This window comes from Buteo buteo, unplaced genomic scaffold (genome assembly GCF_964188355.1).
Source record: "Buteo buteo unplaced genomic scaffold, bButBut1.hap1.1 HAP1_SCAFFOLD_56, whole genome shotgun sequence".
Lineage (NCBI taxonomy): Eukaryota > Metazoa > Chordata > Aves > Accipitriformes > Accipitridae > Buteo > Buteo buteo.
Window position 1 is genome coordinate 82,204 of NW_027439222.1, and position 139,257 is coordinate 221,460.

Genomic DNA, 139,257 nt, shown 5'->3' on the forward strand with positions numbered 1-139,257 from the left:
AATTACAGAAATGAAGGATCTCACCCAACTGGCTTACCAGTGGTGGAGATGTAAGGATAAAAATGAAACAAATTGCAAGTTAACCTCTTAACACTTTGTTATACGTGTGACAGACAAATCACTGATCTACCTGTGCTGATTCCCATTTCTCTATGATTCATGTGCAAAACCTCCCACTCTGCAGAGTGCGTGAAAGATGGTCAGCCTTTCAAGCCATATCACTGTGTAATCTTTGTATTAATCACAGAACAATAACTTGAAATAACATTCAGGGTAGGTGAAAACAGCATTGGAGTCTAGCCTTTCTGTTGTCATCTTCACCTCTGGAAAGAAACTAAAAGTCTAAGGTGTGTTGCAGTGAAGCTTACAACTTGCAGTTGAGTGAGTAGGTGTATACTTGTTTTCTCACGTTGAGGTATGTTTCTTCAGCTATGACGTAAATAACTGATCATTTGAAATGAACACGTGCATATGTATTTTATAATCTGAGGTGTGTAGTTACAGGACAGTAAGTTCCATGCTGGTGGATAGCAGTATAAAGATAATATACAGCAGGTTTTTCCAATAGCTCACCTAAGTTTATGACTAGAAAACTGGCTTCCAACAATTACAAACTGAGATTCAGAAGAAAAGAAGCCATCACTACAGTGTGAAGTATTTTCAATGCTAAACTGTGTGCCTGTGTTTTTCCTTTGGAGGCAGGGCTACAAACCATGCAGAAACACACAAGCATACTTGAAGAGCTGCTGACATTTACTACTTCCTAGTAATTTCTTCTGGAGAAACAAACAAAACCCCCATCAAGCCAAAACACACCCTAAGGGGCAATACACTTGTATTTGTCAAGTATGTACAAGTGGAGAAGGACTGTTAAGTACTCAGCTCAAAGGAGTCCTCTTAGCTGCAGATTTTTGAAAACAGTTAATAAAAGCGGCAGCTCTTGCTCTTGAGAAGAGTACTGTCCAGTTTCAGAAGGCAAATCCTCTTCCGCTTTCTCCCTTCTCACCCAGTAAATTCACTGTATCGCGTGCATCTTAGTCCTGTGTTTGTCCACGCTGTGGACAGAGGATGCAGCACCCATCCTGGATGCACCAAATGAGACTGTTTTACCCACCTCGTTAGCCTTTGCACAGGCCTTGTCTCACAAGTGCCAGATTCTGTATGTGTGGGTACCTGTGGGAATCCGATGTATACCTAAGGATTGACCAGTTGATGTTGCCAAAATGAGACAGTATTCAAAGCGAGCTGTGATGAAAATAGCCCTACTAAGATAAGTTGCTTTAAATGACTATGCCTATATGAATGAGTGAGTATTGATAAGCAATGCAGGTAATTAAGAAAGTGTATAAGAAAGGTCTCTGTGCCTACAGAGTGTCTGGCACAGGATGCACGTTAGGCACCTATCCATCAGGTAATTTTAGCAGAGCTTGAACTAAAGCAGACTCTTTTTATTTTCTTTAAAACACTGAGCTTTATTTTTGTTAATACATCTGCCAAGGTTTTGATTAATTTTAGAAGTTCTGATCTCTAATTTGCCTAGTTCTTCAAGCTAAAGAGAACAAGCTTAATCTATGAATATTTACCTTCTGCAACGTGGTAATGCTTTCTACGTCAGCTTTTATGGTATGCAATTTAATTATGGAACAGCTGCATAACAGCTTGACTTAAGATCAGTTTTACAGAAACAGGACAACTTTAGGAATACAGATACGTAGAGCGTATCAATGATGGTTTACTAACTGAAGGGGACATGCAAGAGCATGCTGTGAAATATCATTCACAAAGATATTTCTAAGTGTACTAAGGTGAAATCGTACTGTACTCGGTGAGCAACCTCAAGTAGGATCCATGGTTGTAGTGCGAGGCAGAGGGGCATATGTGTAAAAGCGATGAAATCATACCCCAAGAAGTTATAAATAATAGGGAAGTTTGGTTAATGGGTGTAAACGGTGAATATTGGCAAACATAACTGCAATACTCTTTCTTGGGAAACGGAGAATGAAAGTAGCTCTGCTGCTATTTCGTTGCGAGTTTCTTTGACCTGTGAATCAGCCTGTTGAGCCACAAGACAGCTCTGGAGTAAATTATTGGAATTAATTTTTTTCAGTTTTTCCCTGGTGCTGTTCAGAGCAGAAGGGATGAGATATATACATAGGTATGTATGTTCCAGTTTTGATAAAATGCATTTAAATCTTGAGTGTGTTAAAACTTTGGTCTCGTGGGGAGCAAAGCTTGGGTCAGTTAATGGGTTCTTGGGTTAGATGATGTCTGTCTGGCATTTGATAGCATTACTTGAAAACCAAATGCATGATTTATTTATCCGCTTTAGAGAAGCAGACCTATAGGAACATAGGAAGGCCGAGAATTACATGGACTGCGAAGTATTTTATTTGGGCTTTTGTCCAAAAAACCCCTGCCTTTTCAGTAAACTGGTAAGATGTAAGGGCTCAAAAAATCATCGAGAGAGTGAGTCACCCAGACGGAGTGGAATTCTACCAACGATGCGTTCTGTGGTAACTCTAGTAATATGAGAGGTAGTTGTACCCATTTAGCAGTGCTATTTTTATTTCTTTAAAAAGATGCTGTTGCCTCGTACTGGGAGGAATCCAAGTCCCATAATGGCCCAACATTCCGAAAGTCGACGTGGGGAAGATCAGCTAGTGCAAGTAATTAATCAACAGGCAATACCTGGTGAGGGTGTGTTGGTACGGCTGGTGGAAAGCGCTCTCTCTGTGTGCAGTGGACAGTCTCAGCAGTACCCCGCTTCTTTGGAGGCAGAGAATGACACTGTCGCTCTTGGCATCTGTTTTGTCTGGGATGTTTTTAGAGGAAACGCGTTTGAAAGTGTACTGGCCTGCTTGCACGTGCTGGAGAGGTAGCTTATGGCTGTTGCTTCCTTGGTCAGGAGAAGGAGGCAGCAGTGCTGTGCGTGGGGTAGGTGTGTAAGCAGGGGGTGAGCTGGCAGCAGGGCTCCTGCCTGCGTACTCCAGCCCCAAGTGTAGCCCTGGCCACAGGTGTCCAGATGTAAGTGTGGGGGCACAGCACGGAGGGAAAGGCCTTGCCCCTGTTGCCCCGAGCTCCTGATGCACCACTGCCTCGGCAGCCTCTGCTGCTCGCTCAGAGCCCTTCCGCAAACCCCACGTGTCCCCCACGTCCTGTCCCAGACTGCTTCCCACAGGGAGAATCTTCCCGCCCCGCTCCTTCCAGAAGGTGGAAGGGGAGTGATTTCGGAGACTATAGTCGCTAATACAGACTTGCCCAGCGAGTCGTCATCGCAGGCGTCTTTGCGCCTCGCCCTGTTTGGCAGCCCCTCACTGCAGAGCCCCTCGCTCTGCTGCAGAGCCCCTCTTCTGCCCCCTCCCAGGCTCCCGCGCCTTCCAGCTCAAAAATCCTGTCTTCTCTTCCAGCCTCAGCTCCTGGCACCGATTTCCAACACTCATCTACCAGCTGTACTTAGAAAAATGTCATTCAGACAAGAGCCCCGCAGCTTAAAAAAAGAGGACAAGGCTGAGAAAGATGGACCCCTTGTAGACTTTGTCAGGCCCTTTATTCATCCTGTGATTAAGGTTGGGGTGACAGAGGTGTCGAACTCTGCAGAAGAACATTGCTGCTGTGGCAGAAGGTGCTTCCGAGGTAGGAGACATCTGGAGCCCGCACGAGCGCTGTTTGGAGGGGGGGCCAAGGGAAAAGGTGTTGGAGAAAGAAGGATGTGTTTCTGCATCTGGTGACCTCTGTGGGATTGTGCTTGTTGTCACAGGGTCATTTACTGTGTTGTTTCAAGGATGAGGTCTTCGTGCTTTTAGTCGGTTAGGAAAGCAGCGGTACTTTGGCTTACACTTCACCTCTTGTTTTTTCTTTCATACTATCTGCACAGAGAAGGCACAGGCTGGATTTAAACTGGGGCTGCTGTTTTCTCCTGGAGATTGGTGAAACTTTCCTTGAACAGAAAGCAAAAGGAATTTGTTGGAGCTTTTGCAATAGCAGTGATGTGTCAAGGTTAGAAAAAGTCTAACTGCGAGCGGCAGAGGAATGCACTGAAGACGACTCAATATGAGTGATAGAAGTGATTCACTTTATTTGCACAGATAGGTCATATTTATACAGCTTACGATAATTATGCCTACTAGTCCTAATATGATTGGTACATTGCTAATGTTTATTCGTTACTAAAACACACCTACTTGTGGTTTGCAGCTATGTAGGTTCCGCAATTTTCTCATGGGAACTTTCTCAAAGTTGTCTATGAAACCTTGCCAAGGTCACAGTGGATGCAGTTACTTATCTCATTCTTCAGCATCCAGGTGTTGCTTGTCAGGACAGGCTCTTCTTATCTTCTTTTTTCCCAGCGCACAAGGACACAGTATTTTGTAAACTTATGCTTCGTTCCCACATAGCGGCTGGATTGCTCACATGCCTTTGCCCAGCCAAGAAATCCTCAACATCTAACTATGCATCAGGCTCCAGGGTCTGGTGGTACAGGAGAAAAAAGTTTGCCTGAAAATCAAAAATGTTGTCTCTAGAGTGCAGGAATGCGTTTTCCTTTTGACTGTCATGGGAAATGCAAAGCCAGGAACTGGCCCAGCAGTTAACTGATTTGGGGCTTGATTCTTCACCCTTATGCTGAGCACCTTATTTCAGAGGGCCTATTCGTGAAAGCAGCAGTAGTGCTCACAGAGGAGGATGCTGTTCTGTTCAGTAGAGTGGGCAGAACCATCCCTTCTGAGGCTGCCTGAGCTACTGCTTGCTTTGGAAAGCAGCACAGCAACCTTCCTTCCCCTCTGCTATTTTCTTTGTGGGATTTATTTATTAAAAGTGAACCGAAGGATGTGCTGTGAACAGCAGATTAACATGGCTATGCAAATGAAGGCCTCTGGTGTTTGATAACTTACTGAGTGAGTGTGATTGCCTGGTCACCAGCTGTTAGAGTGAATCCTGGCTGAGAACAGGCAAAGGGGAAAGTCATCACTAGATTAAATAAGAAAAAAGCAAATAAACCCATCGATAACTCGCCAACAAAATACTTACCTCCCTGTCATCCTCAGGAATCCATTTCTTGTAGTTCTGCAATTCACTGTTTTCTCTAGCTGAAGAAATGGTGTCATTATATTGAAAAAAAAAATGCTGAAAGGATATATCCATTAAATAAAATTTACATAGAATGTCTTTGTATATAATGTTTTTTTTACCCAGGAATATGAAAGGTACCTTCTTCTAAAACAGCATGGTTGTAGATTAGTTCATGTATTCCTAAATACAGCTAAGTAAGCTGTCAACTTAAAGATTTGTCTAAGTTAGTAGCATTTCTCTTAAATACAGCCTGTTAATGTTAGCATAAATGAACGGAAGGAAGGAGATAAAGAACGCTGTGCGCAACTGTGACACAAGCTATGTTCAAGTGAGACTACTAAAAGAATTAGTAGCCTCAAACAGAAAGGGGGGAACTGATAGCATATTTCCATACATTCTGTATGGTATGTCTAAATATTTTGATGGTTTGAATATTTTGTACCAGCCGTGGAAACTGGTTTGCTGCTAGGTGACTGTAAAAGTGAGATTTGGTAAATAATTGAAGTTTGATTTCACCGGAGCTCTGATTGTTAAAGTCGCTTTCCTTCGCCGTTTTTTTAAATGATGGCTGCATCAGCCGGACGGATGGCACTGTCGAGGGGCTGCAGCTGAGCACCCCTGGTGCTGCTCCAAGCCTGGATGTCTCACCTCTCCAAGGAAGCTGCACCCAGGAGCACTCTGCCACCTGCTCTTCCAGACCCGGTGTTTCTCATTCAAACTGAGATGACCCGTCGCGTTGAGCCGCGTGCAAGTAATTTCTATAGGATTGGCTTAACATGCAGTAGTGCTGTCTGCCTGCGCACGGTTGTCTTCCACCGCTGGTCAATGGGAGTCTCTGCTGACAACTAAAAATGGAATTGAATGGAAGGGAATTGCAAGTCAAAAGGGCCCTGTAATAATTTTAGAGTGCCTGAGGCACCATGCTGAAGCCCTGGCATTATAAATAAGGGTAATGTACTAGAGACTGAATTGCAATCAAAGCAGCTGTAAGAACGTGGAGTGTGCGCTGAGCTTCTTTAAGGTGTGTGGAGTTAGATTATGATCTGTAGGCAGTGCAGGCAAATCCATATTTGCTCACGGACGTATGTAGGGACCCTAAAGCCTGTGATTAGAAAGGCCGAAGGGATGTGGGGAATGTGAGAAGAAGGCTCCAGAGCCAGGAGTGAGAGAGCTGTATTGGAGCAGCCCGACCCTCTGGTTGTCTCAAAGTGTTTCCAGGGGCTGAACGGTGGAAGGGGCTGACTCTGTCCTCCCGGCTCACCGCGTCTCATCTCCTGGACCGTCTGTGTGATGATGCAGTCTGCTGACCTCTTGCTGCATTTCACGGTAATTACATCTACCTAAAATACTCTGTTTAAAAAAAACCAAACCAACCGCTGTTTATGAATAAGGTTGGTGGGAGGATGGGAAGAATCCGAATGTCCTGGGTGAGCTCACTGTTCCTGACATAAACTGGAGTAAATCCAGTACTGTCAGTGGGCCCGTGAGTGTTAACAGCAGCTCATGGCAAATTGCACGGGCTGCCCCAGAAGGGCTGGAGCTGAGTCGGAGGGTCAGGCAGGGGAAGCGTAAGGGTTGGCCTTGGTGCCTGCTGAAGCTGGGCAGATGCTGTGGGCCACCCTTGGGACAGCTGGTACAATGGCACGGCTTGAATAGCTCGATGGTGAGGCGTGATGGCAGGGAGGAGAGCGAGCGCTTCTTGAGTTGGGACTCACTGTCTGATTTCAAGTGCTGGTGGCTGAATTTACCAGCTCAGTGCCTTTATTCCCTTATAACCCTCTCAGCCACCATGGGCTGTGTGTGTCCTGCTTTGTGCCATGTGCAGGATGACAATCCCTTTTTCTGCAAAGGTGAATGGGCTTGGGAAGAACACCAGTTAAAGGGTGCCACGTACTGCTGCGTTTTGGGTGCAGACATACCCACAAATCTTGCTCCCACCAAATTGCATCCTGCAGGGAGAGTTTTGCTGGTAAATGGGTGTAAATGGGTGCAGGCAGACAAGGGGAGGAGGGTCCCTGCCTGGCCCGCAGCTCCCTCCCTCGCCATTCTTGGGGTGATTTGGGGTTATTTTGCTGTGTCAGTGAGGCAAAGCTGGGCTCTCTGGGGCTGAGGTCAGTGGGACCTGAGGAAGGCTGTGATGGTCTTGAGGCTTTGAAGGGCTCTGCAGCGAGCCCCGTCCCCACTGGAGGGGACGCTGGTGGGGTTCAAGATGAAGGCGTTGGAGCCCTTGCTGTCGTGTGTGCCTGTGTCCCCCCCGGCCCCCAAGGTCTGTCGTTGTCGCAGGGGCTGCGTGCTGCTTTCTGTGTGGGGCCGTGCCCGTGAGTCCTGCAGGGACCTGTCTGTCCTGGCTTCCCCACCAAAGGGCTGCTCCCCCTGGGGAAGGGGAGAGGGGAGTCGTCCGTGTGCCGCCCCACCGTTGCCTGCCCCGCTGGTGGTGACTCGGCCCTGGGGGTGGCTCGGTTCCCCTCGGGGCTTTCCCCGGCTCGGATCTGGGGCTCAGCAGGGCTTTTGCACCTCTCGGGTGCTGTTTTTTGGTGCCCCCTGCTCTCCCTCCCCCTCCCACACAGGCAGGGAGCGGTTCTGGAGAATGAGCTTTTAGTTGAAAAGACAAGAGAAAAGGTCCCATCCAAGCTGGTCTAACCCCTCCCTACCCCCCTCCCCGACCTCCCCTTCAACAAATACCCACGCCTCCTCTCCCACCCCCCACTCCCCCCATCTCCATCCCTCTCACCCCTGTCTAATCCCCACCCCCCACACACACCCCCACGTTGGCTGCAAGAGCCCTGCGCTTGCTGGGTGGCGTTGGCAAGGAGCTCTGCGCCTGCCTCTTCCTCCGCTTGCCTGCCGTGGCAGGTGGGGATGGTGGCAGGTCCATCCCGGCATCCTCTCACAGCTCCTGGGGCTCCATCCTGATGATGTTGAATATTTCTAGGCTCAGCATGATGTTGCTGAGCTCGGGGATGCAGTAGTCAGGGGTGAGCAGCTCCTCAGGCAGCGAGAGCGAGCTGAAGTCGCGGTTGGGGGTGGCTGCTCCGGTGCCACCAGTGTCCCCGGGCATAGAGCTCCTGCTGGGAGCATCCTGGTTGACCCCCACTCCATCCGGGGAGCAACCAAAGAGCACTAGGGCCTCTTGGAGAGGCACTTTCTCAGACGCTGCAAGTTCACCTACAGGCTCCCCAAGGGCTTGATTGTGGGGGTCAGCGCAGGGGCTGGGGGGGACGTCACTGCCTGGGGGTGCCCCCACATGGGTGGCCATGCCACAGGTGTTGATCTTGGCCAACGGCCCCTCGATGTCCTTGTGGCCGGGGATGGGTGTTGGCATCGCTGGGGGGGCTGGGGCCATCCCTCTCCCCTCTCCGCTGGTGCCAGCAGGGTCCCCAGGCATGGGGCCGCTGCTGGGACCATCCTGGCTGACCCCCACTCCATCCAGGGAGCAATCGAAGAGCCTTAGGGCCTCTTCCAGGAGCATCTCCTCGGACACTGCAAGGTCGCCTGCGGTGTCCCCAGTGGCTTGATTGTGGGTGGCAGCGCAGGGGCTGGGGGAGACATCGCTGCCCAGGGGTGCCCCCACAGGGGTGGCCGTGCTGGGGATGTTGATCTGTGCCAACTGCCCCTCGATGTGCTGGTAGCCGGGGATGGACACTGGCAGCTCCAGAGGGGCTGGGGCCACCCCACTCCTCTGATTTTTGTAGGGTGCGAGGTATTGTGGTTGGCCCTGGGGGGTCCCTGGGGCTGTCCAGGCCAGGGGGGCCCCGCAGCCCCCGGGACCCCACAGGGCAGCACCCAGCAGAGAAGCGGCGCCTTGGCCGAGCGTGGCGGTGGCCGGTGGAGGCAGGTGGGTGGTTGTCCACTGGATGCCAAAGACCCGGGGATCGAAGAGGCAGCCACATGGAGCCCTCTGCAGACCTGTGTGGGTGAGGGGGAGCCGTGCTGGGCCGGGGGGACTCTCCAGGGGCACCCGCCGAGCCGGCCCCCGATGGCCGACATCCCCCAGCTCTGGGCCAGGGGCGTGGGGAGCTTGTGGCTGGGGCGATCCCCATGGGGTGAGCTGCTGTGCCGGTGGGACGGGGTTGCAAATCAGGGAGGAGGCTCGCGTCTAGGAGGTGAAATGGGAGAGGTGGCCCCAAATATTTGGGGAATTCTCTGCAGATGAGCTTTCCTGGGCACGCACCGCCCAGGCGAGGGCAAGGATGCTCACCGGGGCTTGCTGAACCCCCATGCGAAAAGTGCCGGGGGAACGGGTGTGATGGGGATGGCGAAGGTGCCAGAACAGACTGGGGTGCCATACCTGCTGGTGGTGCCTGGGGGGCCTGGGGTGCCTGGGCTGCAGGGAAGGGCTGCTCCCACGCGGGCAGGCGGCACAGGTTGGCTGAGCCTAAAAGAGAGAGACAGGAGCGATGGCCGGCGGTCACCTCCGCTCTTGGTCCCCAAAAGCATCCCTGGCCTGCAGGGGTTGTGGTCGGTCCCTACCTTGAGGGTAGAAGGTTTTGGGGAGCACGAAGGGCTGGAAAAGCTGGGGCGCCGGGGGGCCCCAGGGCCCACGCGGTGGGAGCTGCACTGGTGGCCGCGCCATGGTCCCTTCTGGCCGTTGGCTGCCAAGGACTCTTTGGCGTCTCCCCGGAAGGAATGCGGGGGCTCCCTGTGTTCCGCCCCACCCCCAAGAGCCTCCCCAGCTCGTCCTGGGGAGGGAAAGGGTTAAGGGAGGCTGGGGTGCCCCTGGGGCCTACAGGCGGCTCCCGGGGTCTGCGGGTGCAAATCCTCTTTGCTTTCAACAGTATTTTTCCGGTGGGGGAAGAAGAGCAAGTTGATGCAGCCGAGCCGAGCGGGGACCAAGCTGCAGCCGCAGCCTCCTTGCGCCAGATGGCAAATGCATTTGTGACTGTTGCCCGTGCTTCTGTTCGCTGCGTTGACCGGAGCGAGGCAGAAATAGGAAAAAGGACCTCGAGGGCGCAAAGGAAGGTCACGCGGTGTCGCTCGGTGGCACGCTTTCCCCCAGCCCTTGCTCCAGTAGTGCTGTCAGGTCTTTTAGTCTCCTGATGGGAAAAGCAGCAGCTCTGGATCCCCCTCGGAGGGGGCGGCGCTTTCCCTGGGTGCGTGACACCCAGGAGGAGACGGTACCCACCGCCGCGTGCTCCCAGAAAAGCACTGGATTCTGCCCAACGTCCGGTGTCGGGGTGCTGGGGCTGTTTGCGCTCTACGGGACCCCAGGGATGGGGCTAGTACATCCCCTCCTCGTGCTTGGAGGATTCGGCACTAGCAAGGACACCCTGGTACCAAGGACACAGGCCTCTCGCTCCCGCTGTGCGAACAGTGTGTGGCCTGGGGAGTCGGGACAACTGCCGTGAACCGGAGGCCAAAGATCTCTCCTGGCCTGTATCCTGTTAATCAAAGAGATTGCACTCTGTTTGTGAGGCACCTCTGGCTGCAAGATTGTGCAAGGCCATCTGCTGCGTAACTTGTGGCAGGGACCGATGCTGGGGGTGTGAAGGCAAGCGCGCTTCTAAAACCATAAAACTCCGTTTCATTTCAGAGCGCAGCTGAGCCGCCCCGCTCCTCAACACTCTGCCATCTGCACCGCTGTGGCTGGGACCGGGCGGTGCTGCACATCCCAAAGGCCACCAAGTCACACCCGCGTCCCTGCTGCTTTGCCGGGAGCTTCTGCGATGCGAGCGATGTTCTGGGGGCTGATCTCTTGGACTGCAGCTACGCCATCCCTGACGGGCAGCTGGTCAGGAGGGTTGTGTCCCAGGTGGAATTCCAGCTCTCTGACGAGAACCTGGCCAAGGATGCTTTCCTCCTGAAACATGTCCAGAAGAACAAGATGGGCTTCGTCAGCATCAAACTGCTGACGTCCTTGAAGAAGGTAGGCAGCCCGTCGCGTTGGCCAGCCGGGGTGGGAAGTGGCCTCCACGTGGAGGATGCCTGGGTGTCTGGGTGTGCTCTGGCTGTCTGCGGTGAGGTGGACGGGGAGGTCCAGGCTCTGCTCAGGCTGCCTGTGTCCCGGCAAAGCGCTGGTGGTGCAGAGCTGGGCCCTGCTCTCTGCCTTCAACGTGCTGCAGCAGTTTGCCACCCAGGGAGGGTGGCTGGGGAAGCGGTGAGCAGTCCTCAAACCCCAAGCCCAGGGCTGGCTTCACCTCTTCTGCCCGTGGTTCCCCCAGGCTGCTGTGAGAGAGGAGAGCTCGTCCTCCGGCGGTGAGGCTCCTTTACGTTTGGGTTTGGGGCTTTCTCTTTTCTTTTGTTTTTCATCACGACTAGATGAATGAGCAGCGCAGTTTATTAAAGCAACGGTACAGGTGCTTTTGGATTGCCCGTGATAAATAGACTGTCTGCAAAGCACGTGCAGGTGGCAATACAGTTGCCTACAAGCGCATGAAATGATGAAAGAAAAGAGCTCTAAAGAATTCTAAGTTTCCCGGGGAAGCACTCGGTACAGCCGAGTGTTTGAATCTCATGCAATAGGCATCCGTGTGGCGGGGGGGGAGAGAGGCTCAGCTCATCGACTGATCCCAGAAGTCAGCGATGTCCTCCCGACTTGTCTGTGATGGTGTCTTCCCTGACATTTCTCCTCTCTTAAGCCCTTTTATGTTTTCTGAGTTTTTCGGTGGAGCTTGAGTGACTCTAGTCATACATACCTTTCCTTTGATTGGTATAAAGTTCTCTCGGTTTGCTTTTAAAGGTATACGCTGGAGAAAATTCAGAGCATGTGCTCAGTGGGGGGGTGGTCGCACCTTGGAGGTGGGTACCTTTGGGGGTGGAGGTGTGTTTTGGTATTATAATGAGCAGAGTTCACCCAAAAGACCTGCTGTTGTGTGTGAGTACCCCAGAAGTGGGCACGTGTGATAGAAACCAGAAGTGTAGGGCGTTAGCTCGACAGAACCGCCGTTATTTTACCTCCTTGCTTCAGTGGATTCAATGCAGGGACCAAGCGCTCTCATTCCGATCGTTCCGGTTGCCTACCCCTGCGATCACAGAGCCTGGCCGCGGGGTCTCGGCTCCGCTCCACCCTCCGTGTTACTTTTCAGAGTCAGCGTACCAAGCTTCCCCGGTGTTGCTGACGTCCAAAGTTGCAGGTCACGTTGCTTAGGGAGCCACCATGGAACCGATCCTTTACGTGTGCACTGCGTTCCTCCCCGGAGGTTCACCTTCCCTTGAGGGGCGGCGGGGGGCGTGCGTCGTACCGACAAGTCACCTCCAGCAATCATTGCACGGGCTGTCGCTGTGCCCAGGAGGCCCGGGGGTCTCTCCCTGCCCTTGGCGGCCATGCCCTGGGCCCAGCTGCTGGGTGTCCCTGGCGCCTCCTCTGCCACTCGGCTCGCAAGGAGACGCCTGGTGCTGTTCCTCTTCTGTCGGGTCATGGCAGGAACCAAGCGTGCAGCGCAGAGACCGCCCTTATTCGCTGTCCCCTCTCTGCGCCAGAGCTACAGCCTATGTGGCCCCGCAGCCAGGAGGAGCAGGGACTTGATGTGGCTGGACACAACCCCTTTTCGTGGGGCGTAAGGGGGGTGATTTCGGCAGCCGCAGCCTGGTGGCAAGCCAAAGCGTAACCAGAGCCATAGGTTGGGATGGTGGGTGCCAACAGCCCGCCACGGAAGTAAGTCAGGCTTTGAGAAACAAGTGCGCGGAGGTGACCCCGGTGTGGTGGAAGGAAAGGTTGGTGGTATTCAGACGTGGACCATTTGGATCCGTGACCAAAGGCCAGCCAGGCAAAGGACAGACAGCTCTTCCAAACTGTCAAAATAGCCCATTGCTGCTATTGCCATCACAACCCCTTGTCCCACTGAAACCCAGCTGTGCAGCCTTTCTATTAAACACACCCGTTGGCCGTGTTTATAGGGGATACCAAAGGCGCTTCAGCCATGGGTGAAACTTCCACAGCTCACCTGTGACTTGAACCTTTCCGAGAGTTCTTTGCCTACCTCGGTTTGTGGGAAGATGTTCAGATCTTATCTGAAACCCTGGCAAGTCTCCTTTTCCTTTAGGATTTAGTATTTTGAGTACTGAGAGATTAAGAGAGGTACTCTCCTTGCCATTTTGTGCGTTGGTGCCAAAATGGATCTGTACCTTCAGACTCTGTAAATGAGGGCATCTAGGCCACAGACGTTCCTTTGGTTGTGGTGCTGCCAGAGGTGAAAGACAGGGGTTTGGTTCCCTCTGCAGGAACTCTGCAGAGATGTAGAGAGCATGCACGGTTTCCTCACCGTTCCTTACCAAGGCACCAAGGGACATTTGCTACCACACTGTCAGGGGAGGTTTGGACTTGACGTGAGGAGACATTTCTTTCCCAAGAGGGTGGTCACACCCTGAAACAGGCTTCCTGGAGAGGTGGTGGGTGCCCCATGCCTGTCAGTGTTGAAGAGGCTTTTGGACAATGCCCTTAATACCATGCTTGAACTTTTGGTCAGCCATGAAGCGGTCAGGCAGGAGGACTAGTAGGGACTTGTAGGTCCCTTCCAGCTGAACTATGTTACTCTCATTCAGAACGTGAAAAGAGAAAAAGAAACAGGTTTTTCCCACTTTGTTGGAATTTGACAGAAAGTAAATTAAAGATGCCTTGTCCAAAGTTGCACAGCAGTTTAGCAATTGCATTTCAAACCCGTGTTTTGGTAGTTGAAGAAATTACACTGCCAATAGAGCTGTTTAGGAAGAAAAAGGAGTAGTTTTGCGGAGGATGTGTGAAGGGCTCTAGAAAAATATCTTTAAAGAGTCTGTGGGTGTTTCCCATGGAAAGCACTGATTTTGTTTGAAAGCTAAGGCTCTTTCAGCTTGGGCATCTTTTAGTTTTAGAGCAAAACCTTAGTATTTCTCAGAGGAAACAGGAACTTGTACAAATTGAGTCGAATCCTCAGCTTCCTATTTAAAAATGTCTTTAAGGGAAATGTACTATCAGGCCACAACTGTGCAATGGCATTAGTCCCTAAATTAATCCCAGATGCATACCAGTTCACAAGGAAGCCATCTACTTGGTTGTCTGATTTATGAAATCTCCCCTGGCCTGTAAGGCTCACATTGAATCCCATCCTACCATCACCTTTAACACACTTGTTTTACCCATGATTTATGCTTCATAAAATGACCTTCCATAAGTGTTAGCAACTCCAAGTCAGCACCAATTCTTTTGATAAAAATAACCTGCTACGATTGTCTGAGCAATCATAGTTAAATTATACCACCACTTCCATACAGTTCTGTAACAATATTCCTCTAGTGGTTCTGATACAACAGAGCTTCTTTATCTAAACAGTTAATGGCAACACCCATCGATAAGTAAGGAACACATAGATCAATATACTTTTCCAGGGGAAAATATTTTAAAGACTGTCCATTAGTAGAAATCAAAAGGCAAAACCCCTCAAAGTCTGGAGGAAGATGCAAAAGTGCTTCTTTGCAAGAGGGTTTTCGTCCACTCTTACTGAAGTCAACTGAAGGGAAGATCTGAATAAAGCCACGGTGCCTTCTCCCACCCGACTCTGACCATTCACCGAGATCCAGTGCTTAGCGCTGTTCCCAAACAGTTTCCACTGAGACTGGATGAACTGTCAGATGCTACCAAGATTTATAAGCTTAAGCTCCCAGTCTCTCCTGCCCTTTCCACATCCACTTCTTCCCTTTCTGATAAGGCATGAATCATCATCAGAAATCACTCTCCAGCCCATTAACAAACTAAACATTGCACAGGCTCGTAGAAGTACACGGGTGACTATTGTTACATCTGCCTCCATATTAGAGGGATCAGCACTGTAAAAATACCTGCAGTCAGCAAATATTCACGTTGCATTTATGAGCATCTTCATTCCAGTACACCCATTATGAAACAATATTATCGTGGTAGGAAGGCTAGGTAGGTATTCCAGCAAGGAAGACTGCTTTGCTGCTATATTAATACCTTATATTATAGTGCAATAATCCTGTGCTCTACAGAGTCTCAGACTGGTTCATTGGAGCGGGGCGGGGGGGAAGTGTATGGCTTTAAACAGCTTGCAGTATTGGGTCAAAAAAGGCACAGATGTTGCAGCAAATCCTTGAAACAACATAAACTCACTGTGCTCATCTGAGCCTATCCAAAAAAGTATTCACCGTGGCCAGACCAAGGGTTCTGTGCTGTGCCTGGCTAATTCAACAGCAGGGCACCCTGTTTGGGAGAACCACTAATCCTCAAACGTAGCATTAAAGAAGATGAGACCAAGGCTACAGAGACTTTTGTGAAACTGAGCATAAGAAAAGAATCATACCTTCCTGAGCCTCAAAAGAATTTCTGCGAAATCTTAGATATTTCTGCGATGACTTCAGGAGATAATCTTACAGCAAGTGACTCCTAACAGAGTTTTCAGATGCCTTTAGGAATAAGGAAGGACTTTAGTAATCTCTCACCCTCATATGCAGTCTCGAGAAAGCATATGCCTGAGAAACAGAGGAAAACCAGAGTGAGGAGATGGGGAAGTCGAGAACGTTATTCGCAGTAGCTGCTCTCATTTGACCGGATCAAGACTGGCAGAGTGTTAGCAGAGGTATGGAACAGATGTGAAAGCCTCAGACGTTTCTGCCCAGCGGGTAACACTGTGGGATGTAAACGGTAAGGCTGCGTGCATTTTTTTCGCAACACAGTAAAAAGTGAAGTTAAAAATACCAAATCCACCAGACCGAAAAGATTTCCATCCTACTCAGGTGATGAGAGGAAAAAATCCTCTCAGGAGATTGAAAGAGAGGTACTCCATAAACACGCGCATCTGTGGTTCCCAAGCCCATCGTTCAAAACTTCTGTCATCAGTTTATTTTCTCCCATGGGTCTTCTCCAATTCAGTAGCTGTCACTCCAGTGAAAACCGCAACGCAAAGCTGACATTTATTGAAGGTGGGCAGGGCCCTGTGAAGTCTACTGTGGCACTGCAGACAAATCTAAACATCATCTTTACTCACAAATTTCCATTCAGATCAGTGAAAGCAGAATTGCCTCTGAGGTGTGGGAATAATAAAGAGAAAATTCTCCTTTCGGTTGCACTTAAGAACAGGCTTGCAGAGGCACTGGTGGGAAGCCTGCTGGAAACCGAGGGGCCATGTGGAAGTCAAGGAAAGCAGAATATGCTTTCCACCACCTAGAGAAGGAGCATCTGGATGGGGGAGGAGGAGCAAGCAAGAGAGGAGGAGCTGAGACTTTGCCAGAAGAAATAGGAGGCCCCTGTGGTGCTGACCGCCCAGGAGTGCTCCGGGATGTCACGGGGAGGCTGGCACGCTGGTTCGAAGCACAGACCGCTTTCCCCTGCTCCTTTTCCACGCGGGCACCAGGACACGGTAAAGCAAAACCCGGGCAAGGTCAAGCAGGACTCGAGTGGCACGAGTGAAAGGGACAGGTGCCCGAGTGATCTTCTCTTCTGTCCTGCCAGTCAGAGGTAGGGGTGTGTAACCGAAAAAGCCAGTCGAAGAAACTCTCTGAGGCTCAATTTTGGAGTTTTAGAAAGCAGGCATTCTTTATTGCAGCGCTGGATGCATGGGAGATCGTTCTGCCTATCGTGCATATCGTTACCTACAGCAAGGCAAGCTTATATTGTTCTAATCGTATACTTATTTATGTTATCCTTGACATAGTGTCCGCCCTTTGGGCATGCGCAGTGTGGCTCATCTCTTTTTCCTAGTTAGCTGACCTCGGCAGGTTTTAATGGCTGGATGCACCAATGTCTGTCCCAACGGCAGGTGGGGGACAGGGCTCTGCCCTTCGTGAGACCCCCAGCCCCTGGAGTGGTGGCTGGAAGATGGGTAGGTCAAAGGACCCTGATGGGAGCCCTGCAGGGCCTCATCCATTGGACCGACGGGCACCTTCCCTTGTCACACAGAGCATCTCATGGGCTGGAAAAGGGATGCTCTGGAGAGTTTCTGGCAAATCTCTGGAGAAAAGCTTCTTCCCGCCCCTCTCCCAGGGGCTTTCTTGGTTCTGGTGCCCTTCCCAAGGACAGCCCCACAGGTGGGTGCAGCCAGCATGGCAGGAAAGAACAGGCAGCAGCCACAGCGGTCAGCACGGCGGGAAAGCCAAGGATAAAGCCTTATCACCCAAGTGTGATAAAGCCTTAATAACCAAGCGTGCTGCTCCTCGGACAGGAGTATTCCTGCCTAAGCTCACCACACATTGCATTTCCCTGTGGCTTTCGGCAGGATATGAATGGCTCTTCAGTGCCGGTGGTCGCTCCCCTCTTTCAGTGAAAATTGCAGATTTTCTTCCTGTTGGACCCGCCTCAGTTCCAGTCTCTTGGGGGTTGAAAGCTGGCACAGCATGGGTGCCAGAGACGTTCCCACAGCTTGGCTGGCGTCCACAAGGAGGAGTCTGTCTTTAGCCACGATGGTCATTTCCAGGGAAAACAGCTTGTGGTATTGACCAGGACCCTACGCGGACAACAGAAGAGCAAGGATGCGGCCGTTTGCCACAAGTCCAGTGGAGCAGGCTGCTCAAACACAGCCCACGGTGACTTTCTGTGCCGCTGGGCCTGTGGGGACAAAGGATTAAGCCTGAATTACCTGCATGAAATAGAGCTATCGCTAGCCTCGTGCAACGGCACCCAGGAGCTGGTCCTGAAAACCACCAATCCAGGACACGGAAAGCTTTTAACCGCTGTGGCTATTCTGGAATAGACTGTGCCGTGTGCATCCATTTCTATTAACAACCCTTCTCCTGCAGCCGCAAAGGAGTTTGAGAGCTTGCTTATGGCTAAAGGGGGTTGGTGACCTGGGACGGTGGCTGAGGCTTGGGGCTTGCATTGCCTGTGACCAGCTATGAGCACAGAGTGACAGAGGAAAGACTTTCCCTGGGGAAGAGGCACCAGGGAGTGGCTGAGGTGGAGGAAAGCTTCGCCCCGGTTTTGGCTGTAGGTGGAAAGCTCTGGATCAGCACGAAATTCTACGTCTCCTGTAGCATGGCACAGGTACCGAGTCTTCTGTTGGTACCAAGTAGAGGCAGAATGTAAGGCAAAGTGGCTCATCGAATGGGAATGATCTAGGGAAATTTACTTGGCTATTAAAAGCCCCATTGCTCCAGAAGTTGAATCTTTTTTCTCTAGTCCTTTTTTTTTTTGGAAGGGGGTGGCGGGAGGGGCATGGATAATTTATCTTCATACCTACAAAACCACGCATTGTAGCAGTCAAGATGGAATACGCCTTTCTCACGTACCTTTTCTTTTTTGAACACGGTGAGTTCAATCTGCTGATCAATAGCCCACTGCGTTCAATAGACGCCTTGGATTTCTATCCTTCGGCTCAAGAGCTAGACACAACCTTCTGTCGTTGGTGTTAGCACAATTAATGCAGATAATCTGCTATCTTCTCCCTAATAATCTAGGCTACATACTACCTAACAATCTATGCGAGAGTACAACCTGATCCAGTGTTACACGCAACATCAGCACTGTGAAGAGCTGTGACATTCAAATGAAAAAGGAGACATTTTGAACACCTTGTAATAGCTTGCAGGAATACAAAGGGGAAGCACTGTGTAAATAATACCCAAACCAATATGGATTTTTCCCCTAAATTTCTGAACCTCCTGTGACAAGTGATGGCCTATCAAAGTGCATGTCTGCCCCCCCCTGCGCTGCACCACGTGGGATCTGTTCACATTCCCTGGTCTGGGAGATGGGGCAGAGCGGACCCTCCGGCAGCTTGCAGCTTGTGGCACAGAAGCGGGAGGAGAGGCTCATGCGCCGGAGGGTCCTGCTGTCAACCTGGAGGATCTTGACAGGCTGGAGAAAGGGGCTGACAGGAACCTCCTGTAGTTCCCCAAGGGGAAGAGCAAAGTCCTGGAGACCTGGGGACGAAGAAGCCCTTGCGCCAGTAAATGCTGGGGGACACCCAGCTGGAAAGCAGCTGTGCAGACACCTGGGGTGATGGTGGACGCCAAGTGGAGCGATTTCGAGCCAGAAAAGTGCCCCTGGGGCAAAGGCGGCTCCCTGCCTCCTGGGCTGCAGGAGGCAAAGCGTTGGCAAGAGGTGGAGGGAGACGGTCCTTCCCCTCTGCTGGGTCCGTCCAGCCCGCCCGGGGCTCCCCAGTGCCAGGCAGAGACGGCCATACTGGAGAGAACTCTCACCCACTGGGTGGGTGCCCCTCCCACTTTCCGTTGGGCTCAGAATGTTGGTCGTTGGGCTTAGAATGTTGGTCGTTGGGCTCAGAATGTTGGTCAGTTGGAGCCCACAGCCACCAGAGACAGCAGCACGGAGCTGTGCTGGCACACAGGAGCGCTGGGAGGAGGCAGGATCCGGCCGAGCAGCACCTCGCCGGCACCGGCACCTCGCCTCCCATCCCCGCTGTCGCCGAGTGGCCCGCGTCCTTGGTCCACGGCGAGGGTCCTCCTCTCCCGGGCAGGATGGGCCAGGCCAACTGCTGCTGCGGCTCCAGGTGGGCTCTCCCTGTGCCTCGGGGGCACGGCCGGGACCCGCGGTGGCAGCGGCCTTTCTCATGCCCGCCGCTCTCTGCTCTGCAGGGAGGCTCTCGCCGACGCCGAGCTGGTGCTGAGCGCGGACGTGCGGCTGACCCGGGGCCGCAAGAGGAGCGAGAGACGCCTTCTCCTCCTCCAGGAGGAACTGGTGATCGCCAAGTTGCAGTAAGACCCTCAGAGCCCAGCTGCCTTTCCCCCAGCCGCCTTTCCCCCAGCCCTGGCCCTGGCCCCGGGGCAGGGACACCCCGGCACCAGCCCCAGGCCCCGGCACCTTGGTGGGTGCTGGAGGCGCCCATCGCTGTCCGTCCGTCTGTCCCAAGGGCAAGTGGGGGACGGGGCTCTGCCCGGGGGGATCCCCAGGAGGTCACCTCCAGCTCACCGCCTGCCTCTCCTGTCTGCTCTCTGCAGACGCGGCACCAGCGTGCGCCCACAGCTCCGCCTGGCCCTGGACCAGCTGTGGGTGCTGAGCGGCGGAAAGGAGGCAGCGGGGGACGAGGAAGAGGAGGAAGGCGGCGATGAGGACAGGACCTCCGTCATCCTCGTCTGGTCCACCGGCTCCTGTGTTGCCGCTTTTGGGTGAGTCGTGGTGCCACGTCCCATGGTCGGGCAGGAGAGGTTCACAACCGTGCCCACGCCATCCTGTGAATGGCCTCTGCCCTGCGTGCAGAGCCTGGGCAGGGAGCGGGAAGCACGCTGGCAGGGAGGGATGGGGGCATTGCCAGGTCCTGCATCCCTTGGTGCCCTTTGGGTCCCCAGAAGAGAAGGGCAAAAGCAGCTGCTCTGGCAGGACACGGGGAGCCAGGGCTTGGGCAGCGTCTCTGTCCTGCCCCACGGGGCTTTGTCCCACTCCGGCGTCCTTCCCCACGGGGCAGGGCTGCACAGGCGCCCGCCTCTGCCCACGGGCTGGGGGGCAGCGGGTCCTGACGCTGGTTCTCCTCTCTTTCTGCAGCTCCTGGGCGCTGAAGGAGCTGTGGGTGGGCACGCTGCTGGGGTAAGCCGCGGGGATGCTGCAGGCACAGCCGGACGGGGGAACACAGCTCCCCAGCTGGGGAGAGGTGCCCTCGCGGCTGCGGGCAGCTCTCGGGCAGAGCTGCCTCACAGGAGAGAAGGGGCAGCTTGGGGCTCAGCCTGCTCTCTCCCTGTCCCTTGCCGGTGCACAGGACACCAGGAGGAGCCAAGAGAGCCCGCGTGACCCGTCTCCCCTCCCTCAGACCCCTGGAGAAGGAGCTGAGCTGCCGCCACACCGTGAGTGTCTCCCCGGTCTGGGCTCTGTCCCCGAGCCCTGGTCCTGAGGCATTGCTGCTCACCTTCCTCCGCTCCTTCTCTCTTGCCCAGTGGAGGACATTCAGCACCAGGAGCCTGGAGAGGCTGATGGAGGGCCAGGCAGAGGTGAGAATGGCTGCCTTTCACCCGTCTCTGGCTGTGCCGGCGTCTGCGGCCAGCGGGGTGAGCTTGTAAGGCAGAGATGGAGGGAGGGAGCGTCCCACGGTGCCACTCGGGGAGCGTAGAGGGTTGGGGAGCCACCAGGCATGCCAGCACATCCTCGCTGGCGGCGCTGGGGGGAAGCCTGCCGTGTGGGGCAGAGAGCCCAGGAGGGCAGAGGGTCCCAGCTCTGCCGCGCTCAGGCTGCTGGTGCCGGGTGGCAGCTCGCCGGTGGCCCTTTCTGCTGCGGGGCTGCTCTCTAAGCGCAGCCTGCTTCTTGCAGGATCGTCCCAAGCAAGGGCAAAGGCCACCGACAGCCCCATCTATCAAAGCTGGGGGACTTTGCGGCTCACCAGGTGAGTTCTGGAAAGAAGCACATTGTCCTGCAAATGGTTGAGCTGTGCTCACTTGTCCTTTGAGTGTCTCCATGCAGGTGCGGCACCCCAAGGGAGGACGTCACCTGGACGAGCAAGGACACCTGCTGGGCAGCAGCCGCTGGATGTGGTTCTGCGGGGACCCAGAGCCTCTCCTGCTGCCCACAGTTTGGAGGAGGGCAGGGCGAGGGCTGGGACAGGTTGTCCCGGTGGCATGCCGGCTCTCAAGAGCTTCCGAGCTGGAGCCGCTGAGCTGGAGCTGTGGTTCCAGCTGCTGGCTCCCTGCCCATCCTGCCTCAGCCCTCAGCACCGTGCTGCAGGCAGGGCAGGCTCCGGGAGTGCTGGCCCAGCTGTCTCCATTGACACGCTCTTGCTCCATTTTCCTTTTCGGAAGGAGGGAACACCATCAGGAGGAGGAAGAGGATGGGGCTGCCCTGGCCCTTTGCTCATCGGAGGACCCTGGCCGCTGCCCAGGCGCCAGGGCAGGTGGGCTCCGGCTGCAGCAGGGCGCTCTTTGGCCAGCCCCTGGCAGCCCTCTGCGGGGAGGACGGCTCCCTGCCCCGGCCCATCCAGGTAAGCCAGCCTGGGCAGGGGGTCCCCAGCCCTCCCTCCCGCTGCTCCAGAGGGGAGGTGGGTGTCCCCAGGAGCTCCGGGGATGGGGGATTGGGCCCTTCACCCCCAGAAGACGCTTCTGGTGCCAGCCCCCTTTGCGGGGGGCAAGGAGCAGGATCTGGGGCAGTGCTTTGGTCACTGCTGTTGGAAGGCAGCTTCTCAGCCAAGCAACTGTCCTCCTGCCCCTCCTGCAGGAGATGCTGGCTGTCCTGCACAAGGAAGGACCGTCGACAGAAGGGATATTCCGAAGAGCTGCCGGCAGGACAGAGTTTCGTGAGCTGCGGGAGGCCCTGGACCACGGTGCGGATGTCGACCTGGGCAGCCAGCCTGCGCTGCTGCTGGCCGTCATCTTGAAGGTGAGCGCTTCTGACCTGCAGCTGGAAGAGCTCCTGGCTGGCCTGGAGTGTTTAGAGGCTCACCTGGAGCCCCTGGCATTGCAGGACTTCCTCCGAAGCATCCCCGCCAAGCTCCTCGTGACAGACCTCTACGAGGACTGGATGGCAGCGATGCAGAAGAGCGGCAAGGAGGAGAAGGTTGAAGAGCTGAAAGCGTAAGTGTGGGCAGCAGCCTGCCTGTTGAGGAGGGACTGGTAGAGGCCTGGGACTTGCCTGAAAAGGGACGGTCTCCTTAAAAAGCTGTGTCTTCTGACAGCTTGCTTTTGCTGCGGTGGGCTTAGATTTCGGGGGAAAGGGCACGGAGAGGGAGCCTTCCCTTGCCTGGGCTTGGGTGAAATGAGGAGCTGGGAAGCAACGCCGTGCTTCCTTCCTGAAGCGCAGGAGCACTGGCCGCTGGCTGAGAGCACCCGGAAAGCTGCGCAACCCACCTGTGTTGGGCAAGCTTTGGGGACAGCTGTGGGCAACATCTGCTCTATTAACGTTGAGTTCCTGTTCCCTCAGGGTGGCCAAGAAGTTGCCTGGAGCCAATCTCGTCCTCCTCAAGCGGCTGCTGGCCCTCCTCCAGCACATCGGCCACAACGCCTCCAGCAGCAGAATGACCGCCAGCAACCTGGCCATCTGCCTTGGGCCAAATCTGCTGAGCCCACCTAACGAGGACGTGCTCCCCCTTGAGGCCATGCTGGCGGTGACTGAGAAGGTGCGCTGTACTGAGCAGCCGGCTGCAGCCTTGCCGGCCCATCCGAGCTTGGCTGCTCAGAGGTCCCTGGCTGCCTCTTCTCTTGAGCGAATGCTGGTGGGGTGGCTGCCTGCAAGAGCAGCCCCACAACCACAGCCTCCTGCGCAGAGGCAAGGGTCGGGAGTGGGAAAGGCTGTGTGATACATTTTCAGGCACCTGGGTTGAGACTGAGGGTTTGATGTGTGCAGGTGAACGTGCTGGTGGCGTTTCTCATTGAAAACTGCGGTGACATCTTTGTGGAGGAGATGGCTGGCCGCTCCTGTCCATCAGCCGGGGAGTCGGCAGCCCCCATGGACAGAGCCACAGGTATGAGGAGGAACTGAGGGCTGTCCCAGGCTGGGGCTTGGGCTACCAGAAACCTCAATGTCGAGAAGACAGCTGGTGTAGGGCTTTGGGTGGGTTTTGCTTTAGGTGTGCTTTACTTCCAAGGAGTCACTTTGCTGCACGTGCTTTTCCTTTCTAGACCTGCATTTGGAAGAGCAAAGTGGCCCTGCAGGCAGAGCAGACAAGGACCACCAGGCAGAAGCCTTGCTGCACACACCACCCGCTTCTCTGCTGGATGTCCTCAAAGAAGCTGGGGGAGACGCGGTGGTGGAGTCCGAAATGTCAGAGGTATGGCAGCTCCATCAGGGGCTACCCTCCTACCCGAGACACGGTATCCCCGTGTTTGCTGAGCTGCCAGAAACGAACTGAGTGTCACACACCCGTGTGAACCCTGTGTTCCAAAGTGAGGCCCTTGGAAGAACGGGCTAATGCAAACCAGCCAGAGGGATCTTCTCTGTAGGGCTAAGGCAGCATTTTGCCAAACAGTCGCCTGCTACTCCAGGGTGTCCCTTGCCACCTGCTGACTCTGACATTTCTGTTGTAGGCACCCGTTGCTTTGGCTCCAGCCACCCCAGGGAGCACAGTAGACTCCCTGGGATGCACAGAAGGACTAAAGAGCGTTTCAGAGGAAAGAAGGTGAAATGAGTCAGCTTTGGGTAAATCAAGAACTGATTCTAGTTGATCCTGGCTTTACCTACCTAATCATACTGTGGGATGGAAAGGTTTGCAGGCTCCCCCCAGGAGAAGGAAAACGGAAAGAAAAGAAAGAGAAAACAGGCCTGGGCAGAGGAGAAGGAATGCCAACGAGAAAAGAAAAGAAGGAAGAGAGAAGGAGATGGGGACTTAAAAGAAGCAGGAAGGTCCAGCAGGTCAGGAAGCCCAGGTGTGTACCAGGCTCTGCTGCCCATCTTTCCCAACTCTCAGCGCTGCTCCAAGTCAGTCCGACCCGCTGGCAAGGGACGGTGCTGCGCGGGGCTTGGAAATAACTCCATGGCCACTCCCCAGGGGCTCCCCATCGAGCCCTGCTGCGTGGCACAGGGGCCCTGTGCATCTGTGCACGCATGCAGGTCTCCAAGTGCATTACCCGTGGGGATAAGGTGCCAGAGCCATCCCCTGGTTGATGCCAGCCATAGCTCTCTCTTCTGGGCTATGAACAATTCCTCGTCAACGGTGTTCCCCAAAGAAAGGGGAACCAAGTCATGCCTATTCCTGCCTTCATGGGTTTATCAGTGCTCTCTGACTCTGTCGTTGTAGGTGCCGTTTCCCTGTTACGGGCTGAAGCCCTGTGACTCCCGGGCCCGCCCCCCGCCGCAGTTGATGTTTGCAATAAAAGGATCTTTTCTCTCTTCTGAGTGTGTCTGCCATACGATATTCTGGACTAGGTAGATGGGGTTTTGTGGTGAGTCCTCGGGGAGGAGTCTGGGATCTTGCCTTGTCCCAGCATCCTTTCCCGCAGGCATCAGGGTTGAGTTCAGGTGCTTTAGGAGTGAAACCAAAGCACAGACTCACACAGGAGGGTGGAGGTTGGAAGGGACCTGTAGAGTTCCTCTGGTCCAACCCGCCTGCTCAAGCAGGCTCACCTAGAGCAGCTTGCCCTGGACAACGTGCCCTTGGGTTTTGAACATCGCCAAGGACGGAGACTCCGCAAACTCCCTGGGCAACCTGTGCCAGTGTTTGACCACCCAGACAGGAAAAAGTTGTTTTCTCATGTGCAGCTGGAGCATATCATGTGTTTTCATTTGTGCCTGTTGCCTCTGGTGCTCTCAGTGGGCACTCTTGAGAAGAGCCTGGCTCCCTCGTCTTCATTCCCTCCCAGCAGATTTAGAGAGATAGATAGATAGCTAAGACACCCCCCCACACACCCCCAGGCTTTCTCTTCTCCCCACGGAAGTGTGCCAGCTTAAAAGCAGCAGGGAAAAGTCGGCTTCCTTGAGGCTCCTTGTTTTGCAGGTGACCTGGAGACGTGAGGTTCCCCTGCCAAGCTGGCCCAGGGAAGAGAGGCGGAGGGCTGGAGGGCACAGCTGGACTCCTGCTCCTGCAACAGCAGGGACTCGCTGGCCAGAAATGGCCCCGAGGACCCCGGCAAGGGGCTGTGCTCAGTGCTGCAGAGGAAGGCGAACCCCCCCGGGACCTGTGCCAATCTGCCCGGGGGAAAAACTCCTTCCTGAGCCCAGCCCTGGTGCCCCGAGCAGGGTCCGGGGAGCTCCTGCGGGGGAGCGCGTTTGGGGTCGGCAGCCAGGGACCTAGAGAGTGGTTTTATGAGTGTGAGTGAATTTGCTTTTGCAATGAGATGTGTACAGGCATTGCCAGGGCCTGGCTTTACTCTGGAAGTGACTGTTGTTAGCTGCTGCAGAATTGAAGAGACTGTGCTATGAACACCACGCCAATTAGGCTGTCTCCAGACCTGAAGCTGCATTAAATCTCGTGCCACACTAGTCTCCTTTTTCCTTTGGAGAAGTAGGCCGAGTCTTTGAAATTCTGCCACATGACTTTATTTTGGGATGAATTGAAATGCAGTTGTTTCTTTAGCTTTGCTTATTAGCATTCTGCTGGAATAGTGTCAGATCCAGGAGGATTAACCTTCCTCCTTGTTTTGTTCTCTGAGTTGATTTTGGAGAGGAAGGCGTGTTGTCTGTCTTGTGGTGTCGTGTGGTGTTCAGAAGATGCTTGAAACGTTGCTCTTGTCTGTGACCGAGCTCTTTCCCTCAGCGTAATCCCTTTGGACAGCACTGCCAGTAGTGTGCGTACGTTTCTGAGCAGCCTGCAGGTGTTTGATCTCCCGATGGTAGAGAGAGCACTGCATTTGTTTGAGTTTGGCAGCCTGTCATCGCGCCTTGCTTTCTTCCATTCTTTCCACCCTCTTCCCCTCATCGCCGCTTCAGCGTCCCTTCCTGAATCGTACTTTTGTGTCCCTGCTGATTCCTGAAGACTTCATGACCACAGCGTAAGTCTTGGGTGGGTGATATCTGTCCTTCTGCTGTGGCGCGCTGTGTAACTCCTTTCATTAACTTCTTCCATATTAAGCAAGGAGAGGGCCTTTCTGAAGAGGAAGGAAAGTTCTCATCTCTGACCGAGTTCTGGCTGGGGCCCCTGAATGTGGAGGATATGAGAGTGGCTGCCTGCCAGACCATATACCAGCGAATACTTGCATGCCGTAATTCCTTACACTCCACCCTATTTCCTTATTTCCAAGTGACACTTGTGCGACATTTGTTTACTTCTTAATGGGTTCAGCTTTTCTTTGAGACCTTCTCTCTCCCTGTGCATTGTATTGTGGGCCGATACCTGGCAATGAACAACTTTTGAGAAGCTGGCTTACAAAAGATGTCGTTAATAGGTGCGAACACAGTTTGATGCAGGCAGTACCCAACTCCCAGCATCACAGGGCCTAGCTCCAATGCTGTGAAGGCCCGTTCCTCTGCAGGTTTGCACTGTGGAGGGGATTGAGAGACACGTCCTGCCGGTTCCTTCTTTTAGTCCCTTGAGCAGAATGGCATTGCGATAGGCTGGAAGAGAGAGGTGCTGGTTTGAGGGCACCTTGTCAAAAACCCCAGTCCTAAAGGTTAGTGAGGACTGACTGAAAAGATCTGATCTCTCATCCTTTGTATCCTCAGATGCACAAAATACAAATGGGCAGAAAATTGAAAAGGAACAGTCCTTGTGGAAGACTGGATGTTTTTTAAGAACAATAAACTGGGAATTCATCTGCCTGCTAAGTATTTTCTCTGTGCAATGGGAATGATGTTTTGTTGTTGTTTAAACTCTTACAAGGAACGTAGCTCTGTTGCTTTTTGGCTGGGGTGGGACTAACTCTCTGTTTGTTTCACAGCGGTCTGGATCTCGACACCACTGAAAGTGCTGTCAAGGAGTTAGAGGTAGGAGATGAAGCAGGTCCACGGGAGCTTAGCTGAATGTTAGGCTGAGCAAATCTTTTGTTTGTTATGGGACGGAGGACGTTTTGTCAAATGCAGCATTTCAAGTGCGAGTAATGGGGAACTTCTCTAGAGAGTACGAGGGTGAAAAAAATGACGTAAATGAAAAGTGTCATCAACAGGCAGCATTAGCGCGAGTAATGCTTTTATCAGAAATACTTCAAAGAAGCTACTGCCTGTTGAAATTGGACAAATGAAAACTCCTATTTGTGGAGCTCGTTGCACTCCGTGCCTTGCTGGTTCCTGTTCAGATTCGTTCTGCAGTAGCACTTTCCCGTGGTTTCGCTCTCAGCCCCAGACCTGACCACTGCTTTGAACTTCTCAGGCTTGACTAGCTGTCAGACCCTCCTAGTTTTTCAGGAGCTGTGGCAGTACTGGTGAGCTAGCTTGATAGCAGCTAATCTAATGCTCAATTGCATGTGCTTTCCTCATAGCTGTGGGAGCCAGGGGACGTTCTTTTAATGACGCCATTACTTTGTGGCCAAGCTCGGTGACAGCTGATGAGTTCTGTTGTTGTCATCTTCTTCCTGAGACAGAAGAAAGCCCCTGCCATTCCCGAGGAAATGAGACCAATATACTGCCTGCTTAAAAATGCTCCTGTTAGTTAAGTTTAAACAAATCTTCAGAGTACAGTAGTAGCATTGTAAATAGTATTGAAGAAAGTGTGCTGATCTTAACTGATACAGAAAATTATTGGTTCTTTTTTTTTTTTCTTTTTCACTTTTGAAAATACTGAAAGGTATTCCTAGAAAAAGTTTCCCCTTTATAAAGCAGGAGTTTGTTGGAGCTGAATTACAGTTCCTTTGTAACTGAATTGGGTCAATATTCTGAAAAAGGGGAATATGTTTATTTTTGAAACAGGTCAATAGTGCATGTGTTGTGCTGGCAAGGAGGAGGCTTCTTAAATGTAGAACTTCTTAAATTTAAAAGCACACCTCCACTCTCCATAGTAATGCTTCCATGTTAATTCAGGGTTAAGATATTCATTCACTTCAGTTTCTGTGAATCTGTTAGGGCAGCATGCTCTGAGGTGATGGGAGGGAGCAGGGGGAAGAAGGGGAAGAGGAAAAGCAAAATATCTGGAACCTGCTCTTCCATGACTCCTGCAAACTGCAATGTTATTTTTTTCCCAAGCCTGAAAACTGTACTTGACAGTGGAATTGTGGCTATCTTGTTAATATTCTTCCTTCCTTTCTTATTTTGGCCTCTCCAGGAAGCAATTCGAGTAATCCTCGGAAATCTTGATGATTTACATCCATTTTCTACAGACCACTTCACTATCTTTCTGTGTACCCTTTCTTTCCTACTTGTAAAAGAAAAGATCCAATGACTTGTATCTGTTGGGCATTGCTTAATTTGACATTCCTGCCTAGTAGTGCGCAGATCTTTAGCTGGAGTACGAGTCCTTTGAGCTTTGCAGTTTTACACTAGCTGAAGATCCTCCTCAGTTGTTGCCTTCACCAGAGAACTGATGTACGTAAAAAGAATGTTTTGCAGTGTTTTCAGATGGCCACCCCTGCGTTCCAAATCTGATTTAGCCAGAGAAAACAAACGTGTATATGTAAAGTCCCAGGAAGCCCACGTAATGCGATTGCAAGGAAAGCTAGTGCGTTGTTTCAAAAGGTTAATAAAACGTAAAGCGCTCCTTACAGGCGCAGCAGTGTTGGCCCACTAGTAGAGAAGACCGCAGTAGTTTTCTTGTAAGGTACATTAGGATTAAACATTGTAGTTGCTGTAGTGTAAAGGGTTAAGAAGAAGTTACTCTCCTGAGGCTGTTGTTGCAGAGAAAAGTAAGTTAGTTGAAGGAGAAGCCTTTTCAGTCCTAAGGTGTGTCAGTTTGTGAATCGGATCAGGCCCTTTGGCATCATCACCTCCCGTGATTCCGAGTGCCCAGGAGTAATGAACACCCACGTGTTTCCGCCTCCAAGGCATTCCCTTCCAGTCTCGGCAGACTGCGTTATTGCCACCCCTGGTCCTAGCAGGCAAGAACGAGATCATCCTCTTTCCCTGTCAGAAGCTGGTATGTATGAGAGCAACTTATTCCTCTTACTGCCAGGAAGAGAAAGTAGCCCAGAGCATTGTCAGAGAGGAGGCACCCAAACAAACGAAGCCTCGTTGTTGGTTTGCTTCGCTAAAGCGCAGCCAGTTTTGCCTGCGTGCTTGAGGAGGGTTTGATTCCCGAGCTTGTATTTCTAGAACTGGGAAGTCCATCCACCTGCTCAGCCAGCACCGGGCCCTGCGGAGAACTGCAAGCTCAGAGGCCTGACGTGATGAGTTGTCCTGCAATCTGTGTGTCGGGCTCCTCGCTGTAGCATACCTCTTAGTTAATCACCAGCTGTGGGAGTCCTTGAAGCCAAACTCAAACGAACAATTTCATCCCTTAAAGGAACTGATTGCGTCAGCGTTTCATCTAGGCAAATCTTGGGCTCCATCTCTGGTCCTCAGGATGTTAGTTTCTGCTAGCAAATGGAGTAAAAGTATTCATGTTACCTGTTTCTTCCTGAGATCAGAGGCACGTAAGGAGACTGCTGCCTGGCGTCACCCATTCTTGCACGCATGAGCTCCTAGGTGTGCGAACTGCACCCCCAGGAAGGAACGTCTGTAACTGTGGCGTTTGTCATGTCAATTATCTTTTGTCCTCCCATTTTGAACTGTGAAGTGAATGTAATGACGCTACTCCTGTGAATCCTAGTCCTTTTCAGTTTTTAAAAAAATTACTTTTTAGTTAGGAAAGCTGATGAGGTTTTATTCACAGGGTTGGGAGCGCCTGGCATGTTGTTTCTTGCGGGAAGATGTCAGGACTGAAGCCAGATACAGTTAAGGAAAGACAATGCTATTAATGCAAGCAACTGATGGGAGAGTGTCACCTGGGTGTGTTTCTTGTAATGTGTTACTAGCGCTTTTTCACCAAGTTCATACGGACAGATTGTAGGTGCTCCCTTCTGCATATACGTTCAGTGTGGTATGACTTTTGAAGCTTTACAAGAGGACTCCTGCTCCTTTGAAATGTTAGTGCTATGTTCTTAAGTCTTATTGTTGTTCTCAGATGTCAGTAAATGGGAGAGAGTATCGAAGATGAGATTCAAACATGAGAATGTCCACCTCGTGCCTTATCCCTACATTTGCACGATGTATCTAGAACTCGGCTCTATTTCAGCACGGCGTATCTTGTGGTAATTCACTATGGTTATGTTTGGATAATGTCTGGAAACATCTATGATCTATGTCTTGCTTTTCCCTTTCCCTTCCTCCACTGTGTCTTTGAATGAGAGGGAGCAAAACTGCGTGCGGTATGGCTGTACCATGGATTTGAAATAGAGCATAGCAATGTGTTCTCTTTTGTCCTGTATTGCTTTTTTTGAAAATGTCTGGAATTTCTCTTTGCCTTTTCACCCACTGCTGACTCTTCAGCTAGTATTTTTATGAAGCAATGCCCAGTGGCTCCCAGCCTTCATTCTTGAATGTCGGTAACTAGGCTGGAGCCAGCACATATATATATGGAACATGTGTTTTTCTTCCTTATGCTTGACTACATTTGTTGACGTTGAATTTCACGCTCTTTGTTTCTGTTTTCCTAAAGAAAGAATGCATTTGTTTTTCTAAATAATGATAGTAATAATGGTAATAATGTCTTTTGTATAATTAGCAAATGTTGTCACCTCCCTAGTGTCTCATTTTCCAGGTTTTCTATGAATTCCCTGAAGAGCCTCAGGCCCCAGCTGAGACCTCTGTGGGACTCTGCATTGAACCTCCTCTGTTGTGAAAACTGAGGTTTTTTTCTTACTGTTTCCTGTTCTGATGATTGGTCCCTGGGAAAGGCTGCTGCTGGTCTGTCTTGTGAGCACTTAGTAGATATTCTGGTCTCCCTTATCAAATGGACAAGTAGTCCAAAGCAATTGTCCCCATCCCACTGGCTTGTGTTATTCACAGCCAGGAATTCTGAAAGAGCTGTATTTGCAGTTCTTCGGTTTCAAGATATCATATGCAAGTCCAGCATTGTTTCTAAGTCATTTATCTTGTTCTCAGGACGTGTGGTGCAATGCAAAAATGTACTATAAAGTTGGTTAAAGAAAGTCCAGTCACCAAATATTCACCAGATTTTACAATACCTCTGTTACAGGTAAAGAAGTAAACAAGGGCAGTGATGAGCTTTTAAGTTGCGTGTGTGGTTCTCTTTTGTGTGTTGTTTTTTTTTTTTAAAAAAAGTGATATTCCAAGTAGTCTGGAGAAGCAGAAGATATATCTAGGCAATGCTGTAGTTGTCCTGTTTCTGGGTGTCAGTCAGGCAGTGTAAGGTGGGAGTGAATTCTCACCTAGAACCATCCAAGTTGAGGGAAACCTTCCTGTCAATTCCAGCGGACTTTGAATGAAGTCCTGCCTGAGGACGTGAGAGCCGTGCTGGCTTCAGTTAAATGTGTTTTCGCCAAGTCTGAGCTGAGCTGTCAAATGGTTTCTTCGCTGTGAGAGTCTGTATGAGGTCAATAGTGCTGAATAATGAAGTAGTTTCCTAAGTGCTGCATGTGTCGAAAACAACCAAGTTAAGCTTCTTTGGAAAGTAATTGTTTAGTGAGATCTCAGGGTGGGTTTGTTTTCAATACAGGTAAGTGTCTGAAGATGGAGTGAATTAGTGAAGGTGTCCTGTCCAAATTCCCCCCGAGGAAATCCCGCTCTCTCTGCTAGCATTACGTTCCTGCTAATGATGTTCCTAGGCCCTCCTCTAAAAATGGAGCCAATAGGATGTCCTGGGAAGCAGTAGTTCTTCTTTAAAACTGTTGAGCATAATTCTCTGGATGGCCTCTCAGTGCTTACCTTCTGTTTGAATAAGGCAGCTAATCTTTTATTCCTGAGTCATTTTTTGGTTTTGGTTGTATAAGCCTGGACAATGTTGCGAAACACAGATGTATATTAAGTCTGACTTTTGTTCTAAAATAGAAAAGTCAAAATCAAATTTTATCAATACCAAGTTTGCAATGTTTTGAAGGTCAAGAGAAGAAAAGAAGTGTCAGATAGTGCTGCAGTGGAAGAAATGGTGAAGAGGAGAAGAGTGGAAGTCGGAGCGGAGGCCTCATGCCCACAGTCGGGTGTGGGCAGGTCAGTTGACTACAAAATAGTCTTCTGGGGCACATATCGATGTTTTTGATGTCTCTTGCACCTTCCTTGTATTTCATTCCTGTGTAACCCTTTGGCCCATTTGTCGTCTTCCTTCTCTTCCCTAGGTGACAGAATCTAAGCAGCATTGCCCACGTTTGGGGAAAAGTTGTCCTGTGCTTTCAGGTTCCCATGCCGTTAACTAAAGCTCTTCCCCTCTCACTCCTTTGTGTTAACGTTACCTGCAGAATCACAGCGGGATGAGAACTGGGCGGCTCAACAAAGCGGTGCACTGGCTTGCACACCTGAGGCAGGGATGACAAGGGAGGAACTGGGAAGAGTTTCCTAGCTGCCTCCCAGCCTGCTCCTCTGAGTCGGCTGATGACTGCTGCCTCTCGGCTTGAGGCAGAGATCTCTGTCTGTGGCTTTCACAGAACCGTTGAGGTTTTCGGGACCTTTGATATCATTGAGTCCAAGCCCTCCTGCTCAAGCAGGGTCACCCAGAGCAGGTTGCCCAGGACGTGTCCCCTCAGGTTTTGAGTGGACTCCAAGGGTGGAGACACCACAACTTCTGTGGGCAACCGGTTGCAGTGCTCGACCACAGTTGCAGTCAGAAAGTTTTTCTTGTGTTCAGCTTTAATTTCATGTTTTGCAGTTTGTGCCCTTTGCCTCTTGTCCTGCCAGAAGGCGCTGCTGAGAAGAGCCCGGTTCCCTCTTCTTCATTCCCTCCCATCAGATGTACATGGATAAGAGCTCCCTGAGCCTTCTCCAGGCTGAAGGGTCCCAGCTCTCCCAGCCTCTCCGCATATGAAAAGTGCTCCAGTCCCTTCGTCACCTTTGTGGCCCTTTGCTGGGCTCGCCCCAGTGAGTCCCAGTCTTGTCCTGGGGAGCCCAGTCTGGACAGAGCACACAGACTGGCCCCAGCAGCCCTGAGCAGAGGGGAAATGATCCCCCCAGGCCTTGCTTTCTCATTCAGTGCTGTCTGTAGGTACATGCATAAATTTGCATGTCTGAGCAGCCTCTCAGGCTGTTGTTGCTGGAAGGGTCTTTCATTCCGTCTAGCTGGCGCTCTAGGCTTTCACCTGTCTCCTGCCTTGCTGCTCTTTCTTCTTGAGCTCTTGGGGTATTTCTCACGGAATGTTAAGTGGTTAAAACGTAACACAAGACATGGTTATTCAAATGCATTTGTCTCTTGTTTCTCTGTGCAGCCTGATGAATATCATGGCACTAAATGACTCATTGTTATTCCTTGTATTGCAGATAACTAATTCTTGTTCCTCAGATGCAGCTGTCCTAGGCGGGTAGTATGTTTCACCGGAACTGTTGACCCAGGTGGAAAAAACAGTCTTCTCGGTTCTAGCTAGCAGCCAGGATAAACTACTGTGTAGCAGGGTTTTTTTCTGAATCTACCCATTGATCCAATAAGATATTCTTTTTCCCTACCGTATTTGTGCCTCCTGTTATCCTCAGGATGCTAGAGCTTCAGCTCTACTGTTAGAAAGAAAAAGAGAGAAAACATGATGCTGCTAGTGGGCTTTGCTTCTCAGGAGGGTGAACGAGCCTGTGAAGGGTTTTCCTTCTGCACACTTTTGAGCCTGACACCTCTCATGCAGGAAGTTTCTCTGTTCTGGAGAGTTTTTGCTCCAAGCAGAGCTGGCTTCTCCCCAGGCACTAAGTTTTCCAAGCGGGAAGGCTCTAGGGGTGCATGGCTTTAAGTAGCTGCCTGGATCCGCATCATAGCTTGTGATTTCACAATGGTCCCTATTGTGTCTCTGGAGTTGGTGCACACTGGGTGCCACTTAGCTCCTCCCGTGAGGGCTACTCCATCAGTCCCTGGGGAATCGGGCCCCCTGACTGACCTGGAGGTTCAGTTGTCCCCGAAACCCAGTGACTGACGTGAGGATGAACCCAAACGGGGGTTACAAAATGACACTTCTGGAAGAGTTACAGGTAGCACGGCCGGGGCTCAAAAGTGCAGTTTTGTGGGTTGGGGTTGTTTTTTTTCCAGTTTGGAAATCACTTTTTTAGACAGGAACCTCAAGAACAAAGCAGGAGGTGGGTTTTTTTGGTCTGAAACACTCATCCCTCTCCTGCTGTATTAAAGACGTCCAGACTCTCGTGGTATACAGTAGAGGTGATGTTATGGGCTGTTTTATTTGCGTATGGGAAGGAAAACCTCCTACAAGTCCGTGGTTTTAGGGCTGTGCCTGAAGGAGGAGGAGGCGGCACGTAGAGGCGTGATGGCTCGTGGACTCGCGTGGACGCAGGGGTGGGTGATGGCTGGGAGGACGTAAGGGAGCTCTCCACCCCCAGCCCCAACTTTTCCCTTCTTGTCGTTGCTAAACAGAGACATGACGAGGAGGCAGTGATTGACCGGGGAAGAAGGAGCAACACTGTCAGTGTTCGCTATGAGGAGGAGGAGTTGGAAGGTGAGTCTCTGCTGAGATCCTGGTAGAGGAGCCACCAGCCCAGCGCGTTTTCCCATTGCACAAAGTCTCTCCTGTGTGCCTTGTCGGGTGTCACATCATGTGCAGCAAAACGTGCCGCGCTTCTCAATGAAGCAGCACAGTTATTGTCACGTTTTTTACTATTACGGCTTTTTAAACGGAGGGAAAAAGCCCCCCGGGAGGCCACGGTGTGAGTTGTAGCCACAGGGCTCGATAATTCACGGCTTTTTTTCTCGCAGAGGCTGCTCCTGGCTTGGAGAGGTCAGGAGAATCATTTCAGGGCTGCAGACGCGGGGCTGTGATTTTCTTTTTTTGTTCTGGAGTTCATTACGATGGGACTGATTTGATCGTCTCTTGTCGCCTCGTGCCATACAGAGATTTTGAAAATAATTAGCTTGTGTTGCTGCTTAATGAGCAAGTCTGAGTGTTGTCCAGCCGAAGCTGGAATTTGAGAAGAGGTCCAATACTTTGGGGGCACTTTTAGATGACCCAGAGCCAACACTTGTTGTTGCTGTGTTGTTGCAAAGCTCGAGTAAAATAGGCTTGGAAAAAAGGAGGTCCAGTGAAAATAACATTCAGGGAAGCTGGCGTTGCTCCTGGGATATATAACCGTGGCTTAGCAAGGCACCGGCCACCTCAACCATTGCCGCAATGCCGAGAGTGCTGCAAAAACCGCTGCTTTTTCGCAGGCCACCGGACCCTGTACGTGGGCGCGCGGATGCCACTGGTTAGGCAGAGCCACCGGCATCACCGACGCCACAGCCAGAAGCATCGGGAAGGGGAACGGGAGAAGGACTCTGCCCCGATGGAGCAGGGCTACCACTGTAAGTCCCACCGCGGCATTTGCTAAACTCCTGGGGGCAACGTGGGCGCTGGGGCCTTCTGCAAGCAGGTCCCCGTGGCTAGTTTGAGTGAGTTGCTGTTCTTCCGAGGGAAAGTGGCCGTATTGAGCAACACCCTCTTTTTCCCAAGTTTTCTTTTTTTTTGTTGTTTTTTTTTGTTTGTGTTTTTTTTAATGCAGTTAAATGCATAATGGGTTTAGGCTCGTCTTCCTTAGAGGGATCCTGGCTTTAAAAATGGCAATGTGGGGAAGGAAAGCAGCCCATCCTCATGCAGAGGTGGACTAGATGCTTCTCCTTCTCCACGGCTCTGTGCAAGCCCAGACAGATGCAGAGGAGAGGGGCCAGCCCAGTGTTTATGGCTGCACTGGTGCTGATGGCCACTTTGCACGTGAGCGTGACGAGCTGTGTTCAGGCGCAGTAACGGGATGGGTCTTTGCCTTCTGCCCCCAGGCTCCCCGTCCCAGCGGGTGCAGTTCATTCTCAGGAGCAAGGAGGACGAGCAGCACCTCTCTCACCACTTGTTCTCCGAGCTGGATGAGATCTGTGTAAAAGAGGGCCGAGATGGCGAGTGGAAGGAAACGGCAAGGTAAATCCCTGCTGCTTGGCTGCGGTGGGAGAGGAGTCCCTGCACCGGCAGCGCCCGTGGGCTCTGCTTTCTCCTCTCCAGGATGCGAAGCTTTTGCAGCTGCAGGTGGCGGCACGAGGAGCCTTCTCCTCTTGCCACCCCGTGGCTCTGTCAAAGGGGTTGCAGAGCTGGGGCTGTTTTCTTGCAATGGGGCTGATCGCACCCGATGTCCGCAGGTGGCTGAAGTTTGAGGAGGACGTGGAAGATGGCGGCGAGCGCTGGAGCAAGCCCTACGTTGGCACGCTGTCCTTGCACAGCCTCTCCGAGCTGAGGAGCTGCATCAGCAACGGGTCGGTGCTGCTGGACATTTGTGCCAACAGCATCGAAGAGATTGCAGGTACCATGGGCGCTGCATCCCTCCGGGAACGGCCGAGCTCAGCTCGCCACGGTGCTCTTCACTCCCAAATCAAACCCTGCCCCAATGGCACGTCCTTTTCCAGAAGTGCCACTGTGTTTTTCTCATGAGCTGTTTTTGGATGTAGACTGGGCATGCAACAGTCGCACCGTTTTTTTATTCCAATGCGGGGTCCTTTTGAAAGCAGTTTGTGGGGTTGGAGAAGCCACTAGAGAATATTCTGCAGCCAAAAAGGAGCGTGTGTCAGGGCTTAGCAGGCTGCTCTTAGAAATACAGAGTCTGCGTAAGAGCTGAACCTCCTTAAAGGAACTATTTCTTACAAGCTGTTTCCTCGCATTCTTTTTTTTGCTTTTGCCTTAAGATCCAGCATGTAAGAGTTTTAAGGCAGAGTTTATCTGGCGATGACCAAGCAGTGTATTTCTGTGGGGAAGATACTTGAAGTTAATTGCAAAAGCCGCTTTGGAGAAGTTATCTTTGACTGGCGGCAGGTCTCCATTCAGCCCTTTCAAGGGCTGGAGAAGTCGGAGCCGTTCTTAGCACGTTTCTCCCTGGGCTCGGCAAATTGCACTCGATCAGCACGGGAAGCTCTGGGAACGTCTGTGCTATAGATCGCTTATAATTTGGGTGAACGTGTAGAGTCAGAAAGGCCAGGTCGGGCAAGAAAATTGTGTCATTTAGAATGGGAAATATTTATCTTAGCGGAATGATGAATAAGCACTTGGATGCCATGTTTCTTAGCAGAAGAAAATTCTCGTTTTGGCTGCAAAGGCTGAACATTATTAAAAGGCCTTGCTATGCAAGGCTGAGCCGGCATTAGGGTGCAGCCTGTGTGGCACAGCCTTCCCTGGGGGCTTTGGGGGTCGGGACTTGTTGGGGTTTCTGCTCTGATGGCTTTGTTTCCCTTTGCCATCCTCAGATACGATCCTGGCCCAGCAAGAACAGTCCACGGAGTTTGACGAGCACGTGCGGGCGCAAGTTCGAGAAGTCCTTTTGAGGAAGCACCACCATCAGAACGAGAAGACAACCAACCTTCTGCCCGCTGTCTGCTCGTTTGCTGATGTGAGCAAGAGGCAGTCAGACCTGCACCTCCTCTACAAGCCAGGTGAGGCTTTCTGCAGGGCTGTGGCCCCATTAGACTTGTCCGGGCAAAGGAGAAGCGTCCCAGTTGCTCCTCGTCCATCTTTCTGAGTGTCTTTCTTTTTCCTACCAGCCCAAACAATCACCTCTTGTCCTTCTCCCACCGCTGCAGAAGCTAAAGATGGGGTGAACCCTGAGAGCAGAGCAACGGATTTAAGCAAGGTGAGACACTCGTAGCTTTCTCACGCCTTTAGGGCCAGATTTGCTCTTGCAAACTTGGCTGGAGAGTGTGCTGCAGAGCGCTGTGGGCTTTGCTTTTGGGGTAATTGCCTGAAAATCGCTTGTCGTGCCCAGGCGGAGCTGCACTTCATGAAGAAAATTCCCACCGGGGCTGAAGCATCCAACGTGCTCGTAGGAGAGCTGGATTTCCTTCACCAGCCCATCGTGGCATTTGTCCGCCTGAGCCCGGCTGTCCGCCTCTCGGGCATGACGGAAGTTCCCATCCCAACAAGGTGCGAATGAGAAGCGCAAATTTTTTCCGTAAAAAAGACACCCAACCAAAGATCGAGTTGCAGGCATCAGTTTGGTGTCCCAAGGGAACAAGGCGAGTGGGAGGGGGAGCAAGCACGTTTCCCCCACCCACATCTCCTCGCCTTCGTTTCTCCATTCCCTGCTGTAGCTTTTAAACCCATCGGCCAATTGTAATGAAAGTTGGCCCCCAAATGAAATTTGCCGTCGGTTTTGAAGAATTTCAAATTCATCGTGGCGTCGCTGAGCCTACGTGTCCCGTCTTGAGCCACGCTCCGGGCTGGGAGCTGCCAGGGCTTTCCTTGGGTGCTCTTGGAGCAAGGACACCTTCTTCTCTCTCTCATTTTGTTTTTCTTGCCCAGGTTCCTGTTTGTTTTGCTTGGACCAGAAGGAAAAGCCCATCAGTACCATGAGATCGGCAGGTCCATGGCCACTATCATGACAGATGAGGTGCGACAAGATGAGATAGCTCCGGGTCATTTTTGCCTTTCTTCAGCTCTCCCTGTCTCTGAAGTAGTGAGGAAGAGGATTTGCTGTCCCAGCTGCCCGCAGCTCTCCAAATAGCCCAGCCCTCTTTCTCACCCCGAAGCGAACACGCAGATTTGCATCACCCCACATCCTGGAGGCTGAAATCCCACCCGGGGTGCATCCTGCATCTCATCCTTCTTGCCGGGGTCCCCAGCACGCTGTCCCCAGTGGTGGCATTGCCAGGGCCAGTCAAACTTCTCTTGCTCTTTAAGCAGAAGGGTATGGTGTGCCATGGGGGACGGGGGCCTCGTGGGGGAGATGATTACAAATGCCCTGACGCACAGATTTTTCCTTTTGGGGGAGTATTTCCTGCCCTTTCCAGCAGGAAATTTTGGGGAAAAAGCCTTGCGTTTAGCCAAGAGCTTATTGCACTGGTTAGGACCTCCGAGCTGGGTTGTCCTCTCACCAGGTTGTCTTCTCTTGGCAGGTTTTCCGTGACGTTGCCTATAAAGCCAAGAACGGGGCTGACCTCGTGGCTGGCATCGACGAGTTTCTGGATCAGGTCACGGTCTTGCCGCCAGGAGAGTGGGATCCATCGATCCGAATCGAGCCCCCGAAAAACGTCCCTTCGCAGGTGGGAGGCGCGAGGGGGATGGGCAGGACGGCTGGGGATGCTGTTCAGGGGCCCAAATTCACAAGGTCCCACTCTGACACAGTCACAGAGCCAGACCAGAAGCAAAACAAGCCAGCGGTTACAAGTCCATAGCTTTATCTTACTTCCATTTTAACAGGAAAAAAGGAAGATGCCAGGAGCTCTTGACGACAGTGCTTCTCACAGCACGCTGGAGAAACACAGTGGCCCTGAACTGCAGCGGACGGGAAGGTGGGAGCTTTAATAGTTTGGGTTTTTTTTCTGTTTGCTTCTCAAATCTGAGCATGCACCCTCCCTTCTAGCAGGTCTTTGGGGTTAGCTGGTTCAACGAAGGGGCTCCGCATTGCCAGCTTGGTCCCCTGGGCTGGGCAGGGGGGAGATCTGGGCAGCTGGGCTCAGCCCCAGCCATCACCATTGCACGCAGGTTTCCTTGATTTGGGAGGAAGGAGAGTGCTTCTTTTTAGCCACGAAAGTGACTCCGTGCTTCTGATTGCCCTTCTGCAGCAAAGCAAAGTCACCGTGTTCCTCCAAGAGAACAGACTCTCTTCTTTTTCCTTCCTGCAGGCTCTTTGGAGGTTTGACCCTGGACGTGAAGCGGAAAGCCCCGTGGTTCTGGAGCGACTTCCGGGATGGTCTGAGCCTGCAGTGCCTGGCGTCCTTCCTCTTCCTCTACTGTGCCTGCATGTCCCCTGTCATCACCTTTGGGGGACTGCTGGGGGAGGCGACCAATGGCCAGATAGTGAGCACGTCTCTCTGTTGGGGAGCATGGGGGAGGATAAAAGTCAGGCCAAAGTCCTCGCTGCAGTGAATCGGCTTTGGTTTTTGTTTCTCCCTAACGATTTATTTACTCACGGCTGCCTCTCTTCCCCGGACAGAGTGCCATGGAGTCGCTGCTGGGCGCGTCCATGGCCGGCGTGGTGTATTGCCTCTTTGCCGGCCAACCTCTCACCATCCTCGGCAGCACCGGACCCGTCCTCGTGTTTGAGAAGATCCTCTACAAATTCTGCAAGTAAGGCTGGCTGCCGCAGCTGGGTGCTGCGAGAGCCTTCAAAAGGGGGCAGTGATGGAGAAAAGATGCTTTGCTTTGCTTTTCTGTTTCTTAGGGGTAGTTGCTAGATTTTAGTGACAGTCCTTTTGTTGCTATGGCTTTGATGGGAGATAAACCACCCTTATTGCCATAAGGTTTATCATTAAGCCCCAGCTTGCTGGCAGCAGGTGACTGGGTGCAAACCCAGCTGGTTTCAGTGTCAGGGCATCAGGGTGATGTGGGAGAACACCACCTGGCCCAAGAGGGACCTGACCTCAAGCAGCCTCCAAGGTGTTAACACAAGATCCTTGTTCAACAGTGGTAACTAAATAATTGGCCTCTCCTCCTGTGGGTCTACACCCTGCACCACAGCCCCGAGGCTCTCTGTAGTAGTACATGGAAACTGCATTTCCCATCCGCAGCCTTGACACGCTCCAGAATTGCTCCCTGTTTTCCCCGAAGGCAGGCATGTCTCAGGGCCTCTTGCTGGCCTTTGCAGCCTTTGTTTCATTTTGCTTTCCCAGGGAGTACACGCTCTCCTATCTGTCTCTGCGGGCGTGCATTGGGCTGTGGACCGCCTTCTTGTGCATAGTGCTGGTGGCCACCGATGCCAGCTGTTTGGTGTGCTACGTCACCCGCTTCACGGAAGAAGCCTTTGCCTCCCTCATCTGCATCATCTTCATCTACGAGGCTCTGGAGAAGCTGAGTCACCTGCGAGACACCTACCCTGTGCACATGCACAGCAAGCTGGACTTCCTCACCAGCTACTAGTGGGTTTTTTTCCCCCTGAGAAAGCTGCTGCCCCTTGGCAGGAGCTGCGGGCTGCACCTCCATCGCCTTTCCCTTACCCCTGTCTTGGCTTCTCTCCTCCCAGCTGTAAGTGTGAGGCACCGACCCATCCCAGCAACGAAACGCTGCGTTTCTGGGCGAGCAACGGGATCAACGTGTCTGGCATCGCCTGGGAAAACCTCACGGTGACCGTAAGTGCCCCGAGCCACTGCTTCCTCGCGCCGCGGCCACGGGGTCCAGGGGCATTTGCATGGTGCAAAAGTCAGAGCCCTTCAGGGAATGATGGGCTTCAAACTGTGCTAGTGCTGCTCGGAAAAGTCCTTGCTTAAATCTAGCGTGTGGTTTGTTAAAACCGCTTGGTCCTCGGGAGGAGAGTCCACCTTGTCCCAGTCTACCTGGTCCCCAACGTTGTGGGTAGGTAGCAAGTGTCCCCCTCAAGCCTGTTGCCGGACAGTATTTCTGACTGGGAGGAAGGTTAAGTAGTGGGTGGTTTGATTATTGTAGAAGTTGTAGGTAGGACTTAAGTTCATGCTTGAAAGGTAGTAATTGGCCTCCTTAATGGGTTCCTAGTAACTCTGGGCCTTGCTTTCTCGTTCAGTGCTGTCTGTAGGTACATGCATAAATTTGCATGTCTGAGCAGCCTCTCAGGCTGTTGTTGCTGGAAGCAGAGCCCGGGCCTAGGGCGGCAGGCTCTTATGGTGGCCTTCATCCCCTCTTGGCCAGGTTCTGCGAGCCCTCCCCTGGGAAGGGACGATTTGTCTCTTCTCCTCCTTTCCTACCATGGTTGTCTTTAGCCCTCCTTCCCTCTTCCCTCTCTCTCTCTCCCCAAGAGTTTCCAGTGTTTCCTTCCCCTCTGGTGTCTTCTTTAGCCACGATTGCTCGAATGGCAGGCAGAGGATGTGCCGAGGGTGCGTGGTATGGTGTCCCCTCACATCTCGTTTCTCCGCTCTATAGTTCGATGTGTCACTTGTTCAGCTGCTGCTGCTCATTACATATAAATCTCCATTGGCAGGAGCAGTTAGAGGGTCGTGGATCTTGGACCAAGATCCTCAAAACCCCCTAGCTACGCGAGGTTTCCCTGCCGCACGTGCACTGCCTTTGTGTCCTGACGCTCTGTTTCTCCAGGAATGTCGGCATTTGCGTGGGGAGTTTCAAGGACCTGCCTGTGGACGCGACGGCCCCTACACGCCTGATGTGTTCCTCTGGTGCTGCATCCTCTTCTTCGCCACCTTTGCCCTGTCAAGCTTCTTGAAGAAGTTTAAAACCAGCCGCTACTTTCCAACCAGAGTAAGTAGAAGATGGTGGCCAGCGTCCATCTCCACACTCGTTTCCCAAAATGGCTTTCCTGGAGCACTAAGCAGTATTAGCCCCGCCATGGTCAAGCTGGGAAACGTTGGCCTTGCAGGCCAAGCTCTCCAAGAGCTTGGATGTCCCGCACTCATTTCCGTGAGTGCAAAATCATCGTAGCATTTCCCACCTGCCTCGCGATCTGCCCCAGATTGAAGATTTTTGGGGTTTGATTTTTTTTAATTTTTTTTTTTTTCCCCCTCCTCAGGTAGTAGGAAGTCAGGTTTCCCAAAGTTTTGGGGGTTGGGGTTGTGGGTTTTTTTCCCTACCTTCTGCGCATTATGTGCTCGAGCGGAAAGTAGATTCGAATGAGGAGGTTCCTTTTGAGGACTAAAGGATGCCTCAGTGCCTTGTTGCCGTTGTAGCTGTGAGTGTAGCTGTAGTGGCAGACATCTCTTTTCTTATTTTTAATATTATTATTATTATTTTTAGGTTTTGACTTAAACCAACCCTTGTCCGCCTAATTAAGCTTTTTTTATTATCTGACGCCAGATCTCACGGGGACAAACACAGCAACAGTATCTAAGCAAGGGATCAGGCTGCATGTGCTCAGAGGGGTGGTGGGATTTGGTTAACCAGCCTGAATGTTGTGGATGTCCGCAACTCTTGCATCTCACGTTACGGCCCTGTTTGCCATGCCCCTTTCACCTCTGGTTTCTCGCCCCAGGTACGGTCCACGGTGAGCGACTTTGCTGTTTTCCTCACCATCGCCATCATGGTGCTCCTTGACTTTGTGGTTGGGATCCCATCGCCAAAGCTCCAGGTCCCCCACACGTTCAAGGTAATGGGGTGTTTTGGCACGTGGGGGTGCCACAAGGTGATGCCGGGGCAGGGCAGGGCTGAGTCTGGAGGAGATGCTGGTGGTGTGACCATCTCCTCTTCCACCTCCAAGTGCCTTGCTTCCTCCTGGCAACGAGAAGATGGCCCCAAAACTAGATACCTACAGGAGAAGTACCTAGAGGTGCTTGCAAAGAGGAGACTGGCACTGCTGAAGCCCACGGGAGAGGGGGACATGAAGCCAGGGCTGGGAGGTGCTCTGACACAGGGAGGGAGGGGAAAAGGAAAGCCAGTGGAGTGCCTGGGCTGGGAGACGATGCTGATGTGTGGGCTTTGTTGCAGCCTACCAGAGACGACCGCGGGTGGTTCATCAACCCCATAGGACCCAACCCTTGGTGGACGGTGTTGGCTGCGCTCGTCCCAGCTCTGCTCTGCACCATCTTGATATTCATGGACCAGCAGATCAGTGCCGTTATTGTGAACAGGAAGGAGCACAAGCTGAAGGTAAGGGCCTGCGAGAGATGACCCCGGCCCCAGCCCCTTCTGGGCTGCAGGTCTGGGGAGAAGCTCTTATTGCCGATGCTTTCTGAAGGCATTGGTTTGGGACAAGGTCAGGCTGCGTGGCAGGATGCTCTCCTGGATTAACGATGATGCAGGGAGCAAGTGACAGGGCAGTTCAGATGAGCAACCTTTTGGAGGAGCAAATTAATCTTGGAGCAATATGGAAGCGCGTTTTTGTTTTGAAACGGCAGCGGCAGCAGGTGCGGGGAATGCATTGTTTTGATGCGCTGCCAGGGATAACTCAGAGTCACACCTTCCTCGCAAGTGGTAGAATTTTCTTTGTGAGTGAAAAAAACGGTTTGGTGGTTTTGGGTTGTGGGTGGGTATTTTTTGGAGAAGTATGTATCGCACAAGCTCCCCATATCCCTTGTGTCTGAACTCCTGCCAGATTTTCATGCCAGGTGCTTGTGCAAAGCCTGCGTACACCCTTACTTGTTTCCATTTCTTGTTTTAAATTCTGAAGAAGTTGACCTGTGCTCGAGCAGGGTTTGAGTCTGACTTGCAACGTTATCCTTGCTCTTGTGCTATGGGATGCTCTGTTTCTTGTTTTCCTGCCTGCAGAAAGGATGCGGGTACCACCTGGACCTTTTCGTGGTGGCCGTGATGCTGGGGGTGTGCTCGGTGATGGGGCTGCCCTGGTTTGTGGCTGCGACCGTCCTGTCCATCACCCACGTGAATAGCCTCAAAGTAGAGTCTGACTGCTCAGCTCCAGGAGAACAACCCAAGTTTCTGGGGATACGAGAGCAGAGAGTCACTGGCTTGCTGATCTTTGGGCTCATGGGCTGCTCCGTCTTCTTCACTTCCGTGTTAAAGGTGAGAGGAAAATGCAAACCACCCGACAACCGCGAGCTTGTTGGAGGTTACAGAAAAACAGTCCCCTCTCTGCAGGCCTGAGTAGTTAGTTGTGGAGCGGAGGAGGAGGGGGTGATCCCAACCCTTGGGGCTTGACCCACGGTGGGAACCAGCCTCGGTTAGGCTTTGCAGCCCTTCGGGCCCCCGTTTGGTGTGCTCGAGGCAAGCGAGCAACGCAACTGCTTGAATTTTCGGGTGTCTTTCAGGCCCGCCCATGTTTATGGGTTACAGCTGAGCATATTCAGACCAGCACGTCTGCTCTCTTTCAAACAGGCAGCCCTTTACTGGCTGCAATTTGCTCCCCAAATGCCCCGGAGCAGCTGTTCCCAGGAGCTAAACACACTGAGGTCATCCCCGTGGGCTTCCTTGCACGTTCCTCCCACAAAGTAATCTCGTCTCTAGGCTAAAAGGAGGCCTGTGGCCTTTGCCTGTTGCCCCAAGATTAGGCAGAAGTGTTTTTCTACCGCCACAGAATGCGGCATAGGGTAGCACGGGTGAAATCGCCTATTTTCCTCCAACCTTTCTGGAAAATAGGAGTATTCTGAGGAGAGGTAACTCCAAAGTTCAGCCTAAAGCAGAGCCTTAGCTCACTCGTGCGCACAAAATCTTTAATGGTTAAAACCTGACCCATCTGTAAGCCTGAATGGAAGCTGGAAGGCTTCAAGCAATTTTAGGCAGTGCCTGTGGAAGAGGGTGGTAATACTGAAAATGCAATATGGAGAAAGAAACGATTGCATTCTTTTTTTTTTTTCTCTTTTCCCCCCCAGTTTATACCAATGCCTGTGCTTTATGGCGTCTTTCTCTACATGGGTGTGTCGTCGCTCAGAGGAATTCAGGTACGGACTCTTTTACAGCGTGCGGCATGTCGTTTCCCTGGTATTTTGTCTCCGTAGCAGCAGGGAAAAAAGCAGTGGCATGGGAAAAACTTCTTGCAGAGCAAGCAATGAAACTCTTTTGTGTAAGAAAAAGATTGGTGGAGGCACAGGAGGTATATAGGGCTGGGAGGACCAGGCAAGTTCAGCGCTCTCTGTTTCAGGGTTTAGGGCAGGTCAGTGTTTGGTTACGTGAAAGCGGGGGAATTCAGTGCAAAGGGAAGGCAGTTTCTGCCACTGGTGGAAATCCTCGCTGGGGGATTCAGTGGGCCGAGAAATGCTAATAATGGAATGGCACGGAATAGTTGCCGTTTGGTGGGCAGCTCTCAGGGGCAAGCCGGTTGATAGATGGAGCGAAGGGAAAATGGGTGCTGCTCCCAGGAGGAACGCGGTGGGATCCAGGATTTCTGACGGCAAGCGAGATGCTGCAAACCGCCTCCACGTCTCGAGAGGGCCAGAAACTTGCCGCAGTCCCAAGGCGGCAACCTTTCCCTTTTATTTTGCAGTTCTTTGATCGCTTGAAGCTGTTTTGGATGCCAGCAAAACACCAGCCGGATTTCATCTACCTGCGGCACGTGCCCTTGCAAAAGGTGCATTTGTTCACGGTGATCCAGCTGACCTGCCTCGTCCTGCTCTGGACCATCAAGGTGTCCCGTGCCGCCATCATCTTTCCCATGATGGTAAGAGCTGCCGCCGCTCAGCAGCGGGGTGTTTGCAGCGTTGGAGTGAGAGGTGGCATCGTCTCTGAGCTCACCGCATCTTCCCTCTTATTCGTGAAGGTTTTGGCTCTCGTCTTTGTCCGGAAAGCGATGGATTTCTGCTTCTCAAAGCGCGAGCTCAGCTTTCTGGATGACCTTATGCCAGAAAGGAAGAAGAAGTTGGACAATGCCAGAAATGAAGCCAGAGAAGAAGAAGAGGTAAGGCTTGCTGGGTCCTCGGGGCTGGACACCTCCGTCGGGCTGTGAGGTTGCCTGTTTCTCTTACAGCTTGTCTGGAAACGTTGGGGGAAGATCAGCACTCAATCGAAATAGATCCCAATAGCCTGGATCCCACGTTGTAACCTTTGTTTCCTCAAGTAGCAGTGAGCTGAACGCTTGAATACAGGTGTAATTTTTAAAACGAGTCGTTTTTCACAAAGGTCATTATCATTACGATGATTATTATTAGAAGGTGCTGCTGCTGCTGCTGGCAAGATTTGCTCATAATCGTGTTTTGAACACCCAATCCCCCTGCCCCAAAACCTTTGGAGTGAACGGTTTCTACCCTGCTGCACTAATACCTATAGCTGCCAAGGGGCAGAAGGGGAGGGCAGACTGCTAAGTTTGTGCTGGGCATTCAGCTTATCTCCACTTTGACCAAAGACAGAGAACGTGATTTGTCCCTTTTTTACCTCAGGAGTCCAGGAGGGCGATGGAAGCTGCTGCTGCTGCAAGTTCAGTTCAGCTGAACGTGGGGAAGACCAGTGACATGGATATCCCAAAGCAAGGCAGTGACAGGTAAAGCCCCACCAAGCGCTAGGACCCCTGGCAAGATTAGCTTGAAGGGGTTTGGCAGAGTTTTCTCCACTTGCCTCTTTGTGGGGCATCCCACAGAAACCAGCAGGCAGCTTGGTGGGAAAATCAAATTCGGGGGCAGGGCTGCAGGAGGTGATCGCAGGGCTCTGACCCCAAGCAGAGTGGCTGCAGCACTCGCGTTTGACCCCCAAACCTTGCATCATCAGCGCCTTTACGGTAGCTGGAGTTCCTCATACTTACACATGAGGAGTTGCAGGCGTGATCTGTACCAGCAGTGGCTTAGGAACCCGGACCAGGGCTAAACCCCAGCAAGAGCCTTTGCACAGAGCTGTTGCTCTGCAGCTCCCCAGCTTGCCTCCCAAAACTCCTCATCCAGCAAAACCTCCCATGCTTATGCGCAGCTTTGATTCTCGGGGCTCCGCTGTTCCTCTTGCTGATGCTAATGCCCTTGGTGGCATCAGTTCCCATAATCACGGATTGCTGTGTAAAATATTTATTGCAGGACTGATCCTTCTGAGATTATTATCCTGGATGAAATGTCACAAACGACCGTATGGAAGGCTCTCACTTTGAAGACAGAAACCCTTTGAATCCAGGGAGGAAAAAGGTAAAGGATTGCACACGAACGTGTCCGTGCTCCTCTGCAGGCGACGGTGCACGCCTACGCTTTTCCCACGCTTTGGCCGGCAAGGCTGAGCAAACAGCCTGTCCCTGGGAACAGGCAGTGAGGACCGTGGCATGCAAACCAGCTCCTCTCTGCTGGGGTGGTCCCCCAAACAGGGCTGAATCAGCAGCAGCTGGCAGGTCTTCCACTGATGATGCTCTCCCTCTTTTTCTCTTCCCTTTGCCTTTCCCCACTCCCGCTTTTCACGTTTAGGAATCTTGACTTGGAAGGAGAGGAGCGAGAGCGTGACTCGGGGATGTGCCAACGCAGACAGAGGGAGAAAGCGCTTTGTTTCAGTTGGAGGATTCCCATTAAAGCCATGCAGATGTTTTCAGTTATCCTTGGTGTGCTTCAGGCATTCAGTATCTCTAGACCAGCAAGCTGAGGTGAACGTCACAGTCAATGGGAGTTTGGTGGTGTTAAGTCTGTGTGCGTACGTGTGCGTGTGGGGGTGTGGGTTTGTAGTGGTAGAGGGACTGCTACTGCTTTATCATTCAGTGCTCTTCTTTTAATACCTAATTCCTCCGCTTTTTTTTTTTTCCTCTTTTTTCCAAATGTAAACTGGGAATGTCCAAAATAATTTTCTGTTATATTTGATGCATTCTCCACTTTCTTCTTCATCACGACCGGGTTTTTGGTCTGGTTTGGGGTCCTGGCTTTAATTCACTCTTCTGTCTCTTACTGGTACGAGAGGGATGCCCTCTGTGGCAGGGCAGCATAGAGAGCGTCCGAGCAGTTGGCCTAAGGTGAAAGAGAAGCATTTGCTCCCTGCGCTTCAGTTTTACCTCTCTTGCTTGGTTTGGTTTTGGTTTTGGTTTTTTTGCTTTGGCTCTGCCATCAGCCTGGGAGCTGCAAAATGCAGAACTGCCACCTTCTTGTCCCCTGGCTGTACACTGCATCTAAGGGAGCACTTCAGGTATTTGATTTTGAGTACACCGTATGGTCACAGGAGCGGCCAGATGAGACCTGGGGGGGGCTCTGTGTCCCTGGGCTGCCCCCTCTGTTGTTCCTCCACTTTCCTTCTGTATTGGGTCTGGCTGAGTTGGAGTTCTTTTACCCCATAGCAGCCCTCGTAGTGCTGTGCTCTGTACTGGTAGCTAGAAAGCTGTTGATAACACAGCAGTGTTTTGGCCATGGCTGAGCAGTGCTGGCACAGCATCAAGGCTGTCTCTCTAACATTCCCCCCCCTCCCCAGTAGGCTGGGGGTGGGCAAGATCTTGGGAGGCAACGTAGCCAGGAAGAAGGCATACAGGCAGCAAGAAGAGGCATCTCGGTAGCAAGTAAATCTTAGGTCCCTTCAGATGCTGGGGACCCTGCGTTCATGCAGCATTGGGCAGACCCCAGATGGATTTTCCCTTGGCACACTGTACAGATCCTGCCTGTGGAGAAATTCCTCCTTTTGGTCATTCACGGTGTTATACAACTTTTCTTAGAAGAAAACAACTCTATGCGTAAAGGATGTTCACGCGCGGACTTCTTGCTGCACTTTAGATAACGGCAGGGCCGCGCAGGTGGCGTAATCGCTGGTACCAAGCAGGAGCTGCCTGGAGGCTCCTCTGTCACAGTCAACCAGCTCCGTTTATCCTGCGGCCAAGGGCCATGTGTAGGGACACAGCCTGAAGGCCACGCCGTACGTACGGTGCAGCACAGACCTGCACCCGCTCCGGTGAACTGTTAGGTGGATCCCCAACTCCTGGAGGTACAGTGATCTCCCAGTCAGGATCTCTGCAGCAGGCTGTTAAACTGCACGGTAACTTGGGAACCAGAGAAGATCCAGATCTGGAGGGGATGGTTAACCACAGGGCCTCACGTTGAACCTCCTCTAAGCTCGTCCTGTGCTTCCAGGGTTCTCGAGCCTCTCGGGGGGCATCTCCCAGACTGGCCGGTGACTCCCAGCTCCCTCGTTCCTGCCTTCCCCTCCCTGCCTGCCTGCCCCACTGTGGCCCCTGCAGCAGCACTCAGCTGAGCACCCTCCGTTGCTCCTGGGGAAAGAGCGTCCTCCTTGCTCTCCGTGGCATTCCCCCAGCACACGGTGCTGTAGCGAGGACAAGGCAGTCAGATACAGACACAGCCTGTTGAACAGAGCGTCCTGCACGCAGTGCTTCCGATAGAGCAGCTCAGGAGCAAGGAGGTGAGCTGGGTGTGCTGCCTCTCACAAAGAGCATTTGACATCGGCGACCTTCCCCGCTGGACCCTCTGCAGCCTCTCTTTTTCCCGATGTTGTAGGTGTTAGGTTGTGTGGTTAAAGGTTCATCTCCACAAACACAGAGGAGGACAAAGGAGCAATGGCAGGCAGGGGAACCCCAGGGACCTAGGCAGAGGCAAGGGAGCACCCTGCTGTGGCTTTTCCCAGGGCTGTCGCAGGAGAGGGATCGCCCAGCTTGTCTGGGTATGAGGCTCACCAGACAAGTATTGACTCTCCCTTGCTCACCTCACAGACTGACGGGGGGAATGCGCTTCTGTGGCCATGCCCTGCCTCTGAAGCCCGGCCGTAGACAAAAAACTGGCTCAAACTGTGAAGGTTACCAGGCAAGACGTGACTGGGTGCACGTGTGTGGCAAGGTCTGTGCATGTGAATGTCTGAAACTGGATTCTGAGCTGTCAAGCAGAAGCCTGCTTCTCGCTACACGCAGCCAGCGTGGGCTGGTTGTAAATTTGGGTAACACCTGGAATAAGCAAAAGTGGCATGTCCCGAATCCTACAGTTAATAACGAGCTAGGAGAGAGAAGCCTTAATTCGGAGGCTGATCAGGCATTGTACTGCTCCCATAGACAACTTAGATTGGGAACACTGGGGGCGTGGGGTTCCAGAAAGAAGAGGTGGTGGCAAAAAGAAGGGTTCCCAGAAAGAAGAAGGGATCTTGAAGAGAAGGAGGGGACCCAGGAAGGAAAAGGTGAAGATCCTGGCTGGAGGAAGTATCCTGGAAGTGGCGGAAGATCTTGGAGACCAGAGAGCTGCGTGGAGACAAGTGCCAGGGGATGCCCAGGGACCTTGACCAGCACCCTGCGAAACTGGTAACGGCGAGCAGCTGCACAGCAGGAACCAAGGTGATGTTCTGCCTGACCTTCCTGGACCTGCAGTAGCCTCCCTGCTGGGATAGGGGAGTTGGCTCAAGCAACTGCAGGATTCAATAGGAATGCATTTCACCAAGGTAAAGAGGACACAGCAGTGGCTTGGAAATGCTGGTTGGTTTAATGGTAAAACTGGAATTATTCTGTCAACTGTGCATTCCTTTTAATATGGACTTAATTTAAAACGGCTGCTTTGAAGTTGTTCTGGCTTCACCTTAATCGACACCTGCAATCTTCATCATCTTATCTTCTCCAACAGCGACACCACACCCTGCCCCTCCCCACCCCCTGCAAAAAAACCCCAAAACCAACCCAGGAAAAGAAAGACTTCAAGGGCAAGCTAGGCAGCAAAGTTGTGCGAGATTGGTCAAACTGCTCAAAGTTTGCAGGGAGATTGGAGCTTGCAATTCAGATGTACGTCGCTCAGCGTGGGGAGGGTAGTACGCACCTTTCACTGGAGTCAGAGGGAAAAACAGGGAGAAGGGAGCTGCAGCGTAAAGAGTAAAGGACACAACATTCTTAGGAAAACTCTCCTTTTTCTTTCCTTTTCCTTGCTCCTTCGCTTCCAGATCTCCGTGGTCGCAGTTTGTGCTGCCTCACCTCCAGCACAGCGTGCAGAATGAAAAGACTGTCACAGAATTCGTCTTCCTGGGGTTCTGCAGCACCCCAGCCCTGCAGCGCTGCCTCTTTGGCCTTTTCTCTGCCCTCTGCTCTGCCACTCGGATGGGAAACACACTTGTCTTTCTGCGTATCTGCCTGGACTACTGCCTCCACAGCCCCAGGTACTTCTTCCTCTGCCACCTCTCCATCGCGGACATCTGCTACGCCTCCAGCAATGTCCCCGTATGCTAAGGAGCCTCCTTGGACAAGGCAGAACCCTCTCCGTTGCTGGGTGTGGGGCACAGATCCATCTTTATTTAATCTTTGCACTTACAGCGTGCGTGCTGCTGGCCGTGATGTCTCATGTTCGCTACGTGGCAATCTGCCGTCCCCTCTGCTGTGCCCTCATCATGATCTGGAGGCTGCGCCTCACCCTTGCCACAGTTTTGTGGGCTTTGGCGTTCGTATTTGGTACACTGCAAGCCTCTCTGGCTTTACACCTGCCTTTCTGTGGCCCCTGCGAGGCTGTCCACTTCTCCTGTGAAATTCTTGCTGTCTTAAAGCTGGCCTGCACTGCCGCTCCTGCCAATAAAGTCCTGATCTTTGCTGTTTGTGTGTGCTTCTTCCTCTTCCCTTTAGCCTTAATCCTGATTTCCTCCCTGGACATCCCGGCCACCGATCTGCGCATCCGCTCTGTGCCAGGATGGCACGAAACCTTGTCCACATGTGGCTCTCACCCGACCGTGGTGGGTGTCTTTTATGGAAACGCCATCTTCATGTACGCGGGGCCCGGGAGCGGTAAGTCCTCTGGGAGGGAGACAGTTCTTTCCCTTTTCTACACTCTCGTCAGCCCCAGTTTGAAGCCCGTCATTTACAGTCGGAGGAACAAGCAGGTGAAGGAAGCCTTGCTGAAGCTTCAGAGAAGGAAGAGGGTCTTTCATTCCGTCTAGCTGGCGCTCTAGGCTTTCACCTGTCTCCTGTCTTTCTGCTCTTTCTTCTTGAGCTCTTGGGGAATTTCTCAGGGAATGTTAAGTGGTTAAAAGTGTCCTGGTTTCAGCTGGGATAGAGTTCACTGTCTTCCTAGTAGCTGGTACAGTGCTATGTTTTGAGTTCAGTTTGCAAAGAACCTTGATAACACTGATGTTTGCAGTTGTTGCTAAGTAGCGTTTAGACTAAAGTCAAGGATTTTTCAGCTTCTCCTGCCCAGCCAGGGCACAAGAAGTTGGCACAGGACACAGCCAGGGCAGCTGACCCAAACTGGCCAACAGGGTATTCCATACCATGCGACGTCCCATCTACTATAGGAACTGGGGAGTGGGGGGCGGGAAATCGCTGCTCGGGGACTAGCTGGGTGTCGATGGGCGGGTGGTGAGCAATTGCACTGCGCATCATTTGTACATTCCAATCCTTTTATTATTGCTGTTGTCATTTTAGTAGTGTTATCATTATCATTATTAGTTTCTCCTTTTCTGTTCTATTAAACCGTTCTTATCTCAACCCAGGAGTTTTACTTCTTTTTCCCGATTTTCTCCCCCATCCCACTGGAGGGGGGGGAGTGAGTGAGCGGCTGCGTGGTGCTTAGTTGCTGGCTGGGGTTAAACCACGACGGAGACAGAGTCACAGCAGCACAGAATGGATGCTGAAAGGGACCTCTAGAGATCATCCAGCCCACCTCGGCTGCTCAAGCAGGGTCAGCTGCAGCAGGTTGTGAGTCTGGTTCTCAAAGATGCCGTTGGCTGCGTTGCTCCCAGGTCGTGGAGCTCGCTTGGGAAATGGGCAATAAAGAGGGATGAAGTTTCCAGGCACTTTCTGGCCGGTGCAGTGATTTGGGGTTTTTTGGGGGGTTGGTTGGGGTTTTTTTCCTTCTGATTTCCGCTCCCCCCGCCACTTCCCGGTCTTGTGGCTGCCCAAGGTGCAGCCAGAGAAGGGGAGGAGGGTCCCTGCCTGGCCTGCAGCTCCCTCCCTCGCCATTCTTGGGGTGATTTGGGGTTATTTTGCTGTGTCAGTGAGGCAAAGCTGGGCTCTCCGGGGCTGAGGTCAGTGGGACCCGAGGAAGGCCGTGACGGTCTTGAGGCTTTGAAGGGCTTTGCACCGAGCCCCGTCCCCGCTGGAGGGGACGCTGGTGGTGTTCAAGACGAAGGCCTTGCAGCCCTTGCTGTCGTGTGTGCCCGCGTCCCCCCCGGCCCCCAAGGTCTGTCGTTGTCGCAGGGGCTCTGTGCTGCTTTCTGCGTGGGGCCGTGTCCGTGAGTCCTGCAGGGACCTGTCTGTCCTGGCTTCCCCACCAAAGGGCTGCTCCCCCTGGGGAAGGGGAGAGGGGAGTCGTCCGCGTCCCGCCCCACCGTTGCCTGCCCCGCTGGTGGTGACTCGGCCCTGGGGGGATGCTCCCGCGGGCTTGCTGAACCCCCATGCGAAAAGTGCCGGGGGAACGGGTGTGATGGGGATGGCGAAGGTGCCAGAGCAGACTGGGGTGCCATACCTGCTGGTGGGGCCTGGGGTGCCTGGGCTGCAGGGAAGGGCTTATCTTTTATAGGTTATCTTTTGTGATGGTAACTTGTAACCTTCCTTCTTGTCTTTTCCCAGAGAGACCTGGCCACCATGCATTGTCTGGATGTCCTTTACCATATTGTGGATTGTTAAATAATGATACATTTATTGGCAGTGGCACCCCTATCAAGGGTAGGACTTAGCTTTGTCCAGAGGCTGGCATTTGGGTAGAAATCCAACAATCACTTTTGCGGAATATTCGAGCTATATTCTGTGTTAAGATTAAATGGAGGTTCCGATCCCAAGATGGTATCTGGCACACTTGACTCATTGCTACCGTAATTGATACAAACAAATCATAAAAATCAGTCGTAACTTTATCAATTTCAGTTTAAGGGGAGACTCTTGTTCAACTGTCCATGAGGTTGGAGCCCTTTTAATCTTGGAATAATGAATCCACGGGCCTTTCCCTTGGACCTTGACAGCTGTATGAGTAGTCAGGAACACCTGGAATGGCCCCTTCCACTTCTCAGTTAGCTGCTCCAAATTCCACGACTTGATGTAGACCAAGTTTCCAGGTTGAAATGGATGGGCTGGTGTATCCAGTTCCAAGGGCCTGCTTGTCGTCACGTACTTGTGCAATTCCTGTACAGTCTTTCCCAAGGACATTAAGTAATTAAAGTCCATTTCCCCTTTAATGTGAATTGTTCCTGGTATATGTGGGGCCTGGTAAGGCCTTCCAGAAAGTAAGTTGCAAGGGCTCAAGCTGGTTTTACCACGAGGTTATATTCCAATTCTTAACAGCGCTCAAGGTAGCGCTTGTATCCAAGTCATTGATGCTTCCTGACATATTTTCCCGATCTGCAATGTAAGTGTATGGTTCATTCTTTCTACTTTTCCACTTCATTGTGGCCTATAAGGGGTATGGAGATCTCATGTTATGGCTAAGTTTTTACTCAACTGTTTTATAACTTCAGCAACAAAATGTATCCCTTTAGGAATGTCCTCAGGCAGAGGACCACATGAACCTTGGGATAATTTCTTTCAACAAGATTTTAGTTACTTCTCTAGCTTAATTTGTGTGACAGGGAAAAGCTTCTGGCCATCCAGTAAAAGTATCAACTAGAAGAAGAATGTATCCATATCCCCCTTTTCTAGGCAGTTCTGTAAAATCCATTTGCCAATAGTCTCCTGGGGAATTTCCTCCTTTTGTAACCCCCAATATTAATTTATTACTGGTATTTGGGTTATTTTTACAACAAATTTCACATTTTCCCATGATAGATCGGATAATTTCTGTCATCGCTCGGCTTATAACTATCTTTTGAAGATGTTTTACTAAATTTTCAGTTCCCCAATGTTCTTTATTTAGCAATGTTCTGGTTTAGCAATTTCTCTCATTAATGAGGGTGGGATTATTATTTGCCCTGTGGGCGTGACAGCCCACCCATCTGTTTGTTCTTGTGCCTGTAAGGCCTTTATTAAGCTAGCATCTTTACTATCATATGTAGGTGGTGTTTCTGGTAAAGTTATTTCTTTTTCTGGTAATAATGCCATGATGCCTGTTTCTGCAGCCTCTTTGGCAGCTTCGTGTGCCAATTGGTTACCTATTTCTGGTGGGTTTTTTCCTGTTTGGTGGGCTTTGCAATGCATTATTGCTACTGCCGTCGGCTTTTGAATGCTCTGTAATAGTTCTTGAATTTGTGCAGCATGCTTGATTTCAGTTCCTTGTGCTGATAGTAGTCCTCTCTCTTTCCAGATGGCTCCATGGGCATGTACAACTCCAAAAGCATACTTAGACTCTGTCCAGATATTAACCTTTCTCCCTTCACTCAGTTCAATGCTTGAGTTAAGGCTATTAGTTCTGCCTTTCGGGCTGATGTTTTGGGAGGTAAGGCTCGTGCCTCTACTATGCCATCTAAGGTCATCACAGCGTATCCTGACAGTCTCTTCCCATCGTGAACAAAACCACCGCCGTCAGTATATAACTCCCAGTCTGGATTTTCTAACAGAACATCTTTAAGATCCGGACGGCTAGCATATATTTCCTCTACAGTTTGTAAGCAATTGTGTTCTGGTGAACTCTCCGCTCAATCAGTGGAGAGGAACACTGCAGGATTTGTAACTGAAGTGGTCTTGAGATCGATGTCATCTTGTTCTAGTAGTACTACTTGGTATTTCAGTGTACGGCTGAGGGACAACCAATGCCCCCCTTTTTGTTCCGAAACTGTGACTACCGTATGTGGTACACACACAGTAATTTCCCGAGATCCCGCTGCAATTAAGATGTCATCTACATATTGTAATACAGTTCCCTGTCCATTTTCTTTTCTCCAAATCTCTAATTCATTCACCAGCTGATTTCCAAAAATAGTTGGGCTATTCTTGAAGCCTTGTGGTAGAACTGTCCAAGTATATTGTGTCTTTTGCCCTGGTTCAGGATTTTCCCACTCAAAAGCAAAAAGTTTTGTTCACTGGTGAGGGTAGTTAGTAACGTACACAGGTTTGCAACAACTGGATGTATATCTTGTACTCTCTGATTTATTGCTCTAAGATCCTGGACTAAACGGTAATCTTTTCCGTTAGCTTTCTTTACTGGTGAGATAGGTGTATTATATTTTGACTCACATTCTGTTAGCAACTTATATTTTCAGAATTTTTGAACTATTGGTACCAAGCCAGTTCTCGCTTCTAATTTTAAAGGGTATTGTTTAATTCTTACCGGTGACGATCCTAGATTTAGATCAATTCTTACTGGTTCCGCTCTCTTAGACCTTCTTGGACCTTCTCCTGCCCAAACGATGGGGATCGCTGCATCTTCTATTTCTCAAGGTATCTTGTCCCTTTTGGGGTTTGTATCCTGTAACAACAAGGCTATGGCTTCGACATATTTAGATTCTGGGATTAAAATTTCAACTTCCCCATCCTTGAATCTGATTTCAGCTTCTACCTTTTCAAGTAAATCTCTACCCAGTAAAGTTTTCAGAGAATTTGGCAAATATAAAACCGGTGAGTAACCCATTGTTTTCCAAGTTTAAATTTCAGGGATTTGAAAAATGGCCAGGTCTCACGAGTCCCTGTCGCACCAATGACATTTATGCTTTTGTTACTTAAATTTCCTTCTAGTGTATTTAAGACTGAATACGTAGCCCCAGTGTTGACTAAAAATTCTGTTTCCTCATCTCCCAGCTTTGCTTTAACCAGAGGTTCTGCTGGGAGAGGTTGCTCTGGTCCCCATCAGTCCTCTCCCCCTGCTTACTCCAAAGGCTTCTCTCAGCACAGCCACAAATACACTTGATTCCTCTTTCCTTTAACATCCCTCTTCCTTAACCCTTTCCTCTTCTTGACCACTGTAGCCAAACACACTACCTCATCCATTAACTTCCCTGGTCATTCAGGGACATGTTTAGAAAAATATTTTTATTGGTGCACATATCCCAGATTTCCACAAGAGTAACATTTTCTTCTAGTGTTCCTTCACATTCTCCTTCTCTTTTTCTAGGTCTTAGTTCAGACCCTGCACCTGATCATCTTTCTTCCTAATCCTTATCTCACTTGTAAACTCTTTGCAAAAGCGACTGCCAATAAATCAGCCTCTTGTTGCTTTGCTCCTCTTCTTTTTTCTCTCTTTCTTTTTCTTTTTTTTTTGTTTTTTTGTTTGTTTTTTTGTTTGTTTTGTTTCTGCTATCAGGGGCCATTTGACCCACAAGGACACTAATTGCAAGTGCATCATTAAAATTTTGTTAGCAGAGCTTGTCTGAGTCCCCCAAAATCACTGGGACACTCATCAGGTCTCTGCCTGCATTCTTGTACTTTTAGTTCAGTTTACCAATTTACCCCTAGTTCTCCACATGCCCTAATGGCTTCTATTAAATTTCAGAGCCCTGTCTGACAAACAGCTCAGTCTCCTACACCATTATAGTCCCAGTTTTGATTTTTTTTTTTTCCCCCTAAACTGTTGTGCTAGTTCTGCTCAGGGAAATTTAACATTCACCCTTCTCCTTTTCTTACAGGGACATCAGATCCTAGGTAGCAGCCGCAGCCTCCTCCAAGGAAGATATCCTTGAGATTTTTTTTTCTTTTTCGGAGGAAGCTCTCCCCTCCAGGATCCACCTGTGACTCCTCCCAGCAACCACGAGAGGCTTTTAACCTCCCTTTTAGGCACCTGAGATCCCGGGTAGCAGCCCCAGACTTCCCCAAGGCACCCACCCAAGATGATTTTTCTCCTTTGGAGGAAGCTCTTTCCTCCAGGGTCCACCTGAGGCTCCCCGGAGGCATCTCCCAGAGTCTTTTGGCCTTTTCTTATAGGGACCTCAGATCCCAGGTAGCAGCCCTGGATTCTCCAAGGCAGGTACACAAGATGATTTTTCTCTTTTGCAGGAAACTGTCTCCTCTGGGATCAACCCAAGACTCCTCCCAGTTCTCTCTCAGAGTCTTCCGACCTCTGCTTTCAGTACCGGAGATTGCAGCTACCTGCCTCAGACTCCTCCAAGTAAGTTACTCGAAATATTTTTTTCTCCTTTAGATAAATCTCTCAACTCTGCCAGCCACCTGAGACTTCTCCCAGGTATCTCCCAGAGTCTTTTGACCTCTGCTTTCAGGACCAGAGATCCCAGGTAGCAGCCCCAGACTCCTCCAAGTACGTTACTCCAGGTATTTTTTTTCTCCTTTAGATACAGCTCAGCTCCGGCAGCTGCCTGAGCCTCCTCCCAGTCATCTCCCAGAGGCTTTTGTCCTCTGCTTTACCTACCTAAGATCTCAGGTATCAGCCCCAGAATCCTCCAAGTAAGCTACCCTTGAGGATTTTTTCTTTTTTGGAGGAAGCTCTCCCCTCCGGGATCCACCTGTGACTCCCAGGCATCTCCCAGTCTTTTGACCTCTGCTTTCAGTACCGGAGATCACAGATCAGATTCAACAAGGGTGTAAAGAGGGTCCCGCCGGAGGACATTTTGGAATCAGTCCTCCCAAGAGCAGCGGATCTGCAGTCAGGGACTCCCCCTTGGGTCGGGACGCCGCCCGAGGTAACTCCTCAAGGTAGAGAGCCCTCAACTTTTAGGTGAGTGATACGTGCATTTTGAGTCATCATTTTAAATTCTTAAGTCGGCTGTGTAGTATTAATTCCCCTTACATCACTGAGCCTGTGGTTTACAAAATGTTACTGGAGTTCTAACTAACTTTTTACGAAAGAATAAAGCTGAGCTTTAACACCTGTTGGATTTGACTGTGTGTGCCTCCATAACATCCCTTCGAGTGTAGGTTAAAGCTCTGCCAATGAGCCCCGTTAGCTCGTGAGCCAAGACCCCCTTCCCCCTTTGAGAAAGGCGAATCCCATCTGACACCAGCAGGCCTGGGGCCGTGCCGGCCACCCCATTATTGAAAAACCCAAAACTCTGGCAGTGACACCAGCCGCGACCCACGTATTAACAGACCGGGTCCGTCTCTTTCTTCCAGTGTTGCTGCCCGCAGCTGGAAGGAGAGAGGGAAAAATAAGCCGTGTTCCAGATTCCCCTCCCAACCATCCCAAGGCCCCGAAGTCTCTTTCGATCGCCCTTGGACCACGCATTGCAGCTTCGTCGCCACCCAGACGGAAGAGCAGTAGTGGGCAATAGCCCGTGGGCTGTCCCAGGCTGGGAAGTTTCCCAGTGCTGCCCTGAACCTGGGCCCCTGGGAGGCAGCAGGCTTCCCTAAGAGGAGGCTCTGTCCGGCATCTCGGCCCCTCTGTTCCCCTCAGAAGGGAGTCACCCACACCCCTAAGCTGTCTTGGCTTCCTCGGGGAGGCGGTCGTGATACGGGGGTAGGCCTTTCTGACCGTGGCAACACCTCTGGCGCAGCTGGCCCGAGCTCCACATCCTCCCTGGACTGGCCTTCCACCTCCGGAGCCTCACAGCTCTTGTTGAGAGGCACCTGGGAAGGTGAGGAGGGGGTTTGCCTGCTGCCCCCAGCCTGGCCTCCTTTTTCTTTTTTCCTTTTTCCTCTTCCCTTTCCTTTCCCTTTCCTTTTCCCTTTCCTTTCCTTTTCCCTTTCCTTTTCCCTTTCCTCTTTTCTTTTTCCTTTCCCCTTTCTTTTTTTCTTTCCTTTTCCTTTTCCTTTTTCCTTTCCCTTTCCCTTTCCCTTTCCTTTTCCCTTTTTTCCTTTCCTTTACTTTTCCCTTTCCTTTTTCCTTTCCTTTTTCCTTTTTCCTTTCCCCTTTCTTTTTTTCTTTCCTTTTCCCTTTCCCATTCCCATTCCCTTTCACTTTCCCTTTCCTTTTCCCTTTCCCTTTCCCTTTCCTTTTCCCTTTTTTCCTTTCCCCCTTCCTTTTCCCTTTTTTCCCTTTCCTTTTCCCTTTTTTCCTTTCCCCCTTCCTTTTCCCTTTTTTCCCTTTCCTTTTCCCTTTTTTCCCTTTCCCTTTCCCGGTCCCCCGGCTCTCGGGTGCTTTCTGGCGCCCGTTTCTGCCTCGGGGAGGGCAGAGCACGGTTCCAGCAGCCAGAGGCTCTCAGAGTCCCGGGTGCGCCTTCCCCTTCCTGCTGCCTCCCGGAGCTCTGCCGGCGGGCTGGGCTGAGCTGAGCTGAGCTGGGCTGAGCTGGGCTGAGCTGGGCTGAGCTGAGCTGAGCTGGGCTGAGCTGAGCTGGGCTGAGCTGGGCTGAGCTGAGCTGAGCTGAGCTGGGCTGAGCTGGGCTGAGCTGAGCTGAGCTGGGCTGAGCTGAGCTGAGCTGAGCTGAGCTGAGCAGGTCGTCCCCTCGGTCCCACCTCTCAGGGCTGGTCCCGCTCCTGCCAGCCCTTCCCAGGGCCAGGCTCTGGCACGCCCTGAGGCTGCGTGGGAGCTCTCTCTGGGTCGCCACATCCCTGCTGGCGAGCGCAGAGGACGTGGCTTTCTGCTACCGTCGCCTGGCTCCTTCCCCCGGCCGAACTCCCCTCTGGAGCGGGCAGGGGCACGCCGCCCTTCCCCGCCAACTGCCGCCCCCGGCTCTCTTTGCCCGCTCTGGCCGCGGCGCTCCCCAGGCCGCTTCGGAAAGGGGTGGGGGTGGCGCTGTTACAAATAATCTGGTAAGTTAAAATTTTATATAAAGTGGGTTCGATCAAAAGGTGAAGACTGTAGAATACAGGGGTTTGAAGCTCGCAATGTAGTCGTCGAAACTTAGGAACGTACAAAATGTGCTGTATACAGTCATAAGAAATAAGTAGTGTCTAAGATTGGTTAACCATAGAAACTTCGACCGATTGGTTAGTTTGTAGTGTTTTGTCCTAAGAAACTAAGAGAGATCGTTGTGGACCTTAGTTCTGTTGCTTAGAAGCCCCACTTTGATCAAGGTTCCAGTTAGTGGCATTAAGTAAGATTAACCAATGAATGTTTTAGTATAAGAATATTGATAAGGTGGTGTGACTGAGGGCCAATCACTAGAAACGTTAAAGTCAAGAATTAACATTGAATGTCCTTTTTATGTCAATCTAACACATGATGGCGAAAATCGTACTGCGCAGAATCCCATAAGAGAGGTCAACTCTCGGACAAAGTGAAGACGACTACGGAAGACCACCAGAGGGCTCCTGAAGACCACCAGAGACTTCACCACGCCTGTGTAAAGGGACGTTTACATATGCTAATGATTTGTCGGACAGTTGATGATTATGTATGACATTTCCCAGGCATCTAGCGAATATGTATAACAGGTGTGTATTTAACCTGCATGGTCAAACCAGACAGGTGCACACACGAGGTGCAGTGATCCCCTGTGTGCCCAGCGCTGCAATAAAGGAGTGCCTGCTTCTTAACTTCTCATTGCCGTCAAGGGGTTTTATTCCGGATTTCGGCAACAGCGCGGCCCCCGGGCCGAGACCTGCCGCTCCGCTCCGCTCCGCTCCGCTCCGCTGCGGGCCGGGCCGGCTCCGGGGCAGCTCGCCTCGGCGACCGACTGCCAGCCGCAGTGACAGCCGGGCAGCGGCCCCAGGCTGCTCCAAGGAAGCTCCCGGAGACGAGGGCTCTCCTCTGGAGGAAGCTCTCTCCGCCGGGAGCCACCCGCCGCTCCGTCCGTCCGTCCGTCCGTCCGTCCGTCCTCGGGTCCCCTTGTCCCGGCAGGCTGCGCTGGTGCCCGGGAAGGGCAGCGGGAGAGCCCCAGGGCTGGGCCGGGGCCGGGGCCGGGGCCGGGGCCGGGGCCGGGGCCGGCTCTGTCCTGGCGGCGACCCCCCTGTGGCGGGGGCACGGGAGGACCCCCTTTGGTCCGCCCCGGGACTGACTGACAGCGCTGCCCTCACAGCGGGGGGGGACTGACTGACAGCGGCGTCACGCTGCACAAAGCCCTGGGGAGCTGCCCCGGCGGGGGGGGGGGGCGAGGCGGCAGACAAAGGGGGGTCCCTCGCCTCCCCTGCGACACACGGCCATGGGGGCTTCCTCCCCTGCACCGCTCCGCTCTGCCACGGATTGCCTGGGGAGGGGGGGGTTGGGGGGGGGGGGGTCCGGGAGGGACACGGACACTGTGCATCTAGCGAGGTGGCTCTCTCTCTCTCTAGTGCAACTGTAATTGCCAACAAGCCATAACAGCAACCATCAATCGGAGGAGCACCGGCTATCTATACAGTATTTTCATACAAACTTATCCTCCCCAAGAAAGTAAATCGCTAATAAAGCAAAGCCAGCAGCAGGACAAGCAGCACCGGGGCAGAGGAGATCCCCCTTTTGGGCAGGGAGCGGGTAAGTAGCACAAAAATGTCCTGCGGGAGGAGGAAAAACGGAGAAGCCTTTCCCAGTTCCGACTTCCCTCACCCACGAGCTCTCCGGCCTGATCACGCTGACTTCAGCAGCTAGGAGCATCAAGGTCCACAGTCACCAGTGCCAGCAATACGGGACCGGTGCCACCAGCCCAGGTACCGCTGGAAGTGCTGTCAGATACAGAAAACCCTGTGGTAGGTGAGAAAGTCCTGGTTTAAATTTAGTCAGTTAGCCAAGACCAGTCCGATCGGTTCTAGTCTTCCTGTTTAACGGTGCCTCACCTGGAGCACCAGTGCCGATCCCTTCTGCTCTTCCTCATGGATGGCGCGTCCCTCTTGGCAGGAAAACGGACCGCTGACCCGATACAGAGCGACTGAGCGGTCAAAGCGAGGAGGGGACACCTCCTCAAAAGACCACCAAAGGCCAGCCGAGACCCCCGCGCGTGCGGAGAGGGCGTCTGATGCGTCAGGGTTACACAATGCTAGGCACATGCACCAGATAGTTTGAATATGTATTAGGTAGGAGTAGTTTAATAAATTAGATGCAATTGTTACCGTATAAAAGGGACACAACTGATGAATCCGCCCTGCTTGATTTGTGCAAAGTCCACAGAGCACCCTGCGCAGAATAAAACAGTATCTCTTCCGCCTGTGTGAGATTGCTCTCTTGCACACCGTGTACCAAATCCGCTTTTAGGACAACAGAAGCAAGCGTGTGGCTTTTTCCAGGGTTTATGGGATGCCAAGGGGAAGAGAGGGAAGAGCTTGCTTGTTTCTGCTTGTTCTTCTTTAAGTACCTTTCCCTTTCCTTTTAGAAGGCGGCCACTGCTTTAAAGAACAAGGTGCTTTCTCAAAGTTAAAAGAATGCCTATCCCAGTTAAAATAAAAACCATCTTTGTTTAGATTTCATTAACCCATGTTCTTTATCGTCTAAAATGATTTTCCAAAATGGATGCGCATCTTGCCCGTAATTCTGTAATGGCATTTTCCGGACTGAGACATCAAAATGTCTTTGTGTGTAGGTTGTAGCCTCAGCCAGCCCAGCTCTTGCAGGGTAAAGGCCCTTTCTTATGCAGCTGCATCTAAGATCAGGGAAGTGGGACATCCTCCTGCTCCTGACAGAACCAGTGCTAAAGAAGATCAACTCATGGATATCTTCCCTTATTTATGGCTTGTTCTCCATCTGGTCAACTCTCTAGCCATTCCCTGGTCCTCACCGCTGTCCATCTCATTGTACAGCCCCCCAGCAGAAGGGACCGAAACCTGGTGCACTCCGCCTGTACCACGGTTTGTGGGACAGGACTGAGGAGAACGCCGTAAATGGAACCAGTTTCTCAACCCCATTTCTTCTTGGAGGGAAAGCATTCTTTCACTGCTGATGGGAGCCCGGGAATGAATACAGAGGCATATAGGGTGGATAATCCGTGCATCATGGTGGGAACAAGCCAAACAGACCCCGTGTTGCGTTATCATCTGACTCTTTTAGAACATCGCCTCATTCTGCCAGACACGTTACCCCATCAGACGGCCACACGTCGCTACTGCTAAAGTAACCACCAGTAACACGGTGTTATGTGTTAGACCAGCATTGTGCGTGTAGGTGCTGACGGTGCCTCAGCTCGGGAGAGGGCTGAAGAATGACGGTTTATTGCAAATGCGCTAGCATGATGGCAAAAAGCTGCCTCAGCATGCCCTAGGCGCGTCTGAAATCTTAACTCCCAGCCTCATCCCACTACCTATCAAAGGCATAAATAATTACACAACTTGTAGCAGAGTGGTAAAAGCTAATCCAAAACATTTTCACCAATTTTGACCTTTTTAATGCTGTGAAGCATAGGGCAGCAGTCCATCCAAGACGAGAAACCTCTACTTCTTCTTCTTGGAGGGAAGGAGTGCTTTCTGCCAGGGTAAGACTGATTAAAGTAACACACAGTGCCAAGCCGATGCTTGTTTTATTAGAGTCTCATACAATGATTTTCAAATGTAAAATTCCCCATTTATGACACTCAAGGATCAACATCGTAAAGCTTGTCGCTCTTTTTTCCAAAACCTCTAGGTTGTGAAGAAAAAGACATTCTAACCCAACATCTTCAGTATGTTAATTTGAAAACGTAAACAAAGTAGAATTTCATTTTAAAGCATTTAATAGCGGAGACAAGCCATGTGTAAAGCTGAATTACAAAAGAAACAATACAACCCGACATTCATGCTACAAGTTTACCTTTCCACAACCAGTAGTACTTCCAGGTCAGTTCTTTCCAACAAAGAGATGCTGTAGTGGCGAGAAGATTATGCTGGGGAAACAACAACAACAAAACCCCCCCACGCTGTACCTAAAATACTTCTCTGAGAATTGTAACAACAAGGTAATTTCTGTCCACCAGAAAGACACATCCCCAGCACAAAATAATACAGAGGAAGACCAAAAAAGTAGAGGAAACATAGAGAACAACCTGTGCCATAACGGTCTAGTCTCAATAGTTAAGGGGACTGGCATACATTATGATTAACAAGGAGTTTTATTCCTTCCAAAACCAAGCCACCTATCAAACAGTTACTGCCAACGTTCAACACGGGCTGTGCAGTGAACAGACCACTCTTGTTTCGACAGCTTTAGAGCACTCCTTTAGTCAGCAATGCCCAGCAACTGCTGGCGGGGCTACTTTCATTTCAGTTTAAAATGGTGTCTTTGGGAGTCAGTTACAAAGGCCACAGTTGCTAAGCGGGCAAATAAAGGCCATACTTGCCTTAAGGGGACTGAAGGTCCCTCCCAGGAAGGCCCCTCGAGAAGGGGCAGTGTGTAAAAGTCCTTTAGAAACCGGGCTGGAGACGGCACTCCGCAGCTGATAAAAGCCACATCCTATGAGGGCTGTGACTGAGGTCAGTAACACCCCCCCATCTCCCCAACCCCAACCCCCCATGAGGAGTTTTTTCCCCAAAGACAGCCCAGAAGAGGAACGTTTCCTGGGAATGCTGCACCTTACCACAAGACAAAAGGACACCCCTGAATGCTCCTTTGCCTTGGCAGACTTTTTTGTTTAACCACAGAAAAGAGGGACCCATTCTTCAAGAGAACGTAGAATCACCTGAACTGCCAGAATCAGGCACAGCCTCGGACAGAGCCAGGACTGCATCTGCTCGTAGCTGCAGTATTCGTACCTTCTCCAGAACCTGGACAGACCCCTTCCTTCTGACTCCACGTTTCCTTTGTTTACCGTTTGGTCCAGTTGCTGCAGTAGCTGCACCGCACCCTCAGCCTGACCGGTTCCTGTTCTTTGTTCAAGGTTCGATCCCACAGGCGCCCCTGTCAGAAACAGCAGCAAGAACAAAAACACAAGCTCGCTCTCTCCACACTCCCTGCACACCCAACGGCAGACCCTGAAACCGAGAGGTCGGTCCAGACTCTGACTGACATCACGCCTGGGAGCTTTCAAAGCAATCACAGTGCAGACTGGTTGGAGGTAGGCTCCCATCTCACAGCCCGGCTCTGAAAGAGCTACGTAGCCTGGCTCTGTGGGTGGGAATTGCTTACAGCCAAAATCATTGCTGACCTACTGCTCTTTGGTGGTTCTAATTCCTAGTCTCACGTGCTGAAAAATACCAAACACCACTTTTAAAGGAAAACTATTACCAATGTCATCCTTGCGGCTTTTGACTTCATATGACCAATTCGAATGAAACAAGCCAGGAATTCCTTACTTACACAAACTCACCCGGTTACAGCCCACAGTAAGGGATGCTGGACTAAACTCACGCTCATCTTCTTTGGAGGAATTCTGAAAGGAAAAGGAACCCAAGAACTTTCACACCATGTAAAATTCTATTCTACAGGAGATCTTTGTTTCTTTGCTTGCTTGCTTGAAGAACTAAAAGGCAGGGTCTGCTCTCTTGTTCTGTGACTTTATTTTCTTTCCTGCTACTATGAGGACCTTCTTCACTAATATCTTTCTGCCCCTCCCTCCTCAGGACGTTCCCAGGCCTAACATAAAGCTGGAATTCATTGACTAGACTTTAATATAGCAGATAGTGAAAGCGGGACACCAGCTACGGCACAGACAGACATTTTAAAAAACATCGACAGAGGTGCTGTGGGAAATAACAGCCGCTGGACAATACAGGCCCCTAGACATCAGCCCTGCTAAGACACACTCATAGGAAGCAGAGTAACAGGGCAGGGACAAAAGTGAAAAGTGCCAGAAGCAAGAGGTGAGCCAGGAATACCCATTCACAAGGCTATCAGCAATACAAAGGACCACAAACAACAAAACCACCCCGTAAGCTTCTTTAGGAGAAAGTGAAACAACTTTGTCACAGAGATAAGATAAGCAAAGAATAGATCCCTCCCTGATGGTGCTTCTCTTGCACTAAGCTCAGGTTCACGTGAAATTCCAGACTTTAGATGGCCAGAGATCTTTGCAGTTTAGTCTCAGAGCATTAACTAAGGTAGGAAAATTATCTGCAGTGACAGGCTGAGCGTCTCCCAGTTCTTTCTTCCTTGGACTTCTACTGGTGCTCTTGGTAAGCAGAAAGATGCACAGGCTCAACTCCAGTCACCCTGACCAGACAGCCTCCTGTCAAAATCACAGGCCTGGAAGGCATTGGGATGAGAGCTGAAAATGCAATCTGTTTAAAAGCCATGCAACTGCAGCACTCCCACGCTCCTCCTTCTGAATCGACTGCCGATGCTGTAAAGTCAGTCCTACGCGTACTAAGCAGACAGATTTCCTTCATGTTTTAACGAGAGCCTTCCCTTTTCGAGATGCACTCTAAAACACCAGCTGGATTTGGATCCAAAGTCATACACTGCTCATAAACTGAACAAGAGCCCTGGAGGAATGACCAGAAGAATCCTGAGAAAGCACAGGCGCTACTGAGATGGTCTTTCCTAAACCTGATCTTTCTTCTCATCCTGAATACCAAAAGAAAACAAATGGAAAGCAAACCAAACGGAAGGCGTGTCACAGAAGCACCTGGCCCTGATCTCCTAAGAAAGCACACGAGGGAGAGGTCATCTGCTCAGGATTCCATGCGGTGCTCCTGACATCTGGTCTGGTATTCATAAAGACACCAGTTTGTGTCTGGAGCTCCCTCTCAGTGTAACAGTGCCCTGACTACTGCAAATTGCAGGTACGAGTCATGGTGGCACAAGCATCTCTTCTGGAGAAGGTTCTTCTCACCTGAACTGGTATTTGCCGACTTGATGATTCACTCATCATAGTTCCAGATTACCTGGAAAGAGCTCAGGACATGTCCTCCCACATCAGTTAACACAATAGGAGGTTACGGTGATGTCTGCCACCTACCACATCATTTCTCAGGGTCCAACATTCTAACCCGGAGCTCCAGCTTCCAAGGACCCTAATGTTTGGGAAATTCAGCCACTGTACAAGGAGCGGAGGCATTCTGGGGACAGCAGTTATGGCAAAGCGGGGAATAAAAAAAAGCATCTTTCAGAGGATGACCCTTATCCCACCAACAGAGTGTTTGGAGCACCTGAGGAAAGAAGCCAGAAAGGGCACGCGTAGAGAGACCTGTCGCTAATCCTGCAAAGGTAAGCTGAAGGGAAAAAAAGGGATACAGGTTTTGGAGACAAATCAGCCTACTTGTTTTAGAGAAGTTCTGTACTGAAGGCTCCTGAGGAGTTACCAGACAGTCTCCTTCCTATCTTGAAAATCCAACAAACCTGTCAAAAACCCCTCTTCTGAAAGAAAGTTTTGGGCTTACAACAAGGTGAGGGCTCTTTCAATACAGGAGTTTACCTGGGCAGGCTGAAGGTAACCATGCAGCTAGCAGCACCTGAAATTGCAGGCCACTGTACATGCAGGGGATCCCTGCAGAGCAATTATGCTGAGATTGGCCCTTTGAAACTAGTCCTACAGCAGCAAGCAGGCAGCATGCCCTGGCCAGCAGGCGCCAAGCCCACAGACGATATTTGCGTAAAGGCTCAGCCAGTTGTGGAGAGGTCCAAAAGGTTTCTGAAATGGGGGCAGCACGTCATCATGCAGAAACACGCAGAAACCTGGGCATCTGATGCAACTCTTCCCCTCCCAAGGAACAGTGGGAGAAGAAGCTGTTCCTTTTATACCACCAGGCAACTTCCTTTGTGGACAACCCCAAGAGGAATGAGTTTGCCTCCTTTGAGAAGACTCTCTCCAAAGAGCTGGAGAGGTAAGGTGGCCAGGAAGGCAATAGTGTGGCAGGGGTTTGAATTAAATGCAGAATGGCTATCAGGATCCAGAAAATGGATGAAATGCACTGGGAGGATGGGCAACAGCCAAGAGGAGGAGAACAGGGGGGTGAGGGAAGACCCTCTTACCTAAAGGGTGTGCCTAACAGCAGCTCTGTCAGAGCAGCCTTTTAGCTTGTGGGCTACAAGAGGAAGAATCTTGCCCTCCTGACAAGCTCTCTGGAGAACAGTGGGTTTAGAAAGCAACTGCCAATCCCTCTGGGACAATCCTGTCGTAAATCTGCCTTCTGAGGACACAGCGAGAAAAAAACATGACACTGTTTCAAGAAGAGGGAGATGCCTGCAAGGCCATCTGCACAGAGAAAGGACACTGCTGAGGAGTGGCAAGTACTCGCACCGAAGCCAGCGTCAAGGTGTCAGCACCCACTGTTGGCCCTTCATGGAGTTCTGCACAAAGGAGCATGTGAGGTAAAAGAGGACTGGAGTCTCTTGAGGACAAGGCAGGGCAACCTTCAGGTTCAGCTGCGAGAGGCTAAGTTCACCCCTAGAGCTTGTAGCTTCACAGTCAGAAAAGCCTGTGTTGGTTCCCGGTAAAACTCACCCCGTGGCTAAGTTTGATGAGCAGGAATCACAAATGTCTCCATGCAGGTGATGCAGGTGAAAAGGGAAAAAAAGTTACCTGAAGGCATTTTTATGCTTGCCACTTTAAGAACCTAGGACTAAACAGATGCTGTTGTCTCTGAATATTCTGTAGCTTATCGTTTCAAATCCATGCTTTGCTTTACTCGTATGGCAAACGCGCTCGGCTCCAGTTCTGAAAATAAGTCAAACGGGTAAGAACTGAGTTTACCAAAAGTCACAAAAAGGAAGCAATCTTGTAAATGGCTGCTCAAGTATTTCATTAGAAAGCAGGGTTTTAGTACCTCCCTCTAAGCCAACAAGACAGGTACCCTTAATCTGTATTTGTACTCACGTTTCAAAGTCTCATCTAAAAAATGACAATAGGCACTCACTCCAGTATTAGGCTTTCTGCTTTTCTAGGAAGCCCAACAAGCAGTTAAAGAGAAAAACAGCGTGACGTGACAGGGAAAGGGGCATGAGCAGCAAGGTGAGAAAGCTTGCAAATCCTACAAGATTACTGACACAGGGAGAAGGGCAGGTAGCAAAGAACCATAGAAAGGTCTTACAAGACTCGGTCGTGGAGCAATAAAATGGCAGAGAGGTACAAAGTGGCGCACGTGGGGAAAAACAGTCCTGGCTTCACACACAAAGGCTCTAGAGCTTCTCAGCTGAACGCTTGAAGCAAAATTTCAAACTACCGTCAGTAAAACCAGCCTCTTTTCCCACTGAAGCACGAAATCCACGCGCGGCAGTGAAACAGGAGCGCTTTTTACAGCTCCCATTACTCGATGCTCAGCCCGTGCAAGCGCAGTAGCCCCTCGGAAGTGACCGCTTTCACGGTCAGTGAAAGAAGGCAGGAAAAGAGCAGCCCCCCCCGTCCGAATTTAGGGTCTCCTAGGAACTCACTGCTACCGGCAGGCCCCAAACCGCAGGCTGTAGCTTCAACACGCTCACCTGCCGATTTTAAGTCCGTACACACGCCTGCCTGCATGAAGAAACCTGGTTTCAGGCGACCGACAGGTACCTGCTTTCGAGGACGTCCTCCTTTCTCCCGGCCTAGGGAAGGAAGCAGGAGAGCCAACGGGACGCGACTGCTCTGGAGACGCCGCTGCCGACCTCCCTGAAGCTTGACAGGCCTCTTGCCCCGGGGGCTGCCAAGAACGCCCGGGCAGGACTGCGTCGCAGCCCGCCACCGACGCCAGGCTGTGAGGGAGGGACGGACACCCCCGCCGGCTGCGGGTCCCCGCGGGGACAGCCGGCAGAAACCCCTTTCTCTCCACAGCCGCACGTCTCCGCGGTGCCCGCCGGCCTCCGCCGGACAGCCACCAGCGGCAGGCAGTCCCCTGCTGCCCCCGCAGCCCCGGGGGCGGCAGGGAGGGGCCGGGGCTGGCCGGGCCTGCGGGGGGAAGGCCGGGTCCCGGCGCCCCGGCCTGCCGCGAGGGGAGATGCCGCCACCGCCGCCGCCGCCTCAGCCCCGCTGCCGGCCTGCGAGGCCCCCGGGCAGCCCCGGCGCTGGCGACCGCCGGGCAGCCCACCGCTCCACGGACGGGGAGGAGCCCCCGCCACGGCCACCGGCCCCGCCGCGCCCGCCGCCCGCCCTTGCCTCAGGCGGGGCCGGGCCGGGGCTGCGGCCGGAGCGGAGCCGAGGGCAGCCGAGCCCAAACGAGATGAGCCGAACCGAGCCGAGCGGAGCCGAGGGGAGGCGAGCGCCGCCGCAACGACATGAGCCGAACCGAGCCGAGGGAAGCCGAGCCCAGCCGAGATGAGCCGAGCCCAGCCCAGCCGAAGGGAGCCGAGCCGAGCCGAAGGGAGCCGAGCCCAGCCCAGCCGAGGGGAGCCGAGCCCAGCCCAGCCGAAGGGAGCCGAGCCCAGCCCAGCCGAGGGGAGCCGAGCCCAGCCCAGCCGAGGGGAGCCGAGCCCAGCCCAGCCGAGGGGAGCCGAGCCCAGCCCAGCCGAGCCGAGCCGAGCCCAGCCGAGGGGAGCCGAGCCGAGCCCAGCCGAAGGGAGCCGAGCCCAGCCCAGCCGAGGGGAGCCGAGCCCAGCCCAGCCGAGGGGAGCCGAGCCCAGCCCAGCCGAGGGGAGCCGAGCCCAGCCCAGCCGAGGGGAGCCGAGCCCAGCCCAGCCGAGGGGAGCCGAGCCCAGCCCAGCCGATGGGAGCCGAGCCCAGCCGAAGGGAGCCGAGCCCAGCCGAAGGGAGCCGAGCCCAGCCGAAGGGAGCCGAGCCCAGCCGAAGGGAGCCGAGCCCAGCCCAGCCGAGGGGAGCCGAGCCCAGCCCAGCCGAGGGGAGCCGAGCCCAGCCCAGCCGAGGGGAGCCGAGCCCAGCCCAGCCGAAGGGAGCCGAGCCCAGCCGAGATGAGCCGAGCCGAGCCCAGCCGAAGGGAGCCGAGCCCAGCCCAGCCGAAGGGAGCCGAGCCCAGCCGAAGGGAGCCGAGCCCACCCAGCCGAAGGGAGCCGAGCCCAGCCCAGCCGAGGGGAGCCGAGCCCAGCCCAGCCGAGGGGAGCCGAGCCCAGCCCAGCCGAGGGGAGCCGAGCCCAGCCCAGCCGAGGGGAGCCGAGCCCAGCCCAGCCGAGGGGAGCCGAGCCCAGCCGAAGGGAGCCGAGCCCAGCCCAGCCGAGGGGAGCCGAGTCCAGCCCAGCCGAAGGGAGCCGAGCCCAGCCGAGATGAGCCGAGCCCGGCCCGGGCGCCCCCTCCCTCTGCTCCAGCTCCCCACGCTGCTCTGCACTGGCTGCTGCTGCTGCTGCTGCGCTGCAGAGGCAGCTGCATTTTGGGGCTTGGAGCGCTTTGGGTTCCCGCGTGAGCCCCAAGCATCAGAGGAGTTGGCCTGTACCTCGTGGCAGGTCTTGCAGCTGCTTTCAGGGGGGTCTGGGCTCTGCCCAGGCCTCTCGAGTCAACGTTGACTCTGGTGCCTAATGACGGTATGCTGGCAGTGGCCCTGGTAGCTCAGCCCTTTCTCTCCCCAGTTGCAATGATGTCAGCAGGTTTGCCTTTTCTTGGTCCAGGCACCCTTCACGCAAAGATTCCCAGAGATTTTTTCATCCCTCCCCTACACACACAGTGGGATTCCTGGAGGGCCACAGAAATGCAACAGCAGCAGCGTTAGGCTCTTCTGGGGTTTGGGGGAGGAAACACCCTCATAGATAGCTGTCTGGAGCCTTTCTGGCAGCCACCTTTTACCTCTCAAACAGACACAACCGAAAAGCTCCGATGGTCAGTGACCTAGCCGAGCGATGATCAAAAATGCCCCTTTTTACCCCACAAAAGCCTAACAGCGACGTTTGTAGGAAAAACTCCCGCGACACGGGAGTTCAGCCGAGACACGGGCCCGTCGGGAGGAAGAGAGACTTCCTTTGTATTGCCGGAGTCGGCCAGCCACTTCATCCACCGTTTGTCCCTCGCCTTTTTTCCAGGACATCACTGCCAATGAGTTGGCATACAACGCTGGTACGTGTTGTAGAAACTTCCGCCCCAGGGGTTGTGTGCATTGGACTTCATCTGGATCTGTGGGTGACTGCTCGTTATCCGGATCATTATAAATCACCTCCAGCACGGCTAATTCCCTCAGGTACTGGATACCTCTCTGCATGGTGGTCCACTTGCCTGGCTGACACGTAACGTCTTCCTTGAAGGGGTATTTTTCCTTCACGCCTGACGGAAGTCCCCTCCAGAGGCTGAGGGCTCGTGTCTTTTTCCCAAACGCCTTGTCAGTGGCCCCTTCCCTAGACAGGGATCTCACCTGCTTGCCTTCCCTACCCTCTAATTCCAAGCTACCGGCCCGTTACCCCAGCAGCGGAGCAGCCGGGTAAAAATGTGCTCACCCGGATGGCGGCCGAAATGCTTTCGCGTATCTTGCAGCTCACTCAGGGATAGGGATCGGGTGATTATCTCGGGTTCTGCCTCTTTCTCCTGTTCTCGTGATGGCCCTGGCTCACCTCCATCCCTCGCTAAGTTGAACCGATTTCTCCGTGTATTTCTTTTTCTGCATAGGGGCGACTGACACCGGCAGAGGTCGGTTCTCTGGTTCAGCTGCAGCGCCTGTCGCCGGGGTTGGTTGGGGTAGCTGCAGTGCTTGTCACGAGGGCTGGAATAGCTGCAGTGCCTGTCGGTCTGTTTTCCCTCCCTTCCTCCTGAGGGTGCTGCATAATATCGAGCAGTGGTTGGTAGATACTGGCCAGGGCCCAGCACAGTGCGGTAAGTTGTGCCGCTTTGGAACAGGCACCGCATTTTCCTTTCCAACGGTCTATCGCTTCACCAGGGTCCTGTAGCTGTTTGGGAGTGAAGTTCCAAACCATTGGAGGTGAGAAGTCCTCTAGATACCTGCCCGTTTTCTCCCACATGCCACGCCACCCATGACTATTCAGCCTTGGGGCAGATCTCTGCGTGGTATTCTTAAAAAACTTTTTTGGAGCCCTAAACAAGACCTGAAACACATTCGGGAGACATAGCAAGACGAGCATGCTGGCTTGAACACCCCAGGGATCTTCAAACTTCTCAAAAGCTGCTGTAATTAGCCTGAAGGAGGAAGGGGAGGTGAACGAGCGGGGAGAAAGTACCCCCCCCAACTTCCCCACAGATTGGGTGCGATTACCAACAAGTTCCGAGAGAGGGCGCCCGAGGCACGGGAGTGACGTCGACGCCGCACGCAACTACCAGCTTAACCTCAGGACCCGTGACGTAATCATTTTGCGAGTCGACGTCACCCAGGACAGCAAAATGATAGTCCTGAGCCCGCGCCCAGAGGTGATAAACAGAGTGCATGTAAGAACTTGCACAACACCGCCACGGGAACAAATGAGCCAACACTGGGACCAGCGACTATTCAACTAATCTAAGAAATGCGTACAACAAATTCGTTTTAACACGCTCCGGCCAGATCTGTCGTTATCTCAACCCTTCGTGCCCCACGTTGGGCACCAAAAAGGACTGTTGTGGTTTCAGCCCAGCCGGCGACCAAGCACCACAAGGCTGCTCGCTCACTCCCCCGCCGCCACCATCTTTGTCCAGAAACAGGAACGAAGCCTCTCCCCGAGACTAACGTCCCGACGGTGCTCCACGAAATCTGGAGTCCCCTCGGACGCTGGCGGCAGCAAGCTAGGAAAATCCGAGTGCCAAAGCCCACGGAGTTTCTGCTCTCAGCTCCAGGAAAGATTCCTGTTCATCCGTAAGAGGGAAGCCAGCGTCACCCTTGCGCGGCGGGAAACAAGGCTTATCCGATCGACGCCGGAGCGCCGCGTGAAGCCAGAGCGCAAAGCTGGACAAAACCGGGGGGGCAGGGGGGAAAGCCCGGCCCGGCCCCTTGGGAACCCCGAGGGCCCCTGGGGAGCGCAAAGCCGGGCAGCTGCCCTTCCTCACGCTCCCGGCCAGCTCCTCCCTGGAAAAGCGGGCACCGGCCTCCTCAGCCATCCCGGGGGCCCGGCCGGGAAGACCCCCGCCAGGGACAGCCCCGGGCGGTGCTGCCCAGAGCCCACCCAGCCCCGCCGTCCTCCCCTCTGCGGCACCCACCCCTTCTCCCAAACGGAGCCCGAGGGGTCACGGCCCATGGGCCGAGACCAGCGGAGAGCCGCCAGGGAAACCGCCGCCTCCGTCCATCGCGCAGACGGGAGCCGCAGCAGCCGGAGAACGCTGGTGTACTGCATGCATAATTGTATCGTGCCGCTCCCAGGGCAAGCCCAGGCACCGCTTCGCGCGTGGGACGTGCCGCCCCGAGAGCGGGGCTAGCCCAGGGGCGGCGGGGACAGGCTGGCCAGCAGCGCCGAGCCCGAGGCAAAGTCTGCCGTGGGTGCAGCCGAGGGCTGGCGCGGCCGGAGTCCTGGCTGGCCCTCGGCGCCTCTGCAGAGCGCCGGAGCCACGAGAACCGGCTCGGTCCCTTTGCGTCGGTGTCCATGGAACTGACTCGGTCCCTTCGCGTCGGTGTCCTTGCCACCGGCTCGGTCCCTTCGCGTCGGTGTCCTTGCCACCGGGGCAATCGCTGCCAGAGACGCGGGGCCCCCTGGGCCGCTCCCCGGCCCCTGGCAGTGTCCCTCTCCATATGCCCGCCCGCCCCTGCCATGGGCAGGAGGTCTCCGCGCCCGCGCTCCCCCCGGACGAGGACCTGCAGCGCCCGGCGCGCGGTGCCGAGGGGCCGGCTCCTGCCCACCATCACCTGCGGCTGGAGGAGCCGCACCGTGCCCGCAGGCAGCGCTGCCCGCCCTGCCCGCCCATGCCGCTGCGCCCGACCGCCTCCACTCGGCTCGGCTCGGCTCGGTACGGCTCGGCGAAGCTCGGCTCCGCTCGGCAAAGCTCAGCTCGGCTCGGCTCGGTACGGCTCGGCAAAGCTCCGCTGGGCTTCGGCTCGGTACGGCTCGGCAAAGCTCCGCTGGGCTTCGGCTCGGTACGGCTCGGCGAAGCTCGGCTCCGCTCGGCGAAGCTCGGCTCCGCTCGGCAAAGCTCAGCTCGGCTCGGCTCGGTACGGCTCGGCAAAGCTCAGCTCCACTCGGCAAAGTTCCGCTGGGCTTCGGCTCGGTACAGCTCGGCAAAGCTCGGCTCCGCTCGGCAAAGCTCAGCTCGGCTCGGCTCGGTACGGCTCGGCAAAGCTCCGCTGGGCTTCGGCTCGGTACGGCTCGGCAAAGCTCGGCTCCGCTCGGCAAAGCTCAGCTCGGCTCGGCTCGGTACGGCTCGGCAAAGCTCCGCTGGGCTTCGGCTCGGTACGGCTCGGCGAAGCTCGGCTCCGCTCGGCAAAGCTCAGCTCGGCTCGGCTCGGTACGGCTCGGCAAAGCTCAGCTCCACTCGGCAAAGCTCCGCTGGGCTTCGGCTCGGTACGGCTCGGCAAAGCTCGGCTCCGCTCGGCAAAGCTCAGCTCGGCTCGGCTCGGTACGGCTCGGCAAAGCTCCGCTGGGCTTCAGCTCGGTACGGCTCGGCGAAGCTCGGCTCCGCTCGGCAAAGCTCAGCTCGGCTCGGCTCGGTACGGCTCGGCAAAGCTCGGCTCCACTCGGCAAAGCTCCGCTGGGCTTCGGCTCGGTACGGCTCGGCGAAGCTCGGCTCCGCTCGGCAAAGCTCAGCTCGGCTCGGCTCGGTACGGCTCGGCAAAGCTCGGCTCCACTCGGCAAAGCTCAGCTCGGCTCGGCTCGGTACGGCTCGGCAAAGCTCCGCTGGGCTTCGGCTCGGTACGGCTCGGCGAAGCTCGGCTCCGCTCGGCAAAGCTCAGCTCGGCTCGGCTCGGTACGGCTCGGCAAAGCTCGGCTCCACTCGGCAAAGCTCCGCTGGGCTTCGGCTCGGTACGGCTCGGCAAAGCTCGGCTCCGCTCGGCAAAGCTCAGCTCGGCTCGGCTCGGTACGGCTCGGCAAAGCTCCGCTGGGCTTCAGCTCGGTACGGCTCGGCGAAGCTCGGCTCCGCTCGGCAAAGCTCAGCTCGGCTCGGCTCGGTACGGCTCGGCAAAGCTCGGCTCCACTCGGCAAAGCTCCGCTGGGCTTCGGCTCGGTACGGCTCGGCGAAGCTCGGCTCCGCTCGGCAAAGCTCAGCTCGGCTCGGCTCGGTACGGCTCGGCAAAGCTCGGCTCCACTCGGCAAAGCTCAGCTCGGCTCGGCTCGGTACGGCTCGGCAAAGCTCCGCTGGGCTTCGGCTCGGTACGGCTCGGCGAAGCTCGGCTCCGCTCGGCAAAGCTCAGCTCGGCTCGGCTCGGTACGGCTCGGCAAAGCTCCGCTGGGCTTCGGCTCGGTACGGCTCGGCAAAGCTCCGCTGGGCTTCGGCTCGGTACGGCTCGGCGAAGCTCGGCTCCGCTCGGCGAAGCTCGGCTCCGCTCGGCAAAGCTCAGCTCGGCTCGGCTCGGTACGGCTCGGCAAAGCTCAGCTCCACTCGGCAAAGCTCCGCTGGGCTTCGGCTCGGTACGGCTCGGCAAAGCTCGGCTCCGCTCGGCAAAGCTCAGCTCGGCTCGGCTCGGTACGGCTCGGCAAAGCTCCGCTGGGCTTCAGCTCGGTACGGCTCGGCGAAGCTCGGCTCCGCTCGGCAAAGCTCAGCTCGGCTCGGCTCGGTACGGCTCGGCAAAGCTCGGCTCCACTCGGCAAAGCTCCGCTGGGCTTCGGCTCGGTACGGCTCGGCAAAGCTCGGCTCCGCTCGGCAAAGCTCAGCTCGGCTCGGCTCGGTACGGCTCGGCAAAGCTCGGCTCCGCTCGGCAAAGCTCAGCTCGGCTCGGCTCGGTACGGCTCGGCAAAGCTCCGCTGGGCTTCGGCTCGGTACGGCTCAGCAAAGCTCGGCTCCGCTCAGCAAAGCTCCGTTCGGCTTCGGCACTTTTTTAGGTAGCTCAGGTAGCTCAGGTTTTTGAGGTAGCTCGGTCCTGGGCTCCCAGACCTCGCCTGGGCTATGCTGTAGTTGGGCCTGTCTCCAGCCCTGTCTCTGGCCCCGTCTTCTGGGTGGACCTTGGACCCATGTTGTAGCCCTGCCTCCTGCTGCTCCGACTGGGTGGGCCCTGGACCTGGTTCATCCCCTGGCTGTGTCTGGGGCTGTCGATGGACCCCACTACCAGCACCCGGCCCTGCTGAGACCCTGTGGGACTGTGCCCTGATGGGTGAGGGCACAGCCCCGGTTCCCCTCACTGGCTTCCTCTCTGTTCTTTGTGAAGTTCAAACCCCTCATCTTGTTTTTCCTCACCACACGTCCCTATTCTCGGTTTTTCCTGCACCCTACCTTTCTTCTGTATTCTCCCCAGGATATACTTGCAGCTGCTTTGGTTTTTTTTTCAGGTTTGAATTATCTTTTTATGGCACCTTATCCTCCCATTTTTCCCCATTCGTGTCCAGTTGTCTTTTAAACCCCTTCTCAAAGCCCCGCTTATTTAATTTATCCTTTGCCAGGCCCAGCTGCTTTTCATTCTGAGGGTTGTTCTCCATGAGGCCTTTTGAGTTTAGGCTATAAAATCCAAAGACAAGAAAGCATCTTGCCACACTTGGTCATCTCTTACATAGTCCGCCCTAACCATGGCCTGAAAATTTCCAGCTTTTAATTAATTTTTTATGTTCCTGGAAAAAAACCCACTGCTACCTTCTGGAATTTCTTCACCTGCAATTAGTTTTCTGTGAGTGTGTCACTGTACCTAAAAACAGAGAGGCTGGCATTGATCTGATCTGTCTTACTGTTAAGAAATACTTGTTCCCAGTATGAAAAGAAGTATCTCTGCTCCTGATTTCTGACTCAAGACATTTCGTAGCCCACATGCTGCTCACCAAAGACGCATCAATCATCACACATCAGGCAGGAGTGACCTCCGCAGGTAGTTACGAATTCCCACACTGAGATACCGCTACGTGGTGTGAAGCGTATGGCTTGACCTGAAGATCTCTGCCACTCACAAAGCACGCCGGTCCTCCACGCATTTAGACCTACTGCTCTCATAAAATGCAGCATCTTGTGCCCTATCAGCATCATGTTGAAACTAGGCACGGTTATAGAAATGATAACTTTATACTGTTTTGTTAAAGTTAAGATTAAATAAAAGGCTAAAGGACTTAGATACAATAGTTTAAAAGGATAAATGCCAACCTCATGTTTAGTAGCTGTCTTAAGAAGGGACAGGCAACTTCCCCCTTAGCCCAGATATTACTCCGCCATTAAGAGAAGGACCAATGTCACTTATTATCCCTTGTCGAAGCAGTCTCCTGGAGGAGCAACCCGAATGTTTTGCTATGCTAGGATTAGGCTTGCCTGAGTAAGCACAACTCCACGTACTCCATGTGCCACTCAGAAAGGAGCTGTGATGAAGGACAGAGCCTACACACCACATGAACACATTCACATACATAAACGTACCCTGGGCTTTAGATTAAATCGAAACAGAGGGTTGAAGGATTCTTCTAGGGACTTCACTCTTCTTCCTGCCTAGCTCATTCATTTATATTGCAAGTTTAAGCTTGATTTCTTATACTCAGTTGAAAAGGGACTTTCTCAGAAAAAATGCCAACTAGGCAATATGTTATCAATTGTGCCTTATTCTCTACAGGAAATAAAAAAGCTGAGTTCCTCTCGCACGTCCAGCACTTCCTAAAACGATCCACTCTACAGCTTAATTGATGCCTTACTAGACATAATGCCTTATAACTCAGCTACCTTAATGAAAATAACTATATATACATATGTCCTTGTACATCTTAAAACTCAGCATGTTTCCTGTGTCACAGATACAATTATGCATACAGTACACCACATAAGCCTAATTGGAAATGGAGTGAAGATTGAGGTAAAATGACTGGATCCCATGGAAAAATTGAGGAAACCGATACTTCTCAAAGCCTTTGTATGCATTTGTGGCTTGAAACACCTCAGCTTTCTCTTAGGTGGCAAGGGATGCTGTCTCAACTTTATCAGGTGTTCTACGTGGTATGGAGGAAGTACAAGAACAGATACTCCAAATACGGATGAATTCAGCATTTTTTAAATTTTATTTAATCAGTAATCAGGTAAACTTAATCTGACACCAAAAACCACATCTTGTCACACTTACTTTTGAAATACAGCATACCCAAACGAGGGAGGAAATTGTTTTAGTGTGATTTATAACAGTAACAAAGAGTTATTTTCTTTTTGGTAATGACATTGTGCAACACATTTTCTGTTTGGGGAGTAAGCTTCTGAAGTATTTTAATCTGCCTCATCTACCGCTACAGATTTCAGCAAAACTGCAAAATCCTCACAAGAATTAGCACTGTATATAAATCCAGTAATAATCCACAATCATCTCTCCATTTTGGTTGTATTTCTGCTGTAGATACTAGGCTTCTTCAAACTTCCACCAACCAGTGGAAATTTGCCAAATATATAACCCAGTGGGCCATTTAAAGGGATTTTGCTGTGAATTATGACTGCTACATTTGTGGGCAGCTTTCAGTACCAGAGACTGGAAAGGGAGAGGCAGAGTGTGAAGAGCAGGGGGCGCAGCTTTCACCCTGAGACCTTCCACATATTTGTTCATGATCTACAGAAAATGGATGAGCTGGACAGCATAAGCTCTCTGTGCACAGATGGAACGGCACTACTTAAAACCAGTCCTTGCTTTGGCAACTGGGGGAGACGTCAGTCCTGGCTCTTAAGCTGGCAGAGGCTGCCTGAAGCCTTGTTTAAGCTGGTGTCTGTACAATCAAGCTATTGTGGTTTACCTAGGTAGTGCGTGGCAGCTGAGCTGCAGCAACAGACTGTGCACGCTCTTTGCCCATGAGATGAAATGCATTAGCTTTAACTTCTTGCATCCAGACTACTTGCCAGATGGATTCCTAACAAACAGCAGAACTGAACTGCTGAATTACTTTACATATGCTTGGAAAGCCTGGGAAAAAAATAAACACGAAAGAAGTAACTAATGGGAACAGAGGGATGCATTTCTGAGTGCAACAGACTCCATCTTTATTTCAAAATATCTCTGTACATTACAATTCTATTTAAAAAAAAAGAAGTCAAAAGTCAAAGCAGTTTCCCATGCTAAGTGAAATATCAGGTCTCATTTTTTAGATAATCAAAAAGAGAGGCTGTGTTTTCACTCAGCAGATCTCATGGCCTGTTCCTATCTGAGCATACTGCTCAATAGCAACATAGAATGTGTTAAATTAAAGCTCTTATTGTGCTCATCACCATGAAGCAGGATTTTTTGAAGAACCACTGTTAGAAGCAAACTGATCTTCCTTGCAAAGTCAGGTTGTCCCTTCTTCAGGTGGAGTTTGCTCTCAGGCAACCTGGCCATCCTGGGAACAACACCAGGTCAGCCTCCTACCTGCTGGTCCCCTCTTCTCTGACAAGAAGAAGCCATCCTGTGTATAACTAAGAACCCGATGATTTCCTTCCCATGGGTTGCACATTAAAATATCAAAGAACTCTGATTGTGGTCTTAGCCCATAGCTGAAACATTAGGAAGTTCGTTTCTGGAAATTCAAACACATTCCTTAGCTTGCATAACGTCTATATACAAACAAAAGGACGCTCAAGGCAGGCAAAGCTAAGAATGTGAGCAAGAAGTGGACCGTCTGTGGGCTGGTGTGTGGCCGCCTCTGTGGCTGCTAACACTCAATTCCAGCTGGACCTGTCAGCTCCTTCCTTGGAAGCATGCTGTCAGTGCAAATTGACAGGAATCCCTGGGATTCAAGCCTCAGAATGTATTCCCTTATGCAGCGCTAATTGTTCACAACAGGACAGATATCGCAGGAGAAGATGTTTGACCAATTGCATATCAAAATTGCACCCAAGCCAAAAACCCGTCGCAGAGGAGGCAGTATGGAATTTCAGATAGGGTGAAATGGGATCACGTGTATGCATGAACTCAGCCACACGGGTTCTGCTTAAATTCTCACCGTAAATATTCAGCAGAATTTGCAAGGCCATAAGGCAGTGCTCTGCGTGAATGTGAATTGCATCCATAGCACGTATGGGACTGTGTCTTGTATAATTCATGAGAATAGCCACACGGGGTCATACCAAAGGTTCGTTCAGCTCAGCGTCCTGTCTCTGCATCTGAACAGTGAAAGATGTGTAGGAAAAAAGCATAAGAAATGCAATAAGCATAGCATGCTCCTTCCCCTGCTGTACCCTCTATACTGACAGTCACTGGTTCAGGGATTTCTGGAGGCTGTTCCTGCTTCCTAGAGCTTAATGGCCCATGAGAGACCTTCCTTCCCTGATTCTGTCTAATTGCTTCTTCAACCCATTCATACTTGTGCTATCCAAAACATCCTGTGGCAAGGAGGTGCACAATTTAATTATGTATTGTGTGCAGATGTTCTTCTTTTCATTTATTGTGATCCATAATTTCATGTGTTGCCTGCTAATTCCCGTGTGTAAGAAAGAGCAAACAATCTTTCCTTACTCATTTTTGCAGTTTTCACTTCCTCCCGTAGATTGCTGCGTATTATTTGGAGAAAATGAAAACTCAAACTGACTCATCTCAGCTATTAAGGTGATAAGAGATCACATCTATTTGTTAACTTCCAGCTGTGTCTTTATAGTGGGTCTGTTCTGAAGTCCAGGTGCAAGAAATGGTCTCTCTGTAGTATTCAGGCTGTGAATACAAATGACAGCATGAACCTGCCTCCAGCTTTATTATCCATTGGGCTACTGGGATTTAGAAACTCTTTGCATCTTGTCTGGTTACTATGGCCATTCTCAAAGTCTGTTATTTCTATGCTTTGTGCCAGATATGTAAGTATAAGGCTATGCTTTGGGTTGCCCTCAAAGGTATACAGCATTTCAATGACAATCTCTCCATGTTCAGACACAGAGGTTTCAACAGACCCCCAGATGCAAAGACCAAAAAGAACCCCAAAACCATGGAAGAAAATCAACCCTGTCCCCCCCTTTCTCCTTGTCTTCACATGTAATATTGTGCAAAATGCTGCTATGAAGGTCTCCCTCTGCAACTGCTCCACCCATCACTGGATTCGCCATCTTATTCAAAGTCTCACATATATCTAGTCTCATTTTATCCCATGTACCCGTCTCCTAATAGTGTACCAGGTGCATCCTTCTGCTTGCTTGTCATGGGCAACAGTCATTTTTTCTTTCTCAAGGGAAAGCTGTATTCATACATCAATTCTCCACCTTCATGCCAGAGACTCTCTCCCTTAATTCTTGTTTTCAAAGCCCCTCATACAAAATGCACAACGGGTATGGAATGCCAGAGAATCACAGCACCTGTGTTTTGTATTCAGCCAGCACTAGCTTGAGTGGATGTGCAAAAGCACAAGCCTAGACTTTGGAGGTCCCCAGCCCTCAGCACCCTCTTAGCTCTGTTTCTGCTACATACTTTTTCCCCCTTGCCATGTCTGACTATCACTGTTAAGTTCTTAAAGGCAGGAAAGGAGTGAAATTTACAGTGCTTTGTCTCCTATTGCCAGTGTCTGCAACAATTAACATGAAAATGCACCCTGTCAGTGGTTCACTTCAAGTGTGGAGCATTGCTGTTCCTCTCAAGGGGAAAGAACCTAGTGCAGTTCCCAAGAGCTTGGGTTTTTTAAGCCCCTTTTTAAAATTACATTTCCATAGACAACAGAATATTTAGTTGAGTTATTCTGTGCAAACTGAATCAAATCTTCCTGTCGTTGCTCTCTGTGATCAATAAGAGGTGCATCATTTGAGAGGAGTATTTACAGTGCCCAGTGTGGAAGTTTGGTTTATACCATCGGCGTGAGCGAGGGGGTTCTGAAGAAACTACCAGACAATCAGTATGCAAGGATGACAGCCACAGGGGACAACAAGCTGCAGGTGACCATGGTTGCATAAGGAGCTTCAGCCCTTCTTGGCCAACCTGCTGTACCTACATGTTGCCCTCTACCGGAGATAATGGCACGGCTCCAAGCATACGGCAGGCCTTAGCACAAGATGAGCATTAGCCAAAATCTGAGCAGGAGCTGGGTAACCAGTTGCAGCTCCACGGGTCCCTTCCGACCTCCACCCTCCTGTGCAACTCTGTGCCTTGCTTTCACTCCTAAAGCACCTGAACTCAGCCCTCGTGCCCGCCGGCAAGGATGCTGGGACAAGGCACGATCCCAAACTCCTCCCCGAGGGGTCATCCCCAAACAGCAGCTGCCCGCTCCAGAACAGCCGATGGCGGACACAGTCAGAAGAGAGAAAAACCGTTTTATTGAGAACATTAACTGCGGTGGGGGGCGGGCCCAGGGCTCACAGGGGTTCAGCCAGTAACAGGAAAACGGCACCTACAAGGACAGAGTCAGAGAGCGCTGCTGAATGCACAGCGGCAGGAAGAGGCAGGGTTTGGTTGCCCTCTCTCTGGGGAACACCGTTGACGAGGAATTGCTCATAGCCCAGAAGAGAGCGAGCTACGGCTGGCATTGCCGAGGGGAGGGCTCTGGCGCCTTATCCCCACGGGGAATGCCCTTAGAGAGCTGTGCGCGCGCAGAGATGCACAGGGCCCCTGTGCCACGCAGCAGGGCTCGATGGGGAGCCCCTGGGGAGCGGCCACGGGGTTCTTGCCAGACCCTGCGCAGCAGCAGAGCCTGGTACACACCTGGGCTTCTCGACCTGCCGGACCTTCCTGCATCTTTTCCGTTTGCGATCCCCCAATACGTTTTCTCTCTTCCTCTTCTTTTTTTCTGCACAGCTTTCATCTCCCCAGGCCTGTTTCCTCCTTCGGTTCCTTCTCTTTTCCTTGTCCCGAGGAGAGCCTGCAAACCTTTCCATCCCACAGTGTGCTTAGATAGGTAAGGCCACGATCCAGCGGAGACAGTTCTGATTTTAACCCAAAGTGACTCGTTTTACCTTCTTTCCTCTGAAAGGCTGCCCAGTTGTTGCGGGCGTAGCAGGGGCTCTGCCGTGCTCTCGAGGGTGGCTGGAGGCAAAGCTGGAGGTGCCTAAACCAGAATTGTTGGAGTTCAGGGGTGGCAAGGGACGGCCTGGAGTAGTAAGGGACTGCTTGCCAAATTACCACCTTAGCTCTCTGGGGAAGATGCTGCTTTGCATCATCCATCCACATTTTGCACAGTCCACCTGCCCCAAAACAGACTTGATGAAACTGTGATGAAGTAGGATCCGAGCAAAAGCCCTCTCAAGTTGACAGCTACTCCCCGCTGTCTTTTTGTAGGTATTTGGTTGGATTAAGCACATGCTTAATGCATTTGAGAAAGGACCTTTCCAGTTTTCCATACAACGTATGACTCCGTGGGGGAGGAGGAGGAACCCCAAACACACAAGCCATCGGCTGGCCGGAGGAGGCCCAGCAGCTACTTGGCCTCCTCAGAAACTACCCTCCTACCCGAGAGACACTGTCACGGTGCTTGTGGAGCAGAGCTGACATACCTCTGTCGTTTTGGACTCCGCCACCATGTCTCCCCCAGCTCCTTTGAGGACACCCAGAGAGGGGGATGCATGCAGAATGGCTTCTGCCTGGTGGCCCTGGTCTCCTCTGCCTGCAGGGCCACTTTGCTCTTCCAAAGGCAGGTCTAGAAAGCAAAACCATGTGCAGCAGTGACGCCTTGGAAGTAGCACACCTAAAGCAAAACCCACCCCAAGCCCTACACCGGTTTTCTTCTTGACGTTGAGGTTTCTGGTATCCCGAGCCCCAGCCTGGGACAGCCCTCAGTTCCTCCTCATACCTGTGGCTCCGTCCATGGGGGCTGGCGACTCCCCAGCTGATGGACAGGAGCGGCCAGCCACCTCCTCCCCAACAATGTCGCCGCAATTTTCAATCATAAACAGCGCCAGCGTGTTCACCTGCACACATCAAACCCTTGCTCTCAACCCAGCTGCCTGAAGTTGTCCCAAGCAGCCTTTCCCACTCCCGACCCTTGCCTCTGCACAGATGGCTGTGGCTGCGGGGCTGCCTTTGCAGGCAGCCACCCCACCGGCATTTGCTCAAGGGAGGGGGCAGCCAGGGACCTCTGAGCAGCCAAGCTCGGATGGGCCGGCAAGGCTGCAGCCGGCTTGCCAACACAGCGCACCTTCTCGGTCACCTCCAGCATGGCCTGGAGCGGGAGCAGGTCCTCGTCGGGTGGGCTCAGCAGGTTTGGCCCAAGGCAGATGGCCAGGTTGCTGCAGCTCATCCTGCTGGTGGCTGCGTTGCGGCCGATGTGCTGGAGGAGGGACAGCAGCCGCTTGAGGAGGAAGAGGTTGGCTGCAGGCAACTTCTCGGCCACCCTGAGGGAACAGGGACACTAGGTTGACAAAGCAGATTTTGCCCAGGCCTGTTGTCCAAGGCAGGGGGGAGCCAGCGGCTGAGTTGCCCAGCTTTCCAGGTGCTCTCAGCCAGCGGCCAGGGCTCCTGCTCAACAGGCAGGCTGCTGCCCGCACTTACGCTTTCAGCTCGGAGACCTTCTCCTCCTTGCTGGTCCTCTCCATGGCTGCCATCCAGTCCTCGTAGAGGTGGGTCACCAGCAGCTTGTCGGGGATGCTTCGGAGGAAGTCCTGCAATGCCAAGGGCTCTGGGTGAGCCTTTGAAGTTTCCAGGCCGGCCAGGAGCTCCTCCAGCCGCAGGTCAGAAGCGCTCACCTTCAAGACGGCGGCCAGCAGGAGTGCAGGCTGGTTGCCCAGGTCGACATCGGCGTCGCGGTCCAGGGCCTCCCGCAGCTCCCGAAGTTCCGTCCCGCTGGCAGCTTTGCGGAATATCCCCTCCGTCGACGGTCCTTCCCGGCGCAGGACAGCCAGCAGCTCCTGCAGGAGAGGCAGGAGGACAGTTGCTTGGCTGAGGAGCTGCCTTCCGACAGCGGTGGCCAGAGCACTGCCCCAGAGCGGGCTCCTTGCTGGGGGTGAAGAGCCCAAGCCGCCATCCCCGGAGCTCCTGGGGACGCCCGTGTCCCCTGTGGAGCAGCCGGAGGGAGGGCTCCTACCGCCTCTAGGGAGCATCTGGAGGGCTGGGGACCCCCCCGGCCAGGCTGGCTTACCTGGATGGGCCGGGGCAGGGAGCCGTCCTCCCCGCAGAGGGCTGCCAGGGGCTGGCCAAAGAGCGCCCTGCTGCAGCCAGAGCCCACCTGCCCTGGCGCCTGGGCAGCGGCCGGGGTCCTCCGATGAGCAAAGGGCCAGGGCAGCCCCCTCCTCTTCCTCCTCCTGCTGCTGCTCCCTCCTGCTGCAAAGGAAAGCCGAGCAAGAGCCCGTCAACGGAGACCGCCAGGCCAGCGCTCCCGGGGCCTGCCCTGCCCGCAGCGTGGTGCTGAGCGGTGCAGCAGGACGGGCAGGGAGCCAGCAGCTGGACCTCCGAGCTCCAGCTCAGCAGCTCCAGTTGGGAGGCTCCTGAGAGCCGGCACGCCACCAGGAGAGGAGAGCCTGGCCCAGCCCTCGCCCTGTCCTCCTCCAAGCTGTGGGCAGCAGCAGAGGCTCCGTGTCCCCGCAGAACCACGTCCAGCGGCCGCTGCCCAGCGGGTGTCCGTCCTTCCTTCCTTCCTCCTGGAGGTGACATCCTGCCTCGGGCTGCCCAACCTGCATGGCGACACTCGAGGGACAAGTGAGCACAGCTCCAGCGCTTGCAGGAGCTTACCGTTCTTCCCGAAACTCACCCGGTGCGTGGCAAAGTCCCCCTCCGCTGCTCGGCGGGACCGTCGGAGGCCCTTGCTTGGGACCAGCCTGCAAGAACCAGGCTGCGCTCAGAGAGCAGCCCCGCGGCGCAAAGGGCCGCCGGCGAGCTGCCAGCCGGCACCGGCAGCCTGAGCGTGGCAGAGCCGGGACCCTCTGCCCTCCCGGGCTCTCTGCCCCGCGGGGCAGGTTTCCCCCCAGCACCGCCGGCCAGGATGTGCCGGCATTCCCGGCGGCTCCCCAACCCTCTCCGCTCCCCGAGCGGCACCACCCTTCCCTCCATCCCTCACCCCACTGGCCGCACGTGCCGGCACAGCCAGAGGCGGGCGAAAGGCAGCCCTTCTCACCTCGGCCTGGCCCTCCATCAGCCTCTCCAGGCTCCCGGCGCTTAATGTCCTCCACTGGGCAAGAGAGAAGGAGCGGAGGCAGGTGAGCAGCGATGCCTCTGCCGCTCGCTCGGCGGGAGGACCAGGGCTCGGGGGCAGAGCCCAGACCGGGCAGGCACTCACGGCGTGGCGGCGGCCCAGCTCCTTCTCCAGGAGCCTGATGGATGGGACAGGCGTCACCCGGGCTCTCTTGGCTCCTTCTGGTGTCCTGTGCACCGGGAAGGGACAGGGAGAGAGCTGGCTGAGCCCCAAGCCGCCTCTTCTCCCTCCTGCGGCAGCTCTGCCCGAGCGAGAGCTGCCGGCAGCCACGGGGGCACCTCTCCCCAGCTGAGGAGCTGCGTTCCCCCGTCCAGCTGCACCTGCAGCATCCCCGCGGCTTACCCCAGGAGCGTGCCCACCCACAGCTCCTTCAGCGCCCGGGAGCTGCAGAAAGAGAGGAGAACCAGCGTCAGGCCCTGCAGGCCCTGCTGCTCCCAGCCCGTGGGCAGAGGCGGGTGCCTGCGCAGCCCTGCCCCGTGGGGAAGGACACCGGAGAGGGACGAAGCCCCGTGGGGAAGGAAGGACGCTGGAGCGGGATGAAGCCCCGTGGGGAAGGAAGGAAGGACGCCGGAGCGGGACGAAGCCCCGTGGGGCAGGACAGAGGCGCTGCCCGAGCCCTGGCTCCTCATGTCCTGCCAGAGCAGCTGCTTTCGCCCTCCCCTTCTGGGGACCCAAAGGGGATGCGGGACCTGCCCATGCCCCCATCCCTCCCTGCCGGCGTGCTGCTCGCTCCTTGCCCAGGCTCTGCACGCAGGGCAGAGGCCGTTCTCACGATGGTGCGGGTGTGCTTGGGAACGTCTCCCGCCCGGCCGTGGCACTCACCCGAAAGTGGCGACGCAGGAGCCGCTGGGCCAGACGAGGAGGATGGAGGTCCTGTCCTCATCGCCGCCTTCCTCCTCTTCCTCGTCCCCCGCCGCCTCCTTTCCGCCGCTCAGCACCCACAGCTGGTCCAGGGCCAGGCGGAGCTGTGGGCGCAGGCTGGTGCCGCGTCTGCAGAGAGCAGAGAGGAGAGGCAGGCGGTGAGCTGGGGGTGTCCTCCTCGGGGTCCCCCCGGGCAGAGCCCAGTCCCCCACCTGCCCTTGGGACGGACGGACGGACAGCGATGGGCGCCTCCAGCACCCACCAAGGTGCCGGGGCCTGGGGCTGGTGCCGGGGTGTCCCTGCCCCGGGGCCAGGGCCAGGGCTGGGGGAAAGGCAGCTGGGCTCTGAGGGTCTTACTGCAACTTGGCGATCACCAGTTCCTCCTGGAGGAGGAGAAGGCGTCTCTCGCTCCTCTTGCGGCCCCGGGTCAGCCGCACGTCCGCGCTCAGCACCGCCTCGGCATCGGTGAGAGCCTCCCTGCAGAGCAGAGAGCGGCGGGCATGAGAAAGGCCGCTGCCACCGCGGGTCCCGGCCGTGCCCCCGAGGCACAGGGAGAGCTCACCTGGAGCCGCAGCAGCAGTTGGCCTGGCCCATCCTGCCCGGGAGAGGAGGACCCTTGCCGTGGACCAAGGACGCGGGCCAGTCGGCGACAGCGGGGATGGGAGGCGAGGTGCCGGTGCCGGCGAGGTGCTGCTTGGCCAGATCCTGCCTCCTCCCAGCGCTCCTGCGTGCCAGCACAGCTCCGTGCTGCTGTCTCTGGTGGTTCTGGGCTCCAACTGACCAACATTCCGAGCCCAACGACCAACATTCTGAGCCCAACGACCAACATTCTAAGCCCAACGACCAACATTCTGAGCCCAACGGAAAGTGGGAGGGGCACCCACCCAGTGGGTGAGAGTTCTCTCCAGTATGGCCGTCTCTGCCTGGCACTGGGGAGCCCCGGGCGGGCTGGACGGACCCAGCAGAGGGGAAGGACCGTCTCCCTCCACCTCTTGCCAACGCTTTGCCTCCTGCAGCCCAGGAGGCAGGGAGCCGCCTTTGCCCCAGGGGCACTTTTCTGGCTCGAAATCGCTCCACTTGGCGTCCACCATCACCCCAGGTGTCTGCACAGCTGCTTTCCAGCTGGGTGTCCCCCAGCATTTACTGGCGCAAGGGATTCTTCGTCCCCAGGTCTCCAGGACTTTGCTCTTCCCCTTGGGGAACTACAGGAGGTTCCCGTCAGCCCCTTTCTCCAGCCGGTCAAGATCCCCCGGCTTGACAGCAGGACCCTCCGGCGCAGGAGCCTCTCCTCCCAGTTCTGTGCCACCTGCAAGCTGCCGGAGGGTCTGCTCTGCCCCATCTCCCAGACCAGGGAATGTGAACAGGTCCCGCGTGGTGCGGCGCAGGGGGGGCAGACATGCACTTTGATAGGCCATCACTTGTCACAGGAGGTTCAGAAATTTAGGGGAAAAATCCATATTGGTTTGGGTATTATTTACACAGTGCTTCCCCTTTGTATTCCTGCAAGCTATTACAAGGTGTTCAAAATGTCTCCTTTTTCATTTGAATGTCACAGCTCTTCACAGTGCTGATGTTGCATGTAACATTGGATTGGGTTGTACTCTCGCACAGAGCGTTAGGTAGTATGTAGCCTAGATTATTAGGGAGAAGATCGCAGATTACCGCATTAGTCGTGCAAACACCAATGACAGGAGGTTGCATCTAGCTCTTGAGCCAAAGGGTCAAAATCCAAGGTGTCTATTGATCTCAGTGGGCTATTGATCAGCAGATTGAACTCACCATGTTCAGAAAAGAAAAGGTACGTGAGAAAGGCCTATTCTGCCTTGACTGCTACAATGCGTGTTTTTGCAGGTATGAAGATAAATTACCTTCCATCTATCCATGCCCCTCCCGCCACCCCTTTCCGAAAAAGAAAGGACTAGAGAAAAAAGATTCAACTTGTAGAGCAATGGGGCTTGTAACAGCCAAGTAAATTTCCCTAGATCATTCCCATTCAATGAGCCACTTTGCCTGACATTTTGCCTCTACTTGGTACCAACAGAAGACTCGGTACCTGTGCCATGCTACAGGAGACGTAGAATTTCGTGCTGATCCAGAGCTTTCCACCTACAGCCAAAACCAGAGCGAAGCTTTCCTCCACCTCAACCGCTCCCTGGTGCCTCTTCCCCAGGGAAAGTCTTTCCTCTGTCACTCTGTGCTCATAGCTGGTCACAGGCAATGCAAGCCCCAAGCCTCAGCCACCATCCCAGGCCACCAACCCCCTTTAGCCATCAGCAAGATCTCAAACTCCTTTGCGGCTGCAGGAGAAGGGTTGTTAATAGAAATGGATGCACACGGCACAGTCTATTCCAGAATAGCCACAGCGGTTAAAAGCTTTCTGTGTCCTGGATTGGTGGTTTTCAGGACCAGCTCCTGGGTGCCGTTGCATGAGGCTAGCGATAGCTCTATTTCATGCAGGTAATTCAGGCTTAATCCTTTGTCCCCACAGGCCCAGCAGCACAGAAAGTCACCGTGGGCTGTGTTTGAGCAGCCTGCTCCACTGGACTTGTGGCAAACATCCGCATCCCTGCTCTTCTGTTGTCCACATAGGGTCCTGGTCAATACCACAAGCTGTTTTCCCTGGAAATGACCATCGTGGCTAAAGACAGACTCCTCCTTGTGGACTCTAGCCAAGCTGTGGCAACGTCTCTGGCACCCATGCTGTGCCAGCTTTCAACCCCCAAGAGACTGGAACTGAGGCGGGTCCAACAGGAAGAAAATCTGCTATTTTCACTGAAAGAGGGGAGCGACCACCGGCACTGAAGAGCCATTCATATCCTGCTGAAAGCCACAGGGAAATGCAATGTGTGGTGAGCTTAGGCAGGAATACTCCTGTCCAAGAAGCAGCACGCTTGGTTATTAAGGCTTTATCACACTTGGGTGATAAGGCTTTATCCTTGGCTTTCCCGCCGTGCTGACCGCTGTGGCTGCTGCCTGTTCTTTCCTGCCATGCTGGCTGCACCCGCCTGTGGGGCTGTCCTTGGGAAGGGCACCAGAGCCGAGAAAGCCCCTGGGAGAGGGGCAGGGAGAAGCTCTTCTCCAGAGATTTGCCAGAAGCTCTCCAGAGCATCCCTTTTCCAGCCCATGAGATGCTCTGTGTGACAAGGGAAGGTGCCCGTCGGTCCAATGGATGAGGCCCTGCAGGGCTCCCATCAGGGTCCTTTGACCTACCCATCTTCCAGCCGCCACTCCAGGGGCTGGGGGTCTCACAAAGGGCAGGGCCCTGTCCCCCACCTGCCGTTGGGACAGACATTGGTGCATCCAGCCATTAAAACCTGCCGAGGCCAGCTAACTAGGAAAAAGAGATGAGCCACACTGCGCAGGCCCAAAGGGCGGACACTATGTCAAGGATAACATAAATAAGTATACGATTAGAACAATATAAGCTTGCCTTGCTGTAGGTAACGGTATGCACGATAGGCAGAACAATCCCCTGTGCATCCAGCGCTGCAATAAAGAATGCCTGCTTTCTAAAACTCCAAAATTGAGCCTCAGAGAGTTTCTTCGACCAGCTTTTTCGGTTACACACCCCTACCTCTGACTGGCAGGACAGAAGAGAAGATCACTGGGGCACCTGTCCCTTTCACTCGTGCCACTCAAGTCCTGCTTGACCTTGCCCGGGTTTTGCTTTACCGTGTCCTGGTGCCCGCGTGGAAAAGGAGCAGGGGAAAGCGGTCTGTGCTTCGAACCAGCGTGCCAGCCTCCCCGTGACATCCCGGAGCACTCCTGGGCGGTCAGCACCACAGGGGTCTCCTATTTCTTCTGGCAAAGTCTCAGCTCCTCCTCTCTTGCTTGCTCCTCCTCCCCCATCCAGATGCTCCTTTTCTAGGTGGTGGAAAGCATATTCTGCTTTCCTTGACTTCCACACGGCCCCTTGGTTTCCAGCAGGCTTCCCACCAGTGCCTCTGCAAGCCTGTTCTTAAGTGCAACCGAAAGAAGAATTTTCTCTTTATTATTCCCACACCTCAGAGGCAATTCTGCTTTCACTGAACTGAATGGAAATTTGTGAGTAAAGATGATGTTTAGATTTGTCTGCAGTGCCACAGTAGACTTCACAGGGCCCTGCCCACCTTCAATAAATGTCAGCTTTGCGTTGCGGTTTTCACTGGAGTGACAGCTACTGAATTGGAGAAGACCCATGGGAGAAAACAAACTGATGACAGAAGTTTTGAATGATGGGCTTGGGAACCACAGATGTGCGTGTTTATGGAGTACCTCTCTTTCAATCTCCTGAGAGGATTTTTTCCTCTCACCACTTGAGTAGGATGGAAATCTTTTCGGTCTGATGGATTTGGTATTTTTAACTTCCACTTTTTACCGTGTTGCGAAAAAAATGCACGCAGCCTTACCGTTTACATCCCACAGTGTTACCCGCTGGGCAGAAACGTCTGAGGCTTTCACATCTATTCCATACCTCTGCTAACACTGTGCCAGTCTTGATCTGGTCAAATGAGAGCAGCCACTGCGAATAACGTTCTCGACTTCCCCATCTCCTCACTCTGGTTTTCCTCTGTTTCTCAGGCATATGCTTTCTCGAGACTGCATATGAGGGTGAGAGATTACTAAAGTCCTTCCTTATTCCTAAAGGCATCTGAAAACTCTGTTAGGAGTCACTTGCTGTAAGATTATCTCCTGAAGTCATCGCAGAAATATCTAAGATTTCGCAGAAATTCTTTTGAGGCTCAGGAAGGTATGATTCTTTTCTTATGCTCAGTTTCACAAAAGTCTCTGTAGCCTTGGTCTCATCTTCTTTAATGCTACGTTTGAGGATTAGTGGTTCTCCCAAACAGGGTGCCCTGCTGTTGAATTAGCCAGGCACAGCACAGAACCCTTGGTCTGGCCACGGTGAATACTTTTTTGGATAGGCTCAGATGAGCACAGTGAGTTTATGTTGTTTCAAGGATTTGCTGCAACATCTGTGCCTTTTTTGACCCAATACTGCAAGCTGTTTAAAGCCATACACTTCCCCCCCGCCCCGCTCCAATGAACCAGTCTGAGACTCTGTAGAGCACAGGATTATTGCACTATAATATAAGGTATTAATATAGCAGCAAAGCAGTCTTCTTTGCTGGAATACCTACCTAGCCTTCCTACCACGATAATATTGTTTCATAATGTGTGTACTGGAATGAAAATGCTCATAAATGCAACGTGAATATTTGCTGACTGCAGGTATTTTTACAGTGCTGATCCCTCTAATATGGAGGCAGATGTAACGATACTCACCCGTGTACTTCTACGAGCCTGTGCAATGTTTTTAGTGTCTTTTCCTATACACAACTCCCTGCCCATGTACAGTTTCTTCTGAAAACCTGCAAGGAAGACTGGGCTAGCAACTTCGGTAAGCCAAGCAACTAAGCACAGACCCGGGAACAGCCTTGTATACCCACAGGAGTGCTGCACGGACATTTGAGACTCACGTGGTTGGAGAGGTATACCACCATCTGGATTTAAAAATACGTTTGTCCTCTGTGTGTGGTGGGGGTACCGTAGTCCATGTCAAGGACTGGGGGTGATCTGCATGCTTACAAAGACAGACCTGGAAGCCTTGCACAGCTGCAAAACAAATGCTCAGAGTTTATTATGGTACCAGATTCACGTGACGTACGTCGGGCAGAGAAGGGTGGTCAAGGACAGGCATTGGGCAGTCCTCAAAGCAGGACTTCTTTACTACCAGGACTTTGTTTAGCCATGGAGCTTCAGCTCAAACTCTCATTCCCATTTTGGAAGGGGATTTCTTCCCTACCTTTCCGAGGCACAGCTCTGTTAGGACACTCACAGTCCATCTGAATTTCTCAACTTGGGTCTTTTCATGTGTCTGATATTTACAGGGACAGAATCTCTGGCTTTGCTTGTCATCAATAATACATCTATCCTATGAAGAACAAGAAGACTGGGACACCAAAAAAAACCCCAACCCAAAAGACAGAGAAGTCCATTTCTCTTTCAACTGCCTGAAAAAACACTTTCCTCCTGGACCCCTGTGCGTATACGCAAAGAGAGAGAGAATGCAGCCTTTGAACAGTAACTGGCATAAATCTTTCTCCTCTGATCATTCTCCCTCTCACTCATAAATCTCAATCCACCAAGAAAATAGTGCACAGCTCTCACAAACCATGACATGCACCTAGAAGGGAGGCACAATTAAAAGAAGAGACAAGAGAGACAAATGATATGGGAGCCATTTCCTTAAGGAACAGAACACTTTTCCCTTCTTATTCGTCATAATGACTACCAGTAAATAACAGACAGAAGCAAAAGGTTTGAATACAACACCGATGAATTTAACTTTAATGCAAGTAAAGTGCCTTATAACAAGTCTGGATTGAAAAAGATGTTGAGAAGGGTGGTTTTCAGAGAGACTGCTTACATTTTAATGTTTAGCGAGACAGTAATCTGCAGTGGATGGGTACAAAAAACAATGAGAAAATGTCTCCGTACCCGCGGTGGCGGGTACCGTCTCCTCCTGGGTGTCACGCACCCAGGGCAAGCGCGGCCCCCTCCGAGGGGGATCCAGAGCTGCTGCTTCTCCGACCGGGCGACTAAAAGCCCTGACAGCACTCCTGGAGCCAGGGCTGGGGGAAAGCACGCCACCGAGTGACACCGCCTGACCTTCCTTCGCGCCCTCGAGGTCCTTTCTCCTATTTCTGCGTCACTCCAGCCAATGCAGCCAACAGAAGCACGGCCAATACTCACAAATGCGTTTGCCATCTGCCAAAAGGAGGCCTCGGCTTGGTCCCCTCTCGGCTAGGCCGAATCAACTTGTTCTTTTTCCCCCACCAGGAAAACACTGTTGAAAGCCAAGAGCATTTGTACCCGCAGCCCCTGAGAGCCACCTGGAGGCCCCGGGGGCACCCCAGCCTCCCTTAACCCTTTCCCTCCCCAGGAGGAGCTGGGGAGGCTCTTGGGGGGGAGGGGGGGGGCGCGGAACACAGGGAGCCCCCGCGTTCCTTCTCGGGAGACGCCAAATAGTCCTTAGTAGCCAACAGCCAGAAGGGACCATGGCGCAGCCACCACGGCAGCTCCCACCGCGTGGGCCCTGGGGCCCCCCGGCGCCCCAGCGTTTTCAGACTTTTGTACTCCCCGAAACCTTCTACCCTCGAGGTAGGGACCGGCCCTGAGCCCGGGGACGCTCTTGGGGGCAAGAGCGCAGCTCACCGCCGGCCATGGCTCCTCTCTCTCTCTCGTAGGCTCAGCCAACCTGTACCATCTGCCCGGGCAGGAGCAGCCCTTCCCTGCAGCCTGGGCACCCCTGCCAGCGGTGGCACCCCAGGCCCCCCAGGCACCACCAGCAGGTATGGCACCCCAGTCTGCTCTGGCACCTTCGCCATCCCCGTCACACCCGTCCCCCCCGCCGTTTTCGCACGGGCGTTCAGCAAGCCCGCGGGAGCACCCTTGCCCTCGCCTGGGTGACGCGTGCCCACTCAGGCCAATCTGCAGAGAACTTCCCAAATATCTCTGGGAATTTCTCTCCCGTTTCACCTCCTAGAAGGGAGTCTCCTCCCCAAAGTGCAACCCCGTCCCACCGGCACAGCAGCTCCCCACGCGCCTGGCGCAGAGCTGGGGGATGTCGGCCGTGGGGGATGGCTCGGTGGGTGCCCCCGGAGAGTTCCCCCAGCCCAGCACGGCTCCCTCTCACCCACACAGGTCTGCAGATGGCTCCGTGTGGCTGCCTCTTCGACCCCCGGGTGTTCCACATCCAGTGGACAGTCACCGACCTGCCTCCACCGGCCGGTGCCATGCTCGGCCAAGGCACCGCTTCCCTGCCAGGGGCTGCCCTGGGGGGGCCCTGGGGCTGCGGAGCAGCCCCGGGGACCCCCCAGGGCCAGCCACAGTACCTTGCCCCCTACCAACATCAGGCAAGAGCGGTGGCCCCGGCCCCTACGGCGCTGCCGATGCCCATGCCCACCTACCGGCACATCCAGGGGCAGTTGCTGATGATGGACACCTCCAGCATGGCCACCCCTGCAGGGGCACCCCCGGGCAGTGACGTCCCCCTGGGCAGCGACGTCCCCCCCAGACCCTCCGCTGCCCCCCCCAACCAAGACCTTGGGGACACTGCAGGAGATCTCGAAGTGTCTGAGGAGATGCTTCTGCAGGAGGCCCTCAGACTCTTCGGGTGCTCCACGGACGCAGTGGGGGCCAGCCAGGGTGGGGCCAGCCAGGGTGGTCCCAGCAGCAGCCCCGTGCCTGGGCACCCCAGGGGCACCAGCGGAGAGGGGACAGGGGTGGCCCCAGCCTGCCCAGTGCTGCCGACATGCAGCCCCGGCAACCAGCACATCGAGGGGCAGTCGGAGAAGATCGACGCCACCGGCACGGCCACCCCTGCGGGGGCACCCCTGGGCAGCGACGTCCCCCCGGGCAGCGACGTCCCCCCCAGCCCCTGCGCTGCCCCTCACGCCCAAGCCCTGGGGGACATCGCAGAACACCTCGCGGTGCCTGACGGGGAGCTTCTTGAAGAGGCCCTCGGGCTCCTTGGGTGCTCCCTGGACACGGTGGGGGCCAGCCGGGACGGTCCCAGCAGCAGCCCCGTGCCTGGGGACACCGAGGGCACCGGCGCAGCCACCCCCGACTGGGACTTCAGCCCCTGGTCGCTGCCGGATGAGCTGCTCACCCTCGACTCCCGCATCCCCGAGCTCAGCGACACCGCGCTGAGCCTCGACATATTCCACAGCGTCGGGATGGAGCCCCAGGAGCCACGGGGGGATGCGGGGATGGACCTGCCACCATCCCCGTCTGCCGCGGCAGAGCAGCCGAGGAAGAGGCAGGCGCAGAGCTCCTTGCCAATGCCACCCAGCAAGCGCAGGGCTCTGGCAGACGACATGGGGGTGTGAGGGGGGATCAGACGGGGGCGAGATGGAGATGGGGGGAGTGGGAGGGGGGAGGGGGGGATCAGACAGGGGTGAGATGGAGATGGGGGGACTGGGGGGTGGGAGGGGAGGGGGGTGGATTGGTTGGGGGGGGTTGAGGGGGTGGGTGGGAGGCGGGTGGGGGGTAGGGAGGGTTTAGAGCAGCTTTGTTGGGACCTTTTCTGTTGTCTTTTCCATTAAAAGCTCTTTCTGCAGAACCACTCCGTGCCTATGTGGGATGGGGAGGGAGCGCAGGGGGCACCGGGAAACAGCCCCCAAGAGGTGCAAAAGCCCCGCCGAGCCCCAGATCCGAGCCGGCGAGCCCCGAGGGGAACCCAGCCACCCCCAGGCCCGAGTCACCACCAGCGGGGCAGCAATGGTGGGAGGGGGAACAGGAACAGGAACGACTCCCCTGTCCCCTGCCCCAGGGGAAGCAGCCCTTCGGTGGGGAAGCCAGGACAGACAGGTCCCTGCAGGACTCACGGACACGGCCCCACGCAGAAAGCAGCACGCAGCCCCTGGGACAAGGAGAGACCTTGGGGGCCGGGGGGGACACGGACACACACGACAACAAGGGCTGCAAGGCCTTCGTCTTGAACCCCACCAGCGTCCCCTCCAGCGGGGACAGGGCTCGCTGCAAAGCCCTTCAAAGCCTCAAGACAATCACACCCTTCCTCGGGTCCCACCGCGCTCAGCCCCGCAGCCCAGCTTTGCCTCACCGACACAGCAAAATAACCCCAAATCACCCCAAGAATGGCGAGGGAGGGAGCTGGGGGCCAGGCAGGGGCCCTCCTCCCCTTCTCTGGCTGCACCTTGGGCAGCCGCAAGACGGGGAAGGGGGGAAGACAATGCATCTCTAAAGTCTCAGCACCGGCCAGCAAGTGCCCGGAAAGCTCATCTCTCCTTATTGCCCATTTCCCATCCCAGCTCCACAACCCAGGAGCAAGGCAGCCCACGGCACCTCCGAGAAGCAGCCTCACCTTGCCGGGTCTGCCTTGCAGAAGGTGCAGGGTGAGGTCCCCCAGCACCGGGGGGCTGGGGGGGCTGAGCCCCTTCCTTCGGGCAGTCCCAGAGGTGCCGTGAGCCACTCCGGACCCCGGGCAGGCGCAGTCCCGTCGGCATCAGCACGGCACAGCTCCCGGTGCCGCTGCTGCTCAGCGTCTCGCCCCGCACACCGACTCGCCCCAAGCACTGGCCTTGCCCCAAAACTGGCCCCTGGAGCCGCTGCACCGCCACCGCCCGCAGCTCTCGGGGGGCCACCGAGAGTCCTTCTGCTCGAGAGGAGGAGGAGGAAAAAGGAAAGAAAAGAAAAGGAGAAGCCCCAAACCCAAACGTCAAGGAGCCTCAGTGCCGGAGGACGAGCTCTCCTCTCCCAAAGCAGCCTGGGGGAGCCACCGGCAGAAGAGCTGAAGCCAGCCCTGGGCTGGCTTTGAGGCAACCAACTGTTCACCGCTTCCCCAGCCACCCTCCCGGGTTGGAGAACTGCCGCAGCCCATGGAAGGCAGAGAGCTCTGCACCACCAGCGAGTGCTTTGCTTTGCAGGGACACAGACAGCCTGAGCAGAGCCTGGACCTCCCCGTCCACCTCACCGCAGACAGCCAGAGCACACCCAGACACCGGTCACGACCCAGACTGGACAGACCAGGGAGTCGTGTTTAAGGCGAAATTCCCTCGGCCTAAATTCCGGTGAAACGACACCAAACGACCGGTTAAAGATTGTAGTTATGACAGAAGCCAACTGAACTGGGGAGGCGTGGAAGTAGGCGGCAGGGTTTCTCACCACAGGAACTGGCATAAGACTGCTTCTGTAAACCCTGTAACCACAGACATCAATTCAGGGAATCAGTGATAGCATATTCCCATACATTCTGTACGGTATGTCTAAATACTTTGATGGTTTTAGTGTTTTGGACCAGCCGTGGAAACTGGTTGGCTGCTAGGTGACTGTAAAAGTGAGATTTGGTAAAGAATTGTTAGAAAACGTATCCTAAGGCTACGACTGAAACAACAGAAAAAAGTATAGCCGAGCCATTAACTAGTAGAGGTCGTTACTCAGAAGTTTTGCAGTTCTTTGCTCTTAGGACTAGATGTTCCTGTACGCTCGATGAGAACAATGTTGACACTGGCCACATGTGACTGAAGCTGCTTTAAGCTTCAAGAGCAAAGGACAAGAATCAAGACTTCAAGGACAGCCAACAAGAACTTCAAATGGGTCGGTGGTCGCAAAAGCAGCCCTTCGACTCAAATGGATCCTTCATTGCGCACGATCGGGTGTAGGCAGTACTAAGATAATCAGTTGCAAGCATTTTTATGTACGTGTATACTAATCTGATTCATATGCAATTAGTTATTCTAACTAACCTGTTAGTGCCGAAGCTGCGGCATGCACGCGAGGTGGAACTATCCCCCGTGCATCCAGCGCTGCAATAAAGAATGCCTGCTTTCTAAAACTCCAAAACGACTCTTAGAGAGTTCCCTCGACCGGCTTTTCGGTATCATAAGGAGATCCCTCCCGTTGAGTCACGAGGCTCCGAGCAGACCCCCTGGCTTTCTAGACTCCTCCTCAGAGAAGGGCCCAGGGGCGGCTGGATCCACTCTTAGGCTCAGACTTGGTCAACGGTTGATATCTTGAAACGGATGAGGTGCAGGGATTGTGGAAAAGGAAAGAGAGAAGAAGACAGAGGGAGAGAAAGGAAGAGAGAAAGATTTCACCGGTCCTGGTCCAGCGTTGGTTCAGTCAGCCAAGGTGTCCAGTCAGCCCAGGGGTCCAGTCCTGGTGGGCTCGCACACCCGGGGCTTCAGCTTGCGTCCTTTTATCATCCTTGCCCCTCCTTCGGGTGGCCACCCGAACTCCTCAGGTTAACGAGCAGCTTGTGAGCCTTTGGCCTTGGGGGTCGTTTGGGGAGTAACTTCTCCTTGCCTGCAGACATGGCCGTTGTTTGGTCTTTGTATCAGAACAGGGAGCTGGGCAGCCTCCAGCACGCCCTCCCCCTCCTGTTGCTGATGTCTGAGCTGATGGGCTTTTCCCCTTGGTTCCTTGCTCTGCAGGCTTTGTCTTCAAGCAGAACTTGCCCCACCACAACGTTTGAGACAGTAACTCTTTCAGTCTCTCACAACACCCAGGCATCCTCCACGTGAAGGCCACTTCCCACCCCGGCTGGCCAACGCAACGGGCTGCCTACCTTCTTGAAGGACGGCAGCAGTTTGATGCTGACGAAGCCCATCTTGTTCTTCGGGATGTGTTTCAGGAGGAAAGCATCCTTGGGCAGGTTCTCCTCAGAGAGCTAGAATTCCACCTGGGACACAATCCTCCTGACCAGCTGCGGGTCGGGGACGCAGCGGTCGCACTCCAAGAGATCAGCCCCCAAAACATCGCTCGCAGCGCAGAAGCTCCTGGCAAAGCAGCGGGGACACCGGTGTGAGCTGGTGGCCTTTGGGATGTGCAGCACCGCCCGGTCCCAGCCGCAACGGTCGGTGCAGATGGCGGAGCGTTGAGGAGCGGGGTTGCTCAGCTGCGCTCTGAAATGAAATCCAGTTTTATGTTTTCACGAGCGCGGTTGCCTTCACGCCCCCGGCGTCGGTCCCTGCCGCGAGTGTACAATCTGGCAGCCAGGGGTGCCTCGCGAACAGAGAGCAATCTCCTTCGTTAACAGGATACAGGCCGGGAGAGATCTTGGGCCTCCGGTTCACGGCGGTTGGCCCGACTCCCCCAGGCCACACACCGTTCCCACAGCGGGAGCGAGAGGCCTGCGTTCCTGCCGAGGGTGTCCTTGGGAGCTCCAAATCCTCCAAGTACCAGGAGGGGATGGACTAACCCCATCCCTGCGGAGCACCAACAGCCCCAGCCTCTCCTCATCGGACGTTGTGCAGAATCCAGGCCTTTTCTGGGAGCACGCGGCGGCGGGTACTGTCTCCTCCTGGGTGTCACGCACCCAGGGCAAGCGCGGCCCCCTCCGAGGGGGATCCAGAGCTGCTGCTTCTCCGACCGGGCGACTAAAAGCCCTGACAGCACTCCTGGAGCCAGGGCTGGGGGAAAGCACGCCACCGAGTGACACCGCCTGACCTTCCTTCGCGCCCTCGAGGTCCTTTCTCCTATTTCTGCGTCACTCCAGCCAATGCAGCCAACAGAAGCACGGCCAATACTCACAAATGCGTTTGCCATCTGCCAAAAGGAGGCCTCGGCTTGGTCCCCTCTCGGCTAGGCCGAATCAACTTGTTCTTTTTCCCCCACCAGGAAAACACTGTTGAAAGCCAAGAGTATTGGCACCCGCAGCCCCTGAGAGCCACCTGTAGGCCCCGGGGGCACCCCAGCCTCCCTTAACCCTTTCCCTCCCCAGGAGGAGCTGGGGAGGCTCTTGGGGGGGAGGGGGGGGGCGCGGAACACAGGGAGCCCCCGCGTTCCTTCCCGGGAGACGCCAAAGAGTCCTTAGTAGCCAACAGCCGGAAGGGACCATGGCGCAGCCACCACGGCAGCTCCCACCGCGTGGGCCCTGGGGCCCCCCGGCGCCCCAGCGTTTTCAGACTTTTGTACTCCCCGAAACCTTCTACCCTCGAGGTAGGGACCGGCCCTGAGCCCGGGGACGCTCTTGGGGGCAAGAGCGCAGCTCACCGCCGGCCATGGCTCCTCTCTCTCTCTCGTAGGCTCAGCCAACCTGTACCATCTGCCCGGGCAGGAGCAGCCCTTCCCTGCAGCCTGGGCACCCCTGCCAGCGGTGGCACCCCAGGCCCCCCAGGCACCACCAGCAGGTATGGCACCCCAGTCTGCTCTGGCACCTTCGCCATCCCCGTCACACCCGTCCCCCCCGCCGTTTTCGCACGGGCGTTCAGCAAGCCCGCGGGAGCACCCTTGCCCTCGCCTGGGTGACGCGTGCCCACTCAGGCCAATCTGCAGAGAACTTCCCAAATATCTCTGGGAATTTCTCTCCCGTTTCACCTCCTAGAAGGGAGTCTCCTCCCCAAAGTGCAACCCCGTCCCACCGGCACAGCAGCTCCCCACGCGCCTGGCGCAGAGCTGGGGGATGTCGGCCGTGGGGGATGGCTCGGTGGGTGCCCCCGGAGAGTTCCCCCAGCCCAGCACGGCTCCCTCTCACCCACACAGGTCTGCAGATGGCTCCGTGTGGCTGCCTCTTCGACCCCCGGGTGTTCCACATCCAGTGGACAGTCGCCGACCTGCCTCCACCGGCCGGTGCCATGCTCGGCCAAGGCACCGCTTCCCTGCCAGAGGCTGCCCTGGGGGGGCCCTGGGGCTGCGGAGCAGCCCCGGGGACCCCCCAGGGCCAGCCACAGTACCTTGCCCCCTACCAACATCAGGCAAGAGCGGTGGCCCCGGCCCCTACGGCGCTGCTGATGCCCATGCCCACCTACCGGCACATCCAGGGGCAGTTGCTGATGATGGACACCTCCAGCATGGCCACCCCTGCAGGGGCACCCCCGGGCAGTGACGTCCCCCTGGGCAGCGACGTCCCCCCCAGACCCTCCGCTGCCCCCCCCAACCAAGACCTTGGGGACACTGCAGGAGATCTCGAAGTGTCTGAGGAGATGCTTCTGCAGGAGGCCCTCAGACTCTTCGGGTGCTCCACGGACGCAGTGGGGGCCAGCCAGGGTGGGGCCAGCCAGGGTGGTCCCAGCAGCAGCCCCGTGCCTGGGCACCCCAGGGGCACCAGCGGAGAGGGGACAGGGGTGGCCCCAGCCTGCCCAGTGCTGCCGACATGCAGCCCCGGCAACCAGCACATCGAGGGGCAGTCGGAGAAGATCGACGCCACCGGCACGGCCACCCCTGCGGGGGCACCCCTGGGCAGCGACGTCCCCCCGGTCAGCGACGTCCCCCCCAGCCCCTGCGCTGCCCCTCACGCCCAAGCCCTGGGGGACATCGCAGAACACCTCGCGGTGCCTGACGGGGAGCTTCTTGAAGAGGCCCTCGGGCTCCTTGGGTGCTCCCTGGACACGGTGGGGGCCAGCCGGGACGGTCCCAGCAGCAGCCCCGTGCCTGGGGACACCGAGGGCACCGGCGCAGCCACCCCCGACTGGGACTTCAGCCCCTGGTCGCTGCCGGATGAGCTGCTCACCCTCGACTCCCGCATCCCCGAGCTCAGCGACACCGCGCTGAGCCTCGACATATTCCACAGCGTCGGGATGGAGCCCCAGGAGCCACGGGGGGATGCGGGGATGGACCTGCCACCATCCCCGTCTGCCGCGGCAGAGCAGCCGAGGAAGAGGCAGGCGCAGAGCTCCTTGCCAATGCCACCCAGCAAGCGCAGGGCTCTGGCAGACGACATGGGGGTGTGAGGGGGGATCAGACGGGGGCGAGATGGAGATGGGGGGAGTGGGAGGGGGGAGGGGGGGATCAGACAGGGGTGAGATGGAGATGGGGGGACTGGGGGGTGGGAGGGGAGGGGGGTGGATTGGTTGGGGGGGGTTGAGGGGGTGGGTGGGAGGCGGGTGGGGGGTAGGGAGGGTTTAGAGCAGCTTTGTTGGGACCTTTTCTGTTGTCTTTTCCATTAAAAGCTCTTTCTGCAGAACCACTCCGTGCCTATGTGGGATGGGGAGGGAGCGCAGGGGGCACCGGGAAACAGCCCCCAAGAGGTGCAAAAGCCCCGCCGAGCCCCAGATCCGAGCCGGCGAGCCCCGAGGGGAACCCAGCCACCCCCAGGCCCGAGTCACCACCAGCGGGGCAGCAATGGTGGGAGGGGGAACAGGAACAGGAACGACTCCCCTGTCCCCTGCCCCAGGGGAAGCAGCCCTTCGGTGGGGAAGCCAGGACAGACAGGTCCCTGCAGGACTCACGGACACGGCCCCACGCAGAAAGCAGCACGCAGCCCCTGGGACAAGGAGAGACCTTGGGGGCCGGGGGGGACACGGACACACACGACAACAAGGGCTGCAAGGCCTTCGTCTTGAACCCCACCAGCGTCCCCTCCAGCGGGGACAGGGCTCGCTGCAAAGCCCTTCAAAGCCTCAAGACAATCACACCCTTCCTCGGGTCCCACCGCGCTCAGCCCCGCAGCCCAGCTTTGCCTCACCGACACAGCAAAATAACCCCAAATCACCCCAAGAATGGCGAGGGAGGGAGCTGGGGGCCAGGCAGGGGCCCTCCTCCCCTTCTCTGGCTGCACCTTGGGCAGCCGCAAGACGGGGAAGGGGGGAAGACAATGCATCTCTAAAGTCTCAGCACCGGCCAGCAAGTGCCCGGAAAGCTCATCTCTCCTTATTGCCCATTTCCCATCCCAGCTCCACAACCCAGGAGCAAGGCAGCCCACGGCACCTCCGAGAAGCAGCCTCACCTTGCCGGGTCTGCCTTGCAGAAGGTGCAGGGTGAGGTCCCCCAGCACCGGGGGGCTGGGGGGGCTGAGCCCCTTCCTTCGGGCAGTCCCAGAGGTGCCGTGAGCCACTCCGGACCCCGGGCAGGCGCAGTCCCGTCGGCATCAGCACGGCACAGCTCCCGGTGCCGCTGCTGCTCAGCGTCTCGCCCCGCACACCGACTCGCCCCAAGCACTGGCCTTGCCCCAAAACTGGCCCCTGGAGCCGCTGCACCGCCACCGCCCGCAGCTCTCGGGGGGCCACCGAGAGTCCTTCTGCTCGAGAGGAGGAGGAGGAAAAAGGAAAGAAAAGAAAAGGAGAAGCCCCAAACCCAAACGTCAAGGAGCCTCAGTGCCGGAGGACGAGCTCTCCTCTCCCAAAGCAGCCTGGGGGAGCCACCGGCAGAAGAGCTGAAGCCAGCCCTGGGCTGGCTTTGAGGCAACCAACTGTTCACCGCTTCCCCAGCCACCCTCCCGGGTTGGAGAACTGCCGCAGCCCATGGAAGGCAGAGAGCTCTGCACCACCAGCGAGTGCTTTGCTTTGCAGGGACACAGACAGCCTGAGCAGAGCCTGGACCTCCCCGTCCACCTCACCGCAGACAGCCAGAGCACACCCAGACACCGGTCACGACCCAGACTGGACAGACCAGGGAGTCGTGTTTAAGGCGAAATTCCCTCGGCCTAAATTCCGGTGAAACGACACCAAACGACCGGTTAAAGATTGTAGTTATGACAGAAGCCAACTGAACTGGGGAGGCGTGGAAGTAGGCGGCAGGGTTTCTCACCACAGGAACTGGCATAAGACTGCTTCTGTAAACCCTGTAACCACAGACATCAATTCAGGGAATCAGTGATAGCATATTCCCATACATTCTGTACGGTATGTCTAAATACTTTGATGGTTTTAGTGTTTTGGACCAGCCGTGGAAACTGGTTGGCTGCTAGGTGACTGTAAAAGTGAGATTTGGTAAAGAATTGTTAGAAAACGTATCCTAAGGCTTCGACTGAAACAACAGAAAAAAGTATAGCCGAGCCATTAACTAGTAGAGGTAGTTACTCAGAAGTTTTGCAGTTCTTTGCTCTTAGGACTAGATGTTCCTGTACGCTCGATGAGAACAATGTTGACACTGGCCACATGTGACTGAAGCTGCTTTAAGCTTCAAGAGCAAAGGACAAGAATCAAGACTTCAAGGACAGCCAACAAGAACTTCAAATGGGTCGGTGGTCGCAAAAGCAGCCCTTCGACTCAAATGGATCCTTCATTGCGCACGATCGGGTGTAGGCAGTACTAAGATAATCAGTTGCAAGCATTTTTATGTACGTGTATACTAATCTGATTCATATGCAATTAGTTATTCTAACTAACCTGTTAGTGCCGAAGCTGCGGCATGCACGCGAGGTGGAACTATCCCCCGTGCATCCAGCGCTGCAATAAAGAATGCCTGCTTTCTAAAACTCCAAAACGACTCTTAGAGAGTTCCCTCGACCGGCTTTTCGGTATCATAAGGAGATCCCTCCCGTTGAGTCACGAGGCTCCGAGCAGACCCCCTGGCTTTCTAGACTCCTCCTCAGAGAAGGGCCCAGGGGCGGCTGGATCCACTCTTAGGCTCAGACTTGGTCAACGGTTGATATCTTGAAACGGATGAGGTGCAGGGATTGTGGAAAAGGAAAGAGAGAAGAAGACAGAGGGAGAGAAAGGAAGAGAGAAAGATTTCACCGGTCCTGGTCCAGCGTTGGTTCAGTCAGCCAAGGTGTCCAGTCAGCCCAGGGGTCCAGTCCTGGTGGGCTCGCACACCCGGGGCTTCAGCTTGCGTCCTTTTATCATCCTTGCCCCTCCTTCGGGTGGCCACCCGAACTCCTCAGGTTAACGAGCAGCTTGTGAGCCTTTGGCCTTGGGTGTCGTTTGGGGAGTAACTTCTCCTTGCCTGCAGACATGGCCGTTGTTTGGTCTTTGTATCAGAACAGGGAGCTGGGCAGCCTCCAGCACGCCCTCCCCCTCCTGTTGCTGATGTCTGAGCTGATGGGCTTTTCCCCTTGGTTCCTTGCTCTGCAGGCTTTGTCTTCAAGCAGAACTTGCCCCACCACAACGTTTGAGACAGTAACTCTTTCAGTCTCTCACAACACCCAGGCATCCTCCACGTGAAGGCCACTTCCCACCCCGGCTGGCCAACGCAACGGGCTGCCTACCTTCTTGAAGGACGGCAGCAGTTTGATGCTGACGAAGCCCATCTTGTTCTTCGGGATGTGTTTCAGGAGGAAAGCATCCTTGGGCAGGTTCTCCTCAGAGAGCTAGAATTCCACCTGGGACACAATCCTCCTGACCAGCTGCGGGTCGGGGACGCAGCGGTCGCACTCCAAGAGATCAGCCCCCAAAACATCGCTCGCAGCGCAGAAGCTCCTGGCAAAGCAGCGGGGACACCGGTGTGAGCTGGTGGCCTTTGGGATGTGCAGCACCGCCCGGTCCCAGCCGCAACGGTCGGTGCAGATGGCGGAGCGTTGAGGAGCGGGGTTGCTCAGCTGCGCTCTGAAATGAAATCCAGTTTTATGTTTTCACGAGCGCGGTTGCCTTCACGCCCCCGGCGTCGGTCCCTGCCGCGAGTGTACAATCTGGCAGCCAGGGGTGCCTCGCGAACAGAGAGCAATCTCCTTCGTTAACAGGATACAGGCCGGGAGAGATCTTGGGCCTCCGGTTCACGGCGGTTGGCCCGACTCCCCCAGGCCACACACCGTTCCCACAGCGGGAGCGAGAGGCCTGCGTTCCTGCCGAGGGTGTCCTTGGGAGCGCCAAATCCTCCAAGTACCAGGAGGGGATGGACTAACCCCATCCCTGCGGAGCACCAACAGCCCCAGCCTCTCCTCATCGGACGTTGTGCAGAATCCAGGCCTTTTCTGGGAGCACGCGGCGGCGGGTACTGTCTCCTCCTGGGTGTCACGCACCCAGGGCAAGCGCGGCCCCCTCCGAGGGGGATCCAGAGCTGCTGCTTCTCCGACCGGGCGACTAAAAGCCCTGACAGCACTCCTGGAGCCAGGGCTGGGGGAAAGCACGCCACCGAGTGACACCGCCTGACCTTCCTTCGCGCCCTCGAGGTCCTTTCTCCTATTTCTGCGTCACTCCAGCCAATGCAGCCAACAGAAGCACGGCCAATACTCACAAATGCGTTTGCCATCTGCCAAAAGGAGGCCTCGGCTTGGTCCCCTCTCGGCTAGGCCGAATCAACTTGTTCTTTTTCCCCCACCAGGAAAACACTGTTGAAAGCCAAGAGTATTGGCACCCGCAGCCCCTGAGAGCCACCTGTAGGCCCCGGGGGCACCCCAGCCTCCCTTAACCCTTTCCCTCCCCAGGAGGAGCTGGGGAGGCTCTTGGGGGGGAGGGGGGGGGCGCGGAACACAGGGAGCCCCCGCGTTCCTTCCCGGGAGACGCCAAAGAGTCCTTAGTAGCCAACAGCCGGAAGGGACCATGGCGCAGCCACCACGGCAGCTCCCACCGCGTGGGCCCTGGGGCCCCCCGGCGCCCCAGCGTTTTCAGACTTTTGTACTCCCCGAAACCTTCTACCCTCGAGGTAGGGACCGGCCCTGAGCCCGGGGACGCTCTTGGGGGCAAGAGCGCAGCTCACCGCCGGCCATGGCTCCTCTCTCTCTCTCGTAGGCTCAGCCAACCTGTACCATCTGCCCGGGCAGGAGCAGCCCTTCCCTGCAGCCTGGGCACCCCTGCCAGCGGTGGCACCCCAGGCCCCCCAGGCACCACCAGCAGGTATGGCACCCCAGTCTGCTCTGGCACCTTCGCCATCCCCGTCACACCCGTCCCCCCCGCCGTTTTCGCACGGGCGTTCAGCAAGCCCGCGGGAGCACCCTTGCCCTCGCCTGGGTGACGCGTGCCCACTCAGGCCAATCTGCAGAGAACTTCCCAAATATCTCTGGGAATTTCTCTCCCGTTTCACCTCCTAGAAGGGAGTCTCCTCCCCAAAGTGCAACCCCGTCCCACCGGCACAGCAGCTCCCCACGCGCCTGGCGCAGAGCTGGGGGATGTCGGCCGTGGGGGATGGCTCGGTGGGTGCCCCCGGAGAGTTCCCCCAGCCCAGCACGGCTCCCTCTCACCCACACAGGTCTGCAGATGGCTCCGTGTGGCTGCCTCTTCGACCCCCGGGTGTTCCACATCCAGTGGACAGTCGCCGACCTGCCTCCACCGGCCGGTGCCATGCTCGGCCAAGGCACCGCTTCCCTGCCAGAGGCTGCCCTGGGGGGGCCCTGGGGCTGCGGAGCAGCCCCGGGGACCCCCCAGGGCCAGCCACAGTACCTTGCCCCCTACCAACATCAGGCAAGAGCGGTGGCCCCGGCCCCTACGGCGCTGCTGATGCCCATGCCCACCTACCGGCACATCCAGGGGCAGTTGCTGATGATGGACACCTCCAGCATGGCCACCCCTGCAGGGGCACCCCCGGGCAGTGACGTCCCCCTGGGCAGCGACGTCCCCCCCAGACCCTCCGCTGCCCCCCCCAACCAAGACCTTGGGGACACTGCAGGAGATCTCGAAGTGTCTGAGGAGATGCTTCTGCAGGAGGCCCTCAGACTCTTCGGGTGCTCCACGGACGCAGTGGGGGCCAGCCAGGGTGGGGCCAGCCAGGGTGGTCCCAGCAGCAGCCCCGTGCCTGGGCACCCCAGGGGCACCAGCGGAGAGGGGACAGGGGTGGCCCCAGCCTGCCCAGTGCTGCCGACATGCAGCCCCGGCAACCAGCACATCGAGGGGCAGTCGGAGAAGATCGACGCCACCGGCACGGCCACCCCTGCGGGGGCACCCCTGGGCAGCGACGTCCCCCCGGTCAGCGACGTCCCCCCCAGCCCCTGCGCTGCCCCTCACGCCCAAGCCCTGGGGGACATCGCAGAACACCTCGCGGTGCCTGACGGGGAGCTTCTTGAAGAGGCCCTCGGGCTCCTTGGGTGCTCCCTGGACACGGTGGGGGCCAGCCGGGACGGTCCCAGCAGCAGCCCCGTGCCTGGGGACACCGAGGGCACCGGCGCAGCCACCCCCGACTGGGACTTCAGCCCCTGGTCGCTGCCGGATGAGCTGCTCACCCTCGACTCCCGCATCCCCGAGCTCAGCGACACCGCGCTGAGCCTCGACATATTCCACAGCGTCGGGATGGAGCCCCGGGAGCCACGGGGGGATGCGGGGATGGACCTGCCACCATCCCCGTCTGCCGCGGCAGAGCAGCCGAGGAAGAGGCAGGCGCAGAGCTCCTTGCCAATGCCACCCAGCAAGCGCAGGGCTCTGGCAGACGACATGGGGGTGTGAGGGGGGATCAGACGGGGGCGAGATGGAGATGGGGGGAGTGGGAGGGGGGAGGGGGGGATCAGACAGGGGTGAGATGGAGATGGGGGGACTGGGGGGTGGGAGGGGAGGGGGGTGGATTGGTTGGGGGGGGTTGAGGGGGTGGGTGGGAGGCGGGTGGGGGGTAGGGAGGGTTTAGAGCAGCTTTGTTGGGACCTTTTCTGTTGTCTTTTCCATTAAAAGCTCTTTCTGCAGAACCACTCCGTGCCTATGTGGGATGGGGAGGGAGCGCAGGGGGCACCGGGAAACAGCCCCCAAGAGGTGCAAAAGCCCCGCCGAGCCCCAGATCCGAGCCGGCGAGCCCCGAGGGGAACCCAGCCACCCCCAGGCCCGAGTCACCACCAGCGGGGCAGCAATGGTGGGAGGGGGAACAGGAACAGGAACGACTCCCCTGTCCCCTGCCCCAGGGGAAGCAGCCCTTCGGTGGGGAAGCCAGGACAGACAGGTCCCTGCAGGACTCACGGACACGGCCCCACGCAGAAAGCAGCACGCAGCCCCTGGGACAAGGAGAGACCTTGGGGGCCGGGGGGGACACGGACACACACGACAACAAGGGCTGCAAGGCCTTCGTCTTGAACCCCACCAGCGTCCCCTCCAGCGGGGACAGGGCTCGCTGCAAAGCCCTTCAAAGCCTCAAGACAATCACACCCTTCCTCGGGTCCCACCGCGCTCAGCCCCGCAGCCCAGCTTTGCCTCACCGACACAGCAAAATAACCCCAAATCACCCCAAGAATGGCGAGGGAGGGAGCTGGGGGCCAGGCAGGGGCCCTCCTCCCCTTCTCTGGCTGCACCTTGGGCAGCCGCAAGACGGGGAAGGGGGGAAGACAATGCATCTCTAAAGTCTCAGCACCGGCCAGCAAGTGCCCGGAAAGCTCATCTCTCCTTATTGCCCATTTCCCATCCCAGCTCCACAACCCAGGAGCAAGGCAGCCCACGGCACCTCCGAGAAGCAGCCTCACCTTGCCGGGTCTGCCTTGCAGAAGGTGCAGGGTGAGGTCCCCCAGCACCGGGGGGCTGGGGGGGCTGAGCCCCTTCCTTCGGGCAGTCCCAGAGGTGCCGTGAGCCACTCCGGACCCCGGGCAGGCGCAGTCCCGTCGGCATCAGCACGGCACAGCTCCCGGTGCCGCTGCTGCTCAGCGTCTCGCCCCGCACACCGACTCGCCCCAAGCACTGGCCTTGCCCCAAAACTGGCCCCTGGAGCCGCTGCACCGCCACCGCCCGCAGCTCTCGGGGGGCCACCGAGAGTCCTTCTGCTCGAGAGGAGGAGGAGGAAAAAGGAAAGAAAAGAAAAGGAGAAGCCCCAAACCCAAACGTCAAGGAGCCTCAGTGCCGGAGGACGAGCTCTCCTCTCCCAAAGCAGCCTGGGGGAGCCACCGGCAGAAGAGCTGAAGCCAGCCCTGGGCTGGCTTTGAGGCAACCAACTGTTCACCGCTTCCCCAGCCACCCTCCCGGGTTGGAGAACTGCCGCAGCCCATGGAAGGCAGAGAGCTCTGCACCACCAGCGAGTGCTTTGCTTTGCAGGGACACAGACAGCCTGAGCAGAGCCTGGACCTCCCCGTCCACCTCACCGCAGACAGCCAGAGCACACCCAGACACCGGTCACGACCCAGACTGGACAGACCAGGGAGTCGTGTTTAAGGCGAAATTCCCTCGGCCTAAATTCCGGTGAAACGACACCAAACGACCGGTTAAAGATTGTAGTTATGACAGAAGCCAACTGAACTGGGGAGGCGTGGAAGTAGGCGGCAGGGTTTCTCACCACAGGAACTGGCATAAGACTGCTTCTGTAAACCCTGTAACCACAGACATCAATTCAGGGAATCAGTGATAGCATATTCCCATACATTCTGTACGGTATGTCTAAATACTTTGATGGTTTTAGTGTTTTGGACCAGCCGTGGAAACTGGTTGGCTGCTAGGTGACTGTAAAAGTGAGATTTGGTAAAGAATTGTTAGAAAACGTATCCTAAGGCTACGACTGAAACAACAGAAAAAAGTATAGCCGAGCCATTAACTAGTAGAGGTCGTTACTCAGAAGTTTTGCAGTTCTTTGCTCTTAGGACTAGATGTTCCTGTACGCTCGATGAGAACAATGTTGACACTGGCCACATGTGACTGAAGCTGCTTTAAGCTTCAAGAGCAAAGGACAAGAATCAAGACTTCAAGGACAGCCAACAAGAACTTCAAATGGGTCGGTGGTCGCAAAAGCAGCCCTTCGACTCAAATGGATCCTTCATTGCGCACGATCGGGTGTAGGCAGTACTAAGATAATCAGTTGCAAGCATTTTTATGTACGTGTATACTAATCTGATTCATATGCAATTAGTTATTCTAACTAACCTGTTAGTGCCGAAGCTGCGGCATGCACGCGAGGTGGAACTATCCCCCGTGCATCCAGCGCTGCAATAAAGAATGCCTGCTTTCTAAAACTCCAAAACGACTCTTAGAGAGTTCCCTCGACCGGCTTTTCGGTATCATAAGGAGATCCCTCCCGTTGAGTCACGAGGCTCCGAGCAGACCCCCTGGCTTTCTAGACTCCTCCTCAGAGAAGGGCCCAGGGGCGGCTGGATCCACTCTTAGGCTCAGACTTGGTCAACGGTTGATATCTTGAAACGGATGAGGTGCAGGGATTGTGGAAAAGGAAAGAGAGAAGAAGACAGAGGGAGAGAAAGGAAGAGAGAAAGATTTCACCGGTCCTGGTCCAGCGTTGGTTCAGTCAGCCAAGGTGTCCAGTCAGCCCAGGGGTCCAGTCCTGGTGGGCTCGCACACCCGGGGCTTCAGCTTGCGTCCTTTTATCATCCTTGCCCCTCCTTCGGGTGGCCACCCGAACTCCTCAGGTTAACGAGCAGCTTGTGAGCCTTTGGCCTTGGGGGTCGTTTGGGGAGTAACTTCTCCTTGCCTGCAGACATGGCCGTTGTTTGGTCTTTGTATCAGAACAGGGAGCTGGGCAGCCTCCAGCACGCCCTCCCCCTCCTGTTGCTGATGTCTGAGCTGATGGGCTTTTCCCCTTGGTTCCTTGCTCTGCAGGCTTTGTCTTCAAGCAGAACTTGCCCCACCACAACGTTTGAGACAGTAACTCTTTCAGTCTCTCACAACACCCAGGCATCCTCCACGTGAAGGCCACTTCCCACCCCGGCTGGCCAACGCAACGGGCTGCCTACCTTCTTGAAGGACGGCAGCAGTTTGATGCTGACGAAGCCCATCTTGTTCTTCGGGATGTGTTTCAGGAGGAAAGCATCCTTGGGCAGGTTCTCCTCAGAGAGCTAGAATTCCACCTGGGACACAATCCTCCTGACCAGCTGCGGGTCGGGGACGCAGCGGTCGCACTCCAAGAGATCAGCCCCCAAAACATCGCTCGCAGCGCAGAAGCTCCTGGCAAAGCAGCGGGGACACCGGTGTGAGCTGGTGGCCTTTGGGATGTGCAGCACCGCCCGGTCCCAGCCGCAACGGTCGGTGCAGATGGCGGAGCGTTGAGGAGCGGGGTTGCTCAGCTGCGCTCTGAAATGAAATCCAGTTTTATGTTTTCACGAGCGCGGTTGCCTTCACGCCCCCGGCGTCGGTCCCTGCCGCGAGTGTACAATCTGGCAGCCAGGGGTGCCTCGCGAACAGAGAGCAATCTCCTTCGTTAACAGGATACAGGCCGGGAGAGATCTTGGGCCTCCGGTTCACGGCGGTTGGCCCGACTCCCCCAGGCCACACACCGTTCCCACAGCGGGAGCGAGAGGCCTGCGTTCCTGCCGAGGGTGTCCTTGGGAGCGCCAAATCCTCCAAGTACCAGGAGGGGATGGACTAACCCCATCCCTGCGGAGCACCAACAGCCCCAGCCTCTCCTCATCGGACGTTGTGCAGAATCCAGGCCTTTTCTGGGAGCACGCGGCGGCGGGTACTGTCTCCTCCTGGGTGTCACGCACCCAGGGCAAGCGCGGCCCCCTCCGAGGGGGATCCAGAGCTGCTGCTTCTCCGACCGGGCGACTAAAAGCCCTGACAGCACTCCTGGAGCCAGGGCTGGGGGAAAGCACGCCACCGAGTGACACCGCCTGACCTTCCTTCGCGCCCTCGAGGTCCTTTCTCCTATTTCTGCGTCACTCCAGCCAATGCAGCCAACAGAAGCACGGCCAATACTCACAAATGCGTTTGCCATCTGCCAAAAGGAGGCCTCGGCTTGGTCCCCTCTCGGCTAGGCCGAATCAACTTGTTCTTTTTCCCCCACCAGGAAAACACTGTTGAAAGCCAAGAGTATTGGCACCCGCAGCCCCTGAGAGCCACCTGTAGGCCCCGGGGGCACCCCAGCCTCCCTTAACCCTTTCCCTCCCCAGGAGGAGCTGGGGAGGCTCTTGGGGGGGAGGGGGGGGGCGCGGAACACAGGGAGCCCCCGCGTTCCTTCCCGGGAGACGCCAAAGAGTCCTTAGTAGCCAACAGCCGGAAGGGACCATGGCGCAGCCACCACGGCAGCTCCCACCGCGTGGGCCCTGGGGCCCCCCGGCGCCCCAGCGTTTTCAGACTTTTGTACTCCCCGAAACCTTCTACCCTCGAGGTAGGGACCGGCCCTGAGCCCGGGGACGCTCTTGGGGGCAAGAGCGCAGCTCACCGCCGGCCATGGCTCCTCTCTCTCTCTCGTAGGCTCAGCCAACCTGTACCATCTGCCCGGGCAGGAGCAGCCCTTCCCTGCAGCCTGGGCACCCCTGCCAGCGGTGGCACCCCAGGCCCCCCAGGCACCACCAGCAGGTATGGCACCCCAGTCTGCTCTGGCACCTTCGCCATCCCCGTCACACCCGTCCCCCCCGCCGTTTTCGCACGGGCGTTCAGCAAGCCCGCGGGAGCACCCTTGCCCTCGCCTGGGTGACGCGTGCCCACTCAGGCCAATCTGCAGAGAACTTCCCAAATATCTCTGGGAATTTCTCTCCCGTTTCACCTCCTAGAAGGGAGTCTCCTCCCCAAAGTGCAACCCCGTCCCACCGGCACAGCAGCTCCCCACGCGCCTGGCGCAGAGCTGGGGGATGTCGGCCGTGGGGGATGGCTCGGTGGGTGCCCCCGGAGAGTTCCCCCAGCCCAGCACGGCTCCCTCTCACCCACACAGGTCTGCAGATGGCTCCGTGTGGCTGCCTCTTCGACCCCCGGGTGTTCCACATCCAGTGGACAGTCACCGACCTGCCTCCACCGGCCGGTGCCATGCTCGGCCAAGGCACCGCTTCCCTGCCAGGGGCTGCCCTGGGGGGGCCCTGGGGCTGCGGAGCAGCCCCGGGGACCCCCCAGGGCCAGCCACAGTACCTTGCCCCCTACCAACATCAGGCAAGAGCGGTGGCCCCGGCCCCTACGGCGCTGCCGATGCCCATGCCCACCTACCGGCACATCCAGGGGCAGTTGCTGATGATGGACACCTCCAGCATGGCCACCCCTGCAGGGGCACCCCCGGGCAGTGACGTCCCCCTGGGCAGCGACGTCCCCCCCAGACCCTCCGCTGCCCCCCCCAACCAAGACCTTGGGGACACTGCAGGAGATCTCGAAGTGTCTGAGGAGATGCTTCTGCAGGAGGCCCTCAGACTCTTCGGGTGCTCCACGGACGCAGTGGGGGCCAGCCAGGGTGGGGCCAGCCAGGGTGGTCCCAGCAGCAGCCCCGTGCCTGGGCACCCCAGGGGCACCAGCGGAGAGGGGACAGGGGTGGCCCCAGCCTGCCCAGTGCTGCCGACATGCAGCCCCGGCAACCAGCACATCGAGGGGCAGTCGGAGAAGATCGACGCCACCGGCACGGCCACCCCTGCGGGGGCACCCCTGGGCAGCGACGTCCCCCCGGTCAGCGACGTCCCCCCCAGCCCCTGCGCTGCCCCTCACGCCCAAGCCCTGGGGGACATCGCAGAACACCTCGCGGTGCCTGACGGGGAGCTTCTTGAAGAGGCCCTCGGGCTCCTTGGGTGCTCCCTGGACACGGTGGGGGCCAGCCGGGACGGTCCCAGCAGCAGCCCCGTGCCTGGGGACACCGAGGGCACCGGCGCAGCCACCCCCGACTGGGACTTCAGCCCCTGGTCGCTGCCGGATGAGCTGCTCACCCTCGACTCCCGCATCCCCGAGCTCAGCGACACCGCGCTGAGCCTCGACATATTCCACAGCGTCGGGATGGAGCCCCAGGAGCCACGGGGGGATGCGGGGATGGACCTGCCACCATCCCCGTCTGCCGCGGCAGAGCAGCCGAGGAAGAGGCAGGCGCAGAGCTCCTTGCCAATGCCACCCAGCAAGCGCAGGGCTCTGGCAGACGACATGGGGGTGTGAGGGGGGATCAGACGGGGGCGAGATGGAGATGGGGGGAGTGGGAGGGGGGAGGGGGGGATCAGACAGGGGTGAGATGGAGATGGGGGGACTGGGGGGTGGGAGGGGAGGGGGGTGGATTGGTTGGGGGGGGTTGAGGGGGTGGGTGGGAGGCGGGTGGGGGGTAGGGAGGGTTTAGAGCAGCTTTGTTGGGACCTTTTCTGTTGTCTTTTCCATTAAAAGCTCTTTCTGCAGAACCACTCCGTGCCTATGTGGGATGGGGAGGGAGCGCAGGGGGCACCGGGAAACAGCCCCCAAGAGGTGCAAAAGCCCCGCCGAGCCCCAGATCCGAGCCGGCGAGCCCCGAGGGGAACCCAGCCACCCCCAGGCCTGAGTCACCACCAGCGGGGCAGCAATGGTGGGAGGGGGAACAGGAACGACTCCCCTCTCCCCTTCCCCAGGGGAAGCAGCCCTTCGGTGGGGAAGCCAGGACAGACAGGTCCCTGCAGGACTCACGGACACAGCCCCACGCAGAAAGCAGCACGCAGCCCCTGGGACAAGGAGAGACCTTGGGGGCCGGGGGGGACACGGACACACACGACAACAAGGGCTGCAAGGCCTTCGTCTTGAACCCCACCAGCGTCCCCTCCAGCGGGGACAGGGCTCGCTGCAAAGCCCTTCAAAGCCTCAAGACCATCACAGCCTTCCTCGGGTCCCACTGACCTCAGCCCCGCAGCCCAGCTTTGCCTCACCGACACAGCAAATTAACCCCAAATCACCCCAAGAATGGCGAGGGAGGGAGCTGGGGGCCAGGCAGGGACCCTCCTCCCCTTGTCTGCCTGCACCCATTTACACCCATTTACCAGCAAAACTCTCCCTGCAGGATGCACTTTGGTGGGAGCAAGATTTGTGGGTATGTCTGCACCCAAAATGCAGCAGTACGTGGCACCCTTTAACTGGTGTTCTTCCCAAGCCCATTCACCTTTGCAGAAAAAGGGATTGTCATCCTGCACATGGCACAAAGCAGGACACACGCAGCCCATGGTGGCTGAGAGGGTTATAAGGGAATAAATGCACTGAGCTGGTAAATTCAGCCACCAGCACTTGAAATCAGACAGTGAGTCCCAACTCAAGAAGCGCTCGCTCTCCTCCCTGCCATCACGCCTCACCATCGAGCTATTCAAGCCGTGCCATTGTACCAGCTGTCCCAAGGGTGGCCCACAGCATCTGCCCAGCTTCGGCAGGCACCAAGGCCAACCCTTACGCTTCCCCTGCCTGACCCTCCGACTCAGCTCCAGCCCTTCTGGGGCAGCCCGTGCAATTTGCCATGAGCTGCTGTTAACACTCACGGGCCCACTGACAGTACTGGATTTACTCCAGTTTATGTCAGGAACAGTGAGCTCACCCAGGACATTCGGATTCTTCCCATCCTCCCACCAACCTTATTCATAAACAGCGGTTGGTTTGGTTTTTTTTAAACATTACCGTGAAATGCAGCAAGAGGTCAGCAGACTGCATCATCACACAGACGGTCCAGGAGATGAGACGCGGTGAGCCGGGAGGACAGAGTCAGCCCCTTCCACCGTTCAGCCCCTGGAAACACTTTGAGACAACCAGAGGGTCGGGCTGCTCCAATACAGCTCTCTCACTCCTGGCTCTGGAGCCTTCATCTCACATTCCCCACATCCCTTCAGCCTTTCTAATCACAGGCTTTAGAGTCCCTACATACGTCCGTGAGCAAATATTGATTTGCCTGCACTGCCTACAGATCATAATCTAACTCCACGCACCTTAAAGAAGCTCAGCGCACACTCCACGTTCTTACAGCTGCTTTGATTGCAATTCAGTCTCTAGTACATTACCCTTATTTATAATGCCAGGGCTTCAGCGTGGTGCCTCAGGCACTCTAAAATTATTACAGGGCCCTTTTGACTTGCAATTCCCTTCCATTCAATTCCATTTTTAGTTGTCAGCAGGGACTCCCATTGACCAGCGGTGGAAGCCAACCGTGCGCAGGCAGACAGACGGCGCTACTGCATGTTAAGCCAATCCTATAGAAATTACTTGCACGCGGCTCAACGCGACGGGTCATCTCAGTTTCAATGAGAAACGCCGGGTCTGGAAGAGCAGGTAGCAGAGTGCTCCTGGGTGCAGCTTCCTTGGAGAGATGAGACATCCAAGCTTGGAGCAGCACCGGGGGTGCTCAGCTGCAGACCCTCGACAGTGCCATCCGTCCGGCTGATGCAGCCATCATTTAAAAAAAAACGGTGAAGGAAAGCGACTTTAACAATCAGAGTTCCGGTGAAATCAAACTTCAATTATTTACCAGATCTCACTTTTGCAGTCACCTTGTTACCAATTGGTCACTGATTTGTTATTAGTTAGAATTAATCATATTTAATTTTAATATTTTAGCAAAATCATATGTATGTTGTATTTTATACATTTAACCCCAACCAGTACCTGCTGTGAAATCCCCTATATAGCCCTGTACCAAGGCCGGAGAAATTGGCTAAGATCATCTAGTAGGAACATTTAGGACTTAGATAACAAGATAAAAGAAAATTAAAATCTGATTATAAAAGAGTTTGGTTTGACTAAAAAGTAGAAGATTGTGAAGCGTAAGTATGGGAGTGTTGAGTTTGAAGTGTAGCCTTAGAAACTTAGGAGCTTAGGAACTGTATAATGTGTAACCATAAGAATTTAAGTATTGTTCAAAATCATTTAACCACAGAAGTTTTGACAAAGATTGGTAGTCTTGTAGTGTTTGTTTTAAAGGCTAAGGAAACCGTTAGGGACACCAGCTTGCTGCTTGGAAACACCTGAGAGGTCAAGAAGCGGACGAGTGAGGAAGACTACGAAAGACCACCAGAGGACTCTAGAAGACCACCAGAGACCTTTAGTGCGCCTGCGTGATGGACATTAACATATGCAAATGATTTCCTGGAAATCTGATGAATATGTAAATGATGTCTTTGTAATCTTATGAATATGCATGAGTAAGTTCAATATAAGGTGTGTTGTTTTGGTGACAGGTGTGCGTGGTTCGTGAGAGGACTCGCCCGCGCACCCGGCCGTCAATAAAGAAGTGTCTGCTTATCTACACTAAATTGGTGTTGATAAGTTTTTATTCCGAGATTTCGGTAACAGTTTTTGGCGACCCAGATGGGACCTCGCTGAGAGAGACCGGAGGAGTCGGGGACTTGATCGGTTCCTGCCGGCACCGAGGATTTCTCGGGGATACCCATCGATCCCCGATCCATAAGGCTCTTTGCGACGTCCCCTGGATTTTGGTAAGACACTTCTTTTCTTTGAAATATTAAGGATAGCTATCCGAGTGGGTTAGAGTCCCACTAAGTGGGGTTAGAGTCCCCCCCGAGTGGGTTAGAGTCCCACCGGTATTGTTTGGGGTTAGAGTCCCCCCGAGTGGGTTAGAGTCCCACCGGTATAGTCTGCCTGTCAGACGCGGCGAAAGCTGCGCAGGGTTGGACTGAAGGATCCTGAAGAAAGTGGAAGCCTAGGCGTCTGCCCGTAAGACATAAGCGAAAGCTATTGCTGGGTTGGACAATTTGGGAGTGGGTTAGAGTCCCACAACTTTTGAAGATTCTGGGTTAGAGTCCCAGCTTCAAAAGCATTTTGGGAGTGGGTTAGAGTCCCACAACTTTTGAAGATTCTGGGTTAGAGTCCCAGCTTCAAAAGCATTTTGGGAGTGGGTTAGAGTCCCACAACTTTTGAAGATTCTGGGTTAGAGTCCCAGCTTCAAAAGCATTTTGGGAGTGGGTTTGAGTCCCAATTAAAAAAAAAAAAAAAAAAAAAAAAAAAAGAATTTTAAGAGTGTATGTGTACCTTTGTGAGATATATTGTGTATTTGGAAGCATTTTGGGTCAGAGTGAAAAGTGTGAGTGTGAGTGTTGTAAGTGATTATATATCATATTGTATAGTGATTTTGTTATAACATTTAAAGTGAATATTTGAATATTTTGTTATCCTGCTGATAAATCTTGCCAGGGGATATTGGTTATGACTCTTGCCTAGGGAAGTTGGCTCAGCCCGTGCCCTAGACGAGTAGGTGGACTCCATTACCTGGCAACAATTGTTATTTGTATACATTTGATATCTGGTGTTTGATATATGCATTTGGTATTTGAAACTTTGTATTTGATGCTTGGCATTTGATTATATATATATTTAATAGATATTTGGTATTGGGTATAAACATAATGGCATTTGCCAAATTATTTAAGAGTAAGAGTATGGGAAATTTGTCCACTGATGGAAAGATACCGAAAACATCTCCATTGGGATGTTTGTTGGCACATTGGGGTGAATTGCATGATGATTTACGTAAAAAATCAAATGATTGGATACTGTAATCATTAGTGGCCTCTGTATACATTGGAGGATCAGGAAAGGTGGCCCGTGAATGGGACACTGAATTATAACACCATTCTGCAGTTAATGTTGTTTTGTAGAAGAGAAGGGAAATGGAGTGAAGTACCATATGTGGATTTATTCTTTTACTTAAGACAGAGACGGGATTGACAGGATGAATGTAAGCTAACTAGTAGAGACAATTTGGTGATGGCTGTGACTTCTGATAATAAGAAAGGGAAGAAATGCTGTCTGGCATGTGATACTGGAAAGGAGTGTTTAAAGAAAATAACTGTTCCCACTGCTCCCAAAGAGGATGAGGGGCCAGAACTGGATATTTCTCCTCCTGGGAGAGGAAGGAATTGGGATGCAGGGTATGGGGAACAGATTGAAGCGCCAGATAGCAGTGGACTAGAGGATGTGGAGGAAGAGCCGTCTAAGGTTGTAATTCATACCCCCGTTTCGCGAAGGACCCGACAACAAGTACAAATGGTAGCTCCCCTGCAGCAGCAGCGAGCACAAACAGTGGCTCTCCTGTGGCAGCAGCGAGCACAAACAGTAGCTCCCCTGCGACAGGGAGTGGGTAATGATGGGCCGGTGTATGTAAAAGTGCCCTTTTCAGTTATGGACTTGATGGCTTGGAAACAGGCAGCTGGAGTGTATAGAGAAGATCCGGAGAGGGTAGGCAGAGTGGTGGATACTATAATTAAAACACAGAATCCAGACTGGAGTGATTTACAGGTGATTCTGGATAATTTGCTGGATGACACAGAGAAGCAGATGGTATTAAAGACCGGCAAAGCACAGGCAGAAGTGGCTGTATTGAGTGGGACAACAGGTGGAACATTAGAGCAGAATTTTCCGTCTGGGGATCCGCAGTGGGATCCAAATAACGTGGAACATAGAGAAAGGCTGAGTCAATATCAGAAATGGATTTTATATGGAGTTAAACATGCTATGCCTAAATCTTTGAATTGGTCTAAATTATACGAGGTGAGACAAGATAAGAATGAATCTCCCTCAGTGTTTCTGGAAAGATTGAAGGAAGCTGCTAGAAAATATACTGATTTAAGAGTAGAAACAGAGGCGGCTCAGATACAGCTGGCTTTGATTTTTATGGGGCAGTCGGCACCAGATATTAGAAAGAAACTTCAGAAGCTAGAAGGAGAGGATTCAAGGAGCCTAAATAAAATGTTGGAAGCAGCGTGGAAAGTATATAACAACAGAGAAAAAGAGGAAAGGAGAAACAGAGAAAATAGATTATTGGCTGTGATGACAGAAACAGCAGGCAGAGGACGAGGTAGAGGCAGAAGACGAGGTGCTTATGGACGGGGAGGATTTATGAACTCTGGCAATCGGAACTTTAACACCCCCTTAGGAGTGAATCAGTGTGCTTTGTGTAGGGAGGAAGGACATTGGAAAAGAGATTGTCCTAAGAACGAGCAGTGTTCAAAGGAAACATTCAGAAAGAGGTAGCCAGAATGATGGTTTTGGATGAATGAAGGGGACCAGAGGGGAACCCAGCTGAGCCTCTGGTTGTAATTAAGCTGGGAGAAAAAGAAGTTAAATTTCTAGTAGATACAGGAGCGACATTCTCGGTATTAAATACTTGTAAAGGAAAAATTGGAACGAAAACAGCAAACATAGTAGGAGCCACAGGGAGGGAGGAAAACAGACCATTCCTGCAACCCCTGGATTTGAAATTTGGAAACAAAATAATTACACATGAATTTTGTATGTACCAGAATGCCCGATACCCTTGTTAGGAAGGGATTTGTTATCCAAACTAAATGCACAAATTGCTTTTGAGGATGGGGAATTTTTTTAAAAATACCTGAGTCAAAAACAGGAGAAATCCTGATGACACAAGAAAAGGTGGAAGAGCAGGAAATTCCACCAGAGGTGGATGCTGCAGTGATCCCTACAGTATGGGAAACAAATATTCCTGGTAAATCAAAATTAGCAGCACCTGTGAAAATAGATTTAAAAGAAGGTGCAGGAACGGTAAAAGTTAAGCAATATCCAATCAAACCAGAAGTTAGGCAGGAATTGAAGAAATTGATTGATAAATTTTTAGAGTATAAAATTTTGGAAGAATGTGAATCTGAATATAATACTCCTATTCTACCAGTTAGAAAACCCTCAGGTGAATATAGGTTAGTGCAAGATTTAAGAGCAGTGAATCAAATAACCAAGAACATATATCCTGTGGTTCCAAATCCTTACACATTGTTAACAGCATTAAAGGAGACTCATTAGTGGTTTACAGTGCTTGATTTGAAAGATGCTTTCTTTTGTATACCCTTGGAAAAGGAAAGCAGAAAGCTGTTTGCTTTTGAGTGGGAAAATCCACAAACTGGACAAAAAATGTAGCTGACATGGACAAGACTACCCCAAGGATTTAAGAACAGCCCGACAATTTTCGGAAACCAGCTGGCAAAGGAGCTTGAAATCTGGAAACAGGAAAACCAAGGCCTGAACATTTACTTCTACAATATGTGGATGACATATTGATTGCTACAGAAGAAAGATTCACCTGCATACAGGTAACCACTGACCTTTTGAACTTTCTAGGACTAACTGGGTATAAGGTATCCAGGAAGAAAGCCCAAATAGCTTGTCAGACTGTAATATATCTGGGCTTTGAGATTTCAAAAGGACAGCGACAACTGAGAAAAGATCGCAAAGAAACTATTTGCAGTACACCTGAACCGAAAAATATCCATGAACTCAGAGCATTTTTGGGAATGGCGGGGTGGTGTCACCTTTGGATTTTGAACTACGGTCTAATAGCTAAACCGTTATATGAGGCCCAAAAGAACTCTTCTTTTGTGTGGGGTCTAGAACAGCAAAGGGCCTTTACAGAGTTAAAACGCGCTTTAATGTCTGCACCTGCCTTAGGCCTCCCTGATTTAACTAAAGATTTTCAGTTGTTCGTCCATGAAAGGCAAAGCCTGGCACTTGGTGTGTTAACCCAGAAGATGGGAAGCTGGAAACGACCAGTCGGTTACTTCTCCAAACAACTGGACACAGTGAGTAAAGGGTGGCCAAATTGTCTTCGAGCAGTAGCTGCTACAGTAATGATCATACAAGAAGCTCGGAAATTGACTTTGGGAAAAACAATAACAGTCTATGTCCCACACATGGTGAAAACTGTTCTAGAACAAAAGGGGGGACACTGGCTATCTCCGAGCAGAATGATGAAGTACCAGGTAATATTAACTCAACAAGATGATGTAATTTTAAAAACAACTAACCTGGCAAATCCAGCTGTGTTTTTAAGTTCCATACAGGAAGAAGGACAATTGGAACATGATTGCCTGGCTGCTATTGAGTATGTTTATTCCAGTCGTGAAGATTTGAAGGATGTACCATTGGAGCGACCGGACTGGGAACTGTATGCGAATGGCAGCAGCTTTGTGGAGCAAGGAGTCCGATACGCTGGGTATGCGGTAACAACAGACACCACAGTTATAGAAGCAGAAGCATTGCCAAGTACCACCTCAGCTCAGAAAGCGGAACTTATTGCTTTGATTTGAGCTTTAGAACTAAGTGAGAAGAAGAAAGCAAATATCTGGACAGATTGAAAGTATGCTTTTGGAGTGGTACATGTCCATGCAGCATTGTGGAAAGAAAGAGGATTATTGTCCTCCCAGGGATCAAATATTAAACACCAAGATGAAATTTTACAATTATTACAAGCAGTTCAGAAACCAGATCAGGTAGCAATCATGCACTGTAAAGCACATCAAATTGGAAACATAAAGGAAATGGCTGGAAATAATTTAGCCGACCGAACGGCAAGAAAGGTAGCAAAGGGACGAGCATTGCAAATGGCATTAATTCCCTCCAAAACAGTAACTCTCCCTAAGGAAGAACCAAAATACTCAGAGGAGGATGATAGGCTAGGTCAAGTATTAAATGCTAAGAAAAACCTAGCCGGATGGTGGGTAACACCTAAAGGACAGGTAGTAGTTCCACCCTTTTTGATGAGAGAAATAATTCAGACAAAGCATCAGGAGTGTCACTGGGGAGCAGAGGCCTTAGTAACTTCCTTACAAAAACCAGTGGTATCCCTCAGAATGTTAGGAATAGCTAAAATAATAACTGCAAAATGTGAAGTATGTTTGAAAAACAATCCAGTGATCAGGAAAAAGGTTCAAATGAGTCGAATAAAATCTGGTACAGAGCCTGGAGATTATTGGCAAGTAGATTTTTCAGAACTACCTAGGCAAAATGGGTATCGGTACATCCTGGTGGGGGTTGATACTTTTTCAGGATGGCCAGAAGCTTTTCCCTGTCGTTCTACACAAGCAAAGGAAGTAGTAAAGTGGTTACTATGAGAAGTAATTCCAAGGTTTGGAGTTCCTATTGGAATTTCTTCTGACAGAGGTCCACACTTTGTTGCAGAAGTAGTCCAAAATGTTAGCAAAATTCTGGGTATCACATGGGATTTGCATACCCCATGGAAGCCACAATCCAGTGGAAAAGTAGAAAAAAAAGGAATTAAACCTTAAAAAGGCAGATAAGTAAAGTTTGTCAAGAGACTAATTTAAAATGGCCTCAAGCGCTTCCATTGGCATTATTGCGAATCAGAGTACAGCCAAAGAGTGGAACCTCAGTCAGTCCTTATGAATTATTGTATGGGAAACCTTATGAATCTCCAGAACCAAACCCGAACATGCATGTAAAAGGAAAACAGGATGTGTATAACTATTTGCTTTCCTTAGGAAAAACTTTGACTGCAGTTCAGAGAGCAGTGGTGTGAAATAGACCATTACCCCTGGAAGTTCCGGTGCATGACTTTCAACCAGGAGACTCTGTCTATGTGAAAACGTGGACTTCCGAACCCCTGCAGGAACGTTGGAAAGGACCCTTCCAGATACTGTTAACCACCTTTACGGCTATTAAAATTGCAGAATCGGATGCTTGGATACACTACACCCGAGTGAAGAAGGCACCTACTCCATGGAAGATTATTAGCCGTGATCCAAAGACTTTAAAACTGACTCTGAAACATGTCTAATTTTTTTGTATCTGTTTGTGGTTGTTCTCTTTATATTAGCTCGGCAGATAACGATGGTGGAAACCCGGACTGATTTGATGATTAGGAACAAAAGACAAGTAGAAACAGAACAACTGATTGGCATTCCTGAAAAAAAAACCGTCTGAAGAAAATGTAATGTTAAGATTGATTAAGAGATTTGCCAGCTTGCAAAATGTTACCCAAATTACTGCTTGTTTGCCGATACCAAGAGCGGTGGGGGAATCTATTCCTTGGGGAATTTTAACTATGAATTTAACTACCCTGGAACATAGAAACAAAACCACCTATTGCAAACAAAGGCCAGGGACTAAATGGTCTGAACAGGTAAAGATCATCAGAAAACAATGGAAATAGATGGGCAGAGAAGAAGATTGCTTGAAATTATTAAATTATCATTTTATACCAGCCTCCTCTATAGGAGACATGTTTACGGTAGGTAGTCCTATGAGAGGAGACATGTTTACGGTAGGTAGTCCTATGGGTTGGTGTTCATATGATGTACGAGTCAAAAGCAATGAAAGCCGGAGCGTCATAGAATGAAAATGTGGTGAGACCAATCAAACCATAGCAGAAAAAACAGTTAGCTGGGGTTCAGTATGGTCTATGACCATATTGTCTCAATTTCAATATATGGCCAAAACTTCTCGGTGCTTTACTTGGGATGGATCAGTTAATACAGCCTGGCCATCAGTAGATGACAGGGGGAGTTCATTATGGGAAAAAGAAAATTTAGTATCTCGGTAAAGATGTGGAAAAAAATGTATTATTGTAGTAATAAAGACCCAGCAATTGAAAGAATTTTTCTTTTAGCTACGACCTTGAAATATGGCTATTTGTGTAGAGGACTCTAAAATGATTTCAAATTAACTAAAACTATTTGAGAAAATATGTCAGAAGATTGGCTAGGAAGAAATTTTTAGTGGATTGGGATAGAATCTGAGCTCTTGGTTATGGTCTATAATCAAAACTCTGTTTCTGTTACTAATTGTCTTTTTGATGATCATGCTACTATATACTTGTCTGAAGAGACAATTTACCAATAGAATTGCAGTCAATCGCATGATCATGAGAGAGATTCCAATTGTTCCACCAGAATGTAGTCCACCACCAGAATATGCCGAAACAAATACTGACTCTCAAAATAGTAGCAGATAAATGACATGTAGATGATGTGAAAGTATTGAAATAATTTTCAACACTTTCAAAGGGGGGAAATGTTACTGATTTGCCATTGATTTGTTATTAGTTAGAATTAATCATATTCAATTTTAATATTTTAGCAAAATTATATGTATGTTGCATTTTATATATTTAACCAATAACCAGTATCTGCTGTGAAATCCCCTGTATAGCCCTGTATCAAGGCCGGAGAAATTGGCTAAAATCATCTAGTAGGAACATTTAGAACTTAGATAACGAGATAAAAGAAGTTAAAATCTGATTATGAAAGAGTTTGGTTTGACTAAAAAGTAGAAAATTGTGAAGCGTAAGTATGGGAGTGTTAAGTTTGAAATGTAGCCTTAGGAACTTAGGAGCTTAGAAAACGTATAATGTGTAACCATAAGAATTTAAGTATTGTTCAAAATCACTTAACCACAGAAGTTTTGACAAAGATTGGTAGTCTCGTAGTGTTTGTTTTAAAGGCTAAGGAAACCGTTAGGGACACCAGCTTGCTGCTTGGAAACACCTGAGAGGTCAAGAAGCGGACGAGTGAGGAAGACTACGAAAGACCACCAGAGGACTCTAGAAGACCACCAGAGACCTTTAGTGCGCCTGCGTGATGGACATTAACATATGCAAATGATTTCCTGGAAATCTGATGAATATGTAAATGATGTTTTTGTAATCTTATGAATATGCATGAGTAAGTTCAATATAAGGTGTGTTGTTTTGGTGACAGGTGTGCGTGGTTCGTGAGAGGACTCGCCCGCGCACCCAGCCGTCAATAAAGAAGGGTCTGCTTATCTACACTAAATTGGTGTTGATAAGTTTTTATTCCGAGATTTCGGTAACATTCTCAAACCCCGTCTCTGCTCCAGGCACACCTCTAGCAGAGCCTCAGTGCTTGCTGTCTTACAAGAAAACCAAAGCTGAAAGCAGTGAGGCTGCCGACAGCAGAATGTGAGAATGAGAATTTCCTCCTTTGGTTGTACGGTGTCATGCACTATAACACAGCTAGCAATGCAAATAGTGACCAGTTTAATCTTTGAAAATGTAACCTTTTGTAATCGAGTCCCTCTGCTTTCTCTGTGCAAGGGTGCAGGGAGGTGGGAGAGGGAAGGAGGTGTGATCCACACCGAGGACTTCAGCCTAATGGCGTGGTTTACATAACTTGCTTCCTACATGCTTTCCTCTCTGACAGCTGTGAAAATATAAATCAAGAAAATGTGAGAGAAAACTCCTCCTTGTTTGGCAAGGTTGTCTGGGTGTGAACGAGTTAATGCGCTGTTGTGGTATTAAGCGCTGCAGTGGTTTACTTTTCCCTGAGACCTGGAGTATGGCCTCTGAAGATGTTATTACAATAGAGTTGTTAGCATGAGAAAAGGTGGTTTTCTCGCCATGGGTTCATTTTGGGCGGATTTGGAAGTCTGTGTGGAGCTGGGGCTAAGGCCAGAGTCAGGGGATGCAAGGAATTTTGCTTGTATGAAAGTGAAAGCTTAGTTAATTTAGACTTGGCATACAGTTTGAATTGTATTGTTACATCTGTTGGACATTGATATGTAGATTTAATGGTCAATAGGATACATGGATGGTCTATTCTTAAAGTATTTGCTTTGCAGAAAAGTCATTTTTTGGTTTGACAAGTTGTTAGCCTTTCACATTTTTTAGCACTGTATTTCCAGATTCAATATTTGTGAATTGGTTACGTTTTATGAAATGAAGGGACAGATTTGGACTCCTATTTACATTCTAGTCTGTAATAGCTGGAGTTCCCGAAGCATTGTAAGATGCAGTAAAATAGAGAACGTGTTGGCATTTTTTTGACGGTTGCTAACCTCACTGTTCCCTTTCAAAGCGATTCTGAGCTCTAGACCTGGTGTGAAAGAGCTTGTAGCTCATTATAGTCTTCTTCCTATCTAAGTTAGCTGGATGTACCTTGGAAGAAGTTCTTAACTTGAATCTACTGAGTTACAGCCCTGCGTGTGTGCACAGTATAGCCGAGGAAGAGCGCATGACGTGCTGGAGAGCAGCACGACTCATGAGGGAGGTACGGCTTTTTCTCGGTAGCACGTGGACCAGAGCTGTCAGAGCAACTGAGCTGAGCTTGCTCCTCTGCTGGGGGGTCACTGTGTGACCCAGTTCAAGTCACTTAACCTCCTCATTCTTTAATGAGCGTCCTGTGTAAAGGGTGAAATACTGTGCAGGCATCTGCCAGAGCTACAGTACCTGTCATCTAGTAATGTCCATGTACCTGTGATTCTGAAAAAGAGTAGTACAGCTTCACTACATGTATCTCGATGGCACAGTTTAGTTCTTGATGAACTGGTTTGCTTGCATGTGCTGCTGAGTGCACTGAAGGAAGTGGCAACTTTTTTGTAAGGTAAGAGGAGCAAGAAGCCTGTAGAACTTGAGCTGTGCTCAAAGCTTTCTAGAATCCACCTTCTTATTGCATCGCCTGCTGTCCTGGTACCACTCACCTGACAGTCTTTCAGCTTCTGTTTCAATGATTCATTGAGCTCTTGAAGGACTTTTAAAAGCTCTCATGGGACACCGTGCTGGGGGGTTTAGGCGGGTGAATCTCATCACGTTTGTAACGTATCTTGCACAACAGGGCTACAGGCTGTTTGCTCTCGGACGTGAGACAAATCATGTTGTTCAGTTTGGAGGGTCCGAATGGACGGTGCTGCAGGAACCCAGCTATTGTGTGTTCTGGTTGCTGCTTCTTAGGTGTGCTCTCCTTAGTCACACTGAGTTTAGATACCTGTCCCAGGAACCAGATTCCTCCTTAAAGATCTCTGGAGATACTTTGAGATACTAATACTGAAAATCATCAACTGCCTAGAAAGCCTTGACTTTAACCTAGACACTCCATAATGCCTGAAATTAGGCAACAGGAATTCCCCTCACCACCCAGGGTGTGAGCTCAAGTTACCTGCAGTTCAGATCCACCATGGTACATAAGGTTCCCAGTTCCTGCAGGTTCTCTTGGGAGTTAACTGTGACAGGAGTTTGTTTGTTTGAGGATTGCAGCCAAAGCTGTTCAGAGCTGGAAGCAGTCGATTTGCTATGGTGAGACTCTTGTGTTCATTTTGAAAACATTGCAGGCTGACTTCAGGGGTATTTGGGAGCAAGTAGGCTTTTCCAGTAGGAGAGTTATCTGAAGAGCATAATGCTTTAAAAGCAACATACCCCACTTCTCTATGGCTCTCATCTTTCATATGCACTTTACTGATGTGGAAAAATTATTTAAGGTATTTCTAGTGTCTAGGGAGACTGTAGTAAGATCAGGGCTGGTATCCTATGTGCCCTTAGCAACATCTAGAAGTAATAAAAAACATTAATTAAAACATTAACGACTTTTAATTGTTTAATGTTTCAGATCTAATGACAAGCCTTTTTTAAATCCTGATTTCTAACTACAGTGCTTCTGTGGAACTCTTAATGCAAATGGCTGGTTAAACTTTATGAAGTGATGATTGATTAACTTCGGGCAGCCACTTTCAGGTACCTGGAAGAAGCTATTTTATTCACCAGGTGCTTAATATTTCCTGGAAATTAAAGCTGTTGAGTTTGCTTCTCATGAGGATTGCTGAAGGTGATATGTTTGCATGTCACTTGCTGCTTTTGCAAATGATCTGTCTTCAGCTGGTTTACCGTGGGGTTTTTTATTGTCCACCACAGGGATTCTGTTTAACTCTCCTGTTCCTGCATTTTGTACCCTGGCTGGAAGCTGTCTCTGAATTTATGGGCCCTATACATTGCTATTAGCAGAGTTGAATGTTTCATAAAAGATCATTTAAAATCTTTCTTCAGCAAACAAATCACTGCTTGTAGACCTGAAGAGGTCCTGATTGCCTTTGACCTCTGCTGCCACCTGGCAATGAGGATGAGAAACTTACCATGTGCTATAGCTGATTTTGACTCCCTGCGTATAAATAGCAGCAGTTCCTGGCAAAAGCTCATGGTCTGCATGTGCCTCTTGTATTGGGAGTATTAGCTTTGCATAGAGATAAATCTGTGAATTGGAAACTTGAAGTCTCCGGGACAAGGACTGGAGTGTGTACCCCCATAAATCCTAAGGCTGTGACCTTGCAGTTTTTCCTTCCTTAAAGAGGAGCCCCTTTTGTTATGAGCTTGGACTTGTATTCCACTTCTTGTTGAAATGCAGGGTTAGGAAGAATTTTTTGGTGTTCAGGGGTGCAGGAAAGAAACTTGCCCATCACTCCCCTAAAGTAGTTCAAGTTGAATGGAGTGTAGTGTTCTGTTTGCTGCCTGGTAAAGGGGATGGGCTCCTGTCTCTTGAGCTAAGAGTACCTATTTTATATTCCTTGTGTTCCCTCCAACCTGATGTGACTGTAGGAAGGTCACTTGATCTGTGTCTCGGCTTGGCTTTTTAAAAAAAGGACTGCCAAAGCTGAGGAGAGGAGGCAGCCTGCAGTCTTTGGGGGAAGCCTTTCTGTGTAGAACAGCCCCTTAGTGTAACCTGGGCAGGGCTTGCCAGTGCTACTGTAACACAGATCAAAGCGAAGCCTGTCTCTCTCTCTGATTAGGTCTCAAATATGTTGTGTGACTTCTTGTTGCAAGCTTGTTAATGCATACAAGTTATCTTTCTGCTCGTTCAGTCTAAATGACTCTCAGTGAAATCTTTGCTGTTCCTTCCTGGCGCAGATGAACGTGGAGTGCCTTTTTCACAAATATTTGATATTCTTCCTCTCTGTGTGCTTCTGCAACTTATTCTCAGCAAGCCAAGCCCTGGGTTCAAGGCTTCCAACTGAACAACACTGCTTTTTGCTTTTCTGTTTAAGTCTAGTCCAGCTTTTGTTTTGAGAAGCTGCTTATCAAGGTCTTGTTGCTGTGCACAGTAAACCTCCCAGTGAACAGCTCTTGATGCTGTTCTCCGGATACCTGTTTGGTCTCAGTGCTGCCTCTTTTCTCACTGTCTCTTGCAGCAGTATCAGTGTGTCGTGATGTAAACCTCACTGTTCTGTCTCCTTGAAAATTCAGGTCTGTTTTTTTGTTGTTGTTGTTGTTGTTGTTTTTTTAATGTGCAGAGTATATTGGAAGCCTTTGGTTAGTTTAGTCTCTGCTCCTGAGTGCTGTACATGCCTGTTTTGTGGCAATTGATGTAGGTGCCAGACATTTGACTTAGCTGGCTGCTTTTAAATTTTAATTTTTAAGCTGCACCGGTAGTGGACACTACACTCGTTAGCATTGCCCATAGCAAGGGCTGCATTAGCTTCATTGGTGTAGAAGCAAACACAAAATACTAAGTATTGGATGTATTTTTTCTGAAATTCTGGAAAGTAACTTGTTCTATTCTCCAACCTGGGTGAAAATGCAGAAAGAATGAAAGACAATAAAATCTGGATTTGGGGAAAACTTTTGTAATGTGTTGGTAGATTATAAAGGTAATAAAAGCTGCTTTGCCTGTACTGTGGAGGACTGATTCTCTTTAGTCTTCTATGAAAAATGCTTTTAAAAGAGTTGAATCTGGACTGGTAAGTGTGTCAAGGAGGAAAGAAAGAATCGCAACAACTGGTGTCTTAGCCTCTTGGCTGTAAAAGCAGTGTTCATTCCCCAGTCAGGGATACCTGTGCACAGAGTGGGTTAGTCTGAATCAGAGGACTTTCTCTGCAGTTTGGAGCTGGGTGATAATAGAAAGGTTGTGTGGCCTCTGGCTTATGCGCTAAACTCTCCTGGCTTGCTCGAAGAAGCAGAACATTTGGTCTGGCTCTGTTTCTGGAGCAGACTCCAAAACTGGAAAAAAAACCACCCCCAAAAAACAAAACAACAAACCAACCCTCCACCGTATCTTGAGGAATAGCCACGAAAGGTAAAGGTGGTATTGGTAAAGTGGTACAGAAGCAGTTTCTGAAATTTGCTCCTGTACCTGAAATACCTTTCTGGCAAAGCGGCGAAGAATTGATCTTGCCTTCCTCTGTAATGGTGTCTCTCCCTGTGAATCCTCTAGCTTGGTTGAGGAAACTATAAATAATGAAACGATGGGAGCAGGAAGGTAATAAGATATAAAGTACAGTAAGGAGCTTGATAATCTGATAGGGTTAATGTTAGTTACAAAGTGTAACCTGTGACTTATGGCATAGCAGGAGTGATCAGCCCAGGGCCTTGCGTTAATCCTTTAGGCAGTGCAGGTGCTGAGGGTTGCTGGTGGTTGGTGTTTGTATATATATGAGCTTCTTGGTGATTTCCAAAACACCTGTAAAAAAAAACCCTACAGTTTGGCTAGGTTGATACTTTTATTGTAAACCCATGCTTTCCAGTGTAAATAGAAACTCTTTTGAGTCCTGCTTTGGCCCAGAAGTGGTACTGCTGGAGCTGTGCTGGGCCACTGTTTGGCCGTGACTGTAAAATGAAATACGAACAAAGCCTGGGCCATCAGTGTAGCAGCTTCAGCTGCAAAGGAGGGGACTGAGCTGTTGTGGGAACACCAGTGAAGCTGATTACACTGAAAGGAGATTTTATCTTGGAGATAAAAGACAGTCCGGTGTTGGTGGCGTTTCTTGTTCCAGAGCTCTTGTTTTGCTCTACAGCAACCAGCTTTTTCAGCCTTTTACTGATGTTGTAATTAATCCGGCTGCAAATAGGACTGTTGGTTCTCAAATATTTTAAGGTTGTGGAGAGACTTTATTAGTAGTTTTCTGAATTCAGAGGAGCCTGTTTCTGGAGCTCTGTAGCCCATGTTAACTGGGCTGGGAAAAGGCGGTATTGCTTAAGGGGTATCTCTTGCTGCTGTTGTCTTTCAGTGCTGCTGGCTGCTGTTGGAAGCAGAAATTGCTGCAGAGCACTTTAATTACTTAAGTATAGAGAAACTTACCTGTTCACTTCTTTTTAAAATAAGCGCCATCCGGTTTGAGATCTTGCTTGCCTGGCTCCTACCTGTCTTTGGAGGTTTGTAGCCACTGAGTCATGTTTTGCCAGCTCTCACCTCTGCGTGATGGTGGTTTTGATGGTGGTACACCAGGCTGGCCTGGGAAAAGAGTGCGGGAAAGGCTGCAAAGTCTTGTGGCCGACTGACACCCTGGTGATCAGGAGTGCGTGATGCAAGGGCTTGCAGCCCCGTGACATGGCAGGCCACTGTGACTTCACAGATGTGTCCCTTGAGGTCAGCCTCTGATGCAAACCTGAGTGGGTAGGAGTTGTCTTTGCTCTCCAGTTTGAACCTCACTCTGGAGAGGCTCTCTCTCCAGAGAGGAAGCAGCGGGTGGTCCCTCTGTGGCTGACTGTCTGCCTCCTTTATCTTTGTACGAAAAAGCAAAGAAGCTGTGGTTTAGATACTGCAGTACCCTATGCCAGTTGGACTTTCAATGGAAAAAGAAAAGCCTTACGCCAAATGTAGATCAAGTAAGTCTATGTCTGTTTCTCTGCAGTAATTTCTCTTATTTTAATCTTAATGGTAGGGCCTCCAGTTCTTTAGGTTTTTGTCAACTCCTTATGTCTCCTATAAGGCAGAGCATGTGCTACTGGTTATTTTTAGCATGGAAAATTTTAAGAGCCCACGTGGTCCCATTTAGTTTTAACTGTGCCAACCTTGTCCAGTTCTCTTTCACCCAGATAGTATTTATTTCCTGAGTGCTGTATCACTAACTATAGGGTTTGTAGGGAGGCATCCCGGCCTTGCTGTTGAAGCAACATTTCCAATTTAGCTGCCTGCTCGTTTGCTCTGTGGTCCTTCAGGACAGCCTTTAATTCCAGCCTGGATTTCCACTGCTTTTGGGGTTTGGAAGTGTAACCTCTCCAGCGCTGGGGCGGAAGGGGAGCGGAGGAGGCAGGGACTGGCAGCAGTGTAGGGTATGTCCCTGCAGAGCACCGGGGCTCAGTCGCTTGGGACTTGTCTCTCTTCTTGTAGAGACTTGAAGCAGCTTGCCCCCAGAACAGACCTCCTTGTGTGTAGAAAGCCCTGAAAATCCGGAGCAAGTGCTTGCTGAAGTCTCCTCTCGAACCTTGAGAGTGAATTATCTGGCTTTTCTCTGAACCTCATGCTGCAAACATTTCTAACCTAATAAGGATGTGTATACTGAAGGGTTGTTTGTCCTGGCTAGGGAAACAAGGTGGCTTAAAACTGCTCTGGGACCCTAATGTGAACAAGTAGAATAAGTTGACTGTCCTTGGTGCTTTTTTTTTTTTTTTAAGGTAGGCAAGGGTGTGCGTTCATTCTTGTTCTCATCTCCCTGGTCTTTACCAGGAGCTTTCCATAAATCAAGTCAGGATAGAGATTTGGAGAGCTGACTGACCCCTACTCTCCCCTTGCTGTCTTAATCCCATCCTGACCTACCGTGGGGATTATTTAGCAAGTTGGAAAAGTCTCATGTCCTAGCTGCAGCTCTCTGGCCCTGCCTTGACAGAAGGTGTGACATTTAAACCGGATTCCTGACATGCCAGAAAGAAGTGGAAGTGGCTGGCGGTGCGGGGTGAGCGCATACAGTGTGCAAGCTCCGTGCTATTTTTGGTGCGGGACTGCATGGGGCCCTGCGTGTTGGGAAACGGCACTGGGGCATCCAGCCCTTCGCACTGGTTCTGGCTCTTACGAGCCGATCGTCTCCGGTCCAAAGCCTCCAGAGCTGCTGCGTTTCTCCAGCTGGCTCCTCCTGCCTGGAGAGTGCGAGGACTGTCGGGCCAGGCTCCCTCCAGTTTGGCAGTGTTTAAAGCCATGTGATTTGACAAGTTGCCACGTTCTGTTCTGCTGCTGGCAGGAGAATCGCAGGCTTTCTTTCCCCCCATGTGTTTAAATGATCCTATTGCCCCTGCAGTCCTGAACTGGCTGTCAAATTGGCAGTGGAGAGCGGGTTTTGTCGCTCTTAAACGTGTTGGAAAAGGCACGTGGGCTTTAGGAGCTCTCCTGTGGAGGCAATGGAAGAGAAGTATGTGCTGCATCTTACAACCGTTTGGTTGAGCAGGTTAAAAATCAGTCATCTTCTAGGCATCACGTAAAAAGTGACATTGTGACCAGCGTATCGAAATCAGGCCAATGAAGTCTTCCCATCACGTTTACATTAGGAGATGTTTGTTGGTGTTAGCTGTCCCCTAGCCGACCCGGTGCTTTAGGGTGTCTGCTGGCATCTTGTACAGACCCACCGCCTTTCATCCCTTTCTAGCTGATGGAAGGATGTGGAATTCCCATTTAACACGATCACTGATAGTATAATGCAGCTCTTGCTAAAATTAGTCAAATTAAAAACATGAAATTAAATGAGCTTCACAAGGAGCAGTCAGCTAATCCACCAGTCCCCACTGATCTAAATATCACAGAAGAGTGAAGATCTTTATCTTAAATTATATTAATGTTGAAAATGACTCTTAGAACTGTTTTGTCTGCCAGGCTTTGGGATAGGCCTGGCCCTCTGTGGGGCATCCTGCTACTGCCTTCCTGCGCTGCGGAATTGTGTGGGACTATTGTTTGTACAGTTGGTGCAACTTAATAGGGAATCGGATAATAATAGGGCTGTCTGTTTAATCAGGAAAGCTTGCTCGGAATGGACTTATGTGAGCTACTTTAATTTGAGTTTGTGGTACGCCTGCGAGACAGCTTGTAGGGTGGTTCTGCATTAATTATAACAACTTAAGCAGACAGCAGACGAGCACTCGCAGTGGCTCACAATGTGCCATTGTGCTGGAGAGCATAAATGTGAACCTTTTGTCTTGGGAATGTACAGACTTCACCCTTTCCATTTACCAAGTTCCAAAAACCAAACATCCAAATTATTGCATAGGTTTGTTGGTTTTGGTTTTGGTTTTGGTTTTTTTTTTAAATTCCAAATCTCAGATGTTGCCGTTAACTGAAAGTTCATCCTCAGCAGTGAGCCCTGCTACCTGACTGTGTAAAGCCAGCTGGAAGTAACTTGGATTTAGAAGAAAGCAGCTATGAATGTCCAATTAACACACACTCAAGTTTTCTTTGTAGAACAACGTAAATACCTCTTTTGTGATATACTGGAGATATTACTGGATTTCTTAAGTCATGTCTGCAGCTGACCTTTGATTTGGGATTAAGCAAGAAATTTTCTAGTCCCTGTTTTTGCCAGTCATGTATTTACTTGCCTCGGTCGTTAGGACTCCGTGGTAAACAGTACAGAAGCAAGGCTGGCGTCTGAGCTAGCTTGGATAAAGTTGTGTATTTGCTCTTGTGGCATGGGAGGGTGTGGCTGGAGGAGGTGAGAAATCTGGAGAGAATATTAATTTTTCTGAGGCTTGGATGCTCGGTTTGAGCCTGAGGGAGGCATGTTTTTGTCCCTCGGCTAGAATGTAATCAGCTTGTCGTGAAAATCAAGGCCCTAAAGGAGAGTTGTATTTGGAAGCTGTGGTCAGGAGGCTTGCTCTGATAACAAGTTTTTTTCCGGTTGAGACAGACTAAGCATAGTTGACAGAATGACTTGATTGCCTTGTCTTGTCTCGGAAATATTATGCTTCTAAAGAGGAGCTAGATAATGCTCTTTTCCAGTGCGTGGTTCCCATTTCTAGGACTTTGCTATCTCCTGAAAACAATCTTTATTTTTGTTGCTCATTGGCAAAAACAGGCTCTTGAGGCCTGTTTGGAGAAAAATCTGTCATGTGTAAGCATCACCAGACATGTGATGTTTTGCTTTAATTCCTGCTCAGTGAAAATATAAACTGTAAGTGCTTTGCAGCAAGGCTGTTTTGGGGATGTGGGTAACTGTTTAGCTTTGTGTTCCAGCTGTAGACTTTCCTTAAGGAAAAGGAAAGGCATGTCAGCCCTGCCTCGGATAACCCAGGTGAGGCTTGTAAATGGAGGAGCATGACTGGGACATGAGTCTCGGCGGTGTGCAGGTGGGGAAGGGTGCACACACTTTCTAAGTCAGAGAGACAGCTTTCGACTCTGGAAAGTCAGAGAAGCAGCAGCTGTCAACATAGTAATGTAGAACAAACTTTGGAGCTGGGTTCCTAGGTAGTAGTGTCCCTATCCGGGCTGCTTTTGCTAGATAAATACTGCGGTTGTAAGGGCGCTATAGCAGATTTCCCATCTTCACTGCTGCAAAATCTTGTAGAGGCACTTCTGGTTATTGGGAGGCACTTGCTTGATCAGGCTGTAGCTGTTCTTTGTTTAGGAATTCCTACACTGTGTGTATAAAAGTAAATGGAGTAGCTGCGTGTTGCTGTTTAGCGTCTACTTAACTGCAGACTTCTGTCGTGTGCCCGCTCACCAGCCTCTCGCAGTTGCTGTGGATGAGAACATTTGCAAAGCACTTCACCTTCACTGAGCTATTATGTTTTAGAGAAGTGCGTGTTGTCAACCTATGAAACTCTCAGGAATGTGGTGCTGCCTTTCAAGCAGAGAAGTGGGGAGACCTGCAGCGTGTCAAGTCTGTGTCTCGGAGTGCTGGTGGTACCGCTGTGCTGTGAACCCAGCCTGATGCTGGAGAGACTTGCAGTGCCGGATGCTGTCCTTGTGTGTAGTACTGACCTGCGAAGGTGAGGCAGGAGAAAGAAGGTGAAATTGTTTTACATGTAAAGGTGGGATAAGGTGAAATTGGTGAGCGTAATGGTGAGAAATGTCCAGATATTCCTAGTCTTAGGTCAGGATCTTGTTCTGTGGTCTGTTGGTGGAGCAGAGATGTGAATTTAAGGAGTGGCTAGAAAACGAGTCTGTTCATGCTAATAGAAATACCTCAAGGCATTTATGAAACTTTAGCCTTGCTGTTACCTTTCCTGTGACTATTGTAACATGGCTTTTGTTTCTTCTTCTAGACATAATTGCTAAGGATCTGTAAAATGGCTTCACGTTTCCGCAATATTATCCCATATGCCATACCTGGAGTGCTGGCACTTGTTGGCTGCTGGTGGATCTATTCCCGTAGAAAAAAGCATGCAAGCTATCACGATAAACAAGCAATAGCCACTGAAGAAGAGCAGCAGGAAGAAGCGCCAGAGAATGATTCACCACCCAAAACAGAAGCATGTGTTCCTCGAAGACTGCCTCTCTCGTCAGAAGAGGAATGCCGAGAGAACGAAACCTCGACCTCCCTGCTCTCAGCAGGGTCGACGACGCCCTCTCTTCTGTCTCAAACTCACGAGAGGCTAGATCTCTCACAGGACCTTCCAGACCTGTCAGTAGTGACAACGCAGCCCAGCACCCTTGAGGACGACAGTGAAAAACTAGAAACGACAGGATCTCAAGATGAAAGCGGTGTCCCTGCTTGTGTTTCTCTCCCTCTGATCTCAAAGAGCACAGAGTGTCACGGCAGTGCTGCGCTGAGCCTTGTACAGGATTCAAGCTCTAGTGCAAACCAAGATCAGTGGCCAT

The 139,257-nt window shown here is 53.0% G+C and overlaps 4 protein-coding genes and 1 pseudogene across 4 annotated transcripts in view; 4 read left to right on the forward strand and 1 right to left on the reverse strand.

Moving 5' to 3' along the window:
- The first annotated feature begins 20,042 nt into the window (after nucleotides 1-20,042).
- On the forward strand, nucleotides 20,043-23,708 carry LOC142027783 (T-cell activation Rho GTPase-activating protein-like). The gene is made up of 9 exons (XM_075021991.1): nucleotides 20,043-20,052; nucleotides 20,637-20,721; nucleotides 20,812-20,865; nucleotides 21,182-21,845; nucleotides 22,079-22,240; nucleotides 22,325-22,434; nucleotides 22,781-22,976; nucleotides 23,204-23,321; nucleotides 23,587-23,708. Exons 4-9 carry the CDS (start codon nucleotides 21,696-21,698, stop codon nucleotides 23,706-23,708), a joined length of 858 nt encoding a protein of 285 aa, XP_074878092.1. The 5' UTR covers nucleotides 20,043-20,052; nucleotides 20,637-20,721; nucleotides 20,812-20,865; nucleotides 21,182-21,695.
- Nucleotides 23,709-26,272: 2,564 nt separating this feature from the next.
- LOC142027784 (electroneutral sodium bicarbonate exchanger 1-like) lies at nucleotides 26,273-46,956 on the forward strand. Its single transcript, XM_075021992.1, has 23 exons — nucleotides 26,273-26,283; nucleotides 27,169-27,214; nucleotides 34,593-34,788; nucleotides 35,496-35,642; nucleotides 36,099-36,234; nucleotides 36,450-36,610; nucleotides 37,545-37,730; nucleotides 37,839-37,927; nucleotides 38,060-38,217; nucleotides 38,596-38,683; nucleotides 39,189-39,335; nucleotides 39,493-39,584; nucleotides 39,918-40,092; nucleotides 40,229-40,362; nucleotides 40,905-41,150; nucleotides 41,255-41,360; nucleotides 42,295-42,456; nucleotides 43,184-43,297; nucleotides 43,636-43,797; nucleotides 44,416-44,667; nucleotides 45,474-45,542; nucleotides 46,085-46,258; nucleotides 46,358-46,956. The coding sequence occupies exons 1-23, from the start codon at nucleotides 26,273-26,275 to the stop codon at nucleotides 46,541-46,543; spliced, it is 3,237 nt and encodes a 1,078-aa protein (XP_074878093.1). The 3' UTR covers nucleotides 46,544-46,956.
- Nucleotides 46,957-49,082: 2,126 nt separating this feature from the next.
- LOC142027796 (olfactory receptor 2A2-like) lies at nucleotides 49,083-52,494 on the forward strand (annotated as a pseudogene).
- Nucleotides 52,495-84,104: 31,610 nt separating this feature from the next.
- LOC142027785 (T-cell activation Rho GTPase-activating protein-like) lies at nucleotides 84,105-88,674 on the reverse strand. The gene is made up of 7 exons (XM_075021993.1): nucleotides 88,564-88,674; nucleotides 86,742-86,840; nucleotides 86,350-86,511; nucleotides 86,156-86,265; nucleotides 85,803-85,998; nucleotides 85,162-85,304; nucleotides 84,105-84,716 (listed from the first exon to the last, which is right to left on the reverse strand). Exons 1-7 carry the CDS (start codon nucleotides 88,672-88,674, stop codon nucleotides 84,470-84,472), a joined length of 1,068 nt encoding a protein of 355 aa, XP_074878094.1. The 3' UTR covers nucleotides 84,105-84,469.
- A 49,319-nt stretch (nucleotides 88,675-137,993) lies between these two features.
- Nucleotides 137,994-139,257, forward strand: part of LOC142027798 (A-kinase anchor protein 1, mitochondrial-like) — a 12,763-nt gene continuing 11,499 nt past the window's right edge. The window contains exon 1 of the mRNA XM_075022006.1: nucleotides 137,994-139,257. This exon is cut by the window's right edge and continues 108 nt beyond it. Within this exon, the coding sequence (XP_074878107.1) occupies nucleotides 138,726-139,257 (532 nt within the window). The 5' untranslated portion in view covers nucleotides 137,994-138,725.

Bases quoted from the DNA above. Each gene is read 5' to 3' on its own strand.
- LOC142027783 (XM_075021991.1), top strand. From the start codon at position 21,696: ATGGGGCTGCCCTGGCCCTTTGCTCATCGGAGGACCCTGGCCGCTGCC. The intron at 22,435-22,780 runs GTAAGTGTGGGC...CTGTTCCCTCAG, and splicing joins AAGGTTGAAGAGCTGAAAGC to GGTGGCCAAGAAGTTGCCTG. The intron at 22,977-23,203 runs GTGCGCTGTACT...TGATGTGTGCAG, and splicing joins TGCTGGCGGTGACTGAGAAG to GTGAACGTGCTGGTGGCGTT.
- LOC142027784 (XM_075021992.1), top strand. The intron at 27,215-34,592 runs GTAGGAGATGAA...GGCGGCACGTAG, and splicing joins GTGCTGTCAAGGAGTTAGAG to AGGCGTGATGGCTCGTGGAC. The intron at 34,789-35,495 runs GTGAGTCTCTGC...GCTTTTTCGCAG, and splicing joins TGAGGAGGAGGAGTTGGAAG to GCCACCGGACCCTGTACGTG.
- LOC142027785 (XM_075021993.1), bottom strand. From the start codon at position 88,674: ATGAGGACAGGACCTCCATCCTCCTCGTCTGGCCCAGCGGCTCCTGCG. The intron at 86,266-86,349 runs GTGAGCGCTTCT...TTGGCATTGCAG, and splicing joins TGCTGGCCGCCGTCTTGAAG to GACTTCCTCCGAAGCATCCC. The intron at 84,717-85,161 runs GTATGTCAGCTC...ATTCTGGTTTAG, and splicing joins CGGAGTCCAAAACGACAGAG to GCACCTCCAGCTTTGCCTCC.